Source organism: Oncorhynchus keta, chromosome 22 (assembly GCF_023373465.1).
Source record: "Oncorhynchus keta strain PuntledgeMale-10-30-2019 chromosome 22, Oket_V2, whole genome shotgun sequence".
NCBI lineage: Eukaryota > Metazoa > Chordata > Actinopteri > Salmoniformes > Salmonidae > Oncorhynchus > Oncorhynchus keta.
Genome location: NC_068442.1, coordinates 36,353,114 through 36,496,403, shown reverse-complemented (window position 1 = coordinate 36,496,403; position 143,290 = coordinate 36,353,114). Strand labels below are relative to the sequence as shown.

General features: G+C 43.6%; 7 protein-coding genes and 3 long non-coding RNA genes across 15 annotated transcripts; 5 read left to right on the top strand and 5 right to left on the bottom strand.

Moving 5' to 3' along the window:
• Window positions 1–8,924: 8,924 nt before the first annotated feature.
• Window positions 8,925–11,229, bottom strand: LOC118401402 (NADH dehydrogenase [ubiquinone] 1 alpha subcomplex subunit 11-like). The gene is made up of 4 exons (XM_035798879.2): window positions 11,064–11,229; window positions 10,524–10,616; window positions 9,489–9,611; window positions 8,925–9,114 (listed from the first exon to the last, which is right to left on the bottom strand). The coding sequence occupies exons 1-4, from the start codon at window positions 11,140–11,142 to the stop codon at window positions 9,002–9,004; spliced, it is 408 nt and encodes a 135-aa protein (XP_035654772.1). The 5' UTR covers window positions 11,143–11,229; the 3' UTR covers window positions 8,925–9,001.
• Window positions 11,230–11,374: 145 nt separating this feature from the next.
• LOC118401401 (vimentin-type intermediate filament-associated coiled-coil protein-like) lies at window positions 11,375–13,932 on the top strand. 2 transcript variants are annotated; one of them, XM_035798878.2, is made up of 3 exons: window positions 11,375–11,769; window positions 11,885–12,056; window positions 12,174–13,932. In XM_035798878.2, the coding sequence occupies exons 1-3, from the start codon at window positions 11,748–11,750 to the stop codon at window positions 12,526–12,528; spliced, it is 549 nt and encodes a 182-aa protein (XP_035654771.1). In that variant the 5' UTR covers window positions 11,375–11,747; the 3' UTR covers window positions 12,529–13,932. The 2 variants fall into 2 exon arrangements, with proteins under 2 accessions (XP_035654771.1, XP_035654770.1); XM_035798877.2 differs by having other exon boundaries at window positions 11,376–11,742; window positions 11,842–12,056.
• Window positions 13,933–14,276: 344 nt separating this feature from the next.
• Window positions 14,277–16,550, bottom strand: larp6b (La ribonucleoprotein 6, translational regulator b). Of its 4 annotated transcripts, none has more exons than XM_035798873.2 (4): window positions 16,416–16,550; window positions 16,151–16,275; window positions 15,687–15,903; window positions 14,277–15,586 (listed from the first exon to the last, which is right to left on the bottom strand). In XM_035798873.2, exons 1-4 carry the CDS (start codon window positions 16,458–16,460, stop codon window positions 14,474–14,476), a joined length of 1,500 nt encoding a protein of 499 aa, XP_035654766.1. In that variant the 5' UTR covers window positions 16,461–16,550; the 3' UTR covers window positions 14,277–14,473. The 4 variants fall into 4 exon arrangements, with proteins under 4 accessions (XP_035654766.1, XP_035654768.1, XP_035654767.1 ...); XM_035798875.2 differs by having other exon boundaries at window positions 16,151–16,247; window positions 16,416–16,513; XM_035798874.2 differs by lacking the exon at window positions 16,416–16,550 and adding an exon at window positions 16,323–16,356 and having other exon boundaries at window positions 16,151–16,247.
• Window positions 16,551–16,731: 181 nt separating this feature from the next.
• Window positions 16,732–20,684, top strand: LOC118401403 (uncharacterized). Its single transcript, XR_004829256.2, has 3 exons — window positions 16,732–17,096; window positions 18,257–20,008; window positions 20,142–20,684. It is a non-coding gene; the product is annotated as an uncharacterized LOC118401403 (long non-coding RNA).
• Window positions 20,685–30,362: 9,678 nt separating this feature from the next.
• Window positions 30,363–42,071, top strand: LOC118374756 (uncharacterized). Its single transcript, XR_004823663.2, has 2 exons — window positions 30,363–31,378; window positions 41,732–42,071. It is a non-coding gene; the product is annotated as an uncharacterized LOC118374756 (long non-coding RNA).
• Window positions 39,333–41,241, top strand: timm13 (translocase of inner mitochondrial membrane 13 homolog (yeast)). Its single transcript, XM_035761238.2, has 3 exons — window positions 39,333–39,579; window positions 39,975–40,043; window positions 40,224–41,241. The coding sequence occupies exons 1-3, from the start codon at window positions 39,460–39,462 to the stop codon at window positions 40,320–40,322; spliced, it is 288 nt and encodes a 95-aa protein (XP_035617131.1). The 5' UTR covers window positions 39,333–39,459; the 3' UTR covers window positions 40,323–41,241.
• On the bottom strand, window positions 41,444–61,449 carry tmprss9 (transmembrane serine protease 9). Of its 2 annotated transcripts, XM_035761237.2 has the most exons (17): window positions 61,271–61,445; window positions 59,273–59,326; window positions 58,875–59,054; window positions 58,642–58,769; window positions 58,469–58,536; window positions 58,033–58,208; window positions 57,743–57,784; window positions 57,543–57,656; window positions 57,272–57,437; window positions 56,660–56,934; window positions 56,403–56,545; window positions 55,630–55,891; window positions 53,874–53,987; window positions 44,585–44,753; window positions 42,657–42,922; window positions 42,384–42,520; window positions 41,444–41,895 (listed from the first exon to the last, which is right to left on the bottom strand). In XM_035761237.2, exons 3-17 carry the CDS (start codon window positions 59,008–59,010, stop codon window positions 41,734–41,736), a joined length of 2,358 nt encoding a protein of 785 aa, XP_035617130.1. In that variant the 5' UTR covers window positions 59,011–59,054; window positions 59,273–59,326; window positions 61,271–61,445; the 3' UTR covers window positions 41,444–41,733. The 2 variants fall into 2 exon arrangements, with proteins under 2 accessions (XP_035617130.1, XP_052331079.1); XM_052475119.1 differs by lacking the exons at window positions 41,444–41,895; window positions 42,384–42,520 and having other exon boundaries at window positions 42,661–42,896; window positions 61,271–61,449.
• A 13,961-nt stretch (window positions 61,450–75,410) lies between these two features.
• On the top strand, window positions 75,411–79,150 carry LOC118374753 (kelch-like protein 23). Its single transcript, XM_035761236.2, has 3 exons — window positions 75,411–76,525; window positions 76,714–77,125; window positions 77,247–79,150. The coding sequence occupies exons 1-3, from the start codon at window positions 75,562–75,564 to the stop codon at window positions 77,548–77,550; spliced, it is 1,680 nt and encodes a 559-aa protein (XP_035617129.1). The 5' UTR covers window positions 75,411–75,561; the 3' UTR covers window positions 77,551–79,150.
• Window positions 79,151–102,145: 22,995 nt separating this feature from the next.
• On the bottom strand, window positions 102,146–109,350 carry LOC118374752 (uncharacterized). Its single transcript, XR_004823661.2, has 3 exons — window positions 109,208–109,350; window positions 108,849–108,899; window positions 102,146–102,760 (listed from the first exon to the last, which is right to left on the bottom strand). It is a non-coding gene; the product is annotated as an uncharacterized LOC118374752 (long non-coding RNA).
• Window positions 109,351–115,562: 6,212 nt separating this feature from the next.
• LOC127910808 (skin secretory protein xP2-like) lies at window positions 115,563–119,432 on the bottom strand. Its single transcript, XM_052475798.1, has 3 exons — window positions 119,332–119,432; window positions 116,691–117,032; window positions 115,563–115,765 (listed from the first exon to the last, which is right to left on the bottom strand). The coding sequence occupies exons 1-3, from the start codon at window positions 119,430–119,432 to the stop codon at window positions 115,588–115,590; spliced, it is 621 nt and encodes a 206-aa protein (XP_052331758.1). The 3' UTR covers window positions 115,563–115,587.
• Window positions 119,433–143,290: the final 23,858 nt, after the last annotated feature.

The following is a 143,290-nucleotide window of genomic DNA, read 5'->3' as shown; positions in this document are numbered from 1 at the left end:
TTCAATTAAAATTAAATTAATTAATTAAAAATCGAACAATGTGATTTTCTGGATTTTTTTTCTCATTTTGTCTGTCATAGTTGAAGTGTACCTATGATGAAAATTACAGGCCTCTCATCTTTTTAAGTGGGAGAACTTGCACAATTGGTGGCTGACTAAATATTTTTTTGCCCCACTGTATCTCTTGACACAATGATGAAAATAATAATGGACTCTAAACCTTCAAGCTGCATTCTAGACCCTATTCCAACTAAACTACTGAAAGAGTTGCTTCCTGTGCTTGGCCCTCCTATGTTGAACATAGTAAATTACTCTCTATCCACCGGATGTGTACCAAACTCACTAAAAGTGGCAGTAATAAAGCCTGTCTTGAAAAAGCCAAACCTTGACCCAGAAAATGTTTTAAAACTATCGGCCAATATCGAATCTCCCATTCCTCTCTATTTAAAAAAAAAAGCTGTTGCGCAGCATCATAGCACTGAGACTGCACTTGTGAAGGTGGTAAATTACCATTTAATGGCGTCAGACCGAGGCTCTGCATCTGTTCTCGTGCTCCTAGACCTTAGTGCTGCTTTTGATACCATTTGATACAATCTCTCCATTCTTTTGGAGAGATTGGAAACCCAAATTGGTTTACACGGACACAGTTCTGGCTTGGTTTAGATCTTATCTGTCGGAAAGATATCAGTTTGTCTCTGTGAATGGTTTGTCCTCTGACAAACTGTACATTTTGGTGTTCTTCAAGGTTCCGTTTTAGGACCACTGTTGTTTTCACTATATATTTGACCTCTTGGGGATGTCATTCAAAAACATAATGTTAACTTTCACTGCTATGTGGATGACACACAGCTGTACATTTCAATGAAACATGGTGAAGCCCCAAAATTGCCCTCGCAGGAAACCTGTGTTTCAGACATAAGGAAGTGGATGGTTGCAAACTTTATACTTTTAAACTCAGACAAAACAGAGATGCTTGTTCTAGGTCCCAAGAAACAAAGATATCTTCTGTTGAATCTGACAATTAATCTTGATGGTTGTACAGTCGTTTCAAATAAAACTGTGAAGGACCTTGGTGTTACTCTGGACCCTGATCTCTCTTTTGACGAACATATCAAGACTGTTTCAAGGACAGATTTTTTTCATTTACGTAACATTACAAAAATCTGAAATTTTCTGTCCAAAAATGATGCAGAAAAATGAATCCATGCTTTTGTTACTTCTAGGTTAGACTACTGCAATGCTCTACTTTCCGGCTACCCGGATAAAGCACTAAATACACTTCAGTTAGTGCTAAATACAGCTGCTAGAATCCTGACTAGAACAAAAAAATGATCATATTACTCCAGTGGGCTGATTTCAAGGTTTTACTGCTAACCTACAAAAGCATTACATGGGCTTGCTCCTACCTATCTTTCCGATTTGGTCCTGCCGTACATACCTACACGTACGCTATGGTCACAAGACGCAGGCCTCCTAATTGTCCCTTGAATTTCTAAGCAAACAGCTGGAGGCAGGGCTTTCTCCTATAGAGCTCCATTTTTATGGAATGATCTGCCTACCCATATGAGAGACGCGGACTCGGTCTCAACCTTTAAGTCTTTATTGAAGACTCATCTCTTCAGTAGGTCCTATGATTGAGTGTAGTCTGGCCCAGGAGTGTGAAGGTGAACAGAAAGGCGCTGGAGCAACGAACCACACTTGCTGTCTCTGCCTGGCCAGTTCCCCTCTCTCCACTGGGATTCTCTGCCTCTAACCCTATTACAGTGGCTGAGTCACTGGCTTACTGGTGCTCTTCCATGCCATCCCTGGAATGGGTGCGTCACTTGAGTGGGGTGAGTCACTGACGTGGTCTTCCTGTCTGGGTTGGCGCCCCCCCCTTGGGTTGTGCCGTGGCGGAGATCTTTGTGGGCTATACTCAGCCTTATCTCAGGATGGTAAGTTGGTGGTTGAAGATATCCCTCTAGTGGTGTGGGGGCTGTGCTTTGGCAAAGTGGGTGGGGTTATATCCTGCCTGTTTGGCCCTGTCCGGGTGTATCATTGGATGGAGCCACAGTGTCTCCTGACCCCTCCTGTCTCAGCCTTCAACATTTATGCTGCAGTAGTTTGTGTCGGGGGCTAGGGTCTGTTATATCTGGAATATTTCTCCTGTCTTATTTGGTGTCTTGTGTGAATTTAAGTATGCTCTCTCTAATTCTCTCTTTCTTTCTCTCCCTCGGAGGACCTGAGCCCTAGGACTATGCCTTAGGACTACCTGGCATGATGACTCCTTGTTGTCCCCAGTCCACCTGGCCGTGCTGCTGCTCCAGTTTCAACTGTTCTGCCTGCGGCTATGGAACCCTGACCTGTTCACTGTGATTACTATTATTTGACCATGCTGGTAATTTATGAACATTTGAACATCTTGGCCATGTTCTGTTATAATCTCTACCCGGCACAGCCAGAAGAGGACTGGCCACCCCTCATAGCCGGGTTTCTCTCCAGGTTTCTTCCTAGGTTTTGGCCTTTCTAGGAAGTTTTTCCAAGCCACCGTGCTTCTACACCTGCATTGCTTTCTGTTTGGGGTTTTAGGCTAGGTTTCTGTACAACACTTTGATATATCAGCTGATGTAAGAAGGGTGATATAAATACATTTGATGATGATTTCAATTTACTGATTTCCTTGTATGAACTCTAACTCAGTAAAAATCTTTCAAATTGTTATATGTTGTGTTTATATTTTTGTTCAGTGTACTGTATATATGTAACGGGTGTGAAATGGCTAGCTAGTTAGCGGGGTGTGCACTAATGTTACATATACACCAGCGCATATTCTTAGAAATATACATTTGCCCTGTGCTTCTCCAAGCATGCGTGCTCTTCATAAAGGCTAGGCCTATAGTATAGGCCAGTCTTTCTTAAACGTATTTGTGCCAAGGACACCCCAGAGGTATCAAGACGTTTTCAACAGCCAGTCTGTTGCAATATTTTTTTATTTTGTTGCAGCAAGAGAGCTGAACAGCCAGAATGTGGACAGGCGGATCTCGTTAATATCAGCATGCAGGCCTTGGTCACAGGACAACTCCAATAGTTTATCCATCAAGAACCGGTAACAAGCTGTGAGTCTCTTCAGTGCTGGTGAACTTTCCCGGCCGTGGATCAGATTGTGAGGGTAAGTAATCCTTGAATTTGATGTGACCCCATCAATTTATGCATGTGATCCATGTCTACATCACCCACGTCAGGCAGAGTTGAGAATAGGTGGAGCATATTGAAAATGTCACTATCCACTCAGTCTCTCCAAACAGACAGCTTTTTCTTGAAATCAGCAATTTTATAATTTGCTTAGAAATTGTCACTTGCACATCCCTGCATGGATAGGCTGAGCAGCAGTTTCTTCAGTAGGCCTGCAGATCCAGATACAACGGTCCCATCATAATCCATTTCCTGTTATGAACTCCTTCAGAACACAGAATATTTCACCTGCAGTTGTATTCTGAGGCAACTCTTTGCAACAAAGAAATTCTTCATATAATTAGCAACTATATATATATGTCACGACTCCTACCGAAGGTGGCTCCTCTTCCTTTTTTATTTTATTTATTTATTTATTTTATATATATATTTTTTTTATTAACAACAAATCAATAGATAAAGCACATGAGGGAACTCAAGCATACATAGATTACAAACAATAGACAATCGAGCTAGGGGGTACAATATCACATTACAATTACACAAGGACCTTAAGGGACATGCATATACTTACAATTCTAACAGCTTTTTTGTTAGTAGAGCATTTAACCGTCTTAAAATACAGTTCAATTTCTTTTTGTAGGGTACGAAAATTTGGTTTTCTGTTTGTAAATTTACATTTGTGTATATGAAATTTGGTCAAAAGAATAATGAAATTAATTACGTAAAAATGATTCCGCTTATTTATATTGTATGTAAAGAATCCAAACAGTACATCTCTCCACAATAGTGTAAAATCCTCATAAATGTGTTCAATTATAAACCTACTGATGTCTTGCCACAGTTTTCTTACATGTATACAATGCCAAAAAAAGATGCACAACTGTTTCTGGGTGGTCATTATGTGTGTGGCAACATCCAAACTTTTTTCCAACAGATATTATCAATAAATCCATTCCAATAAGGCATGACATAAGGTATAGATACAACATCCTGCTGAAACAAGGATCGTATCGCTCTGTTGTTGAATGGACCAAAAGAGAAACAAATCTTTCCTACTGATGAGTCAACAGGGTCAATAGAAGGTAGGCTCTGAGGGTCAGGTCTTGACATGTTCCTGAATAACATAGCAACACCTGAGGGAATGGCATCTAAAACAATTGCAAAATCTTTAGGTGTTACAGGGACCTTGTAAAGTGATAAGAATTCTTTATAACTGAGTCAAAGACCCTCTGCATTTACCAGTTGGCTCACCAATAGGATATTATTTATGAACCAATATTCTAAAAACAGAGAGGTATTTTTATACAATATATCCCGATTATTCCATATATAATATCTGTGTGGAGAAAAATTGTGTTTATAAATTAAGGACCATGACAAGAAAACCTGCCGATGAAAAGCAGAAAGTTTCACTGGAACTTTGTCAATATTATAATTGCAAAACAACATGAAGTTAAGGCCACCAAAAGAAGAGAAGACATGATGAGGAATAAAATTCCAGATAGAAGTGGGTCTTCTTAGGAATTGTTTTATCCAATTGATCTTGAAAGTATTATTTAAAGTCGTAAAATCCAGAAAATTCAGTCCACCATTCTCATAAGTGTTCATCAAAGAAAGTTGAAAAGCATCTGGTCTATCTCCTTGCTTATTTTACGGTCAATATATAAAGATAGAGCACCATATGTTAGTCTAGAGATACCTTCAGCCTTGGTTATTAGGACTCTACATTTTAAAGATAAGTCCCTCTGTAGCCATTGATTTAGTTTCTTCTGGGTTTTTTTAATAAGAGGGTTAAAATCGAGTAAGCCTCTAGACTTCTGATCCTTTGTAATTGTTATGCCTAAATATGTAAGTTCTTCTTTTACTGGAATACCATAATATGAAGGTGTCACACAATCTTTGACAGCCATGAGTTCACATTTCTTAATGTTAAGATATAGACCAGACGCTTTGGAAAAGGATTGTAATCACATTGATCGATATGGGAATTTGGTTAGCGTCTTTCAGAAAAAGTGTAGTATCGTCAGCCAGCTGGCTTATAATAATTTCTTTACCAGCTATGGAAATACCTTGTACAGGACTATCATTTAAAGAATTTGCAAGAAGTTGGGTGATTAATAAAAACAGGTACGGAGAGATAGGACAACCTTGCCTAATTCCTCTCTTTAACTCAAATCTAGGTGAGGTGCCATATTTCAATTTGATAGAGCTGTTACCATTTGCATAGAGAGTCTTAATAGCTTTACAGAAAAAATCCCCAAAGAAAAATCTGTTCGAAATTGTTTAGCAAATAAAAATAAAGCCTTGCGCTTCACACTGTTTCGTAACCCCCTAGCATTAAGAGATAATATAGACAAAGACAAAACAACAAAGATTATATAAAAGTATAAACTGTAGTAGGATGAGTCAAAGACGTAGGAGCAGTGAACGTAAACGATAAGGAACCGAGATCTGCACCATTTAAGTCAATTTAAAGTGAAAATAGCTTATTCCATAACCTTTGAAATTCAACTAAACTGGAAATTATGTTCAAGACCAAACCAAGGGTTCTTGTAGTAAGAGACTAAAAACCCTCTTTAGTGTAATCAGGAACTATTCTGAGAAATAAAACAACAAATAATAATTTAAATAAAAGGGTACCTACTATTTATCTATTTATCATAAAATAATTGAATAACAAAATGTTTTACATATAAACGTTCCTAAGACCTTTTTTGGAAATAAGTATTAATAACTAAATAGAACAATAACCGTGTAAAGTCAGAGCAGATCTGTATGCCATTTAAAACAGTATCTTAGTTACGGTATACATAAAACATAAATTCAGCTTTCAATCTTCTTCGTAAGTTTGTAAACAAAATAGGACTTCTGGTCATACAAGAACAAACTAATGAATTGAAATACCTGAGTATTCCTGTAAAATAGTCACCTGATGCTTGTTAGGTAAACCACATAAGGAAAATGAGAATACCATGGCTGAAACCATCAACCTGTTCCTTCTAGTGAGATTTTAGGGAGGAATATGGATTTCTGAACCATTGATGAAACCTCGTCCTCCGACGAAGTAAGCAGCCTTCCCCTCACTTCGTGCTATCTTGATCGTTGTCCACAACTTGTTCCTTCTTTCTATGTCTTCCGGGCTGAGATGCTCGGCGAAACGCATACCATGGCTCTGAAGGAAGGCGTTCTTCCTAGCAGCTTTCAATACAGCATCCCTGTAGAATCTGGTAGTGAATAGGATGATGATACCCCTGGGTCTTGAATCGTTTTGCTGTTGCTTCTTGCCGAGGCGATGTACAACGTCGATGGTATCACAAACTTTGTTCTTCTCTGCAGGCAAAACTTCTTGGCAGATACGGATAGCCTCTCCTCGCACATCTTCATTCTCCACCTCTGGCAAGTCTCAGGTTCCATTTTCTTGTGTATTGTTCCAGATCAGTGAGACGTCTATGGTAGACATTGTTATTCTTTTCCACCCTTTCCACATTTTTTTCAACTTTTGCCACTCTCGTTTTCACATCATTAATTTCACCACATGCAAACTCCACAGTCTTTTTCAAGCCTTCGATAACCATTGTGTTCGCGCCTACCATTTTCTCAATGGGGTCACACCTGGAGTTGATGAGTAAGGAGAGGGTAGCCACGATGTCAGAGTTCATGTTGGGTTTTTTGGAGGGTGGAGGTTTGCACGGAGTAACCGGTAAAGAGGGGAATTCGTCATCTTCAGCATTCGAAAGCATGATATTATCCATAGGCCAAGTGTAGTTATGGCAGTTGTCTATAAGCACGTTTCTCTCTTGTTGATTAGCAATAGAACGGCTAACTTTTTCCTTTCTTTTTTTGTCATGACTTTGCATGGACATGCTGAAATAAATGATCCAATTATCATTCCAGTCACAGGAAAGGTCTTATATCTTGAACAAATAAAAATAATAATGACTAAACTTTTTACAATTTTTAATTTTCACAATCTTTCTGAAGTTTGGTACGGAGCTCGGTAAAAAAGCATCTGTTCAAGCAGCCCTCTTGGCACCTTCCTTGGCTCCTCTTCCTGTTCGGCGGCCCTCGGCAGTCGTTGTCACCGGTCTACAAGCTGACACCGATCCCTTTTCCCTTTTCTGTTGGTTTGTCTTATTGGTTTCAACTGTTTCGTGTTTAGGTTTTAATTGGGCTATTTAAGACGGTAATGCCTCCCTGCTCTTTGTGCGGGCTTATTTTTTCCTCTGTTCATGTTTGTGCGATTTCCTTTGTTTTTCTCCGGACTGGTTGGATCCACTCAAATGACGCACCCCTCCTAGGGACGGCATGGAAGAGCACCAGTAAGCCAGTGACTCAGCCCCTGTAATAGGGTAAGAGGCAGAGAATCCCAGTGGAGAGAGGGGAACCGGCCAGGCAGAGACAGCAAGGACCTAGTGAAGAGATGAGTCTTCAATAAAGACTTAAAGATTGAGACTGGGTCTGCGTCTCTCACATGGGTAGGCAGACCATTCCATAAAAATGGAGCTCTATAGGAGAAAGCCCTGCCTCCAGCTGTTCGTTTAGAAATTCTAGGGAAAGTTAGGAGGCTTGCGTCTTGTGACCGTAGCGTATGTGTAGGTATGTACGGCAGGACCAAATCGGAAAGATAGGTAGGAGCAAGCCCATGTAATGCTTTGTAGGTTAGCAGTAAAACCTTGAAATCAGCCCTTGCCTTAACAGGAAGCCAGTGTAAAGGCTAGCACTGGAGTAATATGATCAATTTTTGGGGTTCTAGTCAAGTATCAAAAGTAAAAGTATAAATCATTTCACATTACTTATATTAAGCAAACCAGACATCCCAATTTTGTTTGTATTTCTAAATGTACTGATAGCCAGGAACACACTCCAACACTCCTACATCATTGACTAACGAAGCATGTAGGGTTGACCAGGGATGTTCTCTTGATAAGTGTGTGAATTGGACCATTAATCTCCCAAAATGTAACGAGTACTTTAATCAGGAAAAATTTATAGAAAAAGTACATTATTTTCTTTTGGAATGTAGTGGAGTAAATGTTGTCAAAACTATAAATTATTAAGTACAGATATATTTAAAATACTTAAGTAGTACATTAAAGTATTTTTTACTTAAGTACTTTACACCACTGTTAAAGTTGACACACACATACACACACTCTTCAATTGCAGTTGATTGGTGCAAATTGTCTGGGAAGATCCTCCTCTCTCTCCACTGGCTTCCAGTTGAAGCTCGCATCCGCTACAAGACCATGGTGCTTGCCTACGGAGCTGTGAGGGGAACGGCACCTCAGTACCTCCAGGCTCTGATCAGGCCCTACACCCAAACAAGGGCACTGCGTTCATCCACCTCTGGCCTGCTCGCCTCCCTACCACTGAGGAAGTACAGTTCCCGCTCAGCCCAGTCAAAACTGTTCGCTGCTCTGGCTCCCCAATGGTGGAACACACTCCCTCACGACGCCAGGACAGCGGAGTCAATCACCACCTTCCGGAGACACCTGAAACCCCACCTCTTTAAGGAATACCTAGGATAGGATAAGTAATCCTTCTCACCCCCTCCCCCCTTAAAAGGTTTAGATGCACTATTGTAACGTGGCTGTTCTACTGGATGTCATAAGGTGAATGCACCAATTTGTAAGTCACTCTGGATAAGAGCGTCTGCTAAATGACTTAATTGTAATGTAAAATGTAAGATAGCCAATGTTTCCACCATGTGGCTAAAGCAGGGAGGTGCAGGATACAGACTGTCATAGACACTCTTTTACACAAGTTTATTCAAGGAATATTTAATATACAATATACATGTCAATATATAGTCTCCCCCTTGGGCTGTTTACATCCTGGGTGGTCCAGCTAATCTCCAGCCCTCCATCTTGCCCACCTTAGTGAACATGGCCAGTGTCCCCAGCCCAATACATGCCGTCGTGCCTGTCATTGCACTGTGAGCTGTGTATCATAGAGAAAAAAATACATGTTATTAGTGGAAAAGAAAGAGGATAATATCTGGTGCCCCTCTGTATCTCAAGCAAACATCATCTGGCAATGAGAAGATGTTCACTGTCCTACAAAGTTCTTATAGCGCTTGATAGATGACAGCAATATGATGGTAACTATGTGGGATGTTAACAAGGGCAGAAGGGAAAATACCTCTTTTTATAATTAAACCCTGAAAGAAAATGCTTTGAAACAGAGGAGGTTCCACCCAAACTTATCCATTAAGAATGCTCATTTTATTTATCCGTTTCAAAACGTTTGTTCCCATTTGTTCCTACTGCATGTAACCCAAATCTTCAGCATACTATTTAATATAGACTACTCACTACGAGCTCCAAGAAAGACTCCTGATGCACAGCCTCCGAGGAAATAGTTCACCGGATCATCAGGAGCATCCCGGGCCTGTGCAGCTAGACAAGTGGTCATTCCAAAGATCGCCCCCAAGGCAGCTGTCATGAAAGGAAAGATAATTGGTTAAGGCCTGGATTTAATCAGATCATGCATTAGTCCTAACCAGCGATAGTTGACACCCGCATAACTGATGTAACTGCGTTGGAGCTGTCAAATCGGTGAGCAGCTGCACTTGATCATTTTCACAAAGCCACACCTGTCCCGTTCAGAACAAGAAAGTGTAGACTATATAAATTGTAATGACTCTCAAATTGAAAATCATTAAATAATGAGGATTTCTATCAGCCTAATCGAGGTGTAAATTACATCTCACATTCCACTGTTCTAATGTGTAAACAAGGCTAATAGCAATGTTCGCTTTAGGTATAATGACAGGTGTCGCTTGTGGATTTGACAGCTCTAACACAATTACACTCTGACACTGCCAAAACAACCGCTATGTTGATGTTGGCTGAAGTGAATATGATTGAATAGAGCCCTAAATTAACACATACTGACATAAACCCACCTTAACTGTTTGTTTACAAATCCTTATGACAAACATCTGATCACCCCCCCCAAAAAAAATCTGATCACTATTGAAACACTAAGATCAAACAGACACTTTCACCATCACTCAAACGAGGCAACTGTAGAGACTCCGTGTTTATTAGGTACATTTCAGCATTGTGACCTGGGCCTATATCCACAAAGCTGAATGCTGATCTAGGATCAGTTTTGCATTATACGGACAGACCCTAGATCAGCAGTCCAACAGATGCTTTGTGGATACGGCCCTTGGACTAAATCTTCTTGACAAATGTAGTGTACTGATCTGAGATAACATTCTAGCCTGAACCCTGTTGGCTACTGGTCTAGGTGTATCTAGGTATTTAAGTGTAAGATTGGATACCTTCATGGCAGCAAGCCAGGTGATTATTATCAGTGTATGAGATTAGAGACATGCATACCCATGGTTACTGTGCCATTTGTGGCTCTCTGAACAGCTTGGATTGCGGAATCAGGCTGGAATGCCACAATGTGATAGGCTGAACCCACCAACCCTGTGTGTAAAAAAAATACATTTAAAAAATTGGCTGTTAGAGTACTGTGCATTTGGTTAACTAGCTAGCTACCTACTTGACAAGTAATTTTGTCTTTCAAAGTCACAAGAATGTTAGCTATGATTAGCTTGCTAGCTAACTGGTAAACATCATTCAAAATCCAGTTTAATTTACTGCCTTAGCTGTACTGCCTGGCAGCAACTGCTGGCTAAACAACTAGCTAACGGAATAACGTTAGCTGACGTTACATTTGTTGAAAACAACACATTGCTTACTAGTACAGTAAGCTAGCACTAGTTAGTTAGAATGACAGTTAACTATGCTATGGCAAGTTAGCTCGGCAGCTAGCTAACGTTAACCTGTTATGGGGTCTAGTGTTACTTTACTGTTCTTTACCTCCAGCTAGCTAATTTCAACAATGTATTTCTGTGTGTAAGATTTAGATACCTAGAGCTGTGCCCAATTTAGTGGTGATCCATGTTTTCTCGATACAATCTTTCCCCTCTTGCAGATCCCAATAACCCATTTTGGATTTCACATGAAGGACACAGACATTGAGGAAATATCGCGAGATGGGGGGGAAAGAAGACGACACTTGAAATTTCGGAAAACTTTATTGATAAACATGTATTAGCTAAACAAACATCTTATGAAAAGTATTCTTTTTACTTAAAAAAAAATACAATTACTGTTTAAATGTGTTATTAGCTACATATAAAACAACATAACACACTGACAACTTTTCTACATTGTATGTAAAGCTGTCAACACGACTGTTTCCGGGGCGGAGTTTAATCCACAGGTTACAAAGAGAATCAGTTTCAAAGTTCATTCAAGTTATCCAGCTTTTTTAAAATTTCAAAACAGTGCAAATAACGAACGAGTATATAGCTCGAGGCATGTTGTTCGTAATGAATCAATTAAATTATATATTGATGCATTTCTTATGAGTTTTGGAGCTTAGAATCTCGTAGGATGACGTGTCGGTAGCGGTAGCTGGTTAGCATAACATAATCAATACTTTTTTTCTGGACACGGAACAATATTTTTTGGTTCAGTTGTTTAACGAGGAACAAACGCTGAAGAGGGTGCAGGCATGGCAGGAAGAGTAAACACCAGCCCTCCGGTGAAATGCTTGTTCACGAGATTTCAAGTGATCATTCATTGCTCTCTTATTTGATCGTTAATCAATCTTCTACGGTGTGCTATTGTAACTTGACTTTAGGTCGTACCATATTCCTCATGTGACATGTCCTCGCCATCACCAGTCCAAATTCGGGAGGCGAACGCACACCTGGTAGCTGTGCACAGGCGGGTAGCAGAGCTGGAACAGTGGCTCGAGGCAGCAGAGAACACCGTGAGGGAGCAAGCAGAGAGTCTCATCAGGAAGGACGAGCAACTGAGGGCTGCTACCCAGGAGATCGCCGAGGCCAAGGATAAGTAAGTGATTGAGGTCTTGTCTCTTCGGGGCAATACCAAAGCTCCCGTTTAATATCCCCAACCATTGTTATTTAATATGTAAAAGGTTATCAATCATGTCTAATTTATTTTCTCTAGAGAGATTCACTACCTCCACGAGAAGCTGTGCAAGTCAGAAGAGACCATCCAGAGGTTTCAGAACATGGTCAAGGAGAAGGATGCTATGATAGGACAGTTGCAACATCGCTGCCAGCTCCTGGACAACATCTGCAAGAGCAGGCCTTTACTGGACAGTATGCTGTCCCATATGGCTGAGGCAGAAAGACTTGGGCCAGTTGTGGGGATGGGTGAACCCACTGCCAATACGTCCCTCACAGACGGGGAGTCAAACTGCAGTCCCAACCGCATCTCTAACCACAAAGACTTCTCCCTCAGTGAGGATGACATGGATAACCAGGAGCTGGATGAGATAGTGTTTGGAACAACGGTATAGTAAAAGGCCCCTGAGAAGCATTACATAGGTTAGAGGTGAAAAGGTTCTAGAAGAGGATAGTACTTGAAGTAGAGGCATGAGTAATTTCAAAACATCATGCATGTTATTTTTTTCATGTTCAAGTAGTTCTGTATGTTAAGCAGATGACTTACAACTTAACATCTTACATGAATGTGGGGGAACTGCTTGACACGTTATGAAGCCTTTGATGTAACCAAATGGAGAGAAACTAATCTGCCTTGATTCCATGTCTTAACCAGACGTGAAATGTATAGACATCTGGTTATCGTCTGTTACTGTTTTAACTGCTATATTTTTATACTGTAATATCAAATATTTGGAAATAGTGTAAACAGGACCTCTATGGTCAGTGTTCAGCTGGTCAAAGTTCAGAAAGTACATCTGCAAGGCTAGGTTCCAATCCATCCCATGCTTTGTATATGTAGTGTATACTTTTTAATCTTTTTTTTGTGACAATTCAGTTTAAAGTGTTTTTTCAGGGATTGTAGTTACTCCCTTGTAAACATGACACATTTAATGGTGAATATAAGACATACAGTAGCCACGTACTGGCATCAATATTTGCTTCAGTGAAGCAAGTCTATGCAACATTAGCTGCTACATCGATGTCACATTCCAGTAGGGTCAGAATCAAAGTGGTTATTTTTTTCATAATGGAAGGAAAGTTCCTATGATGGCCTTCAAGGTTATTATATGTGGTGGTAGGAAGGTGGATGGTTGTCAAACTGTTGCTGAAAAACAGCAAGTATGTGAGCAAGGGTAAATTGACAAATACATCCCACGATTTAGACCCATTGGTTGAGAGAAAGGTGGTAAGCGTGAGCCCATAGGTTAAATGGCAAGCGTGAGGAATGTGCATTATTGTGCCACGCTTATAGGCTAAGGTAAATGGGTGAATGGCATTCCGCACTTGGCTAATGGGAAGAGATGAAACAAGATGCTATGCAGTTTTTCTATTCTACAGGCATAGAATACAAAGTGAATTGTTTAAACAAGCATTCAGATCAGCCTTCCTGATTGAACTTTGTATTAAATCTACAAATGTAGTTTGACATCACAGCCATGCCTTGTACTCTTTATATTGGATGGTTTTGCTTAATCATTGTAGAAGCAATATAGTGTTGGCTTAAATCATCAGGTGGCTAAAAGTTTCTGCTTTTTCTTTCAGTACAACTGCATGATTGTGCTGCTTAAACTGTTCCGTTTGTGATCACTGTACCTTTAGCATGGGGACAGTTGCATATTGCCTCTGAACTGTAAAATGTGTGCTCACTCTGTTCATGTTACGGTCATAGTCAATGAAGAAATGAGAATAGGTATCTGTTCAATGAGGAAATGCTTTAACAGGGCAGTCTGTTACATGAATAAATTATTCATACACCATTTACTTGGAAAAATAACTTGGCAGTGTGAGAGAACAAAAAAACAATGCTACCTTTGTAGAACATACCCCACTAGAAGACATGCAGGCACAGGGAATGGTGCTTGACAGACTATGGTGGCCATTGCCCCCGTGGGACTTGACTCATTGAGAACATTATCCTGGTGGAGACGCATACATTAGAAGTTATGCTAGGGAAGTTCAGATAACCGTATATGCATGTGTCTTTAGCAGTTAGGCAGGAATGAAACCATGTTTCACCCCAGAATAGTAATGTACTGAGATATCATTGCATAGTCAGAATAATTTTAGTCCATACTGGGCATAAAGGGAAATAACATAAGAATTGTTGAAAGTACATCGTAATCTTTATTAATCAATACAAAATAACATTTTCATAAGTTTGACCAACGCGACCCCCCCCACAAATTTAATTTAGATAAACATTGAGACAATCAAAAGTAATTGTGAACACTATATGGTGGTTACATTAAGATCAAATCATTCCTTGCTTTGGGCAGAGGTAATTTTGGCCAGGCTTTATCATTGCTGCACTACCAGTTTCCCCCTGCCAATGCAGTTGTAGAAGCCTTTAGTGCCATCAGGGCCAAGCGGCTGGCGCAGCACATCCACCACGCCCAGTGGCCTCTTGGGCAGGCCAGGCGAGAGGGGCCCACCTTTGTCAGGAAAAAATGTCTGGGCGGCAGTCTTCCGACGCTGGACCCAGGGGCTCCCCACAAAGCCCAAACTTTCCTGGGAATAGTCCCCGGAGCACTTACTCCTGCTACCAAAGCTTCCATTGCCACTGGATACAGGGCTGCTGCTGATCTCTGGAGCGGCCAGCGGGGACGGAGTGTGGCCACTGGGGAACAGCTTGCGGGGCAGGAGGGGGCTCCCCACAGGGCTACAAACTGGGTTCTTGTAGGGGTCTGAGCGGAAGGAGGACACCCGGGGGATGGCCAGGGGGCTGCCGTACAGAGCCTGAGGTCGTGTGACCCTGCGGTTGGGCCTGGGCGAGGCAGGGGCGAAGTCAGACTCAGATGAGCTGTAGAGGGCAGAGTCCTCCAAGGAGTAGCCCAGGTAGCGTCTGCCCTTGCGGTTGGGCTTCCTCGAGCACACACTCTCGATGCCGTCCTCAGACTCTTCCTCTGTGCGGTCCTGGCTGCCCCTTGGCTTCCTGGTGCCCCTGCTGCCTAGGAGTACCACGTGTACAGCCCTGTTCCCCTGTAGCTGCTCCTCAGCCTGCAGGGCCTCATAGGCCCGCCGTGCCCCCTCCAGGTACTCATACTCCACCACGGCACACACCTTACGCCCCAGCTCCATGTGTTTCTTTGCATACCTCTTGAGCTCGGCAGGGATCTCCTTTCCTGGGCGCAGGATGCGGAGGGACGTGATGGTGCCGTAGCAGCCAAATAGTCTCATGGCTGTCTCCATCAAGCTCTGCTGCTCCACCCCCGGGGCTACGCTCTCCTCATCGTTGTCCTCTCCTCCCAGGAGGTTCCAGGCCAGCAGCAGCTTGCTGGTGGGGACACACAGTAGCCAGTCGGGCACTGGGTCCCTCCGTCGCACCTTGGTTCCCTCCTCGTTGACTTCCAGCTGCTGCGTGGTGCGAGCCGCAGCCAGAGTGGTTCGCCAGTCACGTGTGAGCTCCCTGATCTACGACACAGAATGTTTAGGTTAGTAATTTTCAAAGGTTATCAAAAAAAGGTTATCAAAAGACATGTCAGTGCAGGCCAAAGCAACCTATAAATCCTACCTTTTTGAATGAAGTTAGTAACTTCACACTGACGTAGCCCTTCTTGTTCCTCTGAACATGTTTCAGTAAAAAGGCATCTTCAGACAGGCTCTCATTGGTAAGATAGTTTTCTAGCCGAGTTGCAATTTTCTGTTTCAGGTCTGCAACAGGGGTACTCCAGCCTTCATCCTGAATACAATCCTCTTCTTCAAACACATCAGTCAACTCGGTGGAACTTCTGCAGAACCATTGATATCAACATTCAAAAGTTGATAAACATTTTGTGTTTTTTGACATTGAATACACCTCAATTGAGGTGAATGCACATGCTCCACTCGAACAAGAACATTACAGCCTATATTTCTGATCATGTTTTTGTAATGACCAATCTGGTCCCTGTAAGTCTGAACAATTCATTTTAAAACATGACACATTTAAATTGATTATCAGATAATACAGTAATCATCTGTAACATGGGCTCTTACCCATCCAAACTATCATATGTTCTATCCTCTGTGTATGACCCAAGCCGCTTTGAATCTGGGGACAGCTGATACATTTGCAAGCCACATCGGAAGACGTCTGCAGTTGGTGAAGACATGTTGTGAGACTGAAACGAATTTTTATATCGATAAACTCAGATGATTTGTAGCCTACCTGTATGTGTGTTGAGCATGTTTGTAGTTTACTTTATATTGTAACCATTACCTGAAGTTACAAAGCAAAAGTATTCACTTTAAATTAGCCTACCTGATATCCTCTTTGCCCGACGTTTCCCCGGTCTCCACCGCACATGTTGACATGGAATATTTTTAGAAATTCTAATTTCTGGTGTCCCTTACGTCACAATTGAGAGAACTTGACCATTGGATAATGACATGTTTGATGTATGCAATCAAGGAAAATCAGGTGTTTACATTTGGTATTCTACACTACCATTGATTATACCGTTGTGTGAGCAGTTTTCCCTTGTTTTTGAAGGCCACACATTCAGGCCTAAATCGAATATTCATATAAATGTTGTTCACCGTACTTTATCTGTGTGACTGTTTAGACAGGCAGCCCAATTTTGATATTTTTTCCGCTATTTGGTCTTTTGACCAATCACATCAGTTCTTTTTCAAAACGGATCTAATTGGTATGGAGCCCCTTAGGCATCATTGTGGAGAGAGCAAAAACTGCCATACTAACCCGTTCCTTGGTTGTTGTTGTTGTTGTTTTTTATCCATTCCCCTTGATTTAAAAAAAAATCAATTGCAATTATATTTTTTAATCAGTTCCCTCATATTTTGTATTAATTCACTCAGGTTTTTAATCCACTCAATTTTAATAATCCTCGGAATATGCGTGTTTTTCCATTCATTGTGTCTGGACCCCTTTGTCAGAAATTATGCTGCTGATGGAACCATAGTCTGAGATCAATTAGAACAGGTAAACGATTTATAATTGCTTATGTAGCTAGCTGGCAGAAACGCTTCGATCACACCGACAGTGTTTTGCATTTTGGTACACCACAATTACATTACATTCAATTCCAATGAAACGCAGCGTTTGCCTTACATCATTGCGTTTGATGCGGTGCATCAATTGGATTTATCAAATGTATGCGGCTTGACAGAAATGGTAGCAGAAGGTGACGTTTCGAACACACCGACAGCCATCATCTGGATATGTGTGCAACAACAGTTCAACATTTACCTTCTGCTACCATTTCTGTCAAGCCGTCTACATATACAGTTTGACGCATACATTCGATAAATCCAATGTATGCACCACACCGACCACACATGCATGACAAACAATGGCGGAAGTAGGCTACAAGAAGTTCTAGCCATGGGGAGTTGAGCCAGCAGCCGACATTCAGTAATGCTGAATGGACAGCGCTTTGCGTGCGCAGTGACTCCGCTCATTGGACAAGTATAAGGCAGGTTTCTCAAACTCGGTCCTGGGTGCACGTTTTTTTTTTTTTTGCCGTAGCACTAGACAGCTGATGAAGATATTAAACTCATCCTGCTTTGATTATTTGAATCAGCTGTGAAGTGCTAGGGCAAAAAACAAAATGTGCACTCAGGGGGGCCCAGGACCGAGTTCTGGAAACCCTGGTATAGCAGATCAACTCAGTGGTGCTGAAAGGCCAGTGCTGCTGCCTAGCCAGATATATATCATTCTCCCGTTTTGTCGGCAGTGGGATAGTTGGGGCACAGTTTGTCTCACACATTGCTGTGTTTGTGACATTCATTTTTGGACTTATAGATTAATGAGAAATATATTGATTCTTCAAGAATATAACTTATAAATGCCTCATGAGCTTAGTTCAACTTTCACATCCTATCAGAACCCAACATATAAGTTTGTTTTAATTTTGATATCATGGATGGTCAGTCCTTGCATCCATAGCTCTGTGTATGAATTTGAGTGGTTACATTTCTCCAGGCCCATTCCTCAGCCTTTTTATTACTTCAGTTATGGATTCTTGCTTTAATTGAGCTCTCTATCTATTACATCTTAATGTATTCATCCATCCACTATAACCATCCATCAAATAAAGTTACTTGCTCAAAGCTGTAACTATTTTCCTCCTTTGTTTTCAGATTGACTGCAGTGCTGTCGAGGGCATGATGGATGCCCAACTCTCACAATACGTGCCCAGGTTTGGTGATCTTAAATCAGTACTGCAAAAGAGAAGGGGCCGCTCTCCAGGGATCAAGTGTATCCAATGCTGCAGAGAGGGATATAGAACATTTTAAACACTGAAAGAAAAGTAATGAGAAGTCAGCAAAACTTTGGAAACGCCAACAATTAGAAAACAGAATGTACTTTCCAAATTGTATGGCTGGAACAACTTGGTGTCAACTCATTCTGCCAAGTCACAGATAAAGAAAGGTGGTGAGACAAGACAATTAAAGGCAGCAAAGATGGTTACAATAGCAGAGCTGTTGGAGGTCGGTACGGCACTTTTTTCTTTCCAAATAGAAAAAGCTAACTAGGGCATGTTAATGGTTTTGAATTCACCATGCGAGACTTTACTGAGGAAGACCTAGACCCATCTACTACATTGGTCGAACAATACGAACTCAGAAAAGTTTTAAACATTTTTAGACTATATCTTTCCAGCAACAAAAGAAACGATGCGGCAGATGAAAGTCTCAAGGCAGCTGCCTCTATCTCTACAGAGAAGAATAACAGAACCAAGTACAACAGAATCGCCAATGTTTTCTCATCTGACGACGAAAGCCTGGAATTGGAGGAAATCAGCACAGGGGACATTACCATCCACCGCAAAGAAAGCCTGGAATCAGAGGAAATTGACACAGAGGACAATCCCATCGGTCTTCAAGCTTACCACTCCCTCCACTCACCTGGCCAGGAAGAACAAAAACATTTGCATCTGCTATAACAGACAGGAGGCTCTTGATACCCCCTCACAACCAATGGTTGAAATATCAGGTTTGAGTGACAAAATACTGGGTGTATCAATATCAATGGACAAAGAAATTCAAGTGGGATATCCTTTTCTAGCTGATGAGTGCTTTGCGTGATGATGCACTTCCAATTGATGCTATGTTATTTTCAACGCCGAGGCCTACCCCCACCCCGCAAAGGATACCCAGAATCAGAATTCGTAGAGGAAATGTGTTCCAAGACCTGAATGCTGCCATTCAAGATGTAGGTGTTTCTGAAGAAGACACCATTTTAGAGAGAGAAATTATTCTACCCAATGGCACCACAGAGAAAGGTGAGGCCCATGTTGGAGTGCTGAGGGACGCCTTAAGTGAATACTGGGAAACATTCATGAGGAAGTGAACAAGTGGAACCATGAAAATTCCCATGACATGAAGGACTCGTGGGAAACTGTTGCAAAAGTGATGATCCTTGGATACAACATGGTAGGCTACTTCCCTTTAGCGTTGGCCAAGCCATTTTTGCAACACTGTCTTGGAGAACAGATCAAATCTGAAAACTTCTTGGCAACATTTTTGGAGTCTATACCAAGTGAGGAAAAGCTCATCATCAAACAGTCAATCCAAGATTGCTCGTCAGTTGCTGGGAGCACATGATGTCAAGATTCTGATCAATGAGATGAACTGGCAGAAGATGCTACTTGAAGTCACCCACAAAGAAATCATATCCTGAGTCCTGGAACAGCGTACTGAAAAGGTTGAAAAAGCATCTTGGGGGTTTTGACTAGGTTCTCGGGAGCCTCACACCAACATTCAAGAGTTGCTGCAGCTGTTAAACATGATACCTTACTCAAGAGGGAACAAACGATCATGGACTTTTTAAACAAGTACATCCATAACTGCTCAACCAACTGCCTAAGAAATGTCTCAGATTTTGCACAGGTAATTTCAATGTTGAACAATGATAATTAAGTAGCTCACCAGCTAGCGTGTATTTTGTTTGATATTGCTTCTATGGACGTTAAATGCAAATGTAATTTACTGTTTCTCTGTTCTGTCTTACTTTCTTATACAGGTGCAGATGTCCTTGTCTTTATACAGGTGCAGATGTACTTGTGTCTACAGCCATTCACGTCTACTTTGTTGAGCCCAAGAGTGACTTTGTGAGAAGCCCAAATCACACACACGGAGATGTGTTTTGGAGATCCCCCAACACCTACACATCATACCTTGAGATGCCAGAGGAATTCACCCAGGTCCTGGATTCCAAAGTGTGGGTGATGGACATCATTTAAATGTAAGTGAGACCTTTTCTCACACAATGAACTTTCTCAATTCAATCATGTAGCATTAGTAGATGAATTGTCAAACGTTACCAGGGAGGATGCTAGTTGCGTTAGAGGGGAGCAGTATAAATGTATCTGTCTTGTTCCACCAGGCTACCTGACCCAATTATGTTTTTTTAAACATTTTTAAGTTTTTATAATATGTTTATTATTTTACAATAAAAAATCTAATAAAAAAGACAGCAATACTAACAATGACATTCATTGTACTGTTGAATGGGATGGCCAATTTAGAGGACAAAACTAAACTTAAACTCACACATACACAAAATAAAACAAAATCCTATTAGGTGGTATATGAAGACAGCATATAGTCATTACAAGCAGTGTAGTTAAGCCAAAAATAAATGTTGAGTGGAGTACAGCACAGAGTAGCAGCAGATCGTCAACCCAGTTATGAAGCGGGACTAGACCATTTATCCAGTATCGGCTGCCATATTTTGTAAAACATTAGAGTTCTATTGGAGGTATTGTATCGAATCTTTTCCATATGTATTACATTCCCTAAATCCCGTAACCACATTTCAAAGGTAGGTACAGTCTCCAGTTTCCAAAATTGCAATATGAGCCTTTTGGCTAATAGAGTACAAAGAGAGACAGCTTTCCCTTTGTGGTTATTCCCATCAACTGTACCAAACAGAGTGGTCAATGGGTCTGGGGCTAGAACTCTATCAAAGGCTCTAGATAAATAATCAAAAATGAGAGCCCAGTAAACATGTAATTTAGGACATGTCCAGAATAAGTGGGTCAACATCCCCTCATCCTGCTTGCACCTCTCACACAGTGGTGAGGTGTCCGGGAATATTTTATGCAGTTTTACTTTTGAGTAATGTAACCTGTGTATCACCTTAAACTGTACAAGGTTGTGTCTGGCATTCACTGAACTGTGGTTTATATTCCTGAGAGCTTCTACCCAGTCCTCATCTGAGATTTCTGACCCAAGTTCTTGTTCCCAAGCACTTTTAATGGTGTCTGTGGATACCTCTATGTGGGCCTGTAGCACATCATACAGTCTAGAGACCGAACCTTTTGAATGGGGTTTGACAAGGATCAAGCTATCTAATGTAGGACTATTTGGCTTCATGCCATACTGTGGGATATGTGTCCTAAGAAATTCCTGATTTGGAGGTATCTGAAAAAATGTGTTGGCATGTTGAACTTTCCCTGTAATTGTTTAAATGAAGCTAACTGACCATCTATGTATAGATTACCAATTGTTGTGAGCCCCTTCTCCCTCCACTGTGAAAACACCACATCGTCCAATGCGGGGTGGAAAGCATGATTCAGGTAAATCGGGCTGTCAATGTATACAGTGGGTATGTTAAGAAAATACCTCATCTGTTTCCAGTTCCTAAGTGTATGACAAATGACTGGGTTAGAGTCATAAGTGGATTTCTTCACATATGATGGGCTATTAACAAGTGCAGGGAGTGAGGAACGTTGACAGGAGGCCTGCTCAATCAAAAGCCATGCAGGCATATCCTTCTGTCTCATCGCAGGTAAGCTTTCCCTCCAGAAAGACACAATGTTCAGATTAGCAGCCCAATAATACAGTTTAAAGTGAGGAAGGCCAAAGCCCCCCTCTATTTTGTACTTGCATAAATGCTTCTTTGAAATTCTGGCTGCCTTGTTATCCCATAAAAATGGAGTTACTATTGAATCCAGTTTCTTAAAATAGCTTTGTGGTATGAAATTGGGTAGACATTGGAAGAGTTAAAGAAACCTGTGTAGGACAAGCATTTTAATAGCGTTTATACGACCAACCAAGGAGATAGGCAGAGTTTTCCAAAAATCTATATTTTGTTTAAGCTGATATTTTCTTGTCCCAATTCGCTTTCAATAGCTGATCAAGGTCTCTTGTCACTACAATGCGAAGGCTTGTGAACTTGTCCATCACTGTTCTAAACGGGGTAGATCCACAGGCCGTGATATTGGCATCAACTCACTTTTTTGCCAGTTTATCTTGTAGCCAGAGAAGGAGCCAAATGTGTTTATCAAGTTAAGTGAGGGTGGAATAGAAGTTTTAGGTTTGGACAAAAACAAAAGAACATCGTCTGCATATAGGGAATTTTGTGCTGTGTGTCCTTTATTTTAACAAATCAAATCAAATTTATTTATATAGCCCTTCGTACATCAGCTGATATCTCAAAGTGCTGTACAGAAACCCAGCCTAAAACCCCAAACAGCAAGCAATGCAAGTGTAGAAGCACGGTGGCTAGGAAAAACTCCCTAGAAAGGCCAAAACCTAGGAAGAAACCTAGAGAGGAACCAGGCTATGTGGGGTGGCCAGTCCTCTTCTGGCTGTGCCGGGTGGAGATTATAACAGAACATGGCCAAGATGTTCAAATGTTCATAAATGACCAGCATGGTCGAATAATAATAAGGCAGAACAGTTGAAACTGGAGCAGCAGCACAGTCAGGTGGACTGGGGACAGCAAGGAGTCATCATGTCAGGTCGTCCTGGGGCACGGTCCTTGGGCTCAGGTCCTCCGAGAGAGAGAAAGAAAGAGAGAATTAGAGAGAGCATATGTGGGGTGGCCAGTCCTCTTCTGGCTGTGCCGGGTGGAGATTATAACAGAACATGGCCACACAATAATGATTAATATTTTAAAATTATATTTATTTTACTTCACTTGAATACACCCCTTTGTTTTGTCTACCAATGTTTGAATAATAAGAAGCTATATCGGCACATGCCCGAATGCGAGTAGCAAGGGGTTCCATGGCTATAGCGAAGAGAGCAGGCGAAATAGGGCACCCCTGTCGGCACCCCTTGAACAAGCGGAATGACTGCAACATTTCTTGATTGGTTACCACGGACGCCATTGGGTGTGCATAAATAATTCTTATCCAATTAATAAATTCCTTTCCGAACCCGAAGTGCTCCAGAACCGACATCATATATTTCCACTCAATCCGGTCAAATGCCTTCTCTGCATCAAGAGCTATTACCACTGCCTCAACCTTATGATCGTGATACATTACGTTGAAAAGACGTCTCAAATTGTAGTGTATATGTCGGCCCGGGATAAAACCTGTCTGGTCAGGGTGTATGATGTCAGAAATATGTTTACAATCGGTTTGCCAATATCTTTGTCAACACCTTGTTTTCTATGGGGAGTAACGACACTTTTTTCAAGATCAGTGCTATTGTAGCCTCATACAGTGTTTGCGGGAGTTTGGCATTTTCTTTGGATTGTTTAAACATTCGCAACATAAGTGGAGCTAGACTGGCGCAGTACTTCTTATAGAATTCTATTACATATCCATCGGGCCCAGGGGCCTTGCTGTTTGGAAATTGTGCTATCGCTGTGTTAATTTCCTCCAAAGTTATCCCTGCATCGAGTGCAGAAGCTGCCCCCCTGTCTAGTTTAGGAAGTTCACATTCAGCAAGAAAGCGTTCCATAGTTTGTGGATCAGTAGCATCGCATTTTGATTGGTATAGCTCTGAGTAAAACTGCACAAAGCATTTATTAATATCCTGCGGATCTGTTACTATTTTACACCTCTTGTCTTTTATTTTGTGAATAGCTCTAGATGCCTGTACATGCCTTAGCTGTCTTGCTAATAATTTATTAATTTATGTGGTTTGTCACCCAGTTCAAAATAACTTTGTTGCGTTCTAGCAAGTAAATAGCCCACCCGTTTTGAAAGGATGGTATTGTATTCATATTTTAACTTTGATCTTCAAGGACTGTATACGAGGAATTTGTCCTAAAAATGTTCTCCTGTTCCCCTAACTCTCTTTCAATTTCTCTTAGCCTAGCATTGGCGCGTTTCTTCCTCTCTGATGTATAATAAATACTGTACCCTGTAATCACAGCCTTTAGATTCCCAAAGGGTGGAGTCGTCAACATCCCCCGTGTCGTTAGTTCAGAGGAAAAAGGCAATCTGCTCCTTCAAATACTGACAAAAAGCCTCATCTTTCAGAAGGTATGCGTCTAAGCGCCACGGTTGCCGACCTGTCGACATATTGTCGAGTTTCAGCACCATGGACAGAGGAGAGTGGTCCGTAATTAGAATAGGGTGATAGGTAACCGACTCAGCTGCTGAAATTAGTTTGGAGTCCAACAGAAAATAGTCAATTCTGGAATATGACTTATGAACTGATGAAAAGAAAGAGTAATCCCTGTCTGTTGGGTGCGTCAGTCTCCAAATATCGACAATGTTAAGGTTTGTCATCAATATATTTAGACAGACACTGGCATTTGATTGTTGAAGTGACCTTGATAGCTGTTTATCCAAAAGAGGATCTAATGTACAGTTAAAGTCCCCTCCAACAATAACACTTGTATCCAAGATATTTGGTATGTCCTTAAATACCCTTTGAAAAAATAATGGATCATCGAAGTTGGGTCCATATAAATTGACCAAGGTTACTGGTTTCGAATTCAGTGTACCAGCCACAATAATATACCGACCATTAGGATCTGAAAACGAGGATGAGTAAACAAACGGAATGTTTTTCCTTATCAGGATTGCTACCCCTCTCGCTTTTGCATCAAAGTTAGACTGGTATATCTGACCGATCCAGCCGACTCGTAGCTTGGCCTGAGCGGAGCGTTTAATATGAGTTTCCTGAAGAAACACTATGTCAGCACCCAGTGATTTAAGATGAGAGAAAACCTTAGCTCGTTTCACCACATGCCCCAAGCCGTTACAGTTCCAGCTGACTATCTTTATTCCACCTGGTCTACTCTGTGCTCTGTCACTGTGGCATTTATTATTTTAGAGCAAATTGTTGCTGTCATACAAAACTCAGAAGAAAATCGTCCCGCCGTGCGGGAGCTTGTCATGCTACCTGTACTAATAATAGACGTGAACATAAAACACATACCCCATCCCCCCTCCCGTCCCTTTACTGAGTGACTTCCCCAAACGAAGCACTCCTTGGCTAACACACAAACCTTAGGGTGTCTAGACATACAGCTTGAACTAACTCGTCGTCTATAGATGCTCCGCATATACGCTAATATGAAATAACACTTAACTCTCACGTTAGGGGGTGAGTGGCGCTAAAACATGATGTGCCAAACAATGCTATATTAGCCACAACATCTCACCAATCATAAGTCCCAATTTCTGATCTTCTAATCGAAAAGCCATAGTCCGGAAATCCAAACCCATTCCTGGCCTGTATTTGGTCATTTAGCCGGCTGACACAGCCGTTCTGTATCCTCAGCCAGGGAGCTTGCTTGTCAAGAACAGATCGGCCTCTTTTGGGTTGTCAAACGTGCGTGTTGATCCCTCGACTGTCACCTTAAACCGGGCTGGGAAGAGGAATCCATATCGAATGTTGGCCGCCCTGCATTTGTTGCGTACCTCATCATACTCTTTCCGTTGGTTCCTCACCTCCAAGGTAAGATCTGGGTAGAAAGACACCCTGGCTCCGTTGAAATTAAGGGGGAACTTTTGACTAGCCAGCTTGAGGATGAGATCCCTGGTCTGGGGATAGTGCAGCCGTACAATGAGTGGCCTTGGTGGCCCGCCCTTGGCCGGCTTCGTTGCCTGAGATCTGTGTGCGCGGTCGATCAGGATGGCCGTTTTGAAGTGTTCACTCCCCAGCAGGGCCGGTATCAGCTCCGAGACAAACTCAGTGGGTTTCCCTTTCTCAGTGTCCTCCTGGATGCCACATATTCGGATGTTCTGGCGTCTTGAATGCGACTCGAGCATTTCCAGTCGGGCTTTCAGGGTGTTGTTGTCATTTTTGAACGTTGCGCACTGTTTCTCTATGTCCTGTAGCCTGGCCTCGTGATCGAATGTCATTTGCTCAACCTCATGCACCCTTCTCTGAGTTGCCTTCACAGTTTCGGCCAAAGTCCCAATACTCTTTGAGATATCAGCCAACCTTGTGTCCACCTTCTTGCTTAGTGAGTTTATGGCAGCCAGTATGTCACTTTGCATAGGCTCTGTGGGGGACTCTTGGAAGCTAGCCTCTCAGCTAACTCCTCGTGGGTTGGCGACGTTGAAATTGGTTCGCTGTCTATCTCATTCAAGTTGTCTTGTTTAGCACTCCCTTTTTTGATGCCTTTTCCCTTTGTCATATTTGTTTGAAGATATAGGTCGTGAGAGGTTAAGATAAATACTAATTTGTTTCAAAATGGAGCGGAGCTCTAGCAAAGCACGTCAACTCCATAGCACGCTCTCTAGCGCCCCCTGACCCAATTATGTTGACAACACATTCAACAACTACATTCACAATGTTATGTTTTACCCTGTCTTACTTTCTTCAACTGGCGCACATGTCCTTGTGTTGAAACTAAGAGTAACTTTGGAAGAAGCCCCCAAGACTACTGAAGAACACACACATGTTGTACACAGTGCCATTGTCCCCATCCTTGACTTTTCTTTAAAACACACTGACATTGTTACAATTTCTAAATCACAAAACACAATCATTTGTATTTATTATGGATCCCCAAGACAGCAGCTTCTTTTCCTGGTGTCCAGCAAAATTAAGGCAGAATTTGTTATAAGCAGTTTTTGGCAGTATGTTTTTTCCTCCTTGCCCCTTCATCCAACAAGATGCTTGTCCATCAAAAGTACACCTAAACAATATCAAAACTATTTTCAATAATAATAATAAATATATTAAATTGAGAATACTCTGATGGGTGACTTATCGATTGTGACTGAAAAGTTTGAAGATCAGCGAGTTATTTCGGTCTACATGGAGCATCTTCTGTTTTAGTTTTCTTAACGAAAATGTAACTTTTTTTCAGATCATAATTTCAAATTGCATACAGCCCAGATGTTTTGATTTTATAGACCGTCTGAAAGAAGAGACTCATCTATGTTTGCCAAACAACTACCAATAATTAGCGTAAGGGTTCGGTTTTCACTTCTTTTTTCAATTTTTTTTTACAGACGCGGTTCCTCAGTGCGCACTCGCCCCACTCAGGAGTAGCCTACTTTGTAAAAACTCCATGTGTTTGAGTCCAAAGTTTGTTCATGTGTTTACATGTTCATGAAATAAAGGATAATTGATAACAACATTGATAAGATAAGTCAACATTGCTTATATTTTGTCTGAAAATGTAAAAGCATACTGTTACTTAAAGGCACAATTCCTATCCATTGATTCTCAAATAATATACCTGGTAAATACCTAGTATATTTCTGAGTGGTAGAGGGAGAATTAAATAGGCCTACAGTCTCAGTCAAGCATACCAGGGGTTTATTAAAAGTACTAACAGCTCTTCCCTTAGTGTGAGGTAGTCAAGGGTCATGTATGCATCTGCAGGAACAGCTAGATTGTTCTCTGCCATGATGTAGGAGCACAAGGTATACACATCCTCACCACAAGCTATGTCATGACGGTGGACACAATGTTCCTCACAGCTGGTTATGTCCTCTTGTGACACACCACACAAGTGTGTGTCATACAACTCTGGAACTGTGTATGTGACATCAGGCCGAAAATGGGGGGACATTCTCATTCTTTGAGGGGTGGATCAGGTGTTCCAGGTCTCCTTTGTAGTGTCCAATTCATCCTGTAGAGGTGGAAATATTGTTGTTGTTATTAAGGTATCATGAACATAACAAGCCCTACAAGTGCCAAAATAAGGAAAAAAATATAGGTATTTTACCATAATTTGTGACTACCAATAATTTGTGACTACTGGACATCAACGCAAAAAAAATATCATTTTAATGGTTGTGTACACATACAGTGCCTTGCGAAAGTATTCGCCCCCCTTGAACTTTGCGAACTTTTGCCACATTTCAGGCTTCAAACATAAAGATATAAAACTGTATTTTTTGTGAAGAATCAACAACAAGTGGGACACAATCATGAAGTGGAACAACATTTATTGGATATTTCAAACTTTTTAAACAAATCAAAAATTGAAAAATTGGGCGTGCAAAATTATTCAGCCCCCTTAAGTTAATACTTTGTAGCGCCACCTTTTGCTGCGATTACAGCTGTAAGTCGCTTGGGGTATGTCTTTATCAGTTTTGCACATCGAGAGACTGAAATGTTTTCCCATTCCTCCTTGCAAAACAGCTCGAGCTCAGTGAGGTTGGATGGAGAGCATTTGTAAACAGCAGTTTTCAGTTCTTTCCACAGATTCTCGATTGGATTCTGGTCTGGACTTTGACTTGGCCATTCTAACACCTGGATATGTTTATTTTTGAACCATTCCATTGTACATTTTGCTTTGTTTTGGATCATTGTCTTGTTGGAAGACAAATCTCCGCCCCAGTCTCAGGTCTTTTGCAGACTCCATCAGGTTTTCTTCCAGAATGATCCTGTATTTGGCTCCATCCATCTTCCCATCAATTTTTAACCATCTTCCCTGTCCCCGCTGAAGAAAAGCAGGCCCAAACCATGATGCTGCCACCAACATGTTTGACAGTGGAGATGGTGTGTTCAGGGTGATGAGCTGTGTTGCTTTTACGCCAAACATAACGTTTTGCATTGTTGCCAAAAAGTTCAATTTTGGTTTCATCTGACCAGAGCACCTTCTTCCACATGTTTGGTGTGTCTCCCAGGTGGCTTGTGGCAAACATTAAACAACACTTTTTATGGATATCTTTAAGAAATAGCTTTCTTGCCACTCTTCCATAAAGGCCAGATTTGTGCAATATACGACTGATTGTTGTCCTATGGACAGAGTCTCCCACCTCAGCTGTAGATCACTGTAGTTCATCCAGAGTGATCATGGGCCTCTTGGCTGCATCTCTGATCAGTCTTCTCCTTGTATGAGCTGAAAGTTTAGAGGGACGGCCAGGTCTTGGTAGATTTGCAGTGGTCTGATACTCCTTCCATTTTAATATTATCGCTTGCACAGTGCTCCTTGGGATGTTTAAAGCTTGGGAAATCTTTTTGTATCCAAATCCGGCTTTAAACTTCTTCACAACAGTATCTCGGACCTGCCTGGTGTGTTCCTTGTTCTTCATGATGTTCTCTGCGCTTTTAACGGACCTCTGAGACTATCACAGTGCAGGTGCATTTATACGGAGACTTGATTACACACAGGTGGATTGTATTTATCATCATTAGTCATTTAGGTCAACATTGGATCATTCAGAGATCCTCACTGAACTTTTGGAGAGAGTTTTCTGCACTGAAAGTAAAGGGGCTGAATAATTTTGCACGCCCAATTTTTCAGTTTTTGATTTGTTAAAGAAGTTTGAAATATCCAATAAATGTCATTCCACTTCATGATTGTGTCCCACTTGTTGTTGATTCTTCTCAAAAAAATACAGTTTTATATCTTTATGTTTGAAGCCTGAAATGTGGCAAAAGGTCGCAAAGTTCAAGGGGGCCGAATACTTTCGCAAGGCACTGTATTTACCAAAGGAAGTAACTAATTTACTTTTTTCGGTATATGTACCATTTGTGCACAGTTCTTCATCTGAAATGTCCAAATGGTCATCGTCTGGTATACCATCCAGAGGTTGCTGGTGCTCTATTATTACAGACAGTAAGTCACTCAATTCATCAGTCTTGTCCACCACCAGTAGTAAATCGCTCCCTTCTGATCTCGGCATTCTCTTTTTAAAGCCAGTTTAAGGTTCTTCCACAGAGTCTATAAAGGCAGATATCATTCAATATAAGTGACGTCACAAATATGAAAGAGAAATGTAAAATACTGATAATAATGAAGATATCTCACTTGAAGACCAACCACTCTTTCTTTTGCTCAGTAGCAGTAGTGTTGTTTTTACATTCAATAACTCGATGGTTTGACTCACACATTATTTTAGCCTCTGCCATTGTCTTTGTCTCAAGATTCACACCAGTAATGGTGTTTTCTATTCCATTTCGGGTTTTTATGAGCACCATTAGACCAACAGCATGTGCTCATACTTAACCTAATCAGGCTTAAAACCTCTTGAGTGTAGGGGTCAGTATTTTGATGTTTGGATGAAAAACGTACCCAAATTAAACTGCCTATTTCTCAGGCTCAGAATCTAGAATATGCATGTAATTGTCAGATTAGGATAGAAAACGCTCTAAAGTTTCCAAAACTGTCAAAATATTGTCTGTGAGTATAACAGAACTGATTTTGCAGGCCATTTTTTTTGAAAGCTCCCTGTTCCATTGCATGCCTTCCCTCCATTTAAAGGGATATCAACCATATTCCTTTTCCTATGGCTTCCACATGGTCTGAACAGTCTTTAGACATAGTTTCAGCCTTTTATTCTGAAAAATGAGCGAGAAAGAACAAATCGCGTCAGTGGATGGCTGGGTGCCAGCAGAGTTTTGCATGTGCGAGCAGCTTGGAGCATACATTTTCTCTATCTCTCCTATTGAAAAAGCTTTGGTCCTGTTGAAATATTATCAATTATTTATTGAAAAAACAACTTGAGGGTTGATTATAAAAAAATGTTTGACATGTTTCTACGAACTTTACGGATACTATTTGGAATTTTCGTCTGCCCCGTCGTGACTGCTCGAGCCTGTGGATTTCTGAACATAACGCGCCAACCAAATGGAGGTTTTTGGATTTTAAAATAATCTTTATGGAACAAAAGGAACATTTACTGTGTAACTGGGAATCTCGTGAGTGCAAACATCCGAAGATCATCAAAGGTAAGCGATTCATTTTATTGCTTTTCTGACTTTCGTGACCAATCTACTTTGCTGCTAGATGTGTGTAATGTTTTGTCTGCTGAAAGAGATGTCCTTACATAAACGCTTGGTTTGCTTTTTTGAAATCTGACATGCCAGGTGGATTAACAACAAGCTACGCTGTGTTTTGCTATATTGCACTTGTGCAATATTTGTAGTAATTTATTTTGAATTCGGCGCTCTGCAATTCAGCGGATGTTGACAAATTATCCCGCTAAAGGGATCGGTGCGTCAAGAAGTGTTAACACAGGTGGACACTTCTGATGACGTCTGACGAGTATACACTTACAGGGCGAGGGAGGAAGGAAAGATTTTTAAATGGGCCACCCTTGGCCAGAAATTCATCACCCGTTGATCCCGAGATGATTGTTTTTTCAACTACCGGTATGAGCGACAGTCAATTATGATTGCATGTCTACTTAATATTAAATATATAATTATTAATATTAGCCTACTGTAAGATGGCTAGCAAATTAATTAGCTAACGTTAGCATACCTAGCTGGAACTTATGAAGAAGGAAAAGGTTTTATTTCTACAATTCCCAAAAGATATTTTAAAAAACATATTTACTTTTTACGAAACATTTGTGCATTAGTAGCACACTTTCTAACTTACTTGCATTCGTTTGTACTGACACTTGTATGTTGACTTCTCCACTTTTATGTTTTTGTGGACTTTTCTTAGCGGATGTACAATCGTCGCAAATTGAATTATGGAGAGTTTCAGGCCTGGGAGTAAACACAATTGTACACTCGCAAAGCCGACTAAAAACGAGGGCCTTACGTTGCAAACTTCCCTTGCTTAGCTAATCATTTTGACCACCCGCCAAGATGGTGGCGGGTATTCCCCCAAGGGCATAAGGCGAGGAGAGTAAGTGTACGAGGGTATGTCTTTTAAGTGTTTAGACCGAATCCCAGGACTCCATAGTCTCCGACTAACTAAAGAAAATGTAAGCCACGTTCATGAAAGCTACTTAAATGTCATAGTTTAACTAGTACAGTCATGGCCAAAAGTTTTGAGAAAGACACAAATATTAATTTTCGCAAAGCCTGCTGCCTCAGTTTGTATGATGGCAATTTTCATATACTCTGGAATTTTATGAAGAGTGATCAGATGAATTGCAATTAATTGCAAAGTCCCTCTTTGCCATGCAACTGAACTGAATGAATGGTTCGTCAGGACCTCCAACAGCTGAAGCTAAGTAGTAACATTAACATGATGCCTTCTAATTGCAGTCGCTGTTCTCATAATATACAGGAGAACGACGACTTACGGCGAGGATAGCTGTGCTGAAAGCCCAGCTTCAGACGCAATCATTAGGCAAGGGTAATTCCAGTGTAGGAAAGGATGAAACAGTGTCTGTGCCACCAGTAAGTACGGATAGTAGTATAAATCCCCTGACACAGTCCCCGCAGCCGGACAACTTTCTCACGGTTTCTGGAAGGAAATGCTGTAGGAATGCTCAACCGGTGTCGCTCATTCAGCCGACAGAAACTTTCAACCGGTTTTCCCCATTAAGCAGTGAGTCAGAGTCAGAGACCGAGCCTTCTCTTGTCTCTACTCCTCCCGTTATGGGGTCTGAGACGCCGAAGCTTCCCACCATTAGCTCTGACAAATTGAAAACTCTAGTCATTGGCGACTCCATTACCCGCAGTATTAGACTTAAAACTAATCATCCAGCGATCATACACTGTTTACCAGGGGGAAGGGCTACCGACGTTAAGGCTAATCTGAAGATGGTACTGGCTAAAGCTAAAACTGGTGAGTGTAGAGAGTATAGAGATATTGTTTTCCACGTCGGCACCAACGATGTTAGGATGAAACAGTCAAGAGATCACCAAGCGCAACAGCTTCTGCGTGTAAATCCGCTAGAAAGATGTGTCGGCATCGAGTAATTGTCTCTGGCCCCCTCCCAGTTAGGGGGAGTGATGAGCTCTACAGCAGAGTCTCACAACTCAATCGCTGGTTGAAAACTGTTTTCTGTAGATAATTGGCCCTCTTTCTGGGACTCACCCACAAACAGGACCAAGCCTGACCTGCTGAGGAGTGACTGACTCCATCCTAGCTGGAGGGGTGCTCTCATCTTATCTCATTTTCACCTACCTCATCCCCACAGTTTTTATTTATTTACTTTTCTGCTCTTTTGCACACCAATATCTCTACCTGTACATGATCATCTGATCATGTATCACTCCAGTGTTAATCTGCAGTATTGTAATTATTCGCCTACCTCCTCATGCCTTTTGCACACATTGTATATAGACTCCCCCTTTTTTTCTACTGTGTTATTGACTTGTTAATTGTTTACTCCATGTGTAACTCTGTGTTGTCTGTTCACACTGCTATGCTTTATCTTGGCCAGGTCGCAGTTGCAAATGAGAACTTGTTCTCAACTAGCCTACCTGGTTAAATAAAGGTGAAATAAAAAAATAAAAATAAAATCTACCAACATAGACAGGGCTCTAACTCCTCTAGCTCCACAATGAAATAGTGTCCAGGCCAGGCAGCAGGCTGTTAGCCAGCCTGCCAGCATAGTGGAGTCTGCCACTAGTACAGTCAGTGTAGTCAGCTCAGCTATCACCATTGACACCGTGTCTGTGCCTCTACCTAGGTTGGGAAAAACTAAACGTGGCGGTGTTCGCCTTAGCAATCTCACTAGGATAAAGACCTCCTCCATTCCTGTCATTATTGAAAGAGATCATGATACCTCACATCTCAAAATAGGGCTACTTAATGTTAGATCCCTTACTTCAAAGGCAATTATTGTCAATGAACTAATCACTGATCATAATCTTGATGTGATTGGCCTGACTGAAACATGGCTTAAGCCTGATGAATTTACTGTGTTAAATGAGGCCTCACCTTCTGGCTACACTAGTGACCATATCCCCCGTGTATCCCGCAAAGGCGGAGGTGTTGCTAACATTTACGATAGCAAATTTCAATTTACAAAAAAAAAATGACGTTTTCGTCTTTTGAGCTTCTAGTCATGAAATCTATGCAGCCTACTCAATCACTTTTTATAGCTACTGTTTACAGGCTTCCTGGGCCATATACAGCATTCCTCATTGAGTTCCCTGAATTCCTATCGGACCTTGTAGTCATCGCAGATAATATTCTTTGGTGACTTTAATATTCACATGGAAAAGTCCACAGACTCACTCCAAAAGGCTTTCGGAGACATCATCAGTGGGTTTTGTCCAACATGTCTCTGGACCCACTCACTGTCACAGTCATACTCTGGACCAAGTTTTGTCCCATGGAATAAATGTTGTGGATCTTAATGTTTTTCCTCATAATCCTGGACTATCGGACCACCATTTTATTACGTTTGCAATTGCAACAAATAATCTGCTCAGACCCCAACCAAGGAACATCAAACGGCGTGCTATAAATTCACAGACAACACAAAGCTTCCTTGATGTCCTTCCAGATTCCCTCTGTCTACCCAAGGACGCCAGAGGACAAAAATCAGTTAACCACCTAACTGAGGAACTCAATTTAACCTTGCGCAATACCCTAGATGCAGTTCAAATCAAATCAAATGTATTTATATAGCCCTTCGTACATCAGCTGATATCTCAAAGTGCTGTACAGAAACCCAGCCTAAAATCCCAAACAGCAAGCAATGCAGGTGTAGAAGCACGGTGGCTAGGAAAAACTCACTAGAAAGGCCAAAACCTAGGAAGAAACCTAGAGAGGAACCAGGCTATGTGGGGTGGCCAGTCCTCTTCTGGCTGTGCCGGGTGGAGATTATAACAGAACATGGCCAAGATGTTCAAATGTTCATAAATGACCAGCATGGTCGAATAATAGTAAGGCAGAACAGTTCAAACTGGAGCAGCAGCATGGCCAGGTGGACTGGGGACAGCAAGGAGTCATCATGTCAGGTAGTCCTGGGGCATGGTCCTAGGGCTCAGGTCCTCCGAGAGAGAGAAAGAAAGAGAGAAGGAGAGAATTAGAGAACGCACACTTAGATTCACACAGGACACCGAATAGGACAGGAGAGGTACTCCAGATATAACAAACTGACCCTAGCCCCCCGACACATAAACTACTGCAGCATAAATACTGGAGGCTGAGACAGGAGGGGTCAGGAGACACTGTGGCCCCATCCGAGGACACCCCCGGACAGGGCCAAACAGGAAGGATATAACCCCACCCACTTTGCCAAAGCACAGCCCCCACACCACTAGAGGGATATCTTCAACCACCAACTTACCATCCTGAGACAAGGCTGAGTATAGCCCACAAAGATCTCCGCACCCCTAAAAACTAAAACATTTCTCATAAGAAACTAGCTCCCTGGTGCACAGAAAATACCCGAGCTCTGAAGCAAGCTTCCAGAAAATTGGAACGGAAATGGCGCCACACCAAACTGGAAGTCTTCCGACTAGCTTGGAAAGACGGTACCGTGCAGTACCGAAGAGCCCTTACTGCTGCTCTATTTTTCTAACTTAATTGAGGAAAATAAGAACAATCCAAAATTCCTTTTTGATACTGTCGCAAAGCTAACTAAAAAGCAGCATTCCCCAAGAGAGGATGGCTTTCACTTAAGCAGTGATAAATTCATGAACTTCTTTGAGGAAAAGATTATGATTATTAGAAAGCAAATTACGGACTCCTCTTTAAATCTGCGTATTCCTTCAAAGGTCAGTTGTCCTGAGTCTGCACAACTCTGCCAGGACCTAGGATCAAGAGAGACTCTCAAGTGTTTTAGTACTATATCTCTTGACACAATGATGAAAATAATCATGGCCTCTAAACCTTCAAGCTGCATACTGGACCCTATTCCAACTAAACTACTGAAAGAGCTGCTTCCTGTGCTTGGCCCTCCTATGTTGAACATAATAAACGGCTCTCTATCCACCGGATGTGTACCAAACTCACTAAAAGTGGTAGTAATAAAGCCTCTCTTGGAAAAGCCAAACCTTGACCCAGAAAATATAAAAAACTATCAGCCTGTATCGAATCTTCCATTCCTCTCAAAAAATGTTGCGCAGCAACTCACTGCCTTTCTGAAGACAAACAATGTATACAAAATGCTTCAGTCTGGTTTTAGACCCCATCATAGCACTGAGACTGCATTTGTGAAGGTGGTAAATTACCTTTTAATGGCATCAGACCGAGGCTCTGCATCTGTCCTCGTGCTCCTAGACCTTAGTGCTGCTTTTGATACCATCGATCACCACATTCTTTAGGAGAGATTGGAAACCCAAATTGGTCTACACGGACAAGTTCTGGCCTGGTTTAGATCTTATCTGTCGGAAAGATATCAGTTTGTCTCTGTGAATGATTTGTCCTCTGACAAATCAACTGTAAATTTCAGTGTTCCTCAAGGTTCCGTTTTAGAACCACTATTGTTTTCACTATATATTTTACCTCTTGGGGATATCATTCGAAAACATAATGTTAACTTTCACTGCTATGCGGATGACACACAGCTGTACATTTCAATGAAACATGGTGAAGCCCCAAAATTGCCCTCGCTAGAAGCATGTGTTTCGGACATAAGGAAGTGGATGGCTGCAAACTTTCTACTTTTAAACTCGGACAAAACAGAGATGCTTGTTCTAGGTCCCAAGAAACAAAGAGATCTTCTGTTGACTCTGACAATTAATCTTAATGGTTGTACAGTCGTCTCAAATAAAACTGTGAAGGACCTTGGCGTTACTCTGGACCCTGATCTCTCTTTTGAAGAACATATCAAGACCATTTCAAGGACAGATTTTTTTCCATCTACGTAACATTGCAAAAATCAGAAACTTTATGTCCAAAAATTATGCAGAAAAATTAATCCATGCTTTTGTCACCCGGATAAAGCACTAAATAAACTTCAGTTTAGTGCTAAATACGGCTGATAGAATCCTGACTAGAACCAAAAAATGAGATCATATTACTTACCTACACATACGCTACGGTCACAAGACGTAGGCCTCCTAATTGTCCCTAGAATTTCTAAGCAAACAGCTGGAGGCAGAGCTTTCTCCTATAGAGCTCCATAAAAATTACAGGGGCTGAGTCGCTGGCTTACTGGGGCTCTCTCATACCGTCCCTGGGAGGGGTGCGTCACCTGAGTGGGTTGAGTCACTGATGTGATCATCCTGTCTGGGTTGGCGCCCCCTCCTTGGGTTGTGCCGTGGCGGAGATCTTTGTGGGCTATACTCAGCCTTGTCTCAGGATGGTAAGTTGGTGGTTGAAGATATCCCTCAAGTGGTGTGGGGGCTGTGCTTTGACAAAGTGGGTGGGGTTATATCCTTCCTGTTTGGCCCTGTCCAGGGGTGTCCTCGGATGGGGCCACAGTGTCTCCTAACCCCTCCTGTCTCAGCCTCCAGTATTTATGCTGCAGTAGTTTGTTATATCTGGAGTACTTCTCCTGTCCTATTCGGTGTCCTGTATGAATTTAAGTGTGCTCTCTAATTCTCTCTTTCTCTCTTTCTCTCTCTCGGAGGACCTGAGCCCTAGGACCATGCCTCAGGACTACCTGATATGATGACTCCTTGCTGTCCCCAGTCCACCTGGCCGTGCTGCTGCTTCAGTTTCAACTGTTCTGCCTTATTATTATTGGACCATGCTGGTCATTTATGAACATTTGAACATCTTGGCCATGTTCTGTTATAATCTCCACCCAGCACAGCCAGAAGAGGACTGACCAACCCACATAGCCTGGTTCCTCTCTAGGTTTCTTCCTAGGTTTTGGCCTTTCAGGGGAGTTTTTCCTAGCCACCGTGCTTCTACACCTGCATTGCTTGCTGTTTTGGGTTCTAGGCTGGGTTTCTGTACAGCACTTTGAGATATCAGCTGATGTACGAAGGGCTATATAAATACATTTGATTTGATTTGAATCCCCCCCCAAAATTCCACTGCTTTTCAGCCCTGCCACAAAAGGACCAGCTGACATCATGTCAGGGATTCTCTCATTAACACAGGTGTGAGTGTTGATGAGGACAAGGCTGGAGATCACTCTGTCATGCTGATTGAGTACGAATAACAGACTGGAAGCTTCAAAAGGAGGGTGGTGCTTGGAGTCATTGTTCTTCCACTGTCAACCATGGTTACCTGCAAGGAAACACTTGACGTCATCATTGCTTTGCACAAAAAGGGCTTTACAGGCAAGGATATTGCTGCCAGTAAGATTGCACCTAAATCAACCATTTATCGGATCATCAAGAACTTCAAGGAGAGCGGTTCAATTGTTGTGAAGAAGGCTTCAGGGTGCCCAAGAAAGTCCAGCAAGTGCTACGACCGTCTCCTAAAGTTGATTCAGCTGCGGGATCGGGGCACCACCAGTACAGAGCTTGCGCAGGAATGGCAGTAGGCAGGTGTGAGTGCATCTGCACGCACAGTGAGGAAAATAATTTTGTAGGATGGCCTGGTGTCAAGAAGTGCAGAAAAGAAGCCACTTCTCTACAGGAAAAACATCAGGGACAGACTGATATTCTGCAAAAGACTTCTTAGGACTGGGGTAACGTCATTTTCTCTGATGAATCCCCTTTCCGATTGTTTGGGGCATCCGGAAAAAGGCTTGTCCAGAGAAGACAAGGTGAGCGCTACCATCAGTCCTGTGCCATGTCAACAGTAAAGCATCCTGAGACCATTCATGTGTGGGGTTGCTTCTCAGCCAAGGAAGTGGGCTCACTCATAATTTTGCCAAAGAACACAGCCATGAATAAAGAATGGTACCAACACATCCTCTGAGAGCAACTTCTCCCAACCACCCAGGAACAGTTTGGTGATGAACAATGCCTTTTCCAGCATGATGGAGCACCATGCCATAAGAAAAAGGTGATAACTAAGTGGCTTGGGGAACAAAACATTGATATTTTGGGTCCATGGCCAGGAAGCTCCCCAGACCTTAATCCCATTGAGAATTTGTGGTCAATCCTCAAGAGGCGGGTGAACACACAAAACCCCACAAATTCTGACAAACTCCAAGCATTGATTAAGCAAGAATGCACTGCTATCAGTCAGGATGTGGCCCAGACGTTAATTGACAGCATGCCAGGGTGGATTGCAGAGGTCTTGAAAAAGGATCAACACTGCAAATATTGACTTTTTGCATCAACTTCTTGTAATTGTCAATAAAAGCCTTTGACACTTATGAAATGCTTGTAATTATGCTTCATTATTCCATAGTAACATCTGACAAAAATATCTAAAGACACTAAGGCAGCAGACTTTGTGACACAAATATTCATTTTCATTCTCATTTTTTTTGCCACGACTGTACACATTAAGTCCTACTCCTGGATTAATCTAAACCCTGTCTGTGAACAGGCCCTTGAACTGGCTAGGAAACTGAAAACTACATCTCCCATGTTGGAATCACAATTACAGGAAGTCACGTGATCGAATTATCTTGTTTCAAGGGCAACTTGTCGAAGTGGTTGCAAGAGCTACACGTGTAGTTAGGTAGCTACAGTTTAATTTCTTAAAGTTTTAATATTAGCTATCACAATTAGTTATGGACGGATTTGGTTCCGACTTTTCATCAGGTGCTGGGTCCGGTAAAATGGACACCGGGACAATCATGGAGCAAGTGAAGGTCCAGATTGCGGTGGCTAATGCGCAAGAGCTCTTGCAGGTAATTTGCTATACTAGATAACTAGACACCGGACAGCTAGTTGACTGGTTAACTCATTGTTGCGTAGCAAGTTGAAAAAGCTGATGTGAAAGCAATAAGTTACTACCACCTTACAACTAGTTAGTAAGCTACGAATACAATAGGCCTTATAGCTACAAGCTTGCTAACGTTAGTTAGCTAACTAGGTACCTTAGCCTGTCGAATGAATGAATGCTCGCTGTTTGTTAGCAAGCCATGTAAATATTTTATTACATGTATATAGTTAACTACAAACGGCATATTTGGTCTGTAGGCCAGGCCTACTCTCAATGTAACGTTAGTTAAATTGCCTGTCAGGTCGTGGAGCCTGAGGTGAGTGATGATGGGTTAAATCTTATCTTTCTCCTTTGTTGTAGAGGATGACAGACAAATGCTTCAAGAAATGCATAGGCAAACCAGGAGGCACGTTGGATAACTCTGAACAGGTATGCCAGTGTATTTATTTGCAGATTATTATGACAGGATATGGATGTGAAGTGGTTGATTTGTGACACCTAACTTGAGTCAGTGAATTGTCATTTGAGACATGTTTGAGGTATGTTACACATCATAAAATGCTAATATTATGCAGTGGTAATGCTGACTGATATTTTTGTTTATTGCAGAAATGCATCGCTATGTGCATGGATCGATATATGGATGCATGGAATACTGTGTCCCGTGCCTACAATTCCAGACTACAGAGGGAAAGGGCTCGTATATGAACATGATCCTACTCTGTCAGCCACACCTTAGCAAAGCCCAAACATATCGCAGGGAAGGTGTTAACGGTAGTGGCTGAGGCTGGCACGATGCCACACCAACTTCTGTGACAACACCTCACATACAGGTTTGGTTTGCCGACCTTGTGAACAGCAGCCATACTTGTGGACATTCTCCTTTCACTAAAGGATAGTTTAACAAATGGATATCTTCTATAATGTTTATTTTTATTACAAGACTCATTAATTCATTTTCCTGAAAAAAATATTTTCTGCAATTATGTCACTTTTCAATCACTCTCTAAACTAGTCTACTCTCTGTAACCGTCCCCTTAAATTCAGTGCCAGGTACCCATTCTTCAGTTTGTCACAGGCTATGGCTGTGTTTGTGTGGGTGAAACAGTTCCCTGAAGAGGTTAGGTAAGGTTTATTTTACCACCACTTTCATCTGTAAACCTAGTTTCTCTCATGGGGAAGAATTGAGGAACAAGTTTTTGTTTTCATAACTGTGAACCTGGCCAAGCCAAAGAATCCTATATCAGAATACGTGTTGAGAACAAAACAGTATTGTCAAGACTTTCGTTCCAGTTGTCACTCTATCTGCCCACCACAGTAGTGGGTCTGTTTTAACAAGGTCTGCTGTGGTGCAGACTTTGTGTTGAACCCAGCTGGCTTTGTGTGCTTGGTTTGTCAGATTTCTGGGAACAGCTCCACTTCATTCAGCCCTTTGACTTGTGTAGAGAAGTAAAATGAAATGGCCTGTGAATGCTGAACGGTGGGTGCTGCTCAGAGGACTGAGGTGTTTGTGATTGACTGGAATGGCCTTTTTCCACTTGTCAGAAATTAATAAATACAGATTAAATTTGGTCAAATTGCTGTTTTTGTCCTTTGAAAATGAATAAATGTTCTGTTGCTTGAGGAACCAGAGTGGCTATCATTTTTCATGTAGTGCCTGAACAGCTTCTCGAAGTTATGTAGATTTAGCCACGTAAAGATGCTTTCATGCAAGACTTCCTGACAAGAATCTGCTATAGCTGTACACATAATTGTCACACATTTTAGTTTTGGTTGGTCTATTGAACATCAAAATGGTGATTGGCTAAATAAGACAAATGACAGTTGGGTAAATGCCAATAAAATGAAATGTATTTTTGGACCCACAAAGACTAAAATAAATACACTTCCCCATTTAATAATGTATGTTGTAGTAAAATGTCCATGGACCAGTTATCCACATTTATTGTCCAAGATTAAACTTTCAGCTGGACTCTCCAGGCAGTTTACTGGTGGCATATCTTCATTTACCAGTAACACACACATGCCAGTGCTGGCTGCAATGTAGAAAACCCATTTTGTGTCCTCAAGTATTATATGATGTCTCTGTCAGTCTCAATTCCTTCTCTCTTCCATAGCCTCAGAAGTGCAGATAGTTGGATATCCATTCCCTGATGGCAGTGACCCGCATATAGACTCCTGGGAAAGCAGTCCGTCCGCAGCCATGTCCCCAGCTAGTTACCCCGGCAACAAACCACTGGCCAGAGAATTCACGACATGTCAAGGGGCCACCAGAATCTCCCTGCGTTTCAGAAACGGAGACCTCGGTTGACAACTTTGTTAGAGAATTGAAAATACAAGGCAATAAGTACATCCCAAATGTGCATTGGTCCTGGGAAGATGGCTTTAGAGCATAAGAACAAAAACAATTCACCTGATTTAAACGTTTGTCACCATAAATGTACTTTTGAGAACTGACTGCGTGTGGCATTATTTTTGTTCTTTTGCTGAGTAGAGTGCTATTTGGCTAGCTAGACGCTGGATGCCTGAACCCAGGAATGCAAATCGGCTGACTTGGTTACATAAGCAGCTTAAGAGGAGACTGACTGCAGTTTTAATGAGAACAAATGTAAAGATAAGCATCACTTAAGTACAGCTGTGTCTTAGGATAAACAACCACTTGAAATAGTACAGAAACATTTTAACTTGAGTTTAAATGTTTTAAAAGACTTCAGTTGCATCTAACATGGAGATAGTGTGCACTGCACTTCATGTCATTTGAGCTCTTACCAGGCATGTGTCTTTGCCCCCCTCCATGTAGCCGGCACACATCATGCTTGGGGTGAGGCTGTTGCCGTAAGCCTGCTGGCAGTCTGACTGCTCAATGATGTTCACATCAGCTTTCTGGAGCAGGTTGGTCAGAGAACCTGTGGGTGAAACAAATGTTAACATGAGTCACATTGTCAAAGAATGACATTTCAAGATGTATACACACATCACTTATTTGAACATATGAAACATTTTATCACAACAGAATGTCTTGATATCTGATATTACTCTCACCTCCCTCCCTCATGGAGCCCCAGCCAGTAATGTAGCACTCAGTGTTCTTCAGAAAGCTGTGTACAGGAGAGGGGAGGCAAACCAACTGGATTGTGTAGGATCTGGGTGCTGGGACAGCCATCTCCAGCAGGGCCACATCATAATCCATGTTGGTGCTGTTGAAGCCCGGGTGCAGTACGATCCTCTGGATGGGGATAACCAGAGCTCCCACCCCGGACCTCAGCACTGAACCCAGACTCACTGACCAGGCGACAGGGTTGGAGTTACTACGGTGATGGGATGAGGACAATGAGCTGATGATTTAACTGGCCGTTTCGGCAGGGAATAGATTTTGGAGTATGTGTAGAAGTGAATGTTCTATATACAGTTATTCATGAGGGGCACTGGAGACAGACAGACATGCACACCTTTACCCTATTCTTAAAAATGTAAGGATATGTTATGGGGAATCTTATGTCCCTCCCTGTGTAAGTAAACAATTTATGAATGATTCCTCATGAAACCCAGACAAAAAAAAATCCATGATTTTGAGGATTATCATGAAATGTAATCCATAGAATAGTACTTTAGAGGAATGATTGTTGACTCATATTTGACATTTGTATCTAAAACATAATTGAGAAATCATTTATTAAAGTTGATATATTTATGACATTTTAGCCTTACTCATGTCTTACCCAGACTCATTAGTGTTTCATCTGTTGGTGCTACAAAGCAAACATTGGTGTCATGTGCTTGCTCTGTAATATGAGTCGTATTTTGATTTCAATAACTTTTTTAAACATTAATTTATGAATATTGAAAAATATAAAGCTGAATATTGAAAAGACAATATATTTAGCAATTTTTTATATTGTTAAAAGTAATAACTCTTCGGCAGAGTCAATCAACTAGATTCAGACGCTTTTTTTCCTTGAGCGGATGGTCGGTCGGGGGCCGGAAACATAATTACAAATAATTTGTAGACTGCAAATTGACTGCAAGAATCCCAAACCGATATAATATTTGGCTAAAACAATCATTTCAAACCTTGCTTACATTTGTATACGATCACGTCTCTCTGTTATGCGTAGGAATACTTGGGAACAGATTTCCAAAATTAAAATAAATTATGTCCAACAATGAAAAAATATAAAATGTCTTGTTTTTGCTTAGAAAACTAGGGGGGGCAAATTCAGTCCATGGGCTGCCAGTTGGGGAACCCTGCTCTACGGGCATTTCAAAATTTCAAAAGTTGGATCCCTGCTACTTTTAGAGTTATGATTGAATTTGTAAGTGTTACCAAAAGAGTGAATGTGCAAATGGTTTCAAAATGGTCACCCTCTGCTGGTGATTTGCTGGATATGCAATGGATAAAGTAAAAGAAAGTGCTGTGATTGGATACATTGCCGACTGCCAATTTCTCTATATACTAAAATAGGCCATAACTTTAAAACTAGCAGAGATCCCGCTCTGGAACTTTGATATACTTGTAGAGTATATTATGTTCAACAATGTATAGAAACATTTATGTTTATATTTGTCAATATTCATAAATGAATGGAAAGAAAAAACAGTTTTGGAAATCTAAATACGACTCATATTACAGAGCAAGTGGTAAAGCTTCAAACCAATGTTTGCTTTGTAGCATCTATAGATTAAACATTAATTAGGAAGTCTTAAAGGAGGCCTGGGTAAGGCCAAAATGTCATAAATATGCCAACTTTGATAAATAATTTCTATATTATGCTTTTAGATACAAATGTCAAATATATGTCAACAAATTTTCCTCCAAAGGACTAATCCTTGGATTACATTTCATGAAAATCCCCCAAATCATGGTCTTTTTTTGTCTGTGTTTCATGAGGAATCACTCTTTTACAGTATGTGACATTGTGAATGGTCTACAATATATGTTAGGCCCTGACAGAGAGTGATGTATTCTGTACCCTTTGAAGCAGTGGGCAGCAGTCAGGAGCCACTTAGAGTGTATGAGAGTGGCTCCACAGCGGTGTAAGCGTTGATACTGTAGGCTGCCAATCCATGGCCACTCCCCCCTCCGTGCTGTCAAGCCACCCACAATCCTCTGGGAGCCCACTGCCGGACGCATGCCACAGTCTAAGGAGAGAGAGAGTACAGGATGGTAACTTAGAACTTTAAAAGTCGTCAATGTTTTGAAGAGGGATTGGAAAATTGGGTCCATCTACATCTGCTACATACAGTGCCTTCAGAGAGTATACCCTTGACTTATTCCACATTTTGTCTTTACAGCCTGAATTCAAAATTGAATAAAACAACATTTTCTCACCCATCTACACACAATACCCCATAAAGACAAAGTGAAAACATGTTTTTTGACATTTTTGCAAATTTATTGAAAATGAAATAGAGAAATATCTAATTTACATAAGTATTCACACCCCCGAGTCAATATATGTTAGAATCACCTTTGGCAGCAATTACAGCTGTAAGTCTAAGAGCTTTGCACACCTGGATTGTACAATATTTGCACATTATTCTTCAAACAATTCAGTTAACTGCCTGTTCAGGGGCGGCAGCGTAGCCTAGTGGTTAGCGCGTTGGACTAGTAACCGGAAGGTTCCGAGTTCAAACCCCCGAGCTGACAAGGTACAAATCTGTTGTTCTGCCCCTGAACAGGCAGTTAACCCACTGTTCCCAGGCCGTCATTGAAAATAAGAATATGTTCTTAACTGACTTGCCTGGTTAAATAAAGGTAAAAAAAATAAAAAGCTCTGTCAAGTTGGTTGTTGATTATTGCTAGACAGCCATTTTCAAGTCTTGACATAGATTTTTCAAGCTGATTTAAGTCAGAACTGTAACTAGGCCAGCATTGTCGATTTGGTAAGCAACTCCAGTGTATATTTGTCCTTGTGTTTTAGGTTATTGTCCTGCTGAAAGGTGCATTTGTCTCCCAGTGTCTGTTGGAAAGCAGACAGACAGGTTTTCCTCTAGGATTTTGCCTGTGCTTAGCTCTATTCCATTTATTTTTATCCTAAAAAAACTCCCTAGTCCTTGCCGATGACAAGCATACCCATAACATGATGAAGCCAACAATATGCTTGAAAATATGAAGAGTGGTACTCAATGATGTGTTGTGTTGGATTTGCCTCGAGCATAACGCTTTGTATTCAGGACATGAAGTTAATTTATTTGCCACATTTTCTACAGTTTCACTTTAGTGCGTTATTTACATTTTAGTCATTTAGCAGATGCTCTTATCCAGAGTGACTTACAGTTAGTGCATTCTTCTTAAGATTGCTAGGTGAGACAACCACATATCAGACATAGAAAGTACAACATTTTAACTCAAAAGTAGCTACAGTATCAGCAAAGTCAGAGCTAAGGAAGGTGTCTGGTGAGGCGGGGATGCTGTGGGATTATTTAAGATACTCTTTGAAGCGGTAGGTTTTTCGGATGATGGTCAGGAACGCTGGTGTCTTAGCTTCAGGGGAAAGCTGTAGGAGTGGGAGGGCCAAGAGACCAGAGGTGGCAGATAGAGTGCTCAGGTTGGAGTGTAGGGTACAAGTGCCTGTATTAGGACCTGCACCGCTTCCTGTGTGTGGTAGGGTCATACTCCATGGATGTTGTAGAACATGAACCTGTAGGGGCGAGTCACTGCTTTGATGTTTGGAGAGAATGACAGGGTGTTGTCTAGGTTCACGTCAAGGTTCTTTGCACTCTGGGAGGAGGACACTGGGGAGTTGTCAACCGTGCTGGAGATGTCTTTGAGTGGGCAGGCCTCCCCCGAGAGGAAGAGCAGCTCCAATTCATCCCAAAAGTGTTCGATGGAGTTGAGGTCAGGGTTCTGTGCAGGCCAGTCAAGCTCTTCCACACCGATCTCGACAAACCATTTCTGTATAGACCTCACTTTGTGCACAGAGGCATTGTCATGCTGAAACAGGTAAGGGCCTCCCCAAACTGTTTCCACAAAGTTGGAAGCACAGAATCGTCTAGAATATCATTATATGCTGTAGCGTTAAAATTTCCCTTCAATGAAACGAAGTGGCCTAGGCCGAACCATGAAAAACAGCCCCAGATTATTATTCCTCCTCCACCAAACTTTACAGTTGGCACTATTCATTCGGGCAGGTAGCGTTCTCCTGGCATCCGCCAAACCCAGATTCGTCCATCGGACTGCCAGATAGTGAAGTGTGATTCATCACTCCAGAGTGTTTCCACTGCTCCAGAGTCCAATTGCGGCGTGAATTACACCACTCCAGCCAGTGCTTGGCATTGCGCATGGTGAACTTAGGCTTGTGTGCAGCTGCTCAGCCATGATAACCCATTTCAAGAAGCTCCCGACAAACATTTACTGGGCTGAGGCTGCTTCCAGAGGCAGTTTGGAACTCGGTAGTGAGTGTTGCAAGCGAGGAGAGACAATTATTACGCAATACGCGCTTCAACACTTGGTGGCCCCATTTTGTGAGATTGTGTGTCTTACCACTTCACGGCTGAGCCGTTGTTGCTCTTAGATGTTGCCACTTCAAAATAACAGCACTTATAGTTGACCAGGGCAGCTTTAGCAGGGCAGTCCACATAGTTTTGTATATATAGTGTATTAAGTTACACCGCGACCACCATGGCATTTCTCTTAAAAAATGATTTCACTGTGACCTGCTGCTGACTGTCAGGCAGTGAGGCAAGCTGTTGCTGAGTGAGTGAGTGGTGGGAAGGGCTGGAGGGGTGTGTGTGTTGAGAGAGCACCGCAGCAGGCAGCTTAGTCCACTATTGGCTGAGCCACTTGAGTGAGAGGAGCAAGAGCAGCACTCGCGCATGTCATGACAACTTTTTACTAGTGTTAGGCAGGCTATGCACACTGAACAAAAATATAAACATGTAAAGTGCTGGTTCCATGTTTCATGAGCTGAAATAAAAGATGTTTCATCCGCATAAAAAGTGTATTTCTCTCAAATTATGTGCACATATATTTGTTTACATCCTTGTTAGTGAGCATTTCTCCTTTGCCAAGATAATCCATCTACCTGACAGGTGTGGCATATCAAGAAGCTGATTAAACAGCATGATCATTACACAGGTGCACCTTGTGCTAGGGACAATAAAAGACCACTTTAAAATGTGCAGCTTTGTCAGAACAACACAATGCCACAGATGTCTCAAGTTTTGAGGGAGTGTGCAATTGGCATGCTGACTGCAGGAATGTCCACCAGAACTGTTGCGAGAAAATGTAATGTTAATTTCTCTACCATAAGCCGACTCCAACATAGTTTTAGAGAATTTGGTAGTACATCCAGCCGGGTTCACAACCGCAGACCACGTGTATAACCATGGAGAGTTACCTCAAGTCGCAAAGAAAACCAGAGCTGTCTCCACTGTTCCAGACAGTGATACTTAGATACCAAAAATGATTTTTTGGTGTTGAAATGGTTCTGGAACAGTGGAGACAGCTCTGGTTTTCTTTGCGACTTGAGGTAACTCTCCATGGTTCTATATCAATAGTTGTTTTGTAGTACAAAAAATGTTGGAAACATTACCTTGCTTGACATTGCTATAGGTCCTGTAACTGTTTCTTACATCCAATATGTTTTGTGGACTTCACCGGACAGATGCTGCTCTCCGGTTTTGTAATGAAATAAATGTATGGTTGAATTTATTCTGCCACTGGGTCTTCATATTGTCTCGGCCTTAGGCCTATATGTCACGTTGTCAAGGCATATAAACTAACAGGTTATAGAGAAAACAATGTAGTTATCATAACACATAGGTTGTAATATGAAATGTTTCTCTCGATTGGCTTCCCTGGTGATTTTACCCATGCACCGCTACTGTGGACTATGCCTATTGAAATTACAATTCAATCTCTCAAATGGGCCATTTATAACGGTTTGTAGTCTTAACGTCTGGCACATAATAATGGCACAATTGCTATAAAATAGCCCAACATTCAGTTTTTAAGTGTTTCTTGCTCAGATAATTTGAGATCCTGTGTCCAACTTTTATCACTCAAACTCTCCTGTCAGATTTATCTATAGATATGCACATCCGCAAAGGGGATTTATTTAACATTTTAAACCGGGTTAGAGCCCTGATTGCTGACTGGCTGAAAGCCGTGGTATATCGGACCATATACCTTGGGTATGACAAAAAAATATTTGTTTTATTATGTTGGTAGCCAGTATATAATAACAATAAGACACCCCGGGGGTTTGTGGTATATGGCCAATATACCACGGCTAATGGCTGTATCCAGGCATTCCGCATTACGTCATGCTTAAGAACAGCCCTCAGCCATGGTATATTGGCCATAAACAGTACCATACCCTCCTCATGCCTTATTGCTTAAACATAGCAGTCAAATTAGTTAAATCGACATCCATTGATGGAAAATGATCAGGCGAGTTTAATAGGGGCAAATTATCTTTTCTCTTGCGGCATATTTTATTATTTTATTACGTCATAGCTCGCAATAATAATTATTTTGATCAACCGAATTTTGCTTCTAACGTTGTTACAAGTTACATAGATATTCCTTCTTCTTGGCTCGATAACGTTATGGCAAACGGGTTTATTGTATAAATGTGGAAAGTTTTCAGGCCTTTTGGGCAGGTTTTGAGTGGTCATTGGGCCGGGAATTGTATCTAGACCTGGAAACCCTGCCTGGTTGGAGCAGCCTGCCAGGTAGGATGCAATCCAAGAGTGTGCAGAGCCTGAGACACCTAGCCCTGAGAGGGTGGAGAGGAGGATCTGATGGTCCATGGTGTCAAAGGCAGCGGTTAGATCTAGGAGGATGAGAAACAGAGGATAGACATTTAGCTTTGGCAGTGACACAGAGAAGAGCAGAAGCCTGACTGGTTAGGGTCAAGAAGATTGTTATGAGAGAGATAGCGAGAGAGTTGGTCAGAGACAGCACACTCAAGTGTTTTGGAAAGCAAATAAAGGGATACCGGTCTGTAGTTTTTGATGTCAGAGGAGTCAAGTGTTGGTATCTTGAAGAGGGTAGCGAGTCAGACTATTTTAAGTCAGAGGGGACGCAGCCGGTGGTCAGGGATGAGTTTATGAGGGAGGTCTCCAGAGATGGTCTAGAGAAGGGAGGAGAGGATGGGGTTGAGAGGGCAGGTTGTCGCGTGGCTGGACCTCACCAGTCGCAGGATTTCATCTGGAGAGAGAGGGGAGAAAGAGGTCAAGGCGTAGGGTAGTTCGGTGTGAGTGGGACCAGTGGCTGAGTGAATGAAAGTGGTTGACAAAGTCGTCCACAGAGAAGGAGGAGGGAGGGGAGGGCGTGGAATATTGAGGAGTTTCCTAGGGTTAGAGGCAGTAGCTTGACATATAGAGTGATAGAATGTGGCTTTAGCAGCAGATACAGAGGAAGAGAAGGTTGAGTGAGGGAGTGGAAGGATGATAGGTCCTCCAGAAGTTGAGTTTTCCTCCATTTTCACTGTTCTGTAAGCTCGCAATTAGTCACTCTGCCATGGAGCAGGAAGGGATGGCTGAGCCGGTCTGGAGGAAAGAGGGATAGTGCGGGTCATAGGATGCGGAAAGAGAGGAGAGTAGGGTTGAAGAGGCAGAATCAGGAGACAGGAGGGAAAAGGATTCAGCAGAATGGAGAGATGATAGGATAGAAGGGGGGAGAGTAGTGGAAGAGAGAGCGAAGATTGCGACTGCACATTACCATCTGGGTAGGGGCTGAGTGACTAGGATTGGAGGACAGGAAGACAGAAAAGGAAATAAAGTAGTGATCAGAGACCTGGGGGCGAACGGCATGAAGATGAGGTTTAGCATATTGCCTGCCTTGTGATTGGGAGGAGACTAGGAAAGAGTGAAGTCAAAAGAGGCAAGGGGAGTAAAGAGAGAGCTGGAAAGAAATGAATCGAAGACAGACATCAGAAGGTTGAAGTACTAAGAGCTCACCGCTCGCCAGGAAATGATCTTATCAAGGTGTCAAGCTCATTGAAGTAACCTCAAAGAGAACTTTCTAAGGGGACCTGGTGGGCGATAGATGACAACAATGTTAAGCTTTAGTGGACAAGTGACAGTGACAGCATTGAATTCAAATGAGGAGATGGACAGATGAGAGGCAGAAAAGAGAATATCTCCACTTAGGAGAAATTAGTAGCCCTGTGCCACCACCGCGACGACCAAATGCTCTCGGACTTTGAGAGAAAACGTTGTCAGATGAAGCCAGAGCAGCTGGAGTAACAGTGTTCTCTGGGGTGATCCATGTCTCATCGGGGCCAAAAAGTCAAGGGACTGAAGGGCAGCATAGGCTGAGATGAACTCAATGTTCTTGACCACAGATTGGCAGTTCCAAACGCTGCCAGAGACCAGGAATTCCACATGGGTTGTACGCGCCGAGTCCACTAAATTAGAAAGGTTGCAGCCAAGGGGTGGGGAGCGTCTGTAAAGCCTACAGGAAGAGAAGCGAACTGGGATAGAAAACACACACATAGTTGCCAAACATACAAAAGAGCAAAATTAGATCATTTGAAAATAACTAGGTAAGATACTCAAGTGAGAGATTGGTGTGGAGCCTTCCTTTCTTTCCTTCCTCAAATAACACTGCAGAACTCGGCTGAACTGTCTTTGATTCGGCAATGGTCTTAGTTTTGTGACGAGGCTGCCGCTGAAAAGACCACCGCTGAGAAAACAGGGGAGACTGAAGTACTAATATGAATTGCTAATTGCCTTGCAAAGGTGAAGAGCACACCTCCTGGTACTAATTGCTCATTGCTTAGGAGAGGAGAAACCGATGCTTCGGATGTCGAAGAGGTGGCTTTCCTGTCCCAATGTTCTGCCCTGGAGCTTAAGCTGCATCCTTGTGTCTTCTTCTCCTCCCGCCTCAATGCCACGGAGAGGAACTACAATGTGCTGAATCGGGAGCTTCTCGCTGTGAAGATGACATTGGAGCAATGGAAGCACAGGCTGGAAGGGGTGGAACATCCGTTCATTGTGTGGACCGACCACAAAAACCTGGAGTATCTCTGCACCGCCAAGCACCTCAACTCCAGGCAAGCGAGATGGGCCCTGCTGTTTACCCGGTTCAACATTTCCCTCTCTTACTGGCCCATGGTCCAAGAACATCAAGCCGGATTCCCTGTCTCGCCTCTATGGCCCCACAGTTACCGCCCCGGAGCCCGAGACCATCCTTCCCACCTCATGCCTGGTGACGGCACTCAGCTGGGGTATAGGGAAACAGATCCGGGAGGCGCAGTGGTCCTAGCCGAACCCTGGAGGGGGCCCAGAGATAACCGGATGTTTGTGCCTGACGCTGTCCGCCCTGCGGTCCTGGAGTGGGCCCATTCCTCCAAGCTTGCCTGCCACCCGGGCTCCCGTCAGACCCTGGCCTTCCTGTGACAATGCTTTTGGTGGCCTACTATGGTTCCTGATGAAGACTCCTCGGCAAGCTCCGGCTGGTCTTCTGCAACCACTGCCCGTCCCTCACCGTCCCTGGTCCCACATATCCCTGGATTTCGTCATGGGCCCCACCCTGTCTAAGGGCAACACTGCCATCCTGACTGTGGTCACCCGGGTTTCCCAAAGCCGCCCACTTCATTCATCCCCTCAAACTACCCTTGGCCAAGGAGACGGCCTAGCTCATGTTGCAGCATGTCTTCCTGATCAATGCACTGCCCGTGGACATGGTTTCCGACCGGGGGCCTCAGTTCTCATCCCGATTCTGGAAGGCGTTCTGCACCCTCATTGGGTCGTCGGCCAGCCTGTCCTCTGGGTTCCACCCCAGTCCAATGGTCAGTCGGAGTGAGCCAACCAGGACCTCAAGACTGCGCTGCCTGGTATCCGCCAACCCCACCACCTGGAGCTAGCAGCTTGTGTGGGTGGAATATGACCGCAACACCCTTCCTTGCTCTTCCACGAGGCTATCGCCATTTGAGTGTTCCCTGGAGTCTCAGTCCCGCTCTTCCCCAAGCAGGGAAGAGGTCGGCATACCTTCTGCTCAGATGTTTGTCCGCCGCTGTCGTCGTACCTGGAGGAGAGCCCGGTCGGCCCTCCTCAAGACCACCTCCAGGTATCGACGACAAGCGGACCGCCATCGGACCCTGGCTCCCCGGCATCGTCTCGGCAGAAGATATGGCTAAATCCAGGCTACCCACTTGGGATCTGCCCCACCGCGTGGAATTCTGCAAATTCTCCCCGGTTTATCGGCACGTTTCCCCATCTCTAAAATGATTAACTCCTCTGCTGTTCTTCTTCTGTTGCCCCGTACCCTTCGTATACAACCCACGTTTCATGTGTCCCGAGTTAAACCCATGTCACACAGCCCTTTGTCTCCCGTTTCCAGGCCCATCCCTCTCCCTCGTCTCATCAACGGCCAACCGGCATACACGGTGAGGTGTCTCCTGAAGGTTCGACCTCGGAGCAGGGGTTTCCAGTACCTGGTTGACAGGGAGGGTTATGGCTTTATCTGTTGACAGTTTGTTTTGTTTCGTCGCGCCTACCAGCAGTTTTCCCTCTGTTCCTGTCTCTTGATTGTTCCTGTTTTCTAGTTTTGACCTTTTCTGTCTGCCCTGAGCCTGCCTGCAGTCCTGTACCTTTGCCCCACCTATCTGGATTATTGACCCCTGCCTGCCCTTGAACTGTCTTTGCCTGCCCCTGTTGGATTATTAAACTGTTGTTAATTCAATGTTGTCTGCATCTGGGTCTTACGTTGAAACGTGATACTAAATAAGGAATGAAGCACACTGAGATAGCACCTGAGAAGCTGGTTATATACACTCAGAAAAGAGGTGACGCATGTTTGGAATATTTTTTTTCTATACAGCCTTACTACTTTTCACTCTGTCATTTAGGTTAGTATTGTTGAGTAACTACAATGTTGTTGATCCATCCTCAGTTTTCTCTTATCACAGCCATTGAACTTTGTAACTGTTTTAAAGTCACCATTGGCCTCACTGTGAAATCCAATAGGTGCCCTTTGCGAGGCTTTAGAAATCCTTTCAAATCTGTGTTTGAAATTCACTGCTCGACAGATAAGTGTGGGGTCATTCAAAATCATGTTAAACACTATTATTGCACATTTTTACTCCTAAACTAATATTTCATTCATTTGTAAACATTTCTTAAAACATAATTCCACTTTGACATTATCGGGTATTGTGTGTAGGTCAGTGCCCCAAAGTTTAAATTTAATCCATTTTAAATTGAGGCTGTAACACAACAAAACGTGGAAAAAGTCAAAGGGTGTGAATAGTTTCTGAAGGTATTGACAGTTGTACAGTTTGGGAGACAGGCCAGCGATAAACTCACCACAGTTCTTCTCATCAGCCTCGTTAGAGCAGTCAATGACACCATCACACTCAGGGTTCATTTTGCTGACACACTCCCCAGCCCTGCACTTGAAGTTCTCACTACAATTCACACCTGCCAAAAAAACACAATGATTAGTTACAGTGCATTCGGAAAGTACTCAGACCCCTTCGCTTTTTCCACATTTTGTTACGTTACAGCCTTGTTTTAAAAATCTCATCAATCTACACACAATACCCCATTATGACAAAGTGAAAACTGGGTTTTAGATATTTTTGCACATTTATTAAAATTAAAAAAACATACCTTATTTACATAAGTATTCAGAAACCTTTGCTATGAGACTCAAAATTGAGCTCAGGTGCATCCTGTTTCCATTGATCATCCTTGAAATAAATAAATAATAAATAAATGTTTCTACAACTTAATTGGAGTCCACCTGTGGTAAATTCAAATGATTTGGACATGATTTGGAAAGGCACACATCTGTCTATATAAGGTCCCAGAGTTGACAGTGCACGTCAGAGCAAAAACCAAGCCATGAGGTCGAAGGACTTGTTCGTAGAGTTCCAAGACAGTATTGTGTCTAGGCACAGATCTGGGGAAGGGTACCAAAACATTTCTGTAGCATTGATGGTCCCCAATAACACAGTACCTCCATCATTCTTAAATGGAAGAAGTTTGGAACCACCAAGACAACCACCAAGGAACCACCAAGAGCAAATGGGAGAGAAGGGTCTTGGTCAGGAAGGTGACCAAGAACCCGATGGTCATCTGACAGCGCTCCAGGGTTCCTCTGTAGACATGGGAGAATCTTCCAGAAGGACAACCATCTCTGCAGCACTCCACCAATCAGGCCTTCATGGTAGAATGGCCAGACGGAAACCACTTCTCAGTAAAAGGCGCATGACAGCCCGCTTGGTTTGCCAAAAGGCACCCAAAGGACTCTCAGATCATGAGAAACAAGATTTTCTGGTCTGATGAAACCGAGATTGAACTCTTGTCCTGAATGCCAAGCGTCACATCTGGAGGAAATCTGGCACCATCCCTACGGTGAAGCATGGTAATGGCAGCATCATACTGTGGGGATGTTTTCAGCAGAAGGAACTGGGAGACTAGTCAGGATCAAGGGAATGATGAACGGAGCAAAGTACTGAGAGATGATTGATGAAAACTTGCTCCAGAGCGCTCAGGACCTCTGACTGGGACGAAGGTTCACCTACCAACAGGATAACCTCCCTAAGCACACAGCAAGGACAACGCAGGATTGGCTTCGGGACAAGTCTCTGAATGTCCTTGAGTGGCCCAGCCAGAGCTCAGACTTGAACCCGTTCGAACATCTCTGGAGAGACCTGATAATAGCTGTGCAGCGACGCTCCCCATCCAACCTGACAAAGCTTGAGAGGATCTGCAGAGAAGAATGGGAGAAACTCCCCACACTCCCCAAGTGTGCCAAGCTTATAGCGTCATACCCAAGTAGACTCAAGGATGTAATCGCTGCCAAAGGTGCCTGAACAAAATACTGTTTAAAGGGTCTGAATACTTATGTAAATTCGATATTTCAATTGTTGTTGTTTTTTAGCAAAAATGTCTAAACTTTTTTTGCTTTGTCATTATGGGGTATTGTGTGAAAATTGATGAGGGGGAACAGAACAATTTAAATCATTTCAGAATAAGTTCATAACTTTATAAAATGTTTTAAAAGTCAAGGGGTCAACTACCTAAAATGTCTCTATAACCTTGCTTCCAAAATTACCATGCAGGAGTGGGGCTGCTACCATTGTCTTGGAAATAGGACTGACTGTTGGTGTCGTAACTGGCACCATTGGCGGGGTGTGGGCAGGGTAGTGGACCATGCCAGGGTTGGTATGGCTGAGGATCCAGTTGCGTAGCCTGGTGACGCGGGAATAGACCCCTGGCCTGTTGATCTGAGCACAGCCCACGCCCCAGCTCACCACCCCAGCGAGGAAGAACCGCCCTGGGGCCTCCTCACACACCAATGGCCCTCCAGAGTCACCCTGATAGTGATTTAATATAAAATCAGGGAATTTAATAAGCATGTCAACATGCCATAATCCCAGCCCACTATTTGTAGGACAGCCCTAAGAGTCAATGTGTTATTTGAACTCTAAGTACACATTCCACACAACAATAATAGAAAAAAAGGACATGTATTTTGTATGTATTATAGTATTATAAACTGGGTGGGTCGAGCCCTGAATGCTAATTGGCTGAAAGCCAAGTATACCACGGGTATGTAAAAACAAATGTTTATACTGTTCTAATTACGTTAGTAACTAGTTTATAATAGTAATAAGGCACCTTGGGGGTTTGTGGTATATGGCCAATGTACCACGGCTAAGGGCTGTGTCCAGGCACTCCACGTTGCGTTGTGCATAACAACAGCCCTTAGCCATGGTGTATATATATTGGCCTTTTTACTTAAATAGAGCCACCCTGTAGGGGAACCAAAAATGTCAAAGTCTCCAAGCAGATAGCTTTTCAGACTCATCGCTCTCTCTTTCTCACCTGACAGGAGTCGACCTTCCCTTGTAGGAAGCCAGCACACATCATGTTGTCGGTCACAGAGCCTCTGTAAACGGACGACTTGTTGCAGACCTTTGAATCAATGATATTAACCACTGCCTTCTGTAGAGATGGTGGCGTATCAACTACACAGCACAACAGAGAGCAGGGTCAGTGACCACCACAATACAAAGGGTAACTTGCAAAGGTGTGACTTTAGTTATGCTGTGGTTGTAAAAACAAATTCAAAGTTAACTCACAGGAATGCTGGTTGAGAGCCCCCCAGCCTGACACCACACAGTTCCGGCCTGGGCTGAAGACATGGGAGGAGGAGGGCAGACAGACAGGCTGAATGTAGGGGCTGAAGGTGAGGGGGGTCTCTAGCTCCAGCATGGTCACATCGTTGTCAGTGGTCATAGGGTTGTAGTCTGGGGACACAAACACAGACTTGATGTTCACAGAGATGGCTTCTGACTCTTCTCCACTCACCAGGCTGGCTCCTACCAGGGCTGTCCATTCTTTTGGGTCATTGTCCCTGTAGGGAGTTGGAAAAGAGAGGTCAATTCACTCAATTTCAAACTGACCCAATCACTCCTCACTTCTCAACGTTGATAGCCTATGTGTGGCAAGTCTATTGACAGGTGCAAGGGGTTGTCACTAGTTACCACAGTCACAAAGAAACCCCACATATTTCTACAATGTCTCTTCTTAAAATTAGATTTTGAACATAGCCTTAAACCTAACCTTAACCACACTGCTAACTTTATGCCCTACCCTAACCTTAAATTAAGACCATATTTTTACGCTAAATCAAATTTTGACTTTGTGGCTGTTTTATCTAGTGGAAACCGGTGCATGGTGTAGTAACCTACTTCTCGAAGCAGTGAGCAGCAGTGACAAGCCAATGGCTGTTGATGATGGAGGCTCCACAGTTGTGTCTGCCATGCAGCCTCAGACTGACCTGCCAGGGCAGCTCCCCAGGACGGGCATCCACTCCACCCACTATTCTACTGCCCATGGCCGGGCGTGTCCCACAGGCTGGGGACAACAGCAGTCAGTTACTATATTGTGAAAATGGTATGTTTTAGTGTTTCTGTCTGTCCTGACTATCGGTCTGTCAGTCATAGGTTAAAGAGCACCTACAGCAGTACGCTTCATCAGAGCCGTCGACACAGTCTGGGATGAAATCACACTCGGCATTGATCTTGGTGACACACTCCCCATTGTCACAGGTAAAAGTGTTGTCAGGACAGCTGGCTGAGGAGAGACAGTATCATATGGTCAGACGGAAAACCCTGACTTTTCTAGAGCAATCAATATCAGAGTAGAATAGAAACACTCACCCATATCGTCTCCAATGTTATAGAATGACTTCCCACTGGCCCCTGGGGAGTGAACACGAAAATAAAAGACTGGATGAGGAAGAAAGCATGACATAATATGTAACTATACACTTAAATGATAGTTGTGAACTATGCATTATCTATACCCCCTCTTTTTAAACATCTCTTGATCTGTTTTGGTCAAAACATTGTAACTACAATCAGGATATATGTTAGTCAGGGTGTTTGAGTGTGAGTGGGATTTTCTGTCATGCATCATAACTATCGGACAAAAAAAGATGACATAGTACCCAGTAAAACAATAGTGTTGATCTCTCCAAACTCAGGCACTTTTATGGACTTCCCATGAAACAGGGCGTTCAGTCCTACCCTCAAAAGGTCCTGAATAAAGTTATCAGAGTACTGCTGGACCTTGGACACGCTGAAGACCAGTCGATATGTGGCCATCACATTGCCATTGATGTTACTGGAATAAATGGAAACATCAAAGTAAACAAATATAAAAGGTTCCAAAACACTTGTTTACTATTATTTCATATAAGTATGTGCGTTCCTCTGTAGCTCAGTTGGTAGAGCATAGCGCTTACAACGCCAGGATAGTAGGCTTGATTCCCGGGACTGCCCATACGTAAAATGTATGCATGCACGTAAGTTTCTTTCGATAAAAGCATCTGCTAAATGGTATATGTTATTATTCAGTGTAACATTCATTATCTTTGGACTTACCCATAGGTAACAATATTACAGTCGATATAGTGATGTGCTATTGATGAGGCAATGAAAATATTCTTGATCTGCAAGTGGATTGAAAGATTTGAACTATTTATTAATAAAATCATTGAAATGTGAACGTGTGACATGAAATCAGGCCCCAGGATCTCAGTGCAGTCAGCTCTTACCTTAGTCTTTAGAGTAGAAGTGAGCACTATAGAGAATGCAGAGCTTTCATCTTGCAGGTCAGGACCATACTTGAGACCCTTCAACTCTACCGTCTCCATGAAGTAATGCTCCTCTTCCACCAAGTATGCTGTTGATGTCAGAGAGGATCAAACACCTGTATGCAATTGATTATTACTACTCAAATAGCCGATACATTATCTGTAATAGGCATTATGTAAGTTACATGACTCACCAACCAACAAGCCCACAAAGACGCTGATGAATAAGACTAGGATAAAAGCCAGGGTTATGTTCCTACAGCAGACAGAGTTGGGGGGAGTAGGAGTGGGCTCCCCTGGGGGCCACTCATGATCCTTCTTTAACTCCATGTTGGCTTCAAAGCAACCTTACCTCATACAGAGCATTCCAGTATCTGCACATAGAATGGAATACTCAGTCAGTCAAAGATTGGGAAATGCATTGTAAGCTTTCCTTTTTTTGGCACACCTTGTAATAGTAGCTTGTACACCTTAAATTTAACCCTGTAATAGTAGCCTACTCTACGTAAAGCATATCAAACCCCATTTAACAGAAAGTTATAAAGAATAATGGCAAGATGGGCATGAAATTTAAGGGCAATTTTCTTTTCACCTTTATTTAACCAGGTAGGCCAGTTGAGAACAAGTTCTCAATTACAACTGCAACCTGGCCAAGATAAAGCAAAGCAGTGGGACAAAAAACAACACAGAGTTACACATAGGATAAACAAAAGTACAGTCAATAACAGAATAGAAAAATCTATATACAGTGTGTGCAAATGGAGTAAGGAGGTAAGGCAATAAATAGGCCATAGTGGCGAAGTAATTACAATTTAGCAAATTAACTCTGAAGTTATAGATGATGATGTGCAAGTAGAAATACTGGTGTGCAAAAGAGCAAAAAAGTAAATAAAAACAATATGGGGATGAGGTAGGTAGTTGGGTGGGCTTTTTACAGATGGACTATGTACAGCTGCAGCGATCGGTAAGCAGCTCAGATAGCTGATGCTTAAAGTTAGTGAGGGAGATATGTCTCCAACTTCAGCGATTTTTGCAATTCGTTCCAGTCATTGGCAGCAGAGAACTGAAAGGAAAGGCGGCCAAAGGAGGGGTTGGCTTTGGGGGTGTTGCTATGGTGACCAGTGAGTTGAGATAAGGCGGAGCTTTAGCTAGCAAAGATTTAGGGTAATGGGATATACTGTAGGGCTGGCTACTGGTCGAACTTCTTTATCCCGCAATGATATTACAACTTGTGGTGATATTTAGTTACATGAGATATCTATTTTTGACCAGATTATATTTACATTGCATAACTCTGTTAATTAAGGTTATCATAATGATGGGTGCGGCTCTCATGGGGAGAAAGGGCTGGTCTCCCATCCAATGTTATTCCATTAGTTGAAATACACCACCCTGGAGCAATGGAACTAAATATTCCATTAACTAGGCCATTGAAAGTTTTAAACCAGGTTTCCATCCATCCTTTGTATGCGAGTAAAGTACACAGTAAAATAAAATAAATGTAATGACAGGCCTGATGACAACAGAACATGTTTCGGTAAAGGTTACAAATGTCCACAAAACCAAAAACGCTAGACAAGGTGGGATCTTTTTGTGTCGGTAAAATGAATTATGCTAGAAATTTCGGCGGAACCATTTATACACAAATATTGATATAATAACCATAATATTGAAGATAACATGTAGTTAAATGCTGGCTGGCTGGTTGACTGCCATTTGACAAATACAAATACAAATATTCTCGCTGTTATCCATAATCTCATCATGTCTAGCCTACTACATGCATTGTATCTGCAGGCCTGCACACTCCAATACCAGAGTAAGCACATTTGCTATTAAACTCAACGGTTTTTGTGACAAAACTATCGGTAAAGTTGAAAATGCGATAGAAACACATTGCACTTTAGGTTTTTATTGGGTACATGAAAATGTTAACAAAAAAGTAAATGTTGTGTGTACTAAATCACCTACTAATGCAAAGAAAGCTAGCAATTTACTTTTAAAAAAAAACTTTATTTAACTAGGCAAGTCAGTAAAGAACAAATTCTTATTTTCAATGACGGACTAGGAACTGTGGGTTAACTGCCTGTTCGGGGGCAGAACGACAACCTTCCGGTTACTCGTCCAACGCTCTAACCACAATCAATATCACTAGACATTGGTATTATTAATAAAAGTGGAGGTGAAATAAAACTATACATATTTAGTAGGCTATACTTAGGTGTTTATGATTTATTTATTTATTTGATGGCTTCAATTTGTCCGATTTCGAAATGTACGCTCATCCGTCTAAAGCGCATCGGAGTAATGGCTCGCCCTAAGGAATGGATAGGACAAATAAAAGGCATGAGAAATAGGAGAACTAGTCTGTTGTTTGAAGTCCATGTAAGAAAAACAAATGCTATGAGTCTACACGCCACCAATGACATTGTGAGATGAGCAGACTAAACTAGTTGAATGTAATTTTACAAACCCTAAGCGCCACTTTTACCCATAAAGTTATGTCGAGCAATTCGACACGACAGGTGCTAGCACTCATTAGTAACTGCTTACAGTAAAAAGTCAAACGATTTAAAGTATGCCAACTCACCTGTCTCGTCTCCAATGTCCGACACTGACGATCACAGTATCCTTTTCAGAGGATGAATCGGGACAGACAAAATATCCATGGAGACTAAATACATCGGAAACAGGTCCAGTATTTGTTCAACCTGCCAGTGGGCGTGAAGGCGCTAGAATCACCTTGTGTTCATGTACTTCCCTTCACAAATCCTCTGAGTCCCCCCTCCCACCAACCCTGATCCCACCTAGAGCCTTAAAAAAGCTTTTGGCTACATCCCGGTTTACATAGGCTTCATTGTACAAATGATGTGACCTAACAGTATTATAAGGTGTGTAAAAATCTACAGGTAAATCAAAACAAAGGGTGCTCCCTAGTATTCATCGTGGAGTTACTTGAAATGTTGTGACATTTATTTTTAGCTAAAAAAAAAGGTGAATTTCATAGGAGTTGAATGTCAAATCTCTTTACCATCTGGCAGTCGATGGACAAATTTGGGTTTGGCGGAAGCCAAGAGAACACTACCTCCCTGAATGCATAGTGCCAACTGTAAAGTTTGGTGGGGGAGGAATAATGGTCTGGGGCTCTTTTTTATGGTTTGGGCTAGGCTCGTTAGTTAAGGTGAAGGGAAATAAGCTACAGCATACAATGACATTCTAGACGGTTCTCTGCTTCCAACTTTGTGGCAACAGTTTGGGGAAGACCTTTTCCTGTTTCTGCATGACAATGCCTTGTGCACAAAGCAAGGTCCATTCAGAAATGTTTTGTCAAGATCGGTGTGGAAGAACTTCACTGGCCTGCACAGAGCCCTGATCTCAACCCCCTTGAACACCTTTGGGATGAATTGGAACACCAACTGTGAGCTAGGCCTAATCGGCCAACATCAGTGACCAACCTCACTAATGCTCTTGTGGCTGAATGGAAGCAAGTCTCCACATCAATGTTCCAACATCTAGTGGAAAACCTTCCCAGAAGATGGAGGCTGTTATAGCAGCCAAGGTGGGGGGGGGGGGGGGGGCTATTATACTGAACAAAAATATAAATGCAACAATTTCAAAGAATTTACTGAGTTACAGTTCATATAAGAAATCCATCAATTGAAATATATTCATTAGGCCCTAATCTATGGATTTCACATGACTGGGCAGGGGTTGCAGCCATGGGAGGGCCTGGGAGGGCATAGGCCCACACACTTGGGAGCCATGTCCAGCCAATCAGAATGAGTTTTCCCCCACAAAAGGGCTTTATTACAGGCAGAAATACCATCACTTTACGTGTTGCGTTTATATTTTTTGTTCAGTATACATCATTACCTTATCTCCTGACATAGTAAAACACTTCAAGATGGAGGGGAGAGTCCTGGAATTCTTTTAACTTTTGGCTCGATGCCTTGGGCTCACTGCTCTTGGCAGATCTTTACTTATCTTACCAGGACTGCAGTCTCTCTAGCCAACTTCGCTTATCAGTTCTAGTTACATGGTGCATTTAGACCACATCCACTGTGCCACTCACGCAGTACACTATTTAGGATGAAAATAAAGTGGCATTACATTTTGATCTATCTACAGATAAATAATTGCCAGTAGCTGGTTTAAATGTAAATGCTTTCAAGAGTCAACAGTGTTTCCCCTATATTCATTTCGCAGCCATGCACCGCTTAAGACCCCAGGAAGACCCGAGCCGCCCACAAGCGTCTCTTTGTTTGTGCCCACAAGCTTGAGTAGCCCCCTACAGCAGCTAAGAATTACAGCCTGCTGATCACAATCAACAAGCCTCCCTTCCTGGAGGATGAAAAGAGCTGTTCAGCCCCTCTAACTTAGCTATAAATGTGACACTATAGCCAGCAAGCTACCAACCCTCCACAATGTTCTTTTTACAGTGGCTGCGGTTCCAGATTTTCTGGAACCCCGATTTTTTTATTAAACATTTCTACATATGTGCAGGATCATCTGCACACTTCCCCCTCCAAGTTTCAGCTGCTGCTCAGTGTTCACTCACTCTGTGACACCGCTGCTGCTTGTACATGAAGAACTACACTACCGGTCAAAAGTTTTAGAACACCTATTTTCTACATTGTATAATAATAGTGAAGACATCAAAACTATGAAATAACATATATGGAATCATGTAGTAACCATAAATGTGTTAAACAAATCAAAATATATTTTATATTTGAGATTCTTCAAATAGCCACCCTTTGCCATGATGACAGCTTTGCTCACTCGTTAAAGATTTTTTTCTTTAACGAGTCAGATGCAAAGGATTTACTTCAGACACCCAACAAGGCCCTCATCCCCATTATTCGCAGGAGAAAGAGACAGAGATATTGGGGACGTAGGTCTGGGTGCCTTGTAAGGATCCGATGGCGAGTGGGTAATCTGCCTTTGCCATTAGTCCTATTAGCCAACATGCAATCATTGGATAATACAATAGACGAACTACGAGCACATACAGTGCCTTGCGAAAGTATTCGGCCCCCTCGAACTTTGCGACCTTTTGCCACATTTCAGGCTTCAAACATAAAGATATAAAACTGTATTTTTTTGTGAAGAATCAACAACAAGTGGGACACAATCATGAAGTGGAACGACATTTATTGGATATTTCAAACTTTTTTAACAAATCAAAAACTGAAACATTGGGCGTGCAAAATTATTCAGCCCCCTTAAGTTATTACTTTGTAGCGCCACCTTTTGCTGCGATTACAGCTGTAAGTCGCTTGGGGTATGTCTCTATCAGTTTTGCACATCGAGAGACTGAAATTTTTTCTCATTCCTCCTTGCAAAACAGCTCGAGCTCAGTGAGGTTGGATGGAGAGCATTTGTGAACAGCAGTTTTTAGTTCTTTCCACAGATTCTCGATTGGATTCAGGTCTGGACTTTGACTTGGCCATTCTAACACCTGGATATGTTTATTTTTGAACCATTCCATTGTAGATTTTGCTTTATGTTTTGGATCATTGTCTTGTTGGAAGACAAATCTCTGTCCCAGTCTCAGGTCTTTTGCAGACTCCATCAGGTTTTCTTCCAGAATGGTCCTGTATTTGGCTCCATCCATCTTCCCATCAATTTTAACCATCTTCCCTGTCCCTGCTGAAGAAAAGCAAGCCCAAACCATGATGCTGCCACCACCATGTTTGACAGTGGGGATAGGGTGTTCAGGGTGATGAGCTGTGTTGCTTTTACGCCAAACATAACGTTTTGCATTGTTGCCAAAAAGTTCAATTTTGGTTTCATCTGACCAGAGCACCTTCTTCCACATGTTTGGTGTGTCTCCCAGGTGGCTTGTGGCAAACTTTAAACAACACTTTTTATGGATATCTTTAAGAAATGGCTTTCTTCTTGCCACTCTTCCATGAAGGCCAGATTTGTGCAATATACGACTGATTGTTGTCCTATGGACAGAGTCTCCCACCTCAGCTGTAGATCTCTGCAGTTCATCCAGAGTGATCATGGGCCTCTTGGCTGCATCTCTTCTCCTTGTATGAGCTGAAAGTTTAGAGGGTCGGCCAGGTCTTGGTAGATTTGCAGTGGTCTGATACTCCTTCCATTTCAATATTATCGCTTGCACAGTGCTCCTTGGGATGTTTAAAGCTTGGGAAATCTTTTGTATCCAAATCTGGCTTTAAACTTCTTCACAACAGTATCTCGGACCTGCCTGGTGTGTTCCTTGTTCTTCATGATGTTCTCTGCGCTTTTAACGGACCTCTGAGACTATCACAGTGCAGGTGCATTTATACGGAGACTTGATTACACACAGGTGGATTGTATTTATCATCATTAGTCATTTAGGTCAACATTGGATCATTCAGAGATCCTCACTGAACTTTTGGAGAGAGTTTTCTGCACTGAAAGTAAAGGGGCTGAATAATTTTGCACGGCCAATTTTTCAGTTTTTGATTTGTTAAAAAAGTTTGAAATATCCAATAAATGTTGTTCCACTTCATGATTTTTTCCCACTTGTTGTTGATTCTTCACAAAAAAATACAGTTTTATATCTTTATGTTTGAAGCCTGAAATGTGGCAAAAGGTTGCAAAGTTCAAGGGGGCGAATACTTTCGCAAGGCACTGTATATCCTACAAACGGGATATTAAAAACTGTAATATTTTATGTTTCACCGAGTCATGGTTGAACGCCGACATGAATAACATACAGCGTGCAGGTTTTACGCTTTTTCGGCAGGATAGAACAGCAGTCTCTGGTAAGACAAGGAAGGGGTGGCGGTCTGTGTATATTTGTAAACAACAGCTGGTGCACGAAATCTAAGGAAGTCTCGAGGTTTTGCTCACCTGAGGGAGAGTATCTCATGATAAGCGGTGGACCACACTATTTACCTAGAGAGTTTTCATCTATATTCTTCGTAACTGTCTATTTACCACCACAAACCGATGCTGGCACTAGGACCGCACTCAATTAACTGTATACGGCCATAAGCAAACAGAAAAACGCTCATCCAGAGGTGCCACTCCTAGTGGCTGGGGACTTTAATGCAGGGAAACTAAAATCAGTTTAACGTCATTTCTACAAGAATGTTAAATGTGCACCAGAGGGAAAAAACTCTAGACCACCTTTACTCCACACACAGAGACACGTACAAAGCTTTCCCTCGTCCTCCATTTGGTGGCAAATCTGACCATATCCTCCTGATTCCTGCTTACAAGAAAAAAACTAAAGCAGGAAGCACAAGTGACTCGGTCAATAAAAAAGTGGTCAGATGAAGCAGATGCTAAGTTACAGGACTGTTTTGCTAGCACAGACTAGAATATGTTCCAGGATTCTTCCGATGGCATTGAGGAGTACAGCACATCAGTCACTGGCTTAATCAATAAGTGGATCGATAACGTAGTCCCCACAGTGAATGTACGTACATACACCAACCATAAGCCATGGATTACAGGCAACATCCGCACTGAGCTAAAGGGTAGAGCTGCCGCTTCCAAGGAGCGGGACTCTAGCACGGAAGCTTATAAGAAATCCCGCTATGCCCTCTGACGAACCAGGCAACGTGTCAATACAGGACTAAGAATGAATCATACTACACCAGCGCCGATGCTCGTCGGATGTGGCAGGGCTTGAAAACTATTACAGACTACAAAGAGAAGCACAGCCGCGAGCTGCCCAGTGACACGAGCCTACCAGACAAGCTAAATTACTTCAATGCTCGCTTCAAGGACTATAACGCTGAAACATGCATGAGAGTATCAGCTGTTCCGGACAACTGTGTGATCACGCTCTCCATAGCCGATGTGAGTAAGGCCGCTGGGCCAGATGGATTACCAGGACGTGTACTCCGAGCATGCGCTGACCAACTGGCAAGTGTCTTCACTGACATTTTTCACCAGGCCCTGACTGAGTCTATAATACCAACATGTTTCAAGCAGACCACGATAGTCCCTGTGCCCATGAACACTAAGATAACCTGCCTAAATGACTACCGACCCGTAGCACTCACGTCTGTAGCCATGAAGTATTTTGAAAGGCTGGACAGAAGCTCACATCAACACCATTATCCCAGAAACCCTAGACCCACTCCAATTTGCATACCTCCCCAACAGATCAACAGATGATGCAATCTCTATTGCACTCCACACTGCCCTTTCACACCTGGACAAAATGAACACCAAAGTAAGAATTCTATTAATTGACTACAACTCGGTGTTCAAGACCATAGTGCCCTCAAAGCTCATCACTAAGCTCAGGACCCTAGGACTAAACACCTCCTTCTGCAACTGATCCTGGACTTCCTGACGGGCCGCCCCCAGGTGGTAAGGGTAAGTAACAACATATCCGCCACGCTGATCCTAGGCCTCAAAGACCACCCCAAACCAGGTAGGCCTCAAAGACCACCTCAAACCAAGTAGGCATCAAAGGCCACCCCAAACCAAGTAGGCCTCAAAGACCACCCCAAACCAAGTAGGCCTCAAAGACTACCCCAAACCAGGTAGGCCTCAAAGACCACCCCAAACCAGGTAGGCCTCAAAGACCACCTCAAACCATGGAGGGAGGGAGGCAGAGAGGGGGATAAAAGTTGGGGGGGACTGGTCCTTCTGTAGCTCAGTTGGTAGAGCATGGCGCTTGTAACGCCAGGGTAGTGGGTTCGATTCCCGGGACCACCCATACGTAGAATGTATGCACACATGACTGTAAGTCGCTTTGGATAAAAGCATCTGCTAAATGGCATATATTATCCTCAACCCGGGGGCCCCTCAGGGGTGCTTGCTCAGTCCCCTTCTGTACTCCCTGTTCCCTCATGACTGCATGGTCAGGCATGACTCCAACACTATCATTAAGTTTTCAGATGATACAACAGTGGTAGGCCTGATCACCGACAATGATGAGACAGCCTATAGGGAGGAAGTCAGAGACCTTGTGGTGTGGTGCCAGGACAACAACATCTCTCTCAGCGTGATCAAGACAAAGGAGATGATTATGGACTACAGGAAAAAGGGGACCGAGCACGCCCCCATTCTCATCGACGGGGCTGAAGTGGAGCAGGTTGAGAGCTCCTTGGTGTCCACAGCAACAACAAAGTATCATGATCCAAACACACCAAGACAGTCATGAAGAGGGCACGACAAAGCCTATTCCCTCTCAGGAGACAATTTGGCATTGGTCCTCAGATCCTCAAAAGATTCTACAGCTGCACCATCGAGAGCACTGGTTGCATCACTACCTGGTATGGCAACTGCTTGGCCTCCAACCGCAAGGCACTACAGAGGGTAGGCAGTATATCACTGGGGCCAAGTTTCCTGCCATCCAGGACCTCTATACCAGGCGGTGTCAGAGGAAGGCCCTAAAAATGGTCAAAGACTACAGCCACCCTTGTCATATACTGTTTTCTCTACTAGATCCAAAAGACTTCTTAACAGCTTCTACCCCCAAGCCATAAGACTCCTGAACAGCTAATAAATTGGCTACCCAGACTATTTGCATTGACCCCCTCCCTCCCGTACGCTGCTTCTACTCTCTGTTTATTATCTATGCATAGTCACTTTAACTCTACATGTACATATTACCTCAATTACCTCGACTAACCGGTGCCCCTGCACATCGACTCTGTACCGGTAGCCCCTGTATATAGCCTCACTATTGTTATTTTACTGCTGCTCTTTAATTATTTGTTACTTTTATTTTTTACTTATCTATTGTTTATGTAACACTTATTTTTCTTAAAGCTGCATTGTTGGTTAAGGGCTTGTAAGTAAGCATTTCACTGTTGTATCCGGCGCATGTAACAACACATTTTTTTATTTGATTTGATGTAGTTACAATAGAAGTGCCCATCCAAAAAGGCTCAAGGTCATTGGCCACAGATAAAATTACGGCAAATCACGTTATATGTACAGTAGCTTTGATTGGACTGATCATGTCAACACCATATTTTCAAAATCTTAGCTAAGAGTCATAATCATGAATCAAGTCGACAATCATTTTTAATGCTTGTCCTATGAAGAGAAATAATGAAGAGAAATCACAGATAAAACGTAGTTGTGTTCATCGGCCATTGGACATAAACATTCCACAACAAGTTGGAAATCATAAATTCAACAATGAGTGGTTTGGAAGGAATTAGTGACAGAGGCTAACTGCAAGCATTGCAATGCAATCACTAGCCTGCTATTCAGTAGAGTGGCTGTATGGTCCCAAATCTGCGATTAATGGGCTCTTTTCCAGGTTTTAAATGATAAGCATTCAACATTGGTCATGGTGTCAATGAAGCATGAGTGGTGCCGCACTCAAAGCAACTGTTAACTCGGAACTGTGAAAAGTTGACTTCAGTGAGTTCAAGACAACTGGGAAGTCGGGAATAAACGAGACTGGGAAAATACGTTTTGAACGGTCATCCAACTCCGAATTGTAAATCTGGCCTCTTTCTAGAGCTACGACCTGAAGACCAATGATGTCAACATGATACAACCTTGTTTTTTTCCCAAGTTCCCAGTTGTTTTGCCCACGAAGAACCATCGCGCCACCTTCCTGTTCAAATGAGCACAGCATAATAAGGATGACTCCAAAAATGCATTGTATGCTGCTACATAAATTATGTAAAATGCCAGGGAGATATGTATGCTGTAGCTAGGAAATTAATACTAAGTGTATGTTGTGTAATAAGATGTTAGTAGCCCATGTGCCTCACCCTAATAATTTGGTCTATTTACCCCACTTACTTTCACCTACTGTTCTGACTTAGTGGTGCACAGGTAGCCTATAACCTGTTTTAGAGAAATGTAATCATTGAATATTGTAAAAGCTTTCATTGTCTGCTTACTATATAAAATAATGTAAAATCGTTCATTGTCTGCTGTATTTATCCTACGGTTCTGACTTGGTGTACAGGGAGAACACTGTAAGAATGGCCCATGTTCTGAATTCTGCCGCTGTACATTTCAAAAGTGTTAAACAAATAGTTATATTGACTACGTCCATCCTAGATCGCTCATTAATGTCTTAATCTAAATTACGGATTACCTCTTATCTGCTTGTCGTCCCCTTATGCCGTAGTTTGTACATCTCAATTGTCATTAGAAACCACATTTGTTTAAGCAAGTCAGCCATATCAGCTATGTTTGCTTAAAAGGCAGTAAATGAGGCTAAATGAACTATTTCGCTGCCAGACAAGGCTCCGCTGATAGCCAGGTGTAGCAGTGGTAAGGTGTTGGGACTCTGCTGTTGGGACAGCTTTATGTAGGCCCTAAATGTTGGCAGACACCGTTTGTCACCGTTATAGTACAATTAATGTATTGTTTAGTGTTGTGCTGTGGCTTTGATGGCATGCATCCCACTTGTTTTGTTTTTTGCCCAACCAAGATGTATTTGCTAAATCGCCACTGCTTAAGTATCAAAAGTAAAAGTACAATTAATTTAAAATTCCTTATATTAAGCAAACGAGACAGCACAGTTTTCTTCAAATTTGACAATTTTCCTGTTAAAATGTAAGGTATACTTTTGGGTGTCAAAAATATAAATAGTAAAGTAAAGTACAGATACCACAAAAAAACGACTTAAATAGTACTTTCTTTAAAGTATTTTTTCTTAAGTACTTTACACCACTGCTATGTAGGCAAGCTATATGTATGTAGCATATCAACAAGCAAAACACAGACAGGCAGTCAATAGTAATTTAATGCGCAAACATTGGCTATTGGGAGGCAGAGTTCTCTTGATATATGGCAGCATAACTATAAAGATGACATAACACAAAACACTGATAGTTTTTCCGCAATACAATGTGTAGACAGTCTTGCTTGTGCTACAGCAACATCCATTACAACAGACAGACTTTATAATATATATGTTTTTGGAATGTTCTTTCAAATCGCCGGCAAGTTTTTATTTCAGCTGTTCAGAAATATGAGGCAGAGACATTGGCTACATCATCATGTCGATCAAATTGGTTGAGGGTTCAGAGGAGGTTGAGAAAAGCATAGAGTAAAGAAAAAACTTGAATGTGTGTGCAAAATAACATGCACAGAAAGTGATTTGGATCCTTAGTTTTGAGAAAGAAGTTTCCAGAAGGGCGGTATGAGGGTGAAAACACTGTTTTCTGAGCCTCTGCATTCTTTTGAAAGTGTGGTTGAAATAAAAAATACTGACATTTAGTCCTTCAAAGAGTACTAAAGTAGTACTACTTAAGCAGTACTTTAAAGTATTTTTACTAAAGTACTTTACACCACTGAGGTTAGGGGAGGGTTTGGCCAGGGTAGGCCGTCATTGTAAAATGAGAATTTGTTCTTTAGTAAGGAGTATTGGTGTCTCTGAGGGGTCTTTGGCCTGGTTAACTAACTACCTCTCTCAAAGAGTGCAGTGTATAAAGTCAGAAAATCTGCTTTCTCAGCCACTGCCTGTCACCAAGGGAGTACACCAAGGCTCGATCCTAGGCCCCACGCTCTTCTCAATTTACATCAACAACATAGCACAGGCAGTGTAGCCTAGTGGTTAGGGCGGCAGCGTAGCCTAGTGGTTAGAGCGTTTGACTAGTAACCGAAAGGTTGCGAGTTCAAACCCCCGAGCTGACAAGGTACAAATCTGTTGTTCTGCCCCTGACCCCCTAACCCACTGTTCCCAGGCTGTCATTGAAAATAAGAATGTGTTCTTAACTGACTTGCCTGGTTAAATAAAGGTTAAAAAAAATAATAATTTAATTTACATTTATATCCCTCCCAGGATTGTGTGTACAACAAAGCTTTCTTAGTCTCCAACAAGCTTTCTCTACCCTTAACCTTCTTCTGAACACCTCCAAAACAAAGGTCATGTGGTTTGGTAAGAAGAATGCCCCTCTCCCCACATGTGTGATTACTACCTCAGAAGGTTTAGAGCTTACTTTGGAGTATGACTAGACACTGTCCTTCTCTCAGCACACTGGCAAACTGGTTTCCGATCTGGTCATGGGTGCACCTCAGCCACGCTCAAGGTCCTAAACGATATCATAACCGCCATCGATAAAAGACAGTACTATGCAGCCGTCTTCATCGACCTGGCCAAGGCTTTCGACTCTGTCAATCACCACATTCTTATCGGCAGACTCAATAGCCTTGGTTTCTCAAATGACTGCCTCACCTGGTTCACCAACTACTTCTCAGAGTTCAGTGTGTAAAATCGGAGGGCCTGTTGTCCGGACCTCTGGCTGTCTCTATGGAGGTGCCACAGGGTTAAATTCTCGGGCCGACTCTTTTCTCTGTATATATCAATGATGTCACTCTTGCTGCTGGAGATTCTCTGATCCACCTCTACGCAGACGACACCATTCAGTATACATCTGGCCCTTCTTTGGACACCTCCAAATGAGCTTGAATGCCATACATGCCATACATGCCTCCAGAATTGTGGAGGTCTACAATTTTTTTTCTGAGGGCTTGGCTGATTTCTTTTGATTTTCCCATGATGTCAAGCAAAGAGGCACAGGTACACCTCCAATTGACTCAAATTATGTCAATTAGCCTATCGGAAGCTTAAAAAGCCATGACATCATTTTCTGGAATTTTCCAAGCTGTTTAAAGGCACAGTCAACTTAGTGTATGTAAACTTCTGACCCACTGGAATTGTGATACAGTGAATTATAAGTGAAATAATCTGTCTGTAAACAATTGTTTGAAAAATTACTTGTGTCATGCACACAATAGGTTTCTTAACCTACTGGCCAAAACTATAGTTTGTTAACAAGAAATTTATGGAGTGGTTGAAAAACAAGTTTTAATGATCCAACCTAAGTGTATGTAAACTTCCGACTTCAACTGTATATCTCCCTCTCTAACTTTAAGCATCAGCTGTCAGAGCAGCTTACCGATCACTGTACACAGCCAATCTGTAAATAGCACACCCAACTACCTCATCCCCATATTGATTTGTATCTTCTTGCTCTTTTGTACCCCAGTATCTCCACTTGCACATCATCATCTGCACATCTATCACTCCAGTGTTCATGCTAAATTGTAATTATTTCGCCTTCATGGCCTATTTATTGCCTTACCTCCCTAATCTTCTACATTTGCACACACTGTACAATGATTTTTCTATTGTGTTATTGACTGTACGTTTGTTTATGTGTAACTCTGTGCTGTATGTGTCGAACTGCTTTGCTTTATCTTGGCCAGGTCGCATTTTTAAAAGAGAACTTGTTCTCAACTGCCCTACCTGGTTAAATAAAGGTGAATTAAAAATATATTAAAAAGTGATGTGTTTTTTTTTATTTTTATCCCAGCAGCCGTCCCTGCTGGGGGCCTTTTGGTAGGCTATCATTGTAAATAAGAATTCGTTTTTAACTGACTTTCCTTGTTAAATAAAGGTTCAATTAAAATAAAAAGAATAGCTGGACAAATGCTAGAAACATTTCTAGTAGTCCTACTGCTTTCACCGATCTTGTCTTTTCGGGAACAGATAAAGGGGAGAACCCTAACCCTAACCCTATGCATCCCCTGAGAGTAATAGGAGAGAGGTGGTGGAGGTGCTGCTACTGGCTAGCCCTCCTGCTGCTGTAAAAAGGAATGGATGAGAAAGACAGGTTACTCCTCTCTGACCTTCTCCTCCAATGGGTTTTGAGAAAGGAGGCAAGGAGAGAGGACATGAGTATGCAATTAAATATGTCAGAGGAGTTTGTATCCCTTTCCGCACATGTATTGAACTGTTTCATCCAACAGTAGGTTCAACAGAGGATCAAAACCCTTCAGGACACCACTGGCTGTGAACGATACTCAGTGAATACAATTACTGTTTGGAATTGAGGTGCATTGACTTTCAAAACGTGAATGACCAGTCCTAGGTCAAAATAGCTGTGACAATTACCTTCTCATCCTCCCTGAAATTTCACTGGTATGTCAATATATTTTGAAAGGTCAAATATAGTTCTTACCTTTATGCCGCAGAGGAAATAACTTATGAATTGACAATGTGTAATGTGTGGATTGGAAACATGCTAGCTCTGGTCCAGGGTGTTATGTGTGGATTGGAAACATGCTAGCTCTGGTCCAGGGTGTTATGTGTGGATTGGAAACATGCTAGCTCTGGTCCAGAGTGTTATGTGTGGGTTGAGCCTCGACTTCAACGGCCTGCATATTTCGATTAATATAACTGATATCAAATCAAACGACTATCATCAATTTAACGTATGCGTATTAATTTAATTCGCTTGTGATAGCCGTCGCTACTATGCTCCTATTTAGCCGTAATCATCAAATTTCTGACCACCTTTTGCTTGGCGATACTCCTCATTGTTGATTAGAAATGCACGGGTGTCTTATAAACCTCTGTGGCCAGTTGCAGGTGGTACTCCAAAAAAACGGAATATTCTGAAAAATATTTAATCTACTTTTTGCACCACAGGAGGAGGTTCCTCGCCACTTTAGCTGCTGGAGATCTGGCGTTTGGCATCTTTGCATGAACTAGTCATTTGTAACACCTCGATCACACCGACTGTGTTATTGCGCAAAATGGTAGAGCCTCATCGGGAAATGTATGCAACATAAGTTCAACATTCACCTTCCGCTACCATTTCTGTCAAGCCGTCAACACATATGTTCAATTTATCCAACGTATGCACCACACAGAACGTGAATTTCATATCTTTCTGAATATGTCTATATATGTCATATAAATGGCATATATATATATAAAAAAATGTCCTCCTTATTGGAGTTCCACCTGCAACTGGACACAGAGGTTTATAAGACACCGGCCCCTTCCAAATCGAGAACAAAGAAAATATCACCAAGTAAAGCTTAGTCGAAAATATCTTTACTGCTAATAAACAGCATATTAGATATGCAGCTGAGGTTCGAGATTACATGGCTACCTTCCATAGAGGATTTTTTTTCTAATTATGTTTACTGACTAGCTTTAATATACTTTCGTTACTCGCAAACATAAGTGTTGCAGGAGTGCTGACAAACTTATTTAAGTATGCGCAAGTTGTCATTTGTCCAAAATACAAAATAAACTACGTTCGAGCACTCTGGTTGTCGTCAGACTAGCTCTTGTCCATGCGCACACAGTTCGTAATGCAGATCCGACGCATGCCCATGGGCCTGCTCGCACATTGCGTCGAATTGTCAGAACTTGAACATATTTTACTTTGGTGAGTAAAGATAGAGGGCATTGAAGCAGACTCAAGCCACATGTAATGCCACGGAGCAGAGCTAGAAATACAATAGTTAGTTGGTGGTTAGGTGTCTCTATCTAGTCGGAATGATAAGTAAAGACTACAAAAATATTTAAAAGTTGAACCCTTTACAAAATGTATGGAAATTAGCTAAATTATTTTGGTTTATTCATTCAAACAAGACGAACAAAACACAAACTCCCGGCCATTTTCACTGTTCTGTAAATTCAGTGATAGTTTGACCTGATTAGTCCTCCAATCTGACGTTTTTTTGTGTGTAGTTGAGACCATAACAATAGAATATTCTATTAATAATAAAGAGGTGTTTTTTCCATAGTCTAAATATGTTTCATAGAAAAAAACTGACCCGATATTTATTAATTTCCGTCTGTGCAGAAATCTCTCATGTTCGGGAAAGAGCAGGGGTCACACGCAGGGGCTACAAAAATACATGTTAATGGATCATTCTCTATTTAACACATAAAGCTGCGATTTATAAAGGAGCCAATGTTATAATTCAATGTTATTACATGGGTCTTTACAAACCCCTTTCACCCACAACAAATAGTTTGGTATGCCTGCTGTCTGGTTGGCACATAGGCCACAGTTATATTTAGCTTGTGTTTTGCAAACTGACCTGACCTATTTTCCCCATTGGTGGCCAACAGAGAACCAGAGAAAGGTCGCACCAGAGAAAGTAAGACGAGGGGAGGACCGTGGCTGTTGTGACATGGCCTGCAGAAATCCAGAGCTGGTGCCGTATACTGTCAGAGCAACACCTTCTCCTGTGTTATGCCCCGATAACGATAGTTCCAACGAGGAGGCTGAGATAAATGTGATGATACCTGACACAGTTCTTCACATAGAGACAGAATCCTTCTTTGTGAACCGTCAACAGCTGGCTCTTCAGAGCCCCTATTTCCGTGCACTTTTCTATGGCGGCGGCAGAGAGAGTGGCAAGCGCCACGTTGAGATCAAAGGTGTGGGTGCGGACCAGTTTCGTGTCCTGATGGAATATACCCAGACATCCAAGCTATCTCTCAGCAGAGAAAATGTCCTGAGGATCCTAGAGACAGCAGACTTCCTCCAGCTGGAGAGACCCAGGCTCCTATGCTGCAAGTTCCTGGAGAGAGAGCTGCATCTAAGCAACTGCTTGGGCATGATGTCCTACGCTTGGCAGCTGGGATGCCGGGAGCTCTACACAGCAGCACGTGAGGTGGCTCTAACCCACCTACCTGCTATCGCCACAGAGGAGGACTTCATGTATCTGTCTAAGGAAAGTGTGGCGGACCTTCTTGCCAGTGATAAACTATTTGTACCCAGGGAGGATCAAGCCTTGGAGATGACCTTACGCTGGGCAACCTTTGACCCCAGTCGGGAGGAGGACTTCATGGAGTTGGTGGAGCTGGTGCGACTAGAGAGCCTGTCTCTGCCCTACATCACTGATTTGCTTACCAGGCTCAAAGGGTCTGACCCACAAGCCAAACTCATCTGTAAACTGAATGAAAATTTTCCTACTAGCTGGTCTATGAGCAGGTCCATACCTCGGGCCAGCGAGACACTGTACATACTCGGAGGGCCCCATGACCAGGACAAGCAGTCTCTCTACCAGTTTTACCCCCACAGTGGGAGATGGCAGTCCCATGCACCACTTCAGAGGAAGAATCTCACACAGTACTCTGTGGCAGCAGTAGGTAATGATTTGACAATTTGACTGCCTTTCTGAAGTTAAACGCCCTTTCTTATTCTGAATAAATTAAGTCAGCTAAAGTGATCCATGAACTTACTATCAGTATGCTATCGGGAGTTTGTATACTTGAATAAGCCATAGGAGTCATAATTCAAGTAATTCATGCCAGGCTCTTGTTTCTTCCTCTCCCAGGAGAAAACATTGTAGTCACCGGAGGAAACTTCCGTGATGAGATCTTTTGGTACAGCGTGGACTGGGTGCGGATATTCCAGTGTGGGAACAAGCGCTGGGTGGATGGCCCTCCGCTGCAGAAGTCCAGGCACAGCCACTGCTCTGTGGGCCTGGGGCAGGAGCTGTACGTCCTGGGGGGCACCATGGACGAGGGGCCTGTGGCCCACGTGGAGAAGCTGCCGCTGGGAGCACAGGTCTGGGAGGATGTCAGCCCCATGGTGCGGGCTGTGGATAGGGCTGCCACCGTTGCTCGCAATTTCTGTATCTATGTCGCCTGTGGACTGGATGAGAATGGGGAGGTGTACAGTGGCATTCAGAGATACCTGGTGAAGGAGGACCAATGGGACGTGGTCACCTACTCCCCTCTGCCCAGGTAAGTGAAATCAGAGCTTGCACTAGTTCTGCTAGGTTGAAAGTCATGGAACTAGCTAGGTTGCATCAACAGACTTTTGTCTGGGGCAGGTTCCTTATAAAAATAGATTTATGTCCCATAGGTATGACCTTCTTGCAACAGTGCTCAACGGGGCCCTCTATCTCCTGGGAGGTCAGGCATTGCGGCTAGATGTGGAGACAGACGAATGGACAGTTCTAGAAGAAGAATGTCTGGACAGAAAGTTCTTTGGTGGCTGCACCACAGTCAATGGGCAGATCTACCTGCTGAGCGAGCGAAAAATGAACAAAGCATTCCCCAACATGATACTGATGGATCCTTACATCGACACCTGCATGGAAATAGACAATGCCATACCCTGTCCTGTGCCTCTCCGTGGCTGTGTTACCATGCGCTTGGTCACATGACACTGGTGAGTTGCCAGTAATCATTTAGCAGTTCACATCCACTCACCATCTATTGAAATGGTCAGACACTTATCAGCTATTGATTTTGCTTTTGAATGGAAAGGTACAAACACATTTATCAATAGTTTGATAAAGGTTATTTATTGATTTTGTTGAACTGGCCAGAGTGAACAAAGTTATGTGTGCATTCAGAACAAGATGTGTGTTATTGCCATTTGTATCGTTGCACTAATAGAACTTGTAATAAAATAAACATCCAATAATCATGATGGAAGGCCCATTGCAGTCAAAAATGTGATTTCCCCGTGTTTTATATATGCAGTACATTTCCACACTATGAGGTTGTGAACATTTGAACATGCTGATAATGCCCTTCATCCCACCAAAATAGTCAAACATTTCAGGCGGTCTTCTCAAACAGCTCTTAAAAGGGAATTATCATCATTTTCACAATTTCACAGTTAATAGACCAAGAGTTCCAAACGTCTCTGCCAATAACAGCTACTTTTCAGTTTTCCCCTCCCCACTCAGACCACTAACAGACAGTTCTAGCTAAATTCTTGATTGAGAAATTGCTCTTTGCTAAGAAGATATTTTTGTATGTGTTTGAGCATAACAACTGTGAACTTTAAAACAAAGCAACTGTTTTGGTTATGCAGAGGTTGTTGATTCTGCTCTTCACAAGGCCTCACTGTCAGCCCTAGCTATGGAAACAACATGTCCCTAGTATAACATAAGGGTGTAACACTGGTGTTACAGTACAAAAGCAGCATTAAGAGTGTGAGGCACACCTAGACCCTGGTAACAACATAGTCAGTCTCAAAGAAGTGTGTTCCTACCCTGGTCCCAGATCGGTCGGTATGTGCTTTAGTCATCCCATATGATTATCGCTGTCATTGCATGACAAGCTCATACAGATCTCTTATTCCAGTGTGAGATAGAGATGATTGTGATTGACACGTCTCTGGGCAAAATAGTAATTCCAAACCCCCATCTTTTCACAGCACAGTAGTATCATGTGTTTAGTGCTTGAACATTTTGTCTATCAATGACATCACATTTTTGCAAAAGCTCCTGTAACCAATATGATTAGTAAAATTGTATCGATTGAGACATTCCAGTTATAGATTCAGACAGAATCTAAAACATTGTCATATTTTCTAACAAGTGCTTGTGACAGAAAGTATTAAAGTTCAGTAGCACAGAGTAAATCAACCTGTTGGTGAAACATGCTGCAAACTCCTCTCTGTTGCCACAGGGATATTCATATAAAACAATTATAGAAAAACATTATTTTTTCTTCTTATAAAATGTTAAATGCCTGGTCATGACGCTGCTGCCTCCATAAGGCAGAGTTTCCTGCCCCCGCCCCAACGAATAGGCATGTTCTCATTTTCTTCACTAGAGGGCGATATCACAATTCTAACAAGGAATATGGCCAGTATGACAAATTGATGACAAAAATGAGAATGCTTGGGAAGTTTGTATAAATTGTCAGCTAAAACCACAAAGCTACAGTAACTGCACATTTCATTCTAGAGGCTGTCAATGTTGCCTGAGATATCCTTAATTTTAATAAAAAGCTAATTGTTTAAATGTATACATTTTTCTAAATTCTACCATCATACTTGTGTTATTAATGTCAGTTGTTAGTATAATGAACAAAAAGGCCATAGATTACTAGGTTGTTTCTTTTGATCTAAAAGTAAAACCAGTGTTCTTGTTGTTTGGCCAGACCATTATTTTGACAGTGCAGTAAACAGTAATGTACTTCAATTGCAGTGAAGTATTATCTGAAACTGTAAATTAAATAACAAATGGACTGCATTGACAATATATAAGCCATTTACAGTGCATTCGGGAAGTATTCAGACCCCTTGATCACATTTTGTTACATTACAGCCTTATCCTAAAATTGATTATTTTTTAAATTCCCTCAATCTACACACAATACCCCATAATGGAAAAAAAGGGTTTTTAGACATTTTAGCAAATGTATTAAAAATAAATAAAACTGATCACATTTACTTAACTATTCAGCCCCTTTACCCAGTACTTTGTGGAAGCACATTTGGCAGCGATTACAGACTCAAGTCTTCTTGGGTATGACGCTACAAGCTTGGCACACCTGTATTTGGAAAGTTTCTTCCATTCTTCTCTGCAGATCCTCTCAAGCCCTTAGGTTGGATGGGGAGCGTCACTGCACACATCCAGAGATGTTTGATCGAGTTCAAGTCCGGGCTCTGAATGGGCCACTCAAGGACATTCAGAGACTTGTCCCGAAGCCACTCCTGCGCTGTCTTGGCTGTGTGACTGAGTTTCATAGTAAAGGGTCTGAATTACTTAAGGTATTTATGTTTTTGCAAACATTTCTAAAAAACGGTTTTCACTTTGTCATTACGGGGTTGTGTGTAGATTGATGAGGGTTTTTATGTATTTATTCCATTTTAGAATAAGGCTGTAACAAAATGTGGAAAAAGGGAAGGGGTCTGAATACTTTCCGAATGCATTGTATATTAATTATATATTACCAGCATATACTGTGGATGGAGAGGAAAACGCTTTGGGCAGTCTGCTGTTCATATTTGCATGATTGGTTAGGTTGTTCAGGTAAGAAAAGCCAGTTTGGAATTAAGAGTGCCCTTTCTCAGTTCCCAGCTAGTCTCTCTGCCTACTCCTCAGGCTCGCTTTCCTCATCGCTCATCATATATACACATACATATATATATACATACACACACACAGTGGGGCAAAAAAAGTATTTAGTCAGCCACCAATTGTGCAAGTTCTCCCACTTAAAAAGATGAGAGGCCTGTAATTTTTATCATAGGTACACTTCAACTATGACAGAATGAGGATTTAAACGATTTTTTATGAATTTATTTGCAAATTATGGTGGAAAATAAGTATTTGGTCACCTACAAACAAGCAAGATTTCTGGCTCTCACAGACCTGTAACTTCTTCTTTAAGAGGCTCCTCTGTCCTCCACTCGTTACCTGTATTAATGGCACCTTTTGAACTTGTTATCAGTATAAAATACACCTGTCCACAACCTCAAACAGTCACACTCCAAACTCCACTATGGCCCAGACCAAAGAGCTGTCAAAAGGACACCAGAAACAAAATTGTAGACCTGCACCAGGCTGGGAAGACTGAATCTATAATAGGTAAGCAGCTTGGTTTGAAGAAATAAACTGTGGGAGCAATTATTAGGAAATGGAAGACATACAAGACCACTGATAATCTCCCTCGATCTGGGGCTCCATGCAAGATCTCACCCAGCTAAAATCCCAGAACCACACGGGGAACCTAGTGAATGACCTGCAGAGAGCTGGGACCAAAGTAACAAAGCCGACCTACGCCGCCAGGGACTCAAATCCTGCAGTGCCAGACGTGTCCCCCTGCTTAAGCCAGTACATGTCCAGGCCCATCTGAAGTTTGCTAGAAAGCATTTGGATGATCCAGAAGAAGATTGGGAGAATGTCATATGGTCAGATGAAACCAAAATATAACTTTTTGGTAAAAACTCAACTTGTCGTGTTTGGAGGACAAAGAATGCTGAGTTGCAACCAAATAACACCATACCTACTGTGAAGCATGGGGGTGGAAACATCATGCTTTGGGGCTGTTTTTCTGCAAAGGGACCAGGACGACTGATCCGTCCGTGTAAAGGAAAGAATGAATGGGGCCATGTATCGTGAGATTTTGAGTGAAAACCTCCTTCCATCAGCAAGGGCATTGAAGATTAAATGTGGCTGGGTCTTTCAGCATGACAATGATCCCAAACACACCGCCCGGGCAACGAAGGAGTGGCTTCGTAAGAAGCATTTCAAGGTCCTGGAGTGGCCTAGCCAGTCTCACGGATCTCAACCCCATAGAAAATCTTTAGAGGGAGTTGAAAGTCCGTGTTGCCCAGCAACAGCCCCAAAACATCATTGCTCTAGAGGAGATCTGCATGGAGGAATGGGCCAAAATACCAGCAACAGTGTGTGAAAACCTTGTGAAGACAGAAAACGTTTGACCTCTGTCATTGCCAACAAAGGGTATATAACAAAGTTTTGAGATAAACTTTTGTTATTGACCAAATACTTATTTTCCACCATAATTTGCAAATAAATTAATTAAAAATCCTACAATATGATTTTCTGGATTTGTTTTTCTCATTTTGTCAGTCATAGTTGAAGTGTACCTATGATGAAAATTACAGGCCTCTCATCTTTTTAAGTGGGAGAACTTGCACAATTGGTGTCTGACTAAATACTTTTTTCCCCCACTGTATATATTTAAGTGACAGGCCAAGGTTGTAAATCTCTCCCGAGAGGCGCAGTGGTATAAGGCAGGCTTTGTCGCAGCCGGCCGCGACCGGGAGACACATTGGGAGCGTTGTCCGGGTTAGGGTGGGTTTGGCCGGCAGGGATGTCCTTGTACCATCTCGCACTAGCGACTCCTGTAGCGAGCCGGGAGCAGTGCATGCTGACACAGTCGCCAGGTGTACAGTGTTTCCTCCGACATATTGGTGCGGCTTGCTTCCAGGTTAAGTGGGCGTTGTGTCAAGAAGCAGTGCGGCTTGGTTGGGTTGTGTTTCAGAGGACGCACAGCTCATCTACCTTCGCCTCTCCCGAGTCGCAGCGATGAGACAAGACTGTAACTACCAATTGGATACCACGAAATTTGGGAGAAAAAGGGTTTTAAAAAATAACGGACAATTACCAGATGGTACAGAAGAGAAATTATTGATAATGCCAATAAATCTTACAAACACTATGCTCGAAAGGTAGTACTCTGGGACACTTATATGTACTGTATATTGAAAGAAAAGGACTGTACACCATAATAATCTTCAATGATTCATGTATTCTCTGTAGGGACACGTTTTGTCTGCTGTGTGTTGAACTTTTAGGATGAAACACGTCCATACAGAGAATAAATAAATCAATGAAGATAATGTATAGTGTAACTGTCAATTTCTATCATTATGGGCTTTAATACAAGGATTCAGCACCAAGCTACTTCTGACAAATAATCTATTATTGTACTGTATCATGGTACCAATGAAATCCCTACTAGGCTGTAAGGTAAATGATGATGATTTTAGTCTACTTACCTTGCCCATGAAGACAAACTTGTAGACCATGCGTAGGATCAGCCAGGCCCAGAAGATGTGCAGATCTTGCAGATCAAGTAATCTGAAGAAGTATTAGGAAAGGAAAGGCTGGAAGAAATCTAAAGTAACAAACAGGGTATTGTGGACTATTCTGAAAATCAGGAAGTAGTGTCATAGAAAACAGTAAATGAACCCTTCCTCAAGCCTTGCCTTTTTACTTCCGGCGCCGACAGAGAAGGCCGCCTCGCTTCGCGTTCCTAGGAAACTATGCAGTTTTTTGTTTTTTTACGTGTTATTTCTTACATTAGTACCCCAGGTCATCTTAGGTTTCATTACATACAGTCGAGAAGAACTACTGAATATAAGATCAGCGTCAACTCACCATCAGTACGACCAAGAATATGTTTTCCGCGACGCGGATCCTGTGTTCTGCCTTACAAACAGGACAACGGAATGGATCGCATGCAGCGACCCAAGAAAACGACTCCGAAAAAGAGGGAAACGAGGCGGTATTCTGGTCAGACTCCGAAAAAGGGCACATCGCGCACCACTCCCCAGCATTCTTCTTGCCAATGTCCAGTCTCTTGACAACAAGGTTGACGAAATCCGAGCAAGGGTGGCATTCCAGAGGGACATCAGAGACTGCAACGTTCTCTGCTTCACGGAAACATGGCTCACTGGAGAAACGCTATCCGATGCGGTGCAGACAACGGGTTTCTCCACGCATCGCGCCGACAGAAACAAACATCTTTCTGGTAAGAAGAGGGGCGGGGGCGTATGCCTCATGACTAACGAGACATGGTGTGATGAAGGAAACATACAGGAACTCAAATCCTTCTGTTCACCTGATTTAGAATTCCTCACAATCAAATGTAGACCTCATTATCTTCCAAGAGAATTCTCTTCGATTATAATCACAGCCGTATATACCCCCCCCCCCAAGCAGACACATCGATGGCTCTGAACAAACTTTATTTAACTCTTTGCAAACTGGAAACCATTTATCCGGAGGCTGCATTCATTGTAGCTGGGGATTTTAACAAAGCTAATCTGAAAACAAGACTCCCTAAATTTAATCAGCATATCGATTGCGCAACCAGGGGTGGTAAAACCTTGGATCATTGTTACTCTAACTTCCGCAACGCATATAAGGCCCTGCCCCGCCCCCCTTTCGGAAAAGCTGACGACGACTCCATTTTGCTGATCCCTGCCTACAGGCAGAAACTAAAACAAGAGGCTCCCACGCTGAGGTCTGTCCAACGCTGGTCCGACCAAGCTGACTCCACACTCCAAGACTGCTTCCATCACGTGGACTGGGACATGTTTCGTATTGCGTCAGATAAAAATATTGACGAATACGCTGATTCGGTGTGCGAGTTCATTAGAACGTGCAGTCGAAGATGTCGTTCCCATAGCAACGATAAAAACATTCCCTAACCAGAAACCGTGGATTGATGGCAGCATTCGCGTGAAACTGAAAGCGCGAACCACTGCTTTTAATCAGGGCAAGGTGTCTGGTAACATGTCCGAATATAAAAATGCAGCTATTCCCTCCGCAAGGCTATTAAACAAGCTAAGCGTCAGTACAGAGACAAAGTGGAATCTCAATTCAATGGCTCAGACACAAGAGGCATGTGGCAGGGTCTACAGTCAATCACGGACTACAAGATGAAACCCAGCCCAGTCACGGACCAGGATGTCTTGCTCCCAGGCAGACTAAATAACTTTTTTGCCCGCTTTGAGGACAATACAGTGCCACTGACACGGCCTGCAACGAAAACATGCGGTCTCTCCTTCACTGCAGCCGAGGTGAGTAAGACATTTAAACGTGTTAACCCTCGCAAGGCTGCAGGCCCAGACGGCATCCCCAGCCGCGCCCTCAGAGCATGCGCAGACCAGCTGGCCGGTGTGTTTACGGACATATTCAATCAATCCCTATACCAGTCTGCTGTTCCCACATGCTTCAAGAGGGCCACCATTGTTCCTGTTCCCAAGAAAGCTAAGGTAACTGAGCTAAACGACTACCTCCCTGTAGCACTCACTTCCGTCATCATGAAGTGCTTTGAGAGACTAATTCAGACCATATCACCTCCACCCTACCTGACACCCTAGACCCACTCCAATTTGCTTACCGCCCAAATAGGTCCACAGACGATGCAATCTCAACCACACTGCACACTGCCCTAACCCACCTGGACAAGAGGAATACCTATGTGAGAATGCTGTTCATCGACTACAGCTCGGCATTCAACACCATAGTACCCTCCAAGCTCGTCATCAAGCTCGAGACCCTGGGTCTCGACCCCGCCCTGTGCAACTGGGTACTGGACTTCCTGACGGGCCACCCCCAGGTGGTGAGGGTAGGCATCAACATCTCCACCCCGCTGATCCTCAACACTGGGGCCCCACAAGGGTGCGTTCTGAGCCCTCTCCTGTACTCCCTGTTCACCCACGACTGCGTGGCCACGCACGCCTCCAACTCAATCATCAAGTTTGCGGAAGACACAACAGTGGTAGGCTTGATTACCAACAACGACGAGACGGCCTACAGGGAGGAGGTGAGGGCCCTCGGAGTGTGGTGTCAGGAAAATAACCTCACACTCAACGTCAACAAAACTAAGGAGATGATTGTGGACTTCAGGAAACAGCAGAGGGACCACCCCCCTATCCACATCGATGGAACAGTAGTGGAGAGGGTAGCAAGTTTTAAGTTCCTCGGCATACACATCACAGACAAACTGAATTGGTCCACTCACACTGACAGCGTCGTGAAGAAGGCGCAGCAGCGCCTCTTCAACCTCAGGAGGCTGAAGAAATTCGGCTTGTCACCAAAAGCACTCACAAACTTCTCCAGATGCACAATCGAGAGCATCCTGGCGGGCTGTATCACCGCCTGGTACGGCAACTGCTCCACCCTCAACCGTAAGGCTCTCCAGAGGGTAGTGAGGTCTGCACAACGCATCACCAGGGGGCAAACTACCTGCCCTCCAGGACACCTACACCACCCGATGTTACAGGAAGGCCATAAAGATCATCAAGGACATCAACCACCCGAACCACTGCCTGTTCACCCCGCTATCATCCAGAAGGCGAGGTCAGTACAGGTGCATCAAAGCTGGGACCGAGAGACTGAAAAACAGCTTCTATCTCAAGGCCATCAGACTGTTAAACAGCCACCACTAACATTGAGTGGCTGCTGCCAACACACTGTCATTGACACTGACCCAACTCCAGCCACTTTAATAATGGGATTGATGGGAAATTATGTAAATATATCACTAGCCACTTTAAACAATGCTACTGTTATGCAGGTGAGTGAGGACCCAAAAGCGGTTTAACAGACACAGAGTCTTTTAATGTTCAAACACAGGGAAAACATAAATCCTCTTCAGATGTATCGGTTGACTAGTCCCCTTCTAGTAGTAGAGGAGAATAGCAGGGCTAGCGGCAACTGACTGCAGGTCCCTCCGGGTAGGCGCGGGCCGTAGAGGACAGAGGCACCTGATCAAACGCAGCATCTAATGCAGAGGCAGATTACGACAGGACAGAACAAGGGCGAAGCAAACGAGAATCCGACAAAGACAGAAGCAGAAACAGAGAGAGAAATAGAGACCTAATCAGAGGGAAAAGAGGGAACAGGTGTGAGAGAGTAAACAAGGTCGTTAGAGGAGAATGAGGGACAGCTGGGAGAAGGAAAGGGACCATAGAGAAAGAGAGAGATAGAGGAAGAGAAGGTAACCTAAAACGACCAGCAGGGGGAAACGAAGAGAAGAGAAAGAACAGGAACAAGACATAACATGACAATACGTGACAGTACCCCCCCACTCACCGAGCGCCTCCTGGCGCACTCGAGGAGGAAACCTGGCGGCAACGGAGGAAATCATCGATCAGCGAACGGTCCAGCACGTCCCGAGATGGAACCCAACTCCTTTCCTCAGGACCGTACCCCTCCCAATCCACTAGGTACTGATGACCACGGCCCCGAGAACGCATGTCCAAAATCTTCCGGACCCTGTAGATAGGTGCGCCCTCGACAAGGATGGGGGGACGAACGGGGCGCGAAGAAAGTGCTTGACACAGGAGACATGGAAGACCGGGTGGACGCGACGAAGATGTCGCGGAAGAAGAAGTCGCACTGCGACAGGATTAATGACCTGAGAAATACGGAACGGACCAATGAACCGCGGGGTCAACTTGCGAGAAGCTGTCATAAGGGGAAGGTTACGAGTGGAGAGCCACACTCTCTGACCGCGACAATATCTAGGACTCTTAGTCCTACGCTTATTAGCGGCTCTCACAGTCTGCGCCCTATAACGGCAAAGTGCAGACCTGACCCTCTTCCAGGTGCGCTCACAACGTTGGACAAAAGCCTGAGCGGAGGGAACGCTGGACTCGGCGAGCTGGGACGAGAACAGAGGAGGCTGGTACCCGAGGCTACTCTGAAAAGGAGATAGCCCGGTCGCAGACGAAGGAAGCGAGTTGTGAGCGTATTCTGCCCAGGGGAGCTGTTCTGCCCAAGACGCAGGGTTACGAAAGGAAAGACTGCGTAAGATACGACCAATAGTCTGATTGGCCCGTTCTGCTTGACCGTTAGACTGGGGGTGAAAACCGGAAGAGAGACTGACGGAAGCCCCAATCAAACGGCAAAACTCCCTCCAAAATTGAGACGTGAATTGCGGACCCCTGTCCGAAACGGCGTCTGACGGAAGGCCATGAATTCTGAAAACATTCTCAATGATGATTTGTGCCGTCTCTTTAGCAGAAGGAAGCTTAGCGAGGGGAATAAAATGAGCCGCCTTAGAGAACCTATCGACAACCGTTAGAATAAAAAAAAATAAAAAAAAGAATAACAGTCTTCCCCGCTGACGAAGGCAGACCGGTAATAAAGTCTAAGGCGATGTGAGACCACGGTCGAGAGGGAATGGAAAGCGGTCTGAGACGGCCGGCAGGAGGAGAGTTACCGGACTTAGTCTGCGCGCAGTCCGAACAAGCAGCCACGAAACGACGCGTGTCACGCTCCTGAGTGGGCCACCAAAAACGCTGGCGAATAGAAGCAAGCGTACCCCGAACGCCGGGGTGGCCGGCTAACTTGGCAGAGTGAGCCCACTGAAGAACGGCCAGACGAGTAGGAACGGGAACGAAAAGAAGGTTCCTAGGACAAGCGCGCGGCGACGGAGTGTGAGTGAGTGCTTGCTTTACCTGCCTCTCAATTCCCCAGACAGTCAACCCGACAACACGCCCCTCAGGGAAAATCCCCTCGGGGTCGGTGGAGGCTACTGAAGAACTGAAGAGACGGGATAAAGCATCAGGCTTGGTGTTCTTAGAGCCCGGACGATAAGAAATAACAAACTCGAAACGAGCGAAAAACAACGCCCAACGAGCCTGAAGCGCATTAAGTCGTTTGGCCGAACAGATGTACTCAATGTTCCTATGGTCAGTCCAAATGACAAAAGGAACGGTCGCCCCCTCCAACCACTGTCGCCATTCGCCTAGGGCTAAGCGGATGGCGAGCAGTTCGCGGTTTCCCACATCATAGTTACGTTCCGACGGCGACAGGCGATGAGAAAAATACGCGCAAGGGTGGACCTTGTTGTCAGAATGGGGGCGCTGGGAAAGAATGGCTCCCACGCCCACCTCTGACGCGTCAACCTCGACAATGAACTGTCTAGTGACGTCAGGTGTAACAAGGATAGGTGCGGATGTAAAACGCTCTTTGAGGAGATCAAAAGCTCCCTGGGCGGAAACGGACCACTTAAAGCACGTCTTGACAGAAGTAAGGGCTGTGAGAGGAGCTGCCACCTGACCGAAATTACGGATGAAACGACGATAGAAATTCGCGAAGCCGAGAAAGCGCTGCAACTCGACACGTGACTTAGGGACGGGCCAATCGCTGACAGCTTGGACCTTAGCGGGATCCATCTTAATGCCTTCAGCGGAAATAACAGAACCGAGAAATGTGACGGAGGAGACATGAAAAGCGCACTTCTCAGCCTTCACATAAAGACAATTCTCTAAAAGGCGCTGGAGGACACGTCGAACGTGCTGAACATGAATCTGGAGTGACGGTGAAAAAAATCAGGATATCGTCAAGGTAAACGAAAACAAAGATGTTCAGCATGTCTCTCAGTACATCATTCACTAATGCCTGAAAGACAGCTGGAGCGTTAGCGAGGCCGAACGGCAGAACCCGGTATTCAAAGTGCCCTAACGGAGTGTTAAACGCCATTTTCCACTCGTCCCCCTCCCTGATGCGCACGAGATGGTAAGCGTTACGAAGGTCCAACTTAGTGAAAAACCTGGCTCCCTGCAGGATCTCGAAGGCTGAAGACATAAGGGGAAGCGGATAACGATTCTTAACCGTTATGTCATTCAGCCCTCGATAATCCACGCAGGGGCGTAGGGTCCCGTCTTTTTTCTTAACAAAGAAAAACCCCGCTCCGGCGGGAGAGGAGGAAGGGACTACGGTACCGGCATCGAGAGCTACAGACAAATAATCTTCGAGAGCCTTACGTTCGGGAGCCGACAGAGAGTATAGTCTACCCCGGGGGGGAGTGGTACCCGGAAGGAGATCAATACTACAATCATACGACCGGTGCGGAGGAAGGGAGGTGGCCCTGGACCGACTGAACACCGTGCGCAGATCGTGATATTCCTCCGGCACCCCTGTCAAATCACCAGGCTCCTCCTGTGAAGAAGGGACAGAGGAAACAGGAGGGATAGCAGACATTAAACACATCACATGACAAGAGACGTTCCAGGAGAGGATAGAATTACTAGACCAATTAATAGAAGGATTATGACACACTAGCCAGGGATGGCCCAAAACAACAGGTGTAAAAGGTGAACGAAAAATTAAAAAAGAAATGGTTTCGCTATGATTACCAGAGACAGTGAGGGTTAAAGGTAGCGTTTCACACTGAATCCTGGGGAGAGGACTACCATCCAAGGCGAACAAGGCCGTGGACTCCCCTAACTGTCTGAGAGGAATGTCATGTTCCCGAGCCCAGGCTTCGTCCATAAAACAGCCCTCCGCCCCAGAGTCTATCAAGGCACTGCAGGAAGCTGCCGAACCGGTCCAGCGTAGATGGACCGTCAAGGTAGTACAGGATCTAGAAGGAGAGACCTGAGTAGTTGCGCTCACCAGTAGCCCTCCGCTTACTGATGAGCACTGGCCTTTTACTGGACATGAAATGACAAAATGACCAGCGGAACCGCAATAGAGACAGAGGCGGTTGGTGATTCTCCGTTCCCTCTCCTTAGTCGAGATGCGAATACCCCCCAGCTGCATAGGCTCAGCACCTGAGCCAGTGGGGGAAGATGGTAGTGATGCGGAGAGAGGGGCAACGGATAACGCGAGCTCCCTTCCACGAGCTCGGTGACGAAGATCAACCCGTCGTTCTATGCGAATAGTGAGTTCAATCAAGGAATCCACGCTGGAAGGAACCTCCTGGGAGAGAATCTCATCCTTTACCTCCGCGCGGAGACCCTCCAGAAAACGAGCGAGCAAAGCCGGCTCGTTCCAGTCACTGGAGGCAGCAAGAGTGCGAAACTCTATAGAGTAATCAGTTATGGATCGATTACCTTGACATAGGGAAGACAGGGCCCTGGAAGCTTCTTCCCAAAAAACAGAACGATCAAAAAACCCGTATCATCTCCTCCTTAAAGTTCTGATACTGGTTAGTACACTCAGCCCTCGCCTCCCAGATTGCCGTGCCCCACTCACGAGCCCGTCCAGTAAGGAGAGATATGACGTAGGCGATACGAGCTGTGCCCCTGGAGTACGTGTTGGACTGGAGAGAAAACACAATATCACACTGGGTGAGAAACGAGCGGCATTCAGTGGGCTCCCCAGAGTAACACGGCGGGTTATTAATTCTGGGCTCCGGAGACTCGGAAGCCCTGGAAGTATCCGGTGGATCGAGGCGGAGATGGTGAATATGTTTCGAGAGGTCGGAGACTTGGGCAGCCAGGGTCTCAACGGCATGTCGAGCAACAGACAATTCCTGCTCGTGTCTGCCTAGCATCGCTCCCTGGATCTCGACAGCTGAGTGGAGAGGATCCAAAGTCGCTGGGTCCATTCTTGGTCGGATTCTTCTGTTATGCAGGTGAGTGAGGACCCAAAAGCGGTTTAACAGAAACAGAGTCTTTTAATGTTCAAACACAGGGAAAACATAAATCCTCTTCAGATGTATCGGTTGACTAGTCCCCTTCTAGTAGTAGAGGAGAATAGCAGGGCTAGCGGCAACTGACTGCAGGTCCCTCCGGGTAGGCGCGGGCCGTAGAGGACAGAGGCACCTGATCAAACGCAGCATCTAATGCAGAGGCAGATTACGACAGGACAGAACAAGGGCGAAGCAAACGAGAATCCGACAAAGACAGAAGCAGAAACAGAGAGAGAAATAGAGACCTAATCAGAGGGAAAAGAGGGAACAGGTGTGAGAGAGTAAACAAGGTCGTTAGAGGAGAATGAGGGACAGCTGGGAGAAGGAAAGGGACCATAGGGAAAGAGAGAGATAGAGGAAGAGAAGGTAACCTAAAACGACCAGCAGGGGGAAACGAAGAGAAGAGAAAGAACAGGAACAAGACATAACATGACAATACATGACAGCTACCTTATATAATGTTACTTACCCTACATTATTCATCTCATACGCATACGTATATACTGTACTCTACATCATCGACTGCATCCTTATGTAATACATGTATCACTAGCCACTTTAACTATGCCACTTTGTTTACTTTGTCTACATACTCATCTCATATGTATATACTGTACTCGATACCATGCTGCTCTGTACCATCACTCATTCATATATCCTTATGTACATATTCTTTATCCCCTTACACTGTGTATAAGACAGTAGTTTTGGAATTGTTAGTTAGATTACTTGTTGGTTATCACTGCATTGTCGGAACTAGAAGCACAAGCATTTCGCTACACTCGCATTAACATCTGCTAACCATGTGTATGTGACAAATAGAATTTGATTTGATTTGAACATTTCCTACATGATAGATGTTTAATTGTCACAGACCAGATAGGTGTAGTGAAATGTGTTGTTTTATAGGTTCAGCCATAGTAGTATGGCACCACTGGAGCAAATTAGGGTTAAGAGCCTTGCTCAAGAATACATCAACAGATTTTTTTACCCCCAGATGGCTCAGGTATTCAAACCAGTGACCTTTCGGTTACTAGCCCAATGTTCTACCTGCTAGGCTACCTGCCACCCTACTTCTGAACACATCCATCTGATTTACAGTATAAACTATGTACTCTATTCTGACTTTAGTTTAGTTCATTAATTAGACCATTTAAAAAAAAAAGCATACATGCACATGAATAAAATCATGGAGGATAACACAATAATGTCTGGGACCTATTTCCATTGTGGTCCTCTTGAGACAGATGGCTAGGCAGGATCCAACACTGTTGAACACAGTTGAGATGTGCATACATCAGAAGCAATGGAATATTTGCATTGAGGCCTACATTTGATTTACACATGTACAGTCGAAGTCTAAAGTTGACATACACCTTAGCCAATGTCACGATCGTCTTAATGAGTGGATCAATGCGCATTCGTGATTGAAGTTCCACATCTTTATTACGTTGAAACTTTAAACCAATAACTAAACTTGAACAGTAGTGGTGCACAAACACAAAACAATATCCCACAAAACACAGGTGGGAAAATGGCTACCTAAATATGATCCCCAATCAGAGGCAACGATAAACGGCTGCCTCTAATTGGTAACCATATTAGCACCAACATAGAAATAGACATACTAGAACACCACCTAGTCACGCCCTGACCTACTTCACCATAGAGAAAGAACCAAGGGCTCTCTATGTTCAGGGCGTGACAGCCAAATACATTTAAACTCAGTTTTTCACAATTCCTGATATTTAATCATAGTAAAAATTCCCTGTCTTAGGTCAGTTAGGATCACCACTTTATTTTGAGAATGTGAAATGTCAGAATAATACTAGAGAGAATTATTTATTTCAGCTTTTATTCCTTTCATCACATTCCCAGTGAGTCATAAGTTCACATACACGCAATTAGTATTTTGTAGCATTGCCTTTAAAATGTTTAACTGCTAACCTACTGCTAACCTACAAAGCATTACATGGGCTTGCTCCTAACCATCTCTCTGATTTGGTCCTGCCGTACATACCTACACGTACGCTACGGTCACAAGACGCAGGCCTCCTAATTGTCCCTAGAATTTCTAAGCAAACAGCTGGAGGCATGGCTTTCTCCTATAGAGCTCCATTTTTATGGAATGGTCTGCCTACCCATGTGAGAGACGTAGACTCGGTCTCAACCTTTAAGTCTTTATTGAAGACTCATCTCTTCAGTAGGTCCTATTATTGAGTGTAGTCTGGCCCAGGAGTGTGAATGTGAACGGAAAGGCTCTGGAGCAACGAACCGCCCTTGCTGGTCTCTGCCTGGTTCGGTTTCCCTCTTTCCACTGGTATTCTCCGGCTCTAACCCTATTACAGGGGCTGAGTCACTGGCTTACTGGTGCTCTTTCATGCCGTCCCTAGGAGGGGAGCGTCACTTGAGTGGGTTGAGTCACTGATGTGATCTTCCTGTCTGGGTTGGCGCCCCCCTTGGGTTGTGCCGTGGCGGAGATCTTTGTGGGCTATACTCTGCCTTGTCTCAGGATGGTAAGTTGGTGGTTGAAGATATCCTTCCTGTTTGGGGGTATCATCGGATGAGGCCACAGTGTCTCCTGACCCCTCCTATCTCAGCCTCCAGTATTTATGCTGCAGTAGTTTATGTGTCGGGGGCTAGGGTCAGTTTGTTATATCTGGAGTACTTCTCCTGTCTTATCCGGTGTCCTGTGTGAATTTAAGTATGCTCTCTCTAATGCTATTTTTCTCTCTCGGAGGACCTGAGCCCTAGGATCATGCCTCAGGACTACCTGGCATGATGACTCTTTGCTGTCCCCAGTCCACCTCGCCGTGCTGCTGCTCCAGTTTCAACTGTTCTGCTTGTGGCAATGGAATCCTGACCTGTTCACTGGAAGTACTACCTGTCCCAGACCTGCTGTTTTCAACTCTCTAGAGACAGCAGGAGTGGTAGGGATACTCTTAATGATCGGCTATGAAAAGCCAACTGACATTTAGTCCTGAGGTGCTGACTTGCTGCACCCTCGACAACTACTGTGATTATTATTACTTGACCATGCTGGTCATTTATGAACATTTGAGCATCTTGGCCATGTTCTGTTATAATCTCCACCCGGCACAGCCAGAAGAGGACTGGCCACCCCACATAGCCTGGTTCCTCTCTAGGTTTCTTCCTAGGTTTTGGCCTTTCTAGAGAGTTTTTCCTAGCCACCGTGCTTCTACACCTGCATTGCTTACTGTTTGGGGTTTTAGGCTGGGTTTCTGTACAGCACTTTGAGATATCAGCTGATGTACAAAGGGCTATATAAATTGATTTGATTTGATTTAAATTGGGTCAAACATTTCGGGTAGCCTTCCACAAGATTCCACAATAAGTTGGGTGAAATGTGGCCCATTCCTCCTGACAGAGCTGGTGTAACTGAGTCAGGTTAGTAGCCATCCTTGCTCGCACACGCTTTCTCAGTTCTGCCCACAAATGTTCTATAGGATTGAGGTCAGGGCTCTGTGATGGCCACTCCAATACCTTGACTTTGTTGTCCTTAAGCCATTTTGTCACAACTTTGGAAGTATGCTTGGGGTCCTGACTGATGTCTTGAGATGTTGCTTCAACATATCCACATAATTTTCCTCCCTCATGATACCATCTATTTTGTGAAGTGCACCAGTCCGTCATGCAGCAAAGCACCCCCACAATATGATGCTGCCACCACGATGCTTCACGGTTGGGATTGACTCAGATGATGTCAATTACCCTATCAGAAGCTTATAAAGCCATGACATAATTTTCTGGAATTTTCAAGCTATTTAAAGGCACAGTCAACTTAGTGTATGTAAACCTCTGACCCACAGGAATTGTGATACAGTGAGTTATGAGTAAAATAAACTGTCTGTAAACAATTGTTGGAAAAATTACTTGTGCACAAAGTAGATGTCCTAACCCGACTTGCCAAAACTATAGTTTGTTAACAAGAAATGTGTGGAGTGGTTGAAAAACACGTTTTAATGACTCCAACCTAAGTGTATGTAAACTTTCAACTTCAACTGTAAACAATCTATAAAATGACTATAAAATGGACCCTGAGTAATCTTATTACTACTTTTATTAGACTTGACCTTCATAATACACTCCTAATAAATTGTTGCGCCAATTTGTGAAAAAGCCTCCAGTCTCACCGGCCAGGGAAGACCACTAGTCAATGTCAATGGTGTATATAGCCAATATACCACGGCTTAGGACTGCAACTCAGATTGCCTGGACACAGCCCTTAGCTATGGTATATTGGCCATATACAACATCATCTGGGTTTATTAATATAGCACAGTGGTTGAGCAAATAGTAATGTACAGTACAGGGATGATATTGTATGAGCTCCCAGTTCCTACTCTCTGATGGACAAGTGTAGTGGTTTTCTCTAACATACATTACACATTTACATTTGAGCTATTTACGCTTTTATCCAGAGCGACTTACAGGAGTAATTAGGGTTAAGTACCTTGCTCAAGGGCACATTGGAATATTTGTTACCAAGTCGGCTTGGGGATTCAAACCAGCAACCTTACTGGCCCAACACTCTTAACCGCTAGGCTACCTGACACCTTGTCCCCTTCTGTTCCAATGTCTCCCATTGACTGCTTCTAAAGGAGTTATTCTTCATGCCTGGATCCTCACCACAAGCCACACATATTTCATCAGGCCTAGATGCTAGAGACAATGTTTATTATGAGATAACATCAAGGCAATACTAGACTTTACGGAGTTTGTTTAAAAACACTTTTAGGAATAAATGTGACAATAGGAGTCGTATTTCAGAGCTGAAAGTCTCTTGAGAGAGGTAAGAGAAGTTTACCCCAAGACGAGTTTTGCTTTCCACAAAAAAATTGCTACTTAAAACCAAATGTGTTTGATTGCTATGAAAATAGAGACATTCATGGTCAAAATAAGATGGAGGATGTTATGTGAATAAACAATCCCTGTATTTAAATCAAGTTTACAGTGACCTCCATGTCAGCCAAGAACGTTGCTTAAATAACCACACAACCCATCAAAACAGTCTGTGGGAAAATGGTAATGCCAAATTAGCTTGAGCATGTATGATAAGAATAATTATTGTATTCCTATTTTACTTGACTTTAGTTTACTGTGTGTATGATTTGTGTGAGACTTGTAAGCTGAGACTGATCTCCTACCTCTAGGAGGAAGTCTGAGGAATAGTGAACTAGCATCACCTGAGTGCCAACGTGCACATAGTTGGCACAGTACGAGAACCCGATGAGGAAAACGGTAGCAATGTGGTGGATAATCTGTTCTTTGAAATCCTGGAAACAAACAAACCACACAACTGTAGAGGATACTATAACCTGGGCTTCAGCAGTCCCTCACCCCTGGTGCTGTAAATCAGTCAGCTGTGTACAGTACTGGTTGATTTATCAATGGTACAGAATGCCGAAAAAGCAGTTTTAAAAAAACAGTACAAATAAGATCTACATTTTATTCCGAAAGTATTCAGACCCATTCCCTTTTTCCACATTTACTGTAGTTATGTTACAGCCTTATTTTTAAATGGATTAAATAAAACATTTTCCTCATCAATCTACACACAATACCCCATAATGACAAAGCAAAAACAGGTTGACTTTTTCAAATGTACTAAAAATAAAAAGATGCCTTATTTACATAAGTATTCAGACCCATTATTTTGATCCTCGAAATTGAGCTCTGTTGCCATCAATCATCCTTAATTAATGCCCACCTTGGAGTACCTGTGGTAAATCAAATTGATTGAACATGATTTGGAAAGGCACACACCTGTCTATATAAGTTCTCTCAGTTCACAGTGCATTTCAGAGCAAAAAGGAATTGTCCGTAGAGCTCCGAGACAGGATTGTGTCGAGGCACAGATCTGAGGAAGGCTACCAAAACATCTGCAGCATTGAAGGTCCCAAGAACACAGTGACCTCATCATTCTTAAATGTAAGAAGATTGGAACCACCTAAACTCTTTCTAGAGCTGGCCGCCCGGCCAAACTGAGCAATCTGGGGAGAAGGGCCTTGGTCAGGGAGGTGACCAACAACACAATGGTCACTCTGACAGGGCTCCTGAGTTCCTCTGTTGAGATGGGAGAAGTTTCCAGAAGGACAACCATCTCTGCAGCACTCCACCAATCAGGCCTTTATGGTAGAGTGGCCAGACGGAAGCCACTCTTCTGTAAAAGGCACATGAAAGCCCGCTTGGAATTTGCCAAAAGTCACCTAAAGGACTGTAAGACCATTTTTTAATTTTTTTATTTCACCTTTATTTAACTAGGTAGGCTAGTTGAGAACAAGTTCTCATTTACAACTGTGACCTGGCCAAGATAAAGCATAGCAGTGTGAACAGACAACACAGAGTTACACATGGAGTAAACAATTAACAAGTCAATAACACAGTAGGAAAAAAAAAGAGTCTATATACATTGTGTGCAAAAGGCATGAGGAGGTAGGCGAATAATTAATTTTGCAGATTAACACTGGAGTGATAAATGATCAGATGGTCATGTACAGGTAGAGATACTGGTGTGCAAAAGAGCAGAAAAGTAAATAAATATAAAAAGTATGGGGATGAGGTAGGTAAAATTGGGTGGGCTATTTACCAATAGACTATGTACAGCTGCAGCGATCGGTTAGCTGCTCAGATAGCAGATGTTTGAAGTTGGTGAGGGAGATGAGGTGTTGGCTTTAGGGATGATCAGTGAGATACACCTGCTGGGGCATGTGCTACGTGTGGGTATTGCCATCGTGACCAGTGAACTGAGATAAGGCGGAGCTTTACCTAGCATGGACTTGTAGATGACCTGGAGCCAGTGGGTCTGGCGACGAATATGTAGCGAGGGCCAGCCGACTAGAGCATACAAGTCGCAGTGGTGGGTGGTATAAGGTGCTTTAGTAACAAAACGGATGGCACTGTGATAAACTGCATCCAGTTTGCTGAGTAGAGTCTTGGAAGCTATTTTGTAGATGACATCGCCGAAGTCGAGGATCAGTAGGATAGTCAGTTTTACTAGGGTAAGTTTGGCGGCGTGAGTGAAGGAGGCTTTGTTGCGGAATAGAAAGCCGACTCTCGATTTGATTTTAGATTGGAGATGTTTGATATGAGTCTGGAAGGAGAGTTTACAGTCAAGCCAGACAGCCAAGGTACTTAGAGATGTTCACATATTCTAGGTCGGAACCATCCAGGGTGGTGATGCTAGTCGGGCGTGCGGGTGCAGGCAGCGAACGGTTGAAAAGCATGCATTTGGTTTTACTAGCGTTTAAGAGCAATTGGAGGCCACGGAAGGAGAGTTGTATGGCATTGAAGCTCATTTGGAGGTTAGATAGCACAGTGTCCAAGGATGGGCCGGAAGTATACAGAATGGTGTCGTCTACATAGAGGTGGATCAGGGAATCGCCCGCAGCAAGAGCAACATCATTGATATATACAGAGAAAGGAGTTGGCCTGAGAATTGAACCCTGTGGCACCCCCATAGAGACTGCCAGAGGACCGGACAGCATGCCCTCCGATTTGACACACTGAACTCTGTCTGCAAAGTAGTTGGTGAACCAGGCAAGGCAGTCATTAGAAAAACCGAGGCTACTGAGTCTGCCGATAAGAATATGGTGATTGACAGAGTCAAGATACACTTTGGCCTGAATGCCAAGCGTCACGTCAAGAGGAAACCTGGCACCCTCCCTACGGTGAAGCAGACATGGCATCTCTGCTTCTAGCTCCTAAGCAACTTTGCAATATTATTTTTTGTTTGTTATTTCTTACAGTATCAGCCCATAACGTTTTTTTTTTTTTTTTTTACATATCAGAGCGGCGGTAACTCACCAGCATTACGACCAGGAATACAACAATTTGATCCTTTGTTCGTACCCCCAGGGCAATTGAACTTATCCCAGAGGTTGCTCCAAGTCACTGCCGGTGTAACGTCGTTCTTCGTTTGTAGAAAGAGAGTCGGACCGAAATGCAGCGTGGTGGTTACTCATGACTTTAATAGAAAAAGTGACACATGAAATAACGATACAAAATACAAAACAACAAACGGAACGTGAAACCTAATTACAGCCTATCTGGTGAAACTACACAGAGACAGGAACAATCACCCACGAAATACAAAGCGAAACCAGGCTACCTAAATACGGTTCCCAATCAGAGACAACGAGAATCACCTGACCGCCTCAGGCAGCCAAGCCTATACAACACCCCTAATCAGCCGCGATCCCAAATACTACAAATCCCAATACGAAAATACAATAACATAAACCCATGTCACACCCTGGCCTGACCAAATATATAACGAAAACACAAAATACAATGACCAAGGCGTGACAGCCGGCAGAGAAGAGGTATTCGGAGTGGACTATATTACTCGCTATTGTTCAGTCTCTGGACAATAAAGTAGACAAGCTCAGGGCGAGGATCTCCTTCCAGAGAGCCATTAGGGACTGTAATATACTCTGTTTCACAGAATCATGGCTCTCTCGGGATATACTGTCCCTGTCCATACAGCCAGCTGGGTTCAGTTCATCACGCAGACAGGAATAAATAACTCTCCGGGAAGAAGAAAGGCGGGGGTGTATACTTCATAATTAACTATTCATGGTGTGATTGTGATAACGTACATGAACTCAAGTCCTTTTGTTCACCCGACCTAGAATACCTCAATCAAATGCCGACCGTATTACCTCCTAGGAGAATTCTCTTTGGTTATAGTCACAGCCGTGTATATTCCCCCTCAAGCCGATACATCGACCGCTCTCAAGGAACTACACTGGATTTTATGCAAACTGGAAACCACATATCCTGAGGCCACATTTATTTTTGCAGGGGATTTTAACAAAGCAAATTTGAGGAAAACACTACCTAAGTTCTATCAACATATTGACTGTAGTACTCATTTAGGGACAACACTAGATCATTGCTACTCGCCTTTTCGAGATGCCTACAAGGCCATCCCCCACCCTCCCTTCGGCAAATCAGATCACGACTCAATTCTGCTCCTTCCTTCCTATAGGCAGAAACTCAAACAGGAAGTACCCGTGCTAAGTTCTACTCAACGCTGGTCTGACTAATTGGAATACATACTTCAAGACTGTTTTGATCACGTGAACTTTGATATGTTCTGGGTAGCCTCTGAGAATAACATTGATGCTTACACGGACACAGTGACTGAGTTCATCAGGAAGTGTATAGGGGATGTTGTTCCAACGGTGACTATTAAACCTACCCAAACCAGAAACCGTGGATAGATGGCAGCATTCACGCAAAATTGAAAGTGTGAACCATTGCATTTAACCATGTCAAGGTGACTGGGAATATGGTCGCATACAAACAGTGTAGTTATTCTCTCCGTAAGGCAATCAAACAAGCCAAACGTCAGTACAGAGACAAAGTGGAGTTGCAATTCAACGGCTCAGACAAAATACATATTTGTCAGGGTCTACAGACAATCACAGATTACAAAGAGAAAACCAACCACCACGCGGACACCGACGTGTTGCTCCCAGACAAGCTAAACACATTCTTTGCCCGTTTTGAAGATAACACTGTGCCATCGATGCAGCCCGCTCCCAAGGACTATCCCAGTCTGCTGTCCCCACTTGCTTCAACATGTCCACCATTGTTCCTGTACCCAAGAAAGCAAAAGTAACTGAACTAAATGACTATTGCCCCATAGCACTCACCTTTGTCATCATGAAGTGCTTTGAGAGACGAGTTTAGGATCATATCACCTCTACCTTACCCGACACCCTAGACCCACTTCAATTTGCTTAACGCCACAATAGATCAGACGATGCAATCGCCATTGCACTGCACACGGCCCTATCCCACCTGAACAAGAGGAATACCTATGTCAGAATGATGTTCATTGACTATAGCTCAGCCTTTAACACCATAGCATCCTTCAAGCTTATCATTGCTTGGGGCCTTGGGTCTGAACCACACCCTGTGCAACTGGGTCCTGGACTTCCTGACGGGCCGCACCCTAGTGGTGAAGGTGGGAAACACCTCTACATCGCTGATCCTCAACACAGGGGCTTCACAAGGGTGGGTCCCCAACTCAATCATCAAGTTTGCAGACGACACAACAGTAGTAGGCCTGATTACCAACAATGACAAAACAGACTACGAGGAGGTGAGGGCCCTGGCAGAGTGGGGTCAGGAAAATAACATCTCTCTCAATGTCAACAAAACGAAGGGGCTCATCTTTGGGACCATCATTCCAAAGCTTGGACAGAGTGACTGAAAAACAGTGTCTATCTCAAGGTCCTCAGACTTAAATAGCCATCACTAGCCGGATACCACCCGGCTACTCAACCTTGCTACTCAACCTTGCCCCTCAGAGGCTGCTGCCCTATATTGACATGGAATCACTGGCCACTTTTTAAATAATGGAACACTAGTCACTTTAATGTTTACATACTGATTTTACTCATCTCATATGTATATACTGCATTCTATTCAACTGTATTAGTCAATGCCACTGACATTGCACGTCCTAATATTTATATATTTCTTAATTCCATTCTTTTACTTTTAGATTAGTGTATTGTTGTGAATTGTTAGATACTACTGCACTGCTTCTAATACATTTGCTAAAATGTCTAAACCTGTTTTTGCTTTGTCATTATGGGTTATTGTGTGTAGATTGAAAAAATGTTTTCCCTCAATTTTAGAATAAGGCTGTAATGTAACAAAATGTGGAGAAAAAAAATCAAGGGGTCTGAATAGTTTCCGAATGCACCGTACGTGACACAATCTGTGGAAAGATTACAGGTAGACGTTTTATCAGTACAGCAGAGGGAATAGCAGGAGAGAATAATCATAATAATTAGATGGGTGTTTATAATTGTCCTATTTCGCACATGTACAAGTGTGTATTAATACTAATGTGTGATTTGAAAATGTGTTTTTTGCAGATCCCAAACTCTCCCCTTTCACCTTGTCGGCTTGGGGATTCAAATAAGTGACCTTTCAGTTGCCCATTTGAATGAGGAGATGATGGGAAGGCTTGGCAGGTAGCAGGTAACCTGGGTAAGGCTTGGCAGGTAGCAGGTAACCTGGGGAAGGCTTGGCAGGTAGCAGGTAACCTGGGTAAGGTTTGGCAGGTAGCAGGTAACCTGGGTAAGGCTTGGCAGGTAGCAGGTAACCTGGGTCCTGAGGGGCAGGACTAGTGTATAATTACTAAACCTCAGTGGACAACGTCCAGATACATACTGTAGTTATCATTGAAAGCATCAACCACCTCTACAGGCAGTTCCTTTGAGGAAACACGACTCTACAAAAATGAAAAGGAAGTTTCAGCAAAACAAGCTGGAAATCTGCTGTGAACACTAACTATAATCTGGAATGGAAAGTAATGGTTTTCCTATGAAAGCTGAGGCCGTCCTGCGGTTTAGAGTCACTATGTGTGTGTGTGTAGAAAGTTTCTTTGTTGCCATGCCATTAGCTATAATCATATTCCACATTTTTTGTTGTAGAGCTTTTTGAACATTTTGAACCATAATCCAGGATTCTCTAAATAGACTGAACACTGACGAATGGTAGAATGTCTGGCCTAATTTATACTGAAACAAACATCCTCTTAGATAACAATTAATCATTAGGTCATAAAAATATGTGTTCACATCTTTGATGTTGTCTCACCTAGCTATTTTAAGATTAATGCACTGATTGTAAATCGAGCGTCTGCTCAATGACAGTAGTTTGTGTGAGGAGACAGGAGAGTTTGTGTGAGGGGACAGGAGAGTTTGTGTGAGGGGACAGGAGAGTTTGTGTGAGGGGACAGGAGAGTTTGTGTGAGGGGACAGGAGAGCTTGTGTGAGGGGACAGGAGAGTTTGTGTGAGGGGACAGGAGAGTTTGTGTGAGGGGACAGGAGAGACACATACCTTCCGCTTTACATCCACAGACACAGAACAGCAGGGAGCAATAGAAACCAAGCTCTGTGAATAGAAAGAGAGAAACAAAACAAACACCAGGGGGGTTAACGGTTACTGACCATGACCCTGGGTGCATCCCAATCGTCTAATGTGGCTTCCTTTTAATTTCCTCTTCACTTTATCTGCACTGATCTGACAGAAAAGGAAAGTTGAAGCCTAAATGGACGTATTTGCTTTCCCCCGTCCGGTTCTCACACTTAAGCGTGGATGATGAAAAAATGGAAACCAGGGAGAGTAAGGAGACATTTTGAGACCCAGCCCAAGTAGGGAGGACTATCAATCAATCACATGTATTTATAAAGCCCTTTTTACATCAGCAGATGTCACCAAGTACCCATACAGAAACCCAGTCTAAAACCCCAAAGAGACAGTAATGCACATGTAGAAGCTCGGTGGCTAGGAAAAATTCCCTTGAAAGGCATGAACCTACGAAGAAACCTAGAGAGGAACCAGTCTCCGAGGGGTGGCCAATCCTCTTCTGGCTGTGCCGGTGGAGACTATAATAGTACATGGCCTTTAAGGCTAGATCGTTCTTCAAGATTTAAAAACTTTCATAGTTGACCAACTGGGTCAAATAATAATCACAGTGGTTGTAGAGGGTGCAACAGGTCAGCGCCTCAGGAGTAAATGTCATTTGGATTTTCATAGACAAGCATTCAGAAATCGAGGCAGCAGGTGAGAGAGAGAGACTCCCTCCCTCAGTGGTGCACTGGGAGAGATCAGTCAGTCAGAAGGTTACCAAGGAGGCCCAGCAGCAGCAGATAGACACTCAGCCCATGCCAGGCCGGAGTCCACACAGCTGAGTATTTACAACATGGAGCTCTGTGTAGAGGTCCTCCCTTGACTGAAATAGAAAAAAAGTGCAACATTGCTCAATACACCCCCAATACACCCCCTCCAATTCACAAGCCAAGCTTTGAAGCTGAAGCTTTGAAAACCCTGTCCTTTAGCAAGCGTTAATAATAATATAATATAATAATAATATATGCCATTTAGCAGACGCTTTTATCCAAAGCGACTTACAGTCATGTGTGCATACATTCTACGTATGGGTGGTCCCGGGGATCGAACCCACTACCCTGGCGTTACAAGCGCCATGCTCTACCAACTGAGCTACAGAAGGACCAACGCCTCTGCAGTCTAGGGCTTGACAAAAAACCAGAGGGGATATGTACACGCATAGAAAGTGGTGATAAATCAAAATGGCTGTGACGCTTTAACTGAAACAGAATATGGAAAAGTATGACCTTGGCATCCCCTAATCTGAACCATCAATTTATACACTAAGTTTGTTCACAGACTATATTTAACACCAAGTAAATGTTTTGATGAAATTGGCCCCAACTCCCAACTGTTTACTGTGTCCCCTAAATCAGGTAGGCACATTCCTTCATATGATGTGACAGTGCCCTGCAGTCAAAGTTGCAAAATTATTATATAAATATTCAATGCTTTCCATCTATTATCGAACTTAACAATGATAGCCCCTTGAATCTCTCAATCAATCAGAGAAGATCACTGCTGGCAGGCACTACTGATGCAAAACAAATGTTGACTCTAAGATGGCAACCACCTCACTCTCTCCCATTTAACCAGTGGATACAGTTACTATTAGAAGTTATACCATTGCAATTATCGACAGCAACAGCTAGTCTTTGATTGGGTAACATGCAAAAACACATTTCAGTTGAATGCATTCACTTATGCAACTGACTAGGTATCCCCCTTTCTCTTTGAGGCCTGGACAAATATATTTTACTCTGTAAAGAACAATCTCAGCTAAAGCCCCACACATACAAACCAGTTATATGAATTGATTTAGACTTTTGGTGCTTTCTTCCCACCTGGAAGGAGTGGTACAAAGGGGAGGGGGGTGCATCTGATCAAATCAAATTTTATTTGTCACATACACATGGTTAGCAGATGTTAATGCGAGTGTAGCGAAATGCTTCTAGTTCCGACAATGCAGTAATAACCAACGAGTAATCTAGCTAACAATTCCAAAACGACTACCTTGATACACACAAGTGTAAAGGGATAAAGAATATGTACATAAAGATACATGAATGAGTGATGGTACAGAGCAGCATAGGCAAGATGCAGTAGATGGTATTGAGTACAGTATATACGTATACATATGAGATAAATAATGAAGGGTATGTAAACATTATATTAAGTAGCATTGTTTAAAGTGGCAAGTGATATATTTTACATCAATTCCCATCAATTCCCATTATTAAAGTGGCTGGAGTTGAGTCTGTGTGTTGGCAGCAGCCACTCAATGTTAGTGGTGGCTTTTTAACAGTCTGATGGCCTTGAGATAAACAGCTTCTTTCAGTCTCTCAGTCCCAGCTTTGATGCACCTGTACTGACCTTGCATTCTGGATGATAGCGGGGTGAACAGGCAGTGGCTCGGGTGGTTGTCGTCCTTGATGATCTTTATGGCCTTCCTGTGACATCGGGTGGTGTTGGTGTCCTGGAGGGCAGGTAGTTTGCCCCCTGTGATGCGTTGTGCAGACCTCACTACCCTCTGGAGAGCCTTACGGTTATGGGCGGAGCAGTTGCCGTACCAGGCGGTGATCCATCCAACAGGATGCTCTCGATTGTGCATCTGTAGAAGTTTGAGTGTTTTTGGTGACAAGCCGAATTTCTTCAGCCTCCTGAGGTTGAAGAGGCGCTGCTGCACCTTCTTCACGATGCTGTCAGTGTGAGTGGACCAATTCAGTTTGTCTGTGATGTGTACGCTGAGGAACTTAAAACTTACTACCCTCTCCACTACTGTTCCATCGATGTGGATAGGGGGTGTTCCCTCTGCTGTTTCCTGAAGTCCACAATCATCTCCTTAGTTTTGTTGACGTTGAGTGTGAGGTTATTTTCCTGCCACCACACTCCGAGGGCCCTCACCTCCTCCCTGTAGGCCGTCACGTCGTTGTTGGTAATCAAGCCTACCACTGTTGTGTCGTCCGCAAACTTGATGATTGAGTTGGAGGCGTGCGTGGCCACGCAGTCGTGGGTGAACAGAGAGTACAGGAGAGGGCTCAGAACGCACCCTTGTGGGGCCCCAGTGTTGAGGATCAGCGGGGTGGAGATGTTGTTACCTACCCTCACCACCTGGGGGCGGCCCGTCAGGAAGTCCAGTACCCAGTTGCACAGGGCGGGGTCGAGACCCAGGGTCTCGAGCTTGATGACGAGTTTGGAGGGTACTATGGTGTTAAATGCTGAGCTGTAGTCGATGAACAGCATTCTCACATAGATATTCCTCTTGTCCAGATGGGTTAGGGCAGTGTGCGGTGTGGTTGAGATTGCATCGTCTGTGGACCTATTTGGGCGGTAAGCAAATTGGAGTGGGTCTAGGGTGTCAGGTAGGGTGGAGGTGATATGGTCCTTGACTAGTCTCTCAAAGCACTTCATGATGACGGAAGGGAGTGCTACGGGGCGGTAGTCGTTTAGTTCAGTTACCTTAGCTTTCTTGGGAACAGGAACAATGGTGGCCCTCTTGAAGCATGTGGGAACAGCAGACTGGGATAGAGATTGATTGAATATGTCCGTAAACACACGAGCCAGCTGGTCTGCTCCGAGGGCGCGGCTGGGGATGCCGTCTGGGCCTGCAGCCTTGCAAGGGTTAACACGTTTAAAAGTTTTACTCTCCTCGGCTGCAGTGAAGGAGAGTCTGCATGTTTTGGTTGCGGGCCGTGTCAGTGACACTGTATTGTCCTCAAAGCGGGCAAAAAAGTTATTTAGTCTGCCTGGGAGCAAGACATCCTGGTCCGTGACTGGGCTGGTTTTCTTTTTGTAATCCGTGATTGACTGTAGACCCTGCCACATACCTCTTGTGTCTGAGCCGTTGAATTGCGATTCTACTTTGTCTCTATATTGACGCTTAGCTTGTTTGATTGCCTTGCGGAGGGAATAGCTACACTGTTTGTATTCGGTCATTAAAAGCAGTGGTTCGCGCTTTCAGTTTCACGCGAATGCTGCCATCAATCCACGGTTTCTGGTTTGGGAATGTTTTAATCGTTGCTATGGGAACGACATCTTCAACGCACGTTCTAATGAACTCGCTCACCGAATCAGCGTATTCGTCAATGTTGTTGTTTGACGCAATACGAAATATATCCCAGTCCACGTGATGGAAGCAGTCTTGGAGTGTGGAATCAGATTGGTCGGACAGCATTGAACAGACCTCAGTGCGGGAGCTTCTTGTTTTAGTTTTTGTCTGTATGCAGGGAGCAACAAAATGGAGTCGTGGTCAGCTTTTCCGAAAGGAGAGCGGGGGAGGGCCTTATATGCGTCGCGGAAGTTAGAATAGCAATGATCCAAGGTTGCCAGCCCTGGTTGTGCAATCGATATGCTGATACAATTTAGGGAGTCTTGTTTTCAGATTAGCCTTGTTAAAATCCCCAGCTACAATAAATGCAGCCTCAGGATATGTGGATTCCAGTTTGCAAAGAGTCAAATAAAGTTTGTTCAGAGCCATCGATGTGTCTGCTTGGGGGGAATATATACGGCTGTGATTATAATCGAAGAGAATTCCCTTGGTAGATAATGCGGTCGACATTTGATTGTGAGGAATTCTAAATCAGGTGAACAGAAGGACTTGAGTTCCTGTATATTGTGACCACACCACGTCTCGTTAACCATAAAGCATACGCCCCCGCCCCTCTTCTTACCAGAAAGATGTTTGTTTCTGTCGGCGTGATGCGTGGAGAAACCAGCTGGCTGCACCGACAGAGTCTCGAGTTAGCCATGTTTCCGTGAAGCAAAGAACGTTACAGTCCCTGATGTCCCTCTGGAATGCTACCCTTGCTCGGATTTCATCAACCTTGTTGTCAAGAGACTGGACATTGGCGAGAAATATGCTAGGGAGTGGTGCGCGATGTGCCCGTCTCCGGAGTCTGACCAGAAGACCGCTTCGTTTCCTTCTTTTACGAAGTAATTTGTTGGGGTCGCCGGCTGGGATCCATTCCGTTGTCCTGGGTGAAAGGCAGAACACAGGATCCGCTTCGCGAAAGTCATATTCTTGGTTGTACCGATGGTGAGTTGACGCTGCTCTTATATTCAGTAGATTTTCTCGACTGTATGTAATGAAACCTAAGATGACCTGGGGTACCAATGTAAGAAATAACACGTAAAAAAAACTAAAAACTGCATAGTTTCCTAGGAACGCGAAGCGAGAGGGACAGAGATGGGGGGAATCTAAGGGGAGACTCGGGATGGATGGGTGGGAGTGGGACAGATAAACAGCTTTGGTTGCAGGGTGGGATGGGAATACCTGTAACCCCCCTCTGAAAAAGAAAAAGAACAAAACTAAATAAAAAGTTGGTCACAAAAGAAATTTCTGTGACGTGAACCAAACACCCACCACCAAACAGTACTCTCCAAGGCTCCAGAGAGACAGAGGGAAGCTTACTGGGCCATTTAACACCTAGAAATCACGTCCTCCCTCCCTGCAAGGCACAGAAAACAGCCAGGCTTCAATAAAGAAAAGGTCAACAGCATTAGGGGGTTACAGTGCCATAATCTGTTTAAGTTTAGATAGAGATGCCATGATATTTGTCCTTGTAGCGTTCTCTCTGTTTCAGGTCATGACCTCCAAAGGTAAAGAGGGAGGAGGGGTTAAGTCCCCTAGAGGAGACACCTGAAACCCCACCTCTTCAAGGAATACCTAGGATAGGGTAAGTAAGGGTAAGTAATCCTTCTCACCCCCCCTTCTCCCCCCCCAACAAGATTTAGATGCAAGTGGCTGTTCCACTGGTTGTCATAGGTGTTTGCACCAATTTGTAAGTCGCTCTGGATAAGAGCGTCTGCTAAATGACTTAAATGTAAATGTAAATGTAAATTACTGTTATCAATTCCTCCAGACAGACATAATTGCCAATGGTGAAAGTGTGAGTTTCCTAAGATTATCCAATGCAGTGTTCTCAAATCTTGTTTTGGGACTCGACTCTCAATGGTGCGGGATGCGGCTTATTCCACTGGAAACATTGGAAGTATTTACTTAGTGGGTGACAGGAAAATTCCATAGGATTTTGATGAGTGACAGGACAAATATGTTTGGGAACCACTGGTTAGAGTGAACTGTTCTACTCACTTGTTTTGGGTAGCCTCGCCAGCACTCGCTGTGGTCCCAGAACTAGGGGGTCTGAGGGATAGAACAAATGGTCACAGAGAGGGCCTGTTAGAAGTAGTAGGCCTGCATGGAGCAGTAGCACTGTACAGGATAAAGGTTGAAACAGTGAATGTGCTTCATATATTACATCAAATCAGATACGTAAGTGCTGCCACAAATGCAATGATGTAGAAAACAAACCTCCAATTGCAAAAACCAACTAAACAAAATATTTGTCATGAGACAATAACTTAGTATTCTTTCTATAATAAACTATACCTTGACATGTTATGAATCACATGAATAGGCCTACATAGAAGTCTGAATGAGAGTTGACTCACAAGGCTTCTTGGTGTTGCTCGGTCTGTGTTGGTTTCGGCGATGGGGAAACCACGGTACCATCTATCTGACTGAGACCACACTGCTTCTCCAGGACCTCACTCTGAACACAGACGGGACAAATGCTCAGGGAGAGCAGCTCCACTGCCCCTTTTCCCAAGAAGACAATCAATATAAATACATCTTTCATATACAGATTTTTCAGAGTGATAATCCATTACCTACTTCAGTGCCTTAAAATGATCTCAACAGGTGTTTTATCACAAGTTCATTAGAACAGAATTCCAATATTTACTGTATGTAAAAGAAATAAGGAAGTTTCTTAAAACGACAAATGTCTTTAATCCCACCATGTGTCTTCCTCTTATCCCTGCTCTGTGTAAACTATACCCCTTCCCCTCCGCTCCTCCCTGACACTTTACACTACCCAGGCTTGTGTTTCTACTGCACTGTATAATGGCTGCTGTGTGGGGAGGTACTTCATTTCCCTAGGAGGCTCCGAGTAGTAATAGTAAGACAGTAGCATGTCACTTTGAGTAAATGCCGAGCACAGAGACAGACAAACCACTCACCTAAACCTCCAAAGTTTTGGGGGGAAATCATCTGTAACATACTGTACCAATGAGCAGGGCTCTACAGTGCGACCATTTTACTTGCATATGCGCCTAAATATTTTGCTGCAATCTGGATTTTTATTTATTTTTAGGAGCACCGGTGTGCTTATAAAAATGAAGGATTCTAGCTTTATATTTTTCATTGTACTCCAAAAAATGTTTACTGAGGCTCCTTGTTAAAAAGGTCAGCATAGAGCCCTGCCAATAAGGTGGTTACACAATATGGGTGGGGCTAGTGTTGTCCTGGTGAATGTATACTTTGAGAGCATTAACCTTCAGGGAACGTCAATATGGAGCCCATTTGCTTCATGAAAATGTGAGGTTTGAAAATGAGAATAAGCAGACTGAAGCCTGTCAAGTTAAACAGCCAGACAAATAATAGCGTACCAACAACATAGCCTGGTTCAACAAAGTGCAGAACCAATGTGCGAATTACGCCGTAGCCAGGGGTGGCTCAGCTCCCCTGAATGAGACTCCAGCCACTTTAATAATGGAAATTGATGTAAAATATATCACTAGCCACTTTAAACAATGCTACTTAAGATAATGTTTAAATACCCTACATTATTCATCTCATATGTATATATTGTACTCAATACCATCTACTGCATCTTGCCTATGCCGTTCTGTACCATCACTCATTCATATATCTTTATATACATATTCTTTATCCCTTTACACTTGTGTGCATAAGGTAGTAGTTTTGGAATTGTTAGGTTAGATTACTCGTTGGTTATTACTGTATTGTCGGAACTAGAAGCACAAGCATTTCGCTACACTCGCATTAACATCTGCTAACCATGTGTATGTGACAAATTGATTTGGATGGGTCAGGTGGTCAGGAAAAACTCTTGGTTCTACACTCAAAAAAAGATGCCATCTAAAACCTAAAAGGGTTCTTCGGCTGTCCCCATAGGAGAACCTTTTTGGGTTCTATGTAGAACTCTTTCCACAGAGGTTCTACATGGAACCTGTTCTACATAGAACCCAAAATGGTGCTACCTGGAACAAAAAAGGGTTCTACGTGGAATAAAAAAGGTTTATCCTATAGGGACAGCCGAAGAACCACCATGGAACTCTTTTTTTCTAACACGGAATCCAAACCGGCTGCGCGTGTGCGCCATCGTGCATAAATGGATTTTGTCCCTCCACACCAAACACGATCACGACACGCAGGTTAAAATATCAAAACAAACTCTGAACCAATTACATTAATTGGGGACAAGTAGAAAAGCATTAAACATGTATGGCAATTTAGCTAGCACTTGCTAGCTAATTTGTCCTATTTAGCTAGCTTGCTGTTGCTAGCTAATTTGTCCTGGGATATAAACATCGAGTTGTTATTTTACCTGATTTGCACAAGGTCCTCTACTCCGACAATTAATCCACACATAAAACGGTCAACCGAATCGTTTCTAGTCATCTCTCCTCCTTCCAGGCTTTTTCTTCTCTGGACTTTATATTGCGATGGGCAACTTTCATAAATTAGGTGCTTTACCGCCACCGACCTCGTTCACCTTTCAGTTACCCATGTGTGTATAACCAATGAGGAGATGGCACGTGGGTACCTGCTTCTATAAACCAATGAGGAGACGGGAGAGGCAGGACTTGCAGCGTGATCTGCGTCACAAATAGAACTGACTTCTATTTTAGCCAGTGGCAATGCAGACGCTCGTTGGCGCGCGAACAGTGTGGATGCAATCATTTCTAAATGTATTTTTCAGCGCACACGACGCGAGCGGTGTAGTCAGGGTATAAGATTACACTATTCCCCATAAAAGTGCACTATTTTTGACAACAGCCCTCATAGTGCCTTGTGGGGAAAAACTCCTGGCCCTAAGTATAATTTGAGATGCAATCATTATCTCCTAAACAACAAAGAGCAGAGAAGGAACATGAGAGCTCATCATGTCAATATTCATCAAGGAGCATGACAAATGCACAGACAACCACTGGAGCCTCTTCCATTCCCATGCGCTTAGACTCAGGCCAGACAACCTTTGTGCTTAACTGGTACTACTCCTTCAGGGACACTTGATCTGTGTTTATGATTCTGACTGAGAGGGTGTGTGCATGCGCTTGGGTGTATGTGCGTATATCAAATCAAAGTTTGTCACGTGCACTGAATATAACAGGTGTAGGTAGGTGTAGGTATTATGCATATATGATGAACAGAGAGTAGCAGTAGTGTAAAAGAGGGGTTGGCGAGTGGTGGTGTAGGGACACAATGCAGATAGCCCGGTTAGCCAATGTGCCGGAGCACTGGTTGGTCGGCCCAATTGAGGTAGTATGTACATGAATGTATAGTTAAAGTGACTATTTTTTAGGGCCTTCCTCTGACACTGCCTGGTGTAGAGGTCCTGGATGGCAGGCAGCTTAGCCCCGGTGATGTACTGGGCCGTACTCACTACCCTCTGTAGTGCCTTGCAGTCAGAGGCCGAGCAATTGCCGTACCAGGCAGTGATGCAACCAGTCATGCAACCATGCTCTCGATGTTGCAGCTGTAGAATCTTTTGAGGATCTCAGGACCCATGCCAAATATTTTTAGTTTCCTGAGGGGGAATAGGCTTTGTCGTGCCCTCTTCAGAACTGTCTTGGTGCGTTTGGACAATTCTAGTTTGTTTTTTATGTGGACACCGAGGAACTTGAAGCTCTCAACCTGCTCCACTACAGCCCCGTCGATGAGAATGGGGGCGTGCTCGGTCCTCCTTTTCCTGTAGTCCACAATCATCTCCTTAATCTTGGCTACGTTGAGGGATAGGTTGTTATTCTGGCACCACACTGCTAGGTCTCTGACCTCCTCCCTATAGGCTGTCTCGTCGGTCTGTGATCAGGCCTACTGTTGTATCATCGGAAAACTTAATGATGGTGTTGGAGTCGTGCCTGGCCATGCAGGCGTGGGTGAACAGGGAGTACAGGAGGGGACTGAGCATGCACCCCTGTGGAGCTCCAGTGTTGAGGATCAGCGTGGCAGATGTGTTGCTACCTACCCTCACCACCTGGGGGCGGCCCGTCAGGAAGTCCAGGATCCAGTTGTAGAGGGGGGTGTTTAGTCCCAGGTTCCTTAGCTTAGTGATGAGATTTGAGGGTACTATGGTGTTGAACGCTGAGCTGTAGTCAATGAATAGCATTCTCACATAAGTGTTCATTTTGTCCAGGTGGGAAAGGACAGTGTGGAGTGCAATAGAGATTGCATCATCAGTGGATCTGTTGGGACGGTATGCAAAGTGGAGTGGGTATAGGGTTTCTGGGATAATAGTGTTGATGTGAGTCATTACCAACCTTTCAAAGCACTTCATGGACGTGAGTGCTATGGGTCTGTAGTCATTTAGGCAGGTTGCCTTTGTGTTCTTGGGCAAAGGGACTATGGTGGTCTGCTTGAAACATGTTGGTATTACAGACTCAAAATCAGGTTCGAGTTGGTCAGTGATCTGTTTGTTGACTTGGCTTTCGAAGACCTTAGATAGGCAGGGCAGGATGGATATATGTCTGTAACAGTTTGGGTCCAGGGTGTCTCCCCCTTTGAAGAGGGGGATGACCACGGCAGCTTTCCAGTTTTTGGGGATCTCAGATGATATGAAAGAGGTTGAACAGGCTGGTAATAGGGGTTGCGACAATGGCGGCGGATAGTTTCAGAAATAGAGGGTCCAGATTGTCAAGCCCAGCTGATTTGTACGGGTCCAGGTTTTGCAGCTCTTTCAGAACATCTGCTATCTGGATTTGGGTAAAGGAGAAGCTTGGAGGCTTGGGCGAGTAGCTGCGGTGGGGGGGGTGGAGCTGTTGTCCGAGGTTGGAGTAACCAGGAGGAAGCCATGGCCAGCCGTTGAGAATTGCTTGAAGTTTTCGATTATCATGGATTTATCGGACCTGTTTAAAGGTCTTACTCACGTCGGCTACGGAGAGCGTGATCACACAGCCGTCCGGAACAGCTCATACATGCCTCAGTGTTGCTTGTCTCCAAGCGAGCATAGAAGTGATTTAGCTCGTCTGGTAGGCTGTTGTCACTGGGCAGCTCGCAGCTGTGCTTCCCTTTGTAGTCTGTGATAGTTTGCAAGCCCTGCCACATAAGACGAGCGTCTGAGCCGGAGTAGTATGATTCAATCTTATCCCTGTATTGATGCTTTTCCTGTTTGATGGTTTGTTGCAGGGCATAGGAGGATTTCTTATAAGCTTCCGTGTTAGAGTCCCGCACCTTGAAAGCGGCAGCTCAACCCTTTAGCTCAGTGTGAATGTTGCCTGTAATCCATGGCTTCTGGTTGGGGTATGTACGTACAGTCACTGTGGGGACGACGTCCTCGATGCACTTATTGATAAAGCCAGTGACTGATGTGGTGTCCTCCTCAATGCCATCTGAAGAATCCTGGAACATGTTCCAGTCTGTGATAGCAAAACAGTCCTGTAGTTTAGCATCTGCTTCATCTGACCACTTTTTTATAGACTGAGTCACTGGTGCTTCCTGCTTTAATTTTTGCTTGTAAGCAGGAATTAGGATAGAGTTGGTCGGATTTACCAAATGGAGAACGAGGGAGAGCTTTGTACGCATCTCTGTGTGTGGAGTACAGGTGATCTAGAAATGTTTCCCCTCCGGTTGCACATTTATTAACATGTTGATAGAAATTTGGTTGAACCGATTTTAGTTTCCCTGCATTACAGTCTCCGGCCACTAGGAGCGCCACCTCTGGGTGAGTGGTTTCCTGTTTGTTTATTTCCTTATACAGCTGACTGAGTACGGTTTTAGTGCCAGCATATGTCTGTGGTGGAAAATAAACAGCCACGAAAAGTATTGATAGTGAGTCGTGTGGCCTGCAATTTATCACAATATACTCTACTTCAGGCGAGCAAAATCTAGAGACTTACTTAGATTTTGTACACCAGCTGTTTACAAATATGCACAGACCACCCCCCACGTGCTGTTCTATCTAGCCGGTGCAGAGGATATCCCGCTAGCTGAGTATCCATGTCGTCATTCAGCCACGATTCCGTGAAACATAGGATATTACAGTTTTTGATGTCCCTTGGTAGGATATTCGTGATCGTACCTCGTCTAATTTATTGTTCAATGATTGCACGTTGAGGAGTAGTATTGACGGTAACGGCAGCTTTCTCAGTCGCCGTCGCTGGGTCCTGACCGGGCATCCCGCTCTTTTTCCTCTGTACCTGCGTCGCTTCCTCTTGCAAATAACAGGGATGTCGGTCCCGTGGGGTGTTTGGAGAATGTCTTGTGCGTCGTCTTTGTTGTAGAAAAAAATCTTTATCTAATCCGAGGTGAGTGATCGCTGTCCTGATATCCAGAAGCTATTTTTTGCCGTAAGATACGGTTGCAGAAACATATCCAGTGCCTGCTGAGAAACCATTGTGTGTGCATATATTCTACCCTCTCAGACACTACAAACACACCTAGTCGTCAGCATCTGCTGTATCCCAACCCATGTCTATCTACTGCACATCAGCCTGATAGAGAAACACACCATCACCATCCTGCCACAGCCTGAAGCAATGTGAACCCAATCCCCTGAGAAGAACACCTAACAGCAAGGCATTTCCCAACCCCAGCAAAAACAGACAACTCATCAGGCATGTGGCTACTGTCTACTAGGAATACTTCCAAAGGGCACCAGCATAACCCCCACAGAAAGAGTCATATTCACTAAACACGAAATGGAAGTTAATGGGACGAAACAGGGATATACTATCCAATAAGAAATGCTTGTTTTCATTTCCATTGCAAAATGTTTTACTACAGCGTGCCCAAATGAATGTGACCCAGCTCACCGCTCAAAAACATAGTGCAGGGCAATGAAGCCCAGGGCCAGAAGCAGGGTGTAGAGCAGGTCCTGGGGTAGAGGGTACCGGTCCCCCTCCTCCATCTCTATGTCCTTCCAGGTAAACCCTGGAGGCAGCCAGTACTCCTCTTTCCATAGCCACTGGTCAAGCAATCCCTCCATCCTGCCAAGAGGAGAGGTGAGGGAGGGAAAGACAGGTATTGTTTGAGAGCTCCAGTCTCACAAGTGGCGGTCCCTGGTGAATCGGCTGGTAGCCTGCAAATTAAAATATGGCAAGCTAAACGGAGTGAACAAGACGCTGTGTCCATGATTCAAACTTCCCAGACAAAATAAATGTTCTAAGTGAGAGCCAACATGAAATCTGTGTGAGCCTTAAAATACCATACATTCCTCATTAGTGTAGCAACTCCTCCAATTACAATACAGTAGCCTACATAAAAAGCTAATAACCCAGAGCATGTTATTAGGATTGTCTGTATGTCTGTAAATCCCCAATGTTGTGTTGTTATCTCTTGTCAAGTTGATAGAATTGTTGTTGAGTGGATGAATGGACCTCGCCTCCCTGAACAGCAATGTAAACAGTCCCTCCCATTCATGATCGGGCACCTCACTCCATCAACCTTGCGCGATTTAATTGCATGCCTTCTTCAGCGTATAGAATTTCTCTGCATTTATCAACCTGGTGAAATGTCCCACTGAATTCTCGCACCATAACGAAGAGATGGGAACATTACGGGTTTGGCATAGCACTTTGATTAATAGCTCATAATGTAGCCAATGTCAGAGATAGAGACCCCAAACAGCCCAAAACAAACGGTTTCAGTCAAATTAAGAGTTGCGCTGGCTATGCCTCGAATGACTACATAAAATACGAGGTATATCCTATACAGTACGAGTTCATTATAGCTCCGCAATCTTCAACAAACATGCCTCAATACGACACCAAAAACTACTGAGATAAATAGATCAACAATAGCCAACTATTATGTAGCCTAAAAAAAATACAACATCAATTCGCCAAAAAGCATTACGGAAGACGATAAATTTAATTAGCTATTTATTTAAATTGAAAACAACATTGGGATTACCTGTCCTCGCTGGAATAATGGGACGGAAAGCACAGTGTCACAGCGGTAAACGGGCAGGGGGAGCCAGCGGTAAACGGGCAGGGGGAGCCAGCGGTAAACGGGCAGGGGGAGCCAGCGGTAAACGGGCAGGGGGAGCCAGCGGTAAACGGGCAGGGGGAGCCAGCGGTAAACGGGCAGGGGGAGCCAGCGGTAGACGGGCAGGGGGAGCCAGCGGTAGACGGGCAGAGGGAGCCAGCGGTAGACGGGCAGGGGGAGCCAGCGGTAGACGGGCAGGGGGAGCCAGCGGTAGACGGGCAGGGGGAGTCAGCGGTAGACGGGCAGATCGACTGAAAAGAAACAGTTCTGTAAAGTGACATACACTAAAACAACTACCCACAAATCAAGTGGGAAAAACAGGGTACCAAAATATGGTTCTCAATCAGAGACAACGATTGACAGCTGCCTCTGATTGAGAACCATACCAGGCCAAACACATAGAAAACCAAAACTAGAACAACACATAGAATGCCCACCCCAACTCACGCCCTGACCAACCGAAACAAGAAACATAACAAAGGAACTAAGGTCAGGACGTGACACTCCTGGCCCTTGCATGACTTCCCTTCACCAATCATTCTAAACCACATGCATCCCCTCTTCCCTAACTCATTAAGAATTTAGGAACATTTGGATAGCCAAATCCAGACTTAATCATTGAACCCCAAAATAATCCCACCACCCTAGAGATGCAGCGTCTCCTTGAGGGCGCTGTACTGTTCATACCCTGGCCAATCTGGCAACCATCTCCTTTTTCCATGCTGCTAGGCTATACGTGGCTTTCGGCCAAAACCAACAGTCTTCTGAAGGGAAGGGGCTCTCCAGAGTTTCCCTAGAGGACCACCATGGCTCTACAATGCATGGCTCTGTCTGTTTCTAACCTGCTGTTGAAGGTATCCCCCCCTGTAAAAATGTTACACTGTCTTTCCTCAGGAATTCAGGGTGTGTATAGAGTTGAGGCACCTGAGATGGGGATACAGCATGTGTCTAATGTCTGCTCTCTGATCATCTGACTGTCAAGGCATATTTATACTCCTATCAGATTCCAAATAATAGCCTGGAAACTGGAATACGTTATATTAGGGTATGGACTTGAGGCGCTAGTGAAATATTCTTAAATTCATTCTGATTAACTAAATTAGCTTAACATTTCTGGAAAAGCTCTCTGTTAAAAAGTAAACACTGTCATTTCAACGACTGACTAACCAAACACAAGTGTACCACAGGAGGTTGGTGGCACCTTAATAAGGATCGGCCCCTTTTTTTCAATTTTCACCTAAAATGACACATCTAACTGCCTGTAGCTCAGGCCCTAAAGCAAGGATATGCATTTTCTTGGTACCATTTAAAAGGAAACACTTTGAAGTTTGTAGAAATGTGAACGGAATATAGGAGAATATAACACATTAGATCTGGTAAAAGATAATACAAAGAAAAAAACTACATTTTTGTATCATCATCTTTGAAATGCAAGAGAAAGGCCATAATGTATTATTCCAACCCAGGCGCAATTTAGATATTGGACACTAGATGGCAGCAGTGTATGTGCAATGTTTTAGTCTGATCCAATGAATCATTGCATTTCTGTTCAAAATGTTGTCTCAAGACTGCCCAAATGTGCCGAATTTGTTTATTAATACCTTTTCATGTTCAAAACTGTGCACTCTCCTCAAACAATAGCATGGTATTATTTCACTGTAATAGCTACTGTAAATTGAACAATGCAGTTAGATTACAAGAATTTAAGCTTTCTGACAATATCAGAATGTCCTGGGAAATGTTATGTTCTTGTAACTTATCCATTAGCCTACGTTAGCTCAATCGTCCCGCAGGGGACCCACCAATCCTGAAGAAGTTTTATTTGGGGAGGATGGGCTCATGGTAATGACTGGAGCGGATTGAGTAGAATGGTATCAAAAACATCAAACACATGGCTTACAGGTATTTAATGACATTCCATTTGCTCCAATCCAGTCATTATTATGAGCCGTTCTCCCCTCAGTGTACTCAGTGAGCAATTCAACAAAATGTACATCAGATTCTACTGTAAGTTTAACTTGACACTCTAATCTAATTTAACCCACGAATGTCAGTCTTTGTTATCACAACCACTCTAAATGTGATTTACAATGATGTGTCTGCAGCGGTAGGACTTATGTTTCCTTTACTATTGTCCCCAAAGGCACCAGCTACACAGGTCACCATGGAGATACTGTGACCATAGCAACCATAATGTTGCTGCTTGTTCTTGTGACAGGTTTACATTGGTATGTAGGGCTGAGACCTCGATAGCATCTCCACCTGGAGAGAAATGACCTGGTCCTATAGGTTGTCGTCATCTGTTAGCATTTAATGTTTGTCACCAGAACTACAAGCAGCACTGCTTTCAACATGCACATAAGGATTTTTCATTCCCCCATGCTGGGTAGCCTACTCAAACACACATGCATACACACACACACACACGCACACACACGCACACACACACACACGCACGCACGCACGCACGCACGCACGCACGCACGCACGCACACACACACACACACACACACACACACACACCCCTATGCACACAGGCATAAAGTTGACACACACATGCACACACCCATGCACGTCAGGCATAAAGTTGACCCCCCCTGTGTTTTCACTTTTCACACTGCTATCACTCTGGGCCGTCAGTCCGATGGTTAAGCTGTCACGGGGCATGTTTGCCATAGAGCCCTGGCTGCAGCGATGTGATTTATACCCTCAAAGCAATCACTGAATCTGTGAGAAGCAATGTGTTTATTAGACCCACGCTGGAATGTAGTCTGACAGACTGGGGTGTTCAGGCAGCCTCCCTCGGCAGCCAGCCAACCTGCAGACAGCATCAAAGTGCCCTCTGAAGGCCTGAGTCATTACACACAGAGGGGAAAATAAACAACCTGAAAAGAACAGATGGACATTTGTCCCCCACCAAGCCTGGAGGTTGTAACTTCTTGAAACATTGTAGGGAGAAGAGAAACTGCTTGGTTTTGGTCTTGACCTGAAGCCAGAGAGCATTTTATAGTGCGGATTCCTCATGATCAACAGGGCCAATGACCTGAAAACAGTGTGTCATTTGGAGGGTTGTGTGTGTGTGTGTGCATGTACCTGTTAGATGTGTGTTACCACCGAAAGGGACCAGTAACGGTTGTCCAAACATATGAGTCCTGAGCTTATGAACTCATATCCTGTTCAAATTAACCAAGGTGATCAAAATTACAGCGATGACTAATGTAAGTGGACAAAGTTAACCTGTTTCAGACAGACTGAGAGTCACCCAATCTGCACAGCAACGAAGTGCGCTGAGAGTCAGAAAGCAAGTCAAGGGAGTGAGTGTTTTAATAAATTTGAACAACACACAGACACAACACCGGAACAATAACGCCTGGGGAAGGAACCAAAGGGAGGCACACATATAGGGAAGGTAAACAGGGTCCAGTTGAGTCTGATGATGCGCAGATGTGTGTAACGATGGTGACAGGTGTGTGCCATAACGAGCAGCCTGGTGACCTATAGGTCGGAGAGGGAGCACACGTGAGAGCAACACATTGACATGAATAATTCATTCTTCATGCTTCAAGGTTCAAAGTCAAAGCCATCAATACCAGCCATTACGAAGCTGAGCTGAAATACAATACAGAAACGATCCAGAGCATTTCAACACAGTTTGATGTTTTCCCTAACTTCAGTGTGTTGTCTTGTAGACAGTGAAATCCCTTCCTATTGGTATCTACTGTAGTTCATTCAGGGACAAGAGTTTTCACAGGAATGTTGTTTATAAATTATGTGGTAATGAAGGGTTGGTGGATGGTATAAACGACCCTCCTGAACCCCTCAATTACTGTAAAAAAAATAATACTGTACTTTATTTTGTAATAAGAGGTTTCTGAATAATGTTTTCCGACTGTTAGAAATGATGGTGTGATGCTGGCTGAAAAATGGAAGGTTAAACTGACCATAGCTCTTGTCCTCTCTTAACCTTAATCTCCAGTCTGCCAGTGATCAAAGCTGTTCTTCTCTGGCTGGACTTCACATAGATCCAGCTTAGACACAGCCCCAGCCTCAGCCACAGAGAGGAAACAACATTTAAACAGACAGAGAGGGTGTGAAACACGGCGAAAGGGGGAAGATCAAATAAAGTGGACCAAACTGACTGCCAAGATTCTGTGGGTTAAGCAATACCACAGACATGCAGTCCCAAAGGGCAGAGGGGTGGTTGGGGAGGCCCCGCTCGGCTGCAGACTCCCAGCCTCCAGCCTGATACCTCTCTCACGGCCAACAACAACACAGCCAGGGAGGTAGGGAATGTGGACAGGAAACCAATATTTTACATCTCCGCTAAGCTGCTGAAGACCTGGCCGGAGTGGAGTCACATTTTGCCCAGAGAGAGAGGTCCTCCAGCAGGAAACACACTCTGCTTTCCCACGGGATCCTCCTGACCCAAGTTCACACGCATGCAAATGTAAAGGACGTCACACTGCTTGCTTAGCAAGTACCACTTCCTCCTGATTTGGCACATACCTAGCTCAAACCCGGGACCTCTGCTTCACAAACACACGTGACCGTCCTCCCTCAAGTGCCTCTACCGGTCGGGCCACTCAAAGGCTAGCTATTGACCGGCGCAAACATGGACACCTAATGCTGAGGAGTACGTTTCACACATCTCCATGTGCTGCATTCACCCTCAGACTTACTCAACAGAGACCCCAGCATTGGGCTGAACGCAACTGTAGATCCAAGTCACTAGGCACCACTGTAAAGGACGTCACACTGCTTGCTTAGCAATTATCACTTCCCCCCGATTTGGCACAAACATGGCTCGAACTCCGGGCCTCTGCTTCACTAAAACAAGTGACCATCTTCCATCAAGCATCTCTACCAGTCACCCCACTCAAAAGCTAGCTATTGACTGGCGCAAACGTGGACACCTAAGGCTGAGGAGTACGTTTCACACATCTCCATGTGCTACACAAGAACACACACGCAAGTATGCACACATGCAAGCACACACACACACACGCAAGAGCACACATTCACACAAGCGCACACACAGACACAGAAACACACACAGGAAAGCTGGGCAATGTCTCCATGTGTGCCAGGTGTCTGGACTGCTCCCTGCGGTTGCCTACACAACAGGACCACTGTTTCAGCCTGCATATAAAACACTGATGGGTACTTTTCTCACTCAGAGAGAAAAATCTCATAAAATCTCACGTCTACCCACCACTGTCCCTGACCTGCCTTCTCCCCTCCTCAATCCTTCCACCCTGTGTTGTTTTTCATCCTGTTGTTTTTGGCGTGGACCTTCTCAGACCCCCATAGCAACGCTGAGCTCTAAAGATAACAGAACAGACCCTCTCTTAAGACACACCCACTCCCAAGGCATTGGACAACACAACAACTTGGAGACATGAATGTTGCTCTGGGGCCAGCTAATTGAAAATCTTGCCCACTGACAGTTCTCGGAGCCTGACCTCATTCCATTGTGAATTCCATGAGTCTTGCTATACCTAAAATTGTTGAGTTTTGGCCCAATGCATTGGGGCTCCCGACAGCTCTATGGGATAAAGTACATACAAAACCAAATCAACACATTATTTAAAACACCCTGGCTGCTGAAATGTATCATTGTTGTATTGTGTTACATAGGAAATGAACCCATTTGGCTTGTCTATGTATAACTTTGTGAATGGACTTTGTTGAAATAGCTGTTTCGGATTGCTTTTACAATGTAGTAAGTGGGATCAAAATAATTGTATGTGTCCAAATATATCCTGTACTGCCATATAGCATGTCAGAAACATTTTATGAACTTGACTCTGTGCAGTTGTTATATATCTTAAGGAATTTCTGGTACAGGTAAAAAGGTCCAAATAAAACATTATAGCACGATTTAACATGAGCTTGAGTTGATACTGGTGTAATACTATAATGAACACTACTTAGATGAATGCCAAAACAGTTCCCATCATGCAATGATGACTTCCACCCTGGTTTCATGTTTTTTCCATCGGAGACTGTAATGTGTACTCTAATCATTTGGAAGCAGGTACAGGGATTGAATTGAATAAACAAACCAACATGGAACAAAACAAGAAACACGGGTAGCATGCAGACCAGAAACACAGGAACAGAAACAACGGCGGGGGAAAGAACCAACGGGAGTGACAGACATAGGGGCGGTAATCATGAAGGTGTTGTCCAGGTAAGTGTCATGAGGCGCAGGTGCGCATAACAATGGTGACAGGTGTGCGTAACAACGAATAAACTGACGACATCGAGCACCAGAGAGGGAGCGGGAGTTGACGTGACAGACACAATGCAGAACCTTTCCCCTGGTTGTCCTTATTGGTTTTATTGGAGGGGTGGGTTCGAGGCAGAGGGGAGGCTGAAGAGATGACTGTGATCCCTGCCTCCCAGCAGGTCTTAATCAACCACTGTCTGTCTGTATGTCCATATGTCTGCTACCTCTCTGAGCATAAGTGGTCAGATCATCTTATCAGTTTGTAAGCGCATGGGCCTGGTTGAAACTTTATCTGGGCCCAGGAGATGATGAGATATCTTCTCTGACCAGAAAGCTACCATTCAAGCTACCAGTAATCAGCTCCGCAAGCTTTATAATGTCAAAATATGTTTGTTACTTACCAAATATGCCTGCCCTTCCTGCAACTATCGTCATTTACTGCCGTTACGCCCGGTATGTACTTCCAAAAAAGATCTAAATAAACATTTACAAGCAACCAGGTGCCTCTTCCAGTCAAATGCATTGAAATGCTTTTAGTTACTAGTACATTTTTATTTAGACCTTTGTGCTTGCTATTTTTGCAACCAAACCCATTTAGCAATTTGATTTTGACAAGAGACAAAAATGTGTTTACTCGTTACTGTGTAAACAGTGCATTGTGGGTTTGATTGAATTAAGCCCAAGAGGTTTGTCTGTCCTATTATCTCTCTCTCTGTCTCTCCATAGTGGAATTCAGGGGAGATAATAGAAACACTCACTGACAAGCACAATGGAGACACTGTATGTCATCTGTTTGGAATGTAAATGTCAATTCTGCATTCTTATACCGTTTCTATAACATTGTGTCAACAGTTAAATGGTGATATTCATTGCAAACTAAAAAGACACCACAACCAAAAGTTAGGTATTATTATATGTATTTTTACTATTTTCACAAATGTACTCTATACGGTGAAAGCATGAGATCTGCTATGTTTTGTCACATCATGTACAAAATCAAATTCTTTGCACATATTGTTTCAATGTTCTGCAAAGCCAAAGCCAAGTTATGCAAAGTAGTGCAGTTGGCTGACTGGCCAGTAGGTGGCTCTGCTTCTCCAAAACCTTATCTAAATGCCTCACATCAGACATGTGTAGGCACAAATCTGTGCGTAAATCGTGCGTGGCATAATGTCCACGCAAAGTGTGACCATGGGTATGTACTGCCGTGTGGTGGAATAACGATACTGCTTGTCAAGTGTGGAATGGGGAAAATATACACTACCGGTCAAAGGTTTTAGGGGTTTTCTTTATTTTTACTATTTTCTACATTGTAGAATAACAGTGAAGACATCAAAATGTCTATGAAATAACACATATGGAAGGAATCATGTAATCACAAAAGTGTTAAACAAATCAATATATATTTTATATTTGAGATTCTTAAAATAGCCACCAAAGAATCTCAAATATAAAATATATATTGATTTGTTTAACACATTTCTGATTACATGATTCTCTCAACCAGCTTCACCTGGAATGCTTTTCCAACAGTCTTGAAGAAGTTCCCACAAATGCTGAGCATTTGTTTGGCTGCTTTTCCTTCACTCTGCGGTCTGATTCATCCCTAACCATCTCAATTTGGTCCATTCACCCACACCGCGTCTCACAAAGACACAACGGTTGGAACCAAAAATCTCAAATTTCGACACGAACATTGGTTCTAATGTCCGTCGGTCGTGTTTTTTGGTCCAAGCAAGTCTCTTCTTATTGGAGTCCTTTAGTAGTGGTTTCTTTGCAGCAATTTGGCCACAAAGGCCTAATTCACACAGTCTGAACAGTTACTTCATTTTGGCTGCAATTTATGAGGCTGGTAACTCTAATGAACTTATCCCCTGCAGCAGAGGTAACTCTTGGTCTTCCATTCCTGTGGCGGTCCTCATGAGAGCTAGTTTCATCATAGGGCTTGATGGTTTTTGCGACTGCACTTGAAGAAAGTTTCGAAGTTCTTGACATTTTCTGTATTGACTGACCTTCATGTCTTAAAGTAATGAGGGACTGTTGTTTCTCTTTGCTTATGTGAGCTGTTCTTGCCATAATATGGTCTTTTACCAAATAGGGCTATCTTCTGTATATCTTCTTCTACCTTGTCACAACACAACTGATTGGCTGAAATGCATCAAGAAGGAAATAAATTCCACAAATTAACTTTTAACATGGCACAGCTGTTCATTGAAATGCATACAAGGGGACTGACTGCCTCATGAAGCTGTTTGAGAGAAGGCCAAGAGTGTGCAAAGCTGTCATCTAGGCATTATTCTACAATGTAGAAAATAGTAAAAATGAAGAAAAACCCTTGAATGAGTAGGTGTTCTAAAACTTTTTACTGGTAGTGTATGTTGAAATTGTGGGAGTAATACATAAATACTTTTTCGATTTAATTGATTTTCCATTGTGAATTCATGCAACATCTTGATAGGCTATATATAATTTGACCACATCAGTGCGTTAGTTGTGATAATAATCCATATAAAATCAAAAGGTGTAAAAAGTACCCATTTGTCATACTTGAGTAAAAGTAAAGATACCGTAAAATAGAATTATGCAAGTAAAAGTGACTATAGCTCAGCCTTTAACACCATAGTACCCTCCAAGCTTATCATTAAGCTCGGAGCCCTGGGTCTGAGCCCCGCACTGTGCAACTGGGTCCTGGACTTCCTGACAGGCCGCACCCAGGTGGTGAAGGTAGGAAAACTCCTCTACTTCGCTGATCCTCAACACTCCTGTACTCCCTGTTCACCCATGACTGCGTGGCCACGCAAGCTTCCAACTCAATCATCAAGTTTGCAGATGAGGGCCTCCCGGGTGGTTCGCGCCCAGGCTCTGTCATAACCGGCCAGGACCGGGAGGTCCTGGCCTAGCGTCGTCCGGGTTAGGGAGGGTTTGGCCGGTAGGGAAATCCTTGTCTCATCGCGCACCAGCGACTCCTGTGGCGGGCCGGGCACAGTGCGTGCTAACCAAGGTTGCCAGGTGCACGGTGTTTCCTCCACACGGCTTGGTTGTGTATCGGAGGATGCATGACCTTCGTTTCTCCTGAGCCCGTACGGGAGTTGTAGCGATGAGACAAGATAGTAGCTACTAAACAATTGGATACCATGAAATTGGGGAGAAAAAGGTCAAATTTAAAAAAATTACATTTAAAAAAGTTTTCAGATGACACAACAGTAGTAGGCCTGATTACCAACAAGGACGAGACAGCCTACAGGGAGGAAGTGAGGGCCCTGGCGGATTGGTGCCGGGAAAATAACCTCTCCCTCAACGTCAACAATATGAAGGAGCTGATCGCTCCAATCCACCGCAGTGAAGAAGGTGAACATTTTGAAGTTCCTCAGCGTACACATCACTGACAAACTGAAATGGTCCACCCACACAGACAATGTGGTGAAGAAGGTGCAACAGTGCCTCTTCAACCTCAGGAGGCTGAAGAAATTTGGCTTGGCCCCTAAGACCCTCACACACATTTACAGATGCACAATGGAGAGCATCTTGTTGGGCTGTATCACGGCCTGGTATGGCAACTGCACCGCCCGCAACCGCAGCGCTCTCCAGAGGGTGGTACCGTCTGCCCAACGCATCACCGGGGGCACACTGCCTGCCCTCCAGGACACCTACAGCACCCAATGTCACAGGAAGGCCAAAAAGATCATCAAGGACAGCAACTGCACGATCCACGGCCTGTTCACCCCGCTATCATCTAGAAGGCAAGGTCAGTACAGGTTTAACAAAGCAGGGACCGAGAGACTCAAACATTTTCTATCTCAAGGCCATCGGAATGTTAAATAGCCTTTTATAAATTCACTAGCCAGCCTCCACCCAGTATCCTACCCTGAACCTAGTCACTGTCACTAGCCGGCTAACACCCGGTTACTCAACCCTGCACCTTAGAGACTACTGCCCTGTGTTTATAGACATGGAATCACTGGTCATTTGAATAATGTTTAGATACTGTTTTACTCATTTCATATGTGTATACTGTATTCTAATGTGTATAATGCATTCTAGTTGATGCCTCTCCGACATTGCTCATCCTAATATTTACAGTATATATTTCTTAATTACATTCTTTTACTTTGAGATATGTGTGTATTGTTGTGAATTGTTAGATCCTAGCTCCACTGTTGGAGCTAGGAACACAAGCATTTCGCAACACCCTCAATAACATCTAAATATGTGTATGTAACCAATCAAATTTGATTTGATATCATACCAATTGGAATGTCTTGGATTTACTTACAGAACAATGCGAAATACTCTGAGACCAGGTTGCATTTCATGGTACAGTGTTGTTCACTGAGTATACAAAACATTAAGAACACCTGCTCTTTCCATTACATTGACTGAACAGGTGAATCCAGGTGAAAGCTATGATTCTTTATTGATGTCACTTGTTAAATCCACTTCAATCAGTGTAGATGAAGGGAGGAGACAGGTTACAGAAGGTTTTTAACCCTTGAGACAATTGAGACATGGATCGTGTGTGTGTGCCATTCAGAGTGTGACTGGGCAAGACAAAAGATTTAAACCGCACCGGTTTGTGTCAAGAACTGCAACGCTGCTGGGTTTTTCACAATCAACAGTTTCCCGTGTTTATCAAGAATTGTCCACCACCCAAAGGACATCCAGCGATCTTGATACAACTGTGGGAAGCACTGGAATCAACATGGGCCAGCATCCCTGTGGAACGCTTTTGACACCTTGTAGAGTCCATGCCCTGATGAATTGAGGCTGTTCTGAGGCCAAAAGTGGGTGCAACTCAATATTAGGAAGGTGTTCCTAATGTTTGGTATACTCATGCCGGGGCGGCAGCGTAGCCTAGTGGTTAGAGCGTTGGACTAGTAACTGGAAGGTTGCGAGTTCAAACCCCCGAGCTGACAAGGTACAAATCTGTCGTTCTGCCCCTGAACAGGCAGTTAACCCACTGTTCCCAGGCCGTCATTGAAAATAAGAATGTGTTCTTAACTGACTTGCCTGGTTAAAAATAAAGTTAAAAATTAAAATTAAAAAAATTCAATGGGTTATTGGATCAGACAAAAAATTGCACATACACTGCTGCCATCCAGAGGCCAAAATCTAAATTACACCTGGGCTGGAATAATACAACATGACCTTTCTCTTGCATTTCAAAGCTGATGATACAAAAACAAAATCTCTTTTACCAGATCTAATGTGCTACATTAATTTCACAAACTTCAAAGTGTTTCCTTTCAAATGGTATCAATAATTTGCATATCCTTGCTTCAGGTCCTGAGCTCCAGGCTATTAGATTTGGTCATGTTATTTTAGGCAAAATTTGAAGAAAAGGGTCAGATCCTAAAGAGGTAATGAAGGTCTAATGGTAATCAAAAAAATTTTTTAATTAAGTGGTTTGGGAAGGAATCCCAAATCAACAACATCCTTTTCACAAAGGAATACTAAATGGTGAATTGGTCCAATTGATGGACATCTTTAGGTAATGTAATCATATCACATTCTCTGACTGTTTTTGATTTCTTTATCTCTCCTTTCACTCCTCAGATGGTTTTCCCAGAGAGCTAGTCATCTTTTCCTCTCCTCTGTCTGGCTCCTTGAATCCCCTCTCTCTCTCTCTCCCGCTTTCCCTCTCTCTGCTCTCTCTCTTACTCTCTTTGCACTCTCTCGCACTCTCTCACCCATCTCTCCCTCTCACCCATCTCTCTTCCCCCTCAGCTTTCTACTTTCTACAGATATGGATGGGTTTACAGGAATTGAAGCACAGTAGTTGTAATCTAAATTGTAATGTCAGTAAACATTCCAACTGATTGTCTGTATGAACTTTTAAGAGGGAGTAAAGTGCAGAAACAGTTAGATGAACTCCTAGTTGTCATCTTCAACACAAGTGGGCATTTTGTCACAGAGATTTAACCCTTTGCCAGGATGATATGAGCAAAATAGGTCTGACTCTCCTCCCTCTGTCACTGAAACTTCAGTATGTCTTCTATCCAGCTGTTTACCCCTCTGATTTGGTGTGTGTGTGTGTGTGTGTGTGTGTGTGTGTGTGTGTGTGTGCGTGCGTGCGTGCGTGCGTGCGTGCGTGCGTGCGTGCGTGCGTGTGTGTGTGTGTGTGCGTGTGTGCGTGCGTGCAGGCAGACCTGCCTGTGTGTTGATGTGTGACTTTCTGTAAGCACTTAAGCTAATTCCCATCTCGAGAGGAGGTGGAAAGGTAAACTCAGAGTGGGTCTTGACTATCAAGTATAAAGTCATGATCTGGCTGTATTTATCAAGTAAGGCAAAGCTACAAAGCCTGTCTCACCCACCTGTTTATAGCATTAATTAGCAGCCATACGCTAGCTCAAATGAAGGGTTCTTCAAAGACCAGGGGTCAGTGTTTACTTCTCTCCAGATCCTCTCAAGCTCTATCAAGTTTGATGGGGAGCATCGCTGCACAGCTATTTGCAGGTCTCTCCAGTGATGTTCGATCAGATCAGGTCAGTGGTGGAAAAAGTACCCAATTGTCAAGATACTTTAATAGAAAAACATTAATGTAAAAGTGAAAGACAACCAATATAATACTACTTGAGTAAAAGTCTAAAACTATTTGGTTTTAAATATGCTTGAGTATCAAAAGTAAATGTAATAGCTAAAATATACATAAGTACCCCCCTCCTCCCTCTCTGCAGATGACTTCGTCAACCATTTTGAAAAGAAGGTCGACGACATCCGATCCTCGTTTGCTAAGTCAAACGACACCGCTGGTTCTGCTCACACTGCCCTACCCTGTGCTCTGACCTCTTTCTCCCCTCTCTCTCCAGATGAAATCTCGCGTCTTGTGACGGCCGGCCGCCCAACAACCTGCCCGCTCGACCCTATCCCCTCCTCTCTTCTCCAGACCATTTCCGGAGACCTTCTCCCTTACCTCACCTCGCTCATCAACTCATCCCTGACCACTGGCTACGTCCCTTCCGTCTTCAAGAGAGCGAGAGTTGCACCCCTTCTGAAAAAACCTATACTCGATCCCTCCGATGTCAACAACTACAGACCAGTATCCCTTCTTTCTTTTCTCTCCAAAACTCTTGAACGTGCCGTCCTTGGCCAGCTCTCCCGCTATCTCTCTCAGAATGACCTTCTTGATCCAAATCAGTCAGGTTTCAAGACTAGTCATTCAACTGAGACTGCTCTTCTCTGTATCACGGAGGCGCTCCGCACTGCTAAAGCTAACTCTCTCTCCTCTGCTCTCATCCTTCTAGACCTATCGGCTGCCTTCGATACTGTGAACCATCAGATCCTCCTCTCCATCCTCTCCGAGTTGGGCATCTCCGGCGCGGCCCACGCTTGGATTGCGTCCTACCTGACAGGTCGCTCCTACCAGGTCGCGTGGCGAGAATCTGTCTCCTCACCACGCGCTCTCACCACTGGTGTCCCCCAGGGCTCTGTTCTAGGCCCTCTCCTATTCTCGCTATACACCAAGTCACTTGGCTCTGTCATAACCTCACATGGTCTCTCCTATCATTGCTATGCAGACGACACACAATTAATCTTCTCCTTTCCCCCTTCTGATGACCAGGTGGCGAATCGCATCTCTGCATGTCTGGCAGACATATCAGTGTGGATGACGGATCACCACCTCAAGCTGAACCTCGGCAAGACGGAGCTGCTCTTCCTCCCGGGGAAGGATTGCCCGTTCCATGATCTCGCCATCACGGTTGACAACTCCATTGTGTCCTCCTCCCAGAGCGCTAAGAACCTTGGCGTGATCCTGGACAACACCCTGTCGTTCTCAACTAACATCAAGGCGGTGGCCCGTTCCTGTAGGTTCATGCTCTACAACATCCGCAGAGTACGACCCTGCCTCACACAGGAAGCGGCGCAGGTCCTAATCCAGGCATTTGTCATCTCCCGTCTGGATTACTGCAACTCGCTGTTGGCTGGGCTCCCTGCCTGTGCCATTAAACCCTACAACTCATCCAGAACGCCGCAGCCCGTCTGGTGTTCAACCTTCCCAAGTTCTCTCACGTCACCCCGCTCCTCCGCTCTCTCCACTGGCTTCCAGTTGAAGCTCGCATCCGCTACAAGACCATGGTGCTTGCCTACGGAGCTGTGAGGGGAACGGCACCTCAGTACCTCCAGGCTCTGATCAGGCCCTACACCCAAACAAGGGCGCTGCGTTCATCCACCTCTGGCTTGCTCGCCTCCCTACCACTGAGGAAGTACAGTTCCCGCTCAGCCCAGTCAAAACTGTTCGCTGCTCTGGCTCCCCAATGGTGGAACAAACTCCCTCACGACGCCAGGACAGCGGAGTCAATCACCACCTTCCGGAGACACCTGAAACCCCACCTCTTTAAGGAATACCTAGGATAGGATAAAGTAATCCTTCTCACCCCCCTTAAAAGATTTAGATGCACTATTGTAAAGTGGCTGTTCCACTGGATGTCATAAGGTGAATGCACCAATTTGTAAGTCGCTCTGGATAAGAGCGTCTGCTAAATGACTTAAATGTAAATGTAAATGTATCGAAAGTAAAAGTATAAATAATTTCAAATTCCTTATATTAAGCAAACAAGACGGCACCATTTTATTTTTAATTTTTAAATTACGGATAGCCAGGGGCACGCTCCAACACTCAGACATCATTTACAGATAGCCAGGGGCACGCTCCAACACTTAGATATCATTTACAGATAGCCAGGGGCACGCTCCAACACTTAGATATCATTTACAGATAGCCAGGGGCACGCTCCAACACTTAGATATCATTTACAGATAGCCAGGGGCACGCTCCAACACTTAGATATCATTTACAGATAGCCAGGGGCACGCTCCAACACTTAGATATCATTTACAGATAGCCAGGGGCACGCTCCAACACTTAGATATCATTTACAGATAGCCAGGGGCACGCTCCAACACTTAGATATCATTTACAGATAGCCAGGGGCACGCTCCAACACTTAGATATCATTTACAGATAGCCAGGGGCACGCTCCAACACTCAGACATCATTTACAGATAGCCAGGGGCCACACTCCAACACTCAGACATCATTTACAGATAGCCAGGGGCACGCTCCAACACTCAGACATCATTTACAGATAGCCAGGGGCACGCTCCAACACTCAGACATCATTTACCTATAGCCAGGGGCCACGCTCCAACACTCAGACATCATTTACAGATAGCCAAGGGCCACGCTCCAACACTCAGACATCATTTACAGATAGCCAGGGGCACGCTCCAACACTCAGACATCATTTACAGATAGCCAGGGGCACGCTCCAACACTCAGACATCATTTACAGATAGCCAGGGGCCACGCTCCAACACTCAGACATCATTTACAGATAGCCAGGGGCCACGCTCCAACACTCAGACATCATTTACAGATAGCCAGGGGCACGCTCCAACACTCAGACATCATTTACAGATAGCCAGGGGCCACGCTCCAACACTCAGACATCATTTACCTATAGCCAGGGGCACGCTCCAACACTCAGACATAATTTACAGATAGCCAGGGGCCACGCTCCAACACTCAGACATTATTTACAGATAGCCAGGGGCCACGCTCCAACACTCAGACATCATTTACCTATAGCCATGGGCACGCTCCAACACTCAGACATCATTTACCTATAGCCAGGGGCCACGCTCCAACACTCAGACATTATTTACAGATAGCCAGGGGCCACGCTCCAACACTCAGACATCATTTACCTATAGCCAGGGGCCACGCTCCAACACTCAGACATCATTTACCTATAGCCAGGGGCACGCTCCAACACTCAGACATCATTTACAGATAGCCAGGGGCCACGCTCCAACACTCAGACATCATTTACAGATAGCCAGGGGCACGCTCCAACACTCAGACATCATTTACAGATAGCCAGGGGCCACGCTCCAACACTCAGACATCATTTACAGATAGCCAGGGGCACGCTCCAACACTCAGACATCATTTACAGATAGCCAGGGGCCACGCTCCAACACTCAGACATTATTTACAGATAGCCAGGGGCCACGCTCCAACACTCAGACATCATTTACAGATAGCCAGGGGCCACGCTCCAACACTCAGACATCATTTACAGATAGCCAGGGGCACGCTCCAACACTCAGACATCATTTACAGATAGCCAGGGGCCACGCTCCAACACTCAGACATAATTTACAGATAGCCAGGGGCCACGCTCCAACACTCAGACATCATTTACAGATAGCCAGGGGCACGCTCCAACACTCAGACATCATTTACAGATAGCCAGGGGCCACGCTCCAACACTCAGACATCATTTACAGATAGCCAGGGGCACGCTCCAACACTCAGACATCATTTACAGATAGCCAGGGGCCACGCTCCAACACTCAGACATCATTTACAGATAGCCAGGGGCCACGCTCCAACACTCAGACATCATTTACAGATAGCCAGGGGCCACGCTCCAACACTCAGACATCATTTACAGATAGCCAGGGGCACGCTCCAACACTCAGACATCATTTACAGATAGCCAGGGGCCACGCTCCAACACTCAGACATCATTTACAGATAGCCAGGGGCACGCTCCAACACTCAGACATCATTTACAGATAGCCAGGGGCCACGCTCCAACACTCAGACATCATTTACAGATAGCCAGGGGCACACTCCAACACTCAGACATCATTTACAGATAGAATGTAGTGAAGTAAAAGTAGAAGTTGTCAAAAATATAAATAGTAAACTACAGATTCCCAAAAAACTACTTAAGTAGTACTTTAAAGTAATTTTACTTATTCACTGTACACCACTGGATCAGGTTCAAGTCCGGGCTCTGGCTGGGCCACTCAAAGGTCATTCAGAGACTTGTTCCGAAGCTACTCCTGCGTTGTCTTGGCTGTGTGCTTAGAGTTGTTGTCCTGTTGGAAGGATGAACCTTCGCCCCAGTCTGAGGTCCTGAGCGCTCTGGAGCAGGTTTTCATCAAGGATCTTTCTGTACTTTCCTCCGTTCATCTTTCCCTCGATCCTGACTAGTCTCACAGTCCCTGCCACTGAAAAACATCCCACAGCATGATGCTGCCACCACCATGCTTCACCGTAGGGATGGTGCCAGGTTTCCTCCAGATGTGACGCTTCGCATTCAGGCCAAAGAGTTCAATCTTGGTTTCATCAGACCTCTCATGGTCCGAGAGTCCTTTAGGTGCCTTTTGGCAAACTCAAAGTGGGCTGTCATGTGCCTTTTACTGAGGAGGGTCTTCCGTCTGGCCACTCTACCATAAATGCCTGATTGGTGGAGTGCTGCAGAGATGCTTGTCCTTCTGGAAGCTTCTCCCATCTCCACAGAGGAACTCTGGAGCTCTGTCAGAGTGACCTTTTGGGTTCTTGGTCACCTCCCTGATGAATGCCCTTCTCCCCCAATTGCTCAGTTTGGCCAGGTGGCCAGCTCTAGGAAGAGTCTTGGTGTTTCCAAACTTCTTCCATTTAAGAATGATGGAGGCCACTGGGACCTTTAATGCTGCACACATTTGTTGGTACCCTTCCCCAGATCTGTGCCTCGACACAATCCTGTCTCGGAGCACTACGCACAATTCCTTCACTCACATGGCTTGGTTTTTGCTCTGACACACTGCCAACTGTGGGACCTTATATAGACAGGTGTGTGCCTTTCCAAATCATGTCTAATCAATTGAATTTACCACAGGTGGACTCCAATAATGTTGTAGACAAATATCTCAAGGATGATCAATTGAAACAGGAGGCACCTGAGTTCAATTTCGATTCTCATAGCAAAGGTTCTGAATTCTTAGGTAAATTAGGTATTTCAGTTTAAAAATGTTAATACATTTCTAAACATTTCAAAAAATCTGTTTTCTATTTGTCGTTATGGGCTATTGTGTGTAGATTGATGAGGAAAAAAATGTATGTAGTCAATTTTAATATAAGACTGTAGTGTAACAAAATGTGGGAAAAATGAAGGGGTCTGAATAATTTCCGAAGGCACTGTGTTCTATTGAGTATGTCGACAAAATTCTAACTAAAAGGTACATCGTATTCAAAACTCCACAAGTAGATCTGTTGGCTAGCAAGTGGGAGGGTTTTCAGCAGTTGAATTGCATTTATTCAGCACGCGCACGGGAACCACGCCTGCAAAGCCTGTAACGCACCTTAAATCTGAATACAAACTACTGAGAAGTGCGTAGGAAAGGCATAAGTAAGAAATGCGTAATTTGCTACATCGGAATCGGGCCCTAAGTATTTGAGCCTACTCGCCCATAGCCATAACCCCTAAACCATGGTCCAGACTGTGTCGGCATGCCCACTTGTGTTCTAGTTCTTCTATTGCATCTGCTGTGATATCAAAGAACAGGGAGTGCTTGGCCAATTACAAAAAAAGATTCAGAGAATGAAGTCTTCTGAGTAATCAAACAACTGTACAGAGGCATAATGACAACAATGGCAAACTCCAGTCCATGTTCATTTAAGATATTTTTATATTGGTTATGGCATCTTTGATCTTTTTGCTATGAAACGTAATTGCACTCATTATTGAACTACAATAGCACGTTTGCGCATGGAAAGGATGTGTTGCAGACTATATCTATCATCCAAAACAAGTCAGTAAAACAGAACATCATCATTAGTCACACATTACATCATTACATCATTACATCATTGCATCAAAAATGCATGAGGAACTGCCCAGACATAAAAGCAGCAGATAATTTGCCAACCAAACCATCCAATTCAAAGCATTTCGATTTATGATCATAAAATGGACCCTATGTCAAATCAAATCAAATGTATTTATATAGCCCTTCGTTCATCAGCTGATATCTCAAAGTGCTGTACAGAAACCCAGCCTAAAACCCCAAACAGCAAGCAATGCAGGTGTAGAAGCACGGAATGTCTGCATCCTGCAAGAAGTTCTCTCCTGCAAAGTTATTCTATCTGGCTCCTGAGAGGCGTAGCAGTCTATGGCACTGCATCTCAGTGCTAGAGGCGTCACTACCGACCCTGGTTCAATTCCAGGCTGTATCACAACCGGCTGTGATTGCGAGTCTCATAGGGTGGCGCATAATTGGCCCAGCGTTGTCTGGGTTATGGTTTGGCCGGGGTAGGCTGTCATTGTAAATAAGAATTTGTTCTCAACTGACTTGCCTAGTTAAATAAAGGTTAAATAAAAATTTACTCTATTCACCAATTGTGAACCTATAATTCTAAAGCTTCTTAAGTGTATGACCATACAAGCCTCTATGATGGACCACTGAGAGCAAATGGCTAATGGACAGATTTCTCGGAAAGAGCCTGAGGCAGAAGAGCCATCGTAAATACCTACCTGGCCTCTAAGCCACCACCTGGCCCCTGTATGGCCCCTACTCTGCTTTAAAGCAAAAACAGGTGAGGCCAGCAATAAAATGCCCTTTTCATCCAATTTTCTCTTACCACCTAACGGTATACATGCACTTATTGCTTATAACTATGTCACAGCTGTTGCAGGTACATAGATTATGTTTAGAGGTTAAACTTAGACTTAGAAGTAGCTCTGAGGGATTCTTAAACTGAAGGCATAGAAGCTTACTGTATGTGTCAGAGATATTAGCCGATGGAAAGATGGAGCTACAATGGAAAGTAAGTTGACAGATTCAGGACGTCTAAAGCAATGGGGTCTTCAGTTTGCTGATTTACTGATGAGCGTGTTCACACACGCACACACACTTAGCCCAGCTCTGTTCTTCTGATCTGGGCTGCTGGTTGGAACACGCTGAGCTGCCTTTCCTGCCTGGACCTCTCATTGTCTCTGCATGACATCATAGAATTTCTTGGTGAGGACATCTTTCTTGATCATTTCTGTAATGACTATCATTATCAGCCACTATTAAAAGTCTGCACTGGCTTTTTTGACGAGTTTCCTTTGGCCGTGAAAACAGGTTGCGAGACGGAGGTGGAAAGAACAACAGGGAGGTAAGTGGAACCACATTATTTGGGTGATTAGCATCTAGCTGTGTGTTGGATCATGCACTGGCCAAGAAGTTCTATCTGACGCTAAATTCTATCTGACGCAAAATCTGTTTTCTTATCGTCAACACCATCATCATCAGCACTGATTTCATCCCCATCATATTCATCATCTTCATGATGTAGGTCATCTCAAAACCCATTTTCATACATTTCTATGAACATTTACTACAGTATTTAACATTTACTCCAATATTTTGTCTACATGTAATTGCATGTTATTTTCCGCAAAGCTCTTTGTTTGAGTAGATAATGGCCCCACCCACTTACAATAGGCCAGATAACAGGTAGTAAAAACCCCAAACACAAAGGTTAGAATAGCTTCTAGTAAATCCACTCTTATCTAGCGTCACTAATGACAGCTAAGAATGTGAGGTATCTGGAGGGTTGTCACCCAGACCAGGCAGGGCTTATTGTTTCCTCCCCGGCCTGTGATCTCCTGTGAGGATTAACTGTGATCTCCTGTGAGGATTAAACGGTAAAGGGCCCAACACACGTCACGCAAACTATGCAAACACAGCGACAGAGCACTATTTTCCCACGTACTTTGTGTGGCTCAAATTTATAAACTAATGTGATGCTCCCTTGCTCTGTTTGCTTGAAGTGTGTATCGGCCTTAACATCTCACACCTGAGAGAGTGAGAGAGAAGGCCCCTGGTCATTATTATTTAAATAAGGATCCATCCCACCTGTTCCCAGAGGTGTAAAATCAGATCTTCATTAGGCATGTAGAGCGACACCAAGCCACACCAGACCCTCCAGGACTGAACTGAGCCACCCCTGCAGCAGGACAACAAATGGATATCTTAAACCTCCCTGATCCCTTGTACCACAGGCACAGGGTGCGTCTCATCTCAATAGTCTAAAGAGACTTCCTCTCCTCAGCTCCTCTTCAATTCAATTACATGAAACATGCTTGTCTGGGTCTACAACAAAAAGGTGGGCTGTTGGGGGTACTGGAGGATTGGAGTTGGGAAACACTGCTCTACTGCTTGGCCCATTAGTGGGGCCTTGCTCCTGCTGTGTGTGGAACTTGACTGATCAAGGTGAGGAATTTGCCCTACATCTCTGTCGAGAGCAGGAGCTGTAAATCAGATGACCAGTATGTGCTAACAGCTGTTAATGAAGATGGATGGGCTGAGGAGGAGAAGGGTGGCAGTGGAGGCTGCATTCCTCTAGTCTAACGTGTTTACAACTCACTTACACACACACACACAAACACGTCAGTGTATAAAACAATGTTTGCGTGTGTGTGCATGTATAGCATTGTATGTATATATAAACTGTGTGTGTGTGTGTGTGTCTCTGTAGATGAGTACGTGTGTCCGGCATAGTGGTTGAATGTCACCTGGTGTATAAAAGATACTCAGGGCCTCAGTCTTGAAAGGATGGCACTGGCGGCTAGAATGTGTCAGTGGAGTGGAAGGAGGGAGCCATGGCAACAGGAATCTAAGTGAAGGGTTGTTGTTTTCTTGTAGGGCTCCAAAAGGGCAAAAATCTTGCAGGGACTATTTTAAAAATGAAGTCAAGTTGCTCGGTAGCAGAAGCCACGTAGCCATTTTGGAATGGCACGTAGAACGTTGTGTGGAATAACAAAGGATAGTCAGCCAATCAGGCTCCTTTACTGTTCAACACAATGTTCTACATGCCATTCCAAAATGGCTGCTCCCAGCTGTGGCTTCCGATACTTAGCATGAGGACGAAAAAGACAGTTGTATTCAAAACTATCAGTTTTCAATCTTCTCAATTTGTCAGTGGGGATAATGGGATAATTACAAGTCCAGCAACATCTTTCATCCCTGTATTGAGGTACGTTTTCAAGCCAAAACTTGGTGACGGCTTCCCGTTCAGACTTGTAGGGAGACACGACCCACAGGTCGAAACTATTCTGGCTAACAAGATTGTAGGGGCGGACATAGGGAAGCAATGCTGTTCACAACTGTATAGAGATGGCCACAACTTTTTGTACAGATGTCCTATCTTAAGTCACTGTTGTAACAGAGAAATGTCCTGTGCAAAAGAAATGCAAAGTACTACAATTACCTCAATATTTGAGGATTACAAAGAATTCTAAAAGTTTGTAATTTCCACTTTAAAATGCCAGACTTGATTTATTCTAACGAAAATTTTATAAACCCCTACAAAGATGTCCATTAATTATGATCCACATAATAATTAACTTGTCCTGTAGCTGCAGGATTATTTTCCTGCTGTGAGAAACTGGTCAAATTAAGATGTGATATCTGTAGCTGTTCAGAGGTAACATACCACATGTGGAGAGCTTGGCTATATCCAGCTTTCCTTGCTAATCAAGTCACATGCAGCATTGACATTGCTGTGGCTCACAGACTACAGAGCAAAATCAAACAGCCAAGCCTCAACAAGTAACAGATGCTATAAACCATGTTCAAGAGAGGCTTATAGTCTTCATTTCCTTACCGAGACCACACACATTTAAAATCACTTTTTTGCTCTTTTACTCTCCTTAACTATTTGACAAACAGTTACCATAAATGTGCCAACAGGGGTCAATTTTGACTCCATGGGGTAAAGAATGTCAATTTCAGAATCCTTTTAAAAAACATCTTTCTGAAATGTTAGGACTTTGTCAAGCAGCTAGTTACAGACCCAAAAACACAATTTACCATGATTTCTGTGTTAGTATGGAGGAATTTAAAATATGCCCTCTTTTCTATACTAAAATGAAAATGTAGACTCAATAGAAAACATTGTGATTAAAGCACCAGATTTTCCACAGAGGTAGATAGATGTATGTACCCTGAAAATATATAGATATGGAGCCACCTCATATTTGCCCCCTGGGGGGCGTGGCAGCCAAAATACAAATAAAATCAGTCGATGTCTCTATACCGAATCAAGAGTCTCATCTTTCACATGCAGTTGGATCTGAGTTGAGAACCCATAGGTTCCAAAGTTAGAGCTAAATGTCTGATACCACCGGCACCCATATCACCTATATTGCCATATCGGTGGCCATCTTAGGTTTGTCAGATTAGCTCAATCGCCAATTTCTCAGCCTCTGAATATCACAGAAACACAACAAATTGAATGAATAACAGACATATGTTCGTAACAAGTTGCTATGGATGAAATATATTCAAATATCTGTTCAAAACATGAAAAATACATTTTGAAACATCAAATTTGACTATGCAATATATGCTAATTTTGAACAATTTAAACAATTTACCTGTTTTACAAAAGGTTAATCAAATAAAAATAATTACTGCTTCACATACATTGTTTCGCAATCATTACCAATTTGGGGTCAAAAATGACCCACATTGGCGCTTTTAAGTAAATAAATATGTTCGCGCTTTTAGGGTTAACCGCCACCTCAAACAGTACCTCAAAGTTGATATTGACTCCGACTCTTTCTTAATACTTGTGTATTGACAAATGTTTCCACCTCGCCACTTCACTTGCTGGGCTAACAGCTGGGATGCTCCTATCCCACCTTCCATGGAGGCCCACCCCACTCCGACCCTTACTCCACCCCACACAGCCCCCTCCGGTCTGGGGGGCAGCGGGACACTTCAAAGCCTCCGCCTGTGAGTTCCAGTGGGGTGACCAGCCACAGCACAGGCTAACAGGATAACACTAGTTAATGCCGAGTGAACAGATGTTTGAGTTGGGGTGTGAGGAATAGCTTCTTACTGGACCCACTGAAAAACAGTGGTGTCCCACACCAACTGTTACGGGGGGCTTTCCAACCCCACTCCACAGACTCCATGGGGGCACAAAATAACTGAATGTGTACAAAACAGTAGCAACAATAATGCTGTGCTTGTCATCTTTGTTTTAGGATGTGTACTGATTTAACATTGTTGTGACCTAGTAAAGAGGATGAATGGGATGTGTGTGTGTTAATTGGCTCCTCAGTCCCACTATCAGCAGACAGCAAATACAGCTGGCCACCTGATGCCCTCAACCTAAACTGGTACCGTGGGGGTGTCTGTATGTTAGCAGTTCTAAGTGTGAAAATTGACTGATTGTCATTTCAGATCTTCCCCGGTGTCACTACGTGCAGTCCTGTGTTGCTAGACTAACCACCCTTTTGGGTTGTGTAAAACTCCTGGGTGGTCCATTGATACAGTTTAACAGGCACAGAGCATGTGTTACAGGAATAAAACTCATGGGTGGTCCATTGATACAGTTTAACAGGCACAGAGCATATGTTGCAGGAATAAAATTCCTGGATGGTCCATTGATACAGTTTAACAGGCACAGAGCATGTGTTACAGGAATAAAACTCCTGGGTGGTCCATTGATACAGTTTAACAGGCACAGAGCATGTGTTACAGGAATAAAACTCCTGGATGGTCCATTGATACAGTTTAACAGGCACAGAGCATGTGTTACAGGAATAAAACTCCTGTGTGGTCCATTGATACAGTTTAACAGGCACAGAGCATGTGTTACAGGAATAAAACTCCTGGATGGTCCATTGATACAGTTTAACAGGCACAGAGCATGTGTTACAGGAATAAAACTCCTGGATGGTCCATTGATACAGTTTAACAGGCACAGAGCATGTGTTGCAGGAATAAAAGTCCTGGGTGGTCCATTGATACAGTTTAACAGGCACAGAGCATGTGTTGCAGGAATAAAACTCCTGGATGGTCCATTGATACAGTTTAACAGGCACAGAGCATGTGTTACAGGAATAAAACTCCTGGATGGTCCATTGATACAGTTTAACAGGCACAGAGCATGTGTTGCAGGAATAAAACTCCTGGATGGTCCATTGATACAGTTTAACAGGCACAGAGCATGTGGTACAGGAATAAAACTCGACAATAGAAAAAGTGTCACAGTCTCAGGGAATGTGGCAGGATTCGCAACATTCAAGTCTTCTATTCATCTTAAGTAATCTTTCCATAAAGTTGTTTTTTTGGACAAACAAATTGTCATCACCCACTTAAATGAAATGCTGAAAACACGAAGACATACTGACAAGGGCAAAACACACACACTCCCACAAAGTGCTGACAGAGCCTCTCCTTCATATCCATCTGTCTTGGGAGGCACTGTGAAAACAGCTGCATGAAGTGTGTGAGACGTGGGATGCAGGTAGGTAGGGCACTCTGCAATGAAGAATCTTAGCATCTGTTGTTTAAACCCCTAATGATCATGCAGGCTGTCCATCCATTTATTGAGGGTACACTTTCTTTACTGGAGTTTCACACTCATAAAAGGCTTTTTGTGGCTTTTCCACTGTTCATACAGGCAGGCCAGACTGATGAGGTGTTGTTGTGGTCAAGCAGATTTTGAGCTTGCAGGGCACAGGGTCATTTCAACCTCTCCATCACGGTTAACAACACCACAGTTTCACCCTCCCAGAGTACAAAGAACCTTGGCGTGACCCTGGACAACACCCTATAGTTCTCTGCAAACATCAAAGCAGTGACTCGTTCCTGTATGTTCATGCTCTACAACATGTGTAGAGTACAACCTTATCTCACACAGGAAGTGGCCTAATCCAGGCACTTGTCATCACCCATCTAGACTACTGTAACTCTCTGTTGGCTGGGCTCCCCGCTTGTGCCATCTGACCTCTGCAACTTATTCAGAATGCCACAGCCTGCCTGGTTTTCAACCTCCCCAAGTTCTCCCATGTCACCCCGCTCCTCCGCACACTCCACTGGCTTCAAGTTGAAGCTCGCCTCTGCTTCAAGACCTTGGTGCTTGAACTGCCCCTTGTAAGGAGAACTGCCCCCTGTAAGGGGAACTGCCCCGCGCTACCTTCAGGCTATGCTCAAACCCTACACCCAACCCAAGCACTCCTTTCTGCCACCTCTGGTCTCTTGGCCCTTCAACCCCTACCGGGGGTCAGCTCCCGCTCAGCCCAGTCAAGGCACTTCTCTGTCCTGGTATCCTAATGGTGGAATAAGCTTCCCCCTAACGTTAGGAGAGCGGAGTCCCTGCCCATCTTCCGAAAACATCTGTAACGCTACCTCTTAAAAGAGTATCTTAAATAAATCCCACAGCTACAGTATATGTGAGAGAGAGGCTTATTCATAAAAAAAATGTTATTCTTTGTCCAGGTCTGTATGATGATACTTTGCCATGCTGCATCCAGCCAGGGAGCTAGGGAGGTGGATCTGGTTTCAGTGGACTGAGTGACCCAGCTCAGCCGGTCGAGTTTCAGTGTAAATAATTGGAGGAAGAATGAGTGAGATGAGGCCCTGCTGTTCAAACAAGCACAGATCATACTGAGGGCTAGACAAGGCACCAAGATGTATTATCATGGTGAGAGATGGTGTTTCTCTCACATACATTCAG

Excerpts from the sequence above, each read along its gene's own strand:
- larp6b (XM_035798873.2), bottom strand. The coding sequence starts at position 16,460 with ATGTGCGGTGGAGACCGGGGAAACGTCGGGCAAAGAGGATATCAG. Across the intron at positions 16,276-16,415 it reads TCGGGCAAAGAGGATATCAG|TCTCACAACATGTCTTCACC; the intron begins GTAGGCTAATTT and ends AATTCGTTTCAG. Across the intron at positions 15,587-15,686 it reads TACTAACTTCATTCAAAAAG|ATCAGGGAGCTCACACGTGA; the intron begins GTAGGATTTATA and ends TCTGTGTCGTAG.
- LOC118374753 (XM_035761236.2), top strand. The coding sequence starts at position 75,562 with ATGGCCTGCAGAAATCCAGAGCTGGTGCCGTATACTGTCAGAGCAACA. Across the intron at positions 76,526-76,713 it reads GTACTCTGTGGCAGCAGTAG|GAGAAAACATTGTAGTCACC; the intron begins GTAATGATTTGA and ends TTCCTCTCCCAG. Across the intron at positions 77,126-77,246 it reads ACCTACTCCCCTCTGCCCAG|GTATGACCTTCTTGCAACAG; the intron begins GTAAGTGAAATC and ends TATGTCCCATAG.
- tmprss9 (XM_035761237.2), bottom strand. The coding sequence starts at position 59,010 with ATGGAGTTAAAGAAGGATCATGAGTGGCCCCCAGGGGAGCCCACTCCT. Across the intron at positions 56,546-56,659 it reads GGCTCTCAACCAGCATTCCT|TTGATACGCCACCATCTCTA; the intron begins GTGAGTTAACTT and ends TGTGCTGTGTAG. Across the intron at positions 55,892-56,402 it reads GGAAGGTCGACTCCTGTCAG|GGTGACTCTGGAGGGCCATT; the intron begins GTGAGAAAGAGA and ends AATCACTATCAG.
- timm13 (XM_035761238.2), top strand. The coding sequence starts at position 39,460 with ATGGACGGATTTGGTTCCGACTTTTCATCAGGTGCTGGGTCCGGTAAA. Across the intron at positions 39,580-39,974 it reads ATGCGCAAGAGCTCTTGCAG|AGGATGACAGACAAATGCTT; the intron begins GTAATTTGCTAT and ends CCTTTGTTGTAG. Across the intron at positions 40,044-40,223 it reads CGTTGGATAACTCTGAACAG|AAATGCATCGCTATGTGCAT; the intron begins GTATGCCAGTGT and ends TGTTTATTGCAG.
- LOC118401401 (XM_035798877.2), top strand. The coding sequence starts at position 11,713 with ATGGCAGGAAGAGTAAACACCAGCCCTCCG. Across the intron at positions 11,743-11,841 it reads GAGTAAACACCAGCCCTCCG|GTCGTACCATATTCCTCATG; the intron begins GTGAAATGCTTG and ends ACTTGACTTTAG. Across the intron at positions 12,057-12,173 it reads ATCGCCGAGGCCAAGGATAA|AGAGATTCACTACCTCCACG; the intron begins GTAAGTGATTGA and ends TATTTTCTCTAG.
- LOC127910808 (XM_052475798.1), bottom strand. The coding sequence starts at position 119,432 with ATGCCCCGTGACAGCTTAACCATCGGACTGACGGCCCAGAGTGATAGC. Across the intron at positions 117,033-119,331 it reads TTTATGCCTGACGTGCATGG|AACTGTTTCTTTTCAGTCGA; the intron begins GTGTGTGCATGT and ends GTCACTTTACAG. Across the intron at positions 115,766-116,690 it reads CATTATTCCAGCGAGGACAG|GATGGAGGGATTGCTTGACC; the intron begins GTAATCCCAATG and ends TCCTCTTGGCAG.
- LOC118401402 (XM_035798879.2), bottom strand. The coding sequence starts at position 11,142 with ATGGGTTATTGGGATCTGCAAGAGGGGAAAGATTGTATCGAGAAAACA. Across the intron at positions 9,612-10,523 it reads AAATGGCACAGTAACCATGG|CTGCCTTGGGGGCGATCTTT; the intron begins GTATGCATGTCT and ends CTTTCATGACAG. Across the intron at positions 9,115-9,488 it reads AGTCTTTCTTGGAGCTCGTA|CTCACAGTGCAATGACAGGC; the intron begins GTGAGTAGTCTA and ends TATGATACACAG.